This window comes from Triticum urartu, chromosome 6 (genome assembly GCF_003073215.2).
Source record: "Triticum urartu cultivar G1812 chromosome 6, Tu2.1, whole genome shotgun sequence".
Lineage (NCBI taxonomy): Eukaryota > Viridiplantae > Streptophyta > Magnoliopsida > Poales > Poaceae > Triticum > Triticum urartu.
In genome coordinates, this window is record NC_053027.1 from 289,581,279 (window position 1) to 289,725,457 (window position 144,179).

The following is a 144,179-nucleotide window of genomic DNA, read 5'->3' on the forward strand; positions in this document are numbered from 1 at the left end:
CGATTCCTGTGATCTTTATATTGATTTCAACTGAAATAACCTCACCTTTCCAGTGGCACTCTTGGATTTCCATGTTGAGGCCAGGTTAAATCATTCCTTGTCAAATCTTGCATATGCATCACATACCGCATCCCGCATAGCATACCATGTTTGCATCATGTTGTTTGAGCATTGCATGTGGTTGATTGTGTTCCTTTTGCTTGTTTGTCTTGTTAGGGTAGAGCCGGGAGACGAGTTCGTGAACGAGGAGCCGGTTGAGTTCGCTTACGAGGATCAAGTCAACTCTGACAACTTTGCAGGCAAGATGATCATACCCTCGAAATCACTTCTATCTTTGCTTGGTAGATGCTCGCTCTTTTGCTATGCCTATGCTATGATGCCTACCACCTGCTTATCATTCCTCCCAAAATGCCATGTCAAACCTCTAACCCACCATGTCCTAGCAAACCGTTGATTGGCTATGTTACCGCTTTGCTCAGCCCCTCTTATAGCGTTGCTAGTTGCAGGTGAAGATTGGAGATCGTTCCTTGTTGGAACATTGTTTATTGTTGGGATATCACCATATTATCTTGTTTATCTTAATGTACTTATATACTTGGTAAAGGGTGGAAGGCCCGACCTTTTTCCTAGTGTTTTGTTCCACTCTAGCCGCCCTAGTTTCCGCCATATCGGTGTTATGTTTCCGGATTTTGCGTTCCTTACGCGGTTGGGTTATAATGGGAACCCCTTGACAGTTCGCCTTGAATAAAACTCCTCCAGCAATGCCCAACCTTGGTTTTAACATTTGCCACGTAGCATCTTTTTCCCTTGGGTTTCCGGAGCCCGAGGGTCCGACCGAGTAGACTGCAGGGCCACCTCGGGGCAACTTGAGGGTTGGTTTTACTCGTAGGATGTCTCATCTGAGTGTGCCCTGAGAACGAGATATGTGCAGCTCCTGTCGGGATTTGTCGGCACATTCGGGCGGTGTTGCTGGACTTGTTTAACCATTGTTGAAGATGTCTTGTAACTGGGATGCCGAGCCTGATCGGAATGTCTCGGGAGAAGGAATACCCTTCGTTGACCGTGAGAGCTTGTGATGGGCTAAGTTGGGACTCCCCTGCGGGGATTTGAACTTTCGAAAGCCGTGCCCGCGGTTATGGGCAGATGGGAATTTGTTAATGTCCGGTTGTAGATAACATGAAACTTAACTTAATTAAAATGAATCAACCGCATGTGTAACCATGATGGTCTCTTCTCGGCGGAGTTCGGGAAGTGAACATGTTGTTGGAGTAATGCTTGACGTAGGTTGTTCTAGGATCAGTTCTTGATCATAGATGTTCGACCGTGCTTTGCTTTCTCTTCTCGCTCTCTTTTGCGTATGTTAGCCACCATATATGCTAGTCGCTTGCTGCAGCTCCACTTTAAACCATGCCTTACCTATAAGCTTAAATAGTCTTGATCGCGAGGGTGCGAGATTGCTGAGTCCTCGTGACTCACAGTTTACTTCCAAACCAGATGCAGGGACCGATGATACCGTTCCAGACGATGCGCTTGAGCTCAAGTGGGAGTTCGATGAAGACTCTTGCCGTTACTATGTGTCTTTCCCAGATGATCAGTAGTGGTGCCCAGTTGCGGCGATCGGGGACCGTGTCGCATGTGGGGGTTGATCCTTATTTTGGTACCGTAGTCGGACCATGAGTGTATTGGATGATTGTAATGTTATTCATGTATTTGTGTGACGTGGCGAGTGTAAGCCAACTATGTATCCTTTCCCTTTTTATATATTTACATGGGTTGTTGTGAAGATTACCTTACTTGCGACATTGCTTTCAATGCGGTTATGCCTCTAAGTCGTGCTTCGACACATAGGAGATATAGCCGCATCGAGGGCGTTACAAGTTGGTAATCAGAGCCTTACCCGACCTTAGGAGCCCCCTGCTTGATCGAATCGTTGGCGTTGTTGAGTCTAGAAAAATGTTTTGAGTCATCTAGGATTATATATATTAGAGAGTTTAGGAATTTTTTTACTCCCCAGTCCCTTCATCGCTCTGGTAAGGCATCCTCACGTAGTGTTTTGACTCTTCTCTTCTCAAATTTCACTAAAAAAAATTTAGTATCACGCGGGTATCTTGGAATCGTCCCGATCGATTTGTGACGAGAACATTGTTCTTGGTGCCTCCTGTCATTTAGGGGTTGTGGCAGTGTCCCGGGGAGTTGAGCTCCGAGGTGTTGTCGTCACAATTTTATTGTTGAGATTCTGGAATACCTGAGTTTCGCCGACATCGAAAATATCTTTTATGCAGTTGTTGGTGAGATAACCTCGACGCCACCAAGTACTGGGGCGGGAGTTCGGGAGTATTGCCATAACTTGTATAACGGATGCTTTTCAAAGGTTGAGGTAGATGATTTCTGAAGTTTTTCTCGGTTATGTGTTGAAGGATGGATACAGCTGGATGTAGGATTTGCTAGATTTGGGTGAGATATTATGCTTCCCCTATATCCCCAACACCTGATTGCATAACCGGAATGGTTCGGGAGTTTCATAGGTGGGAATTCTTGTAGCTCTAGTTCTTCTTCCGCGGATATTTGGTTTGGGATTGGGTTATCCTCACCAAGTATTCGTTCTTGTTCCGTACCTTGTTGTTTTTTTTCTACTTCAATTCTAAGTGGCTTCTCAATTTATGGATATGTGACCATTTCAATTGGAATGCATTCGTTCATTTTGTTCGGATGTGAAGACTATATGTTGCAATTTCAACCCATTTGATTCAGCTTCAATAATTGTCTGTCAATGTGCTAACGGATGTCAACCTCTTCAGGATGGCTCCTCCAATGCGCACGACTCCGAATCCTAATCCACCACCACCACCTCCACCTCCGGAGGCATGGCAAGCTGTGATGGCCGCTACCAATGCAAACACGTAGCTGATCATGCAACTTCTTCAAGAGCGCAACCAAGGGAACCAGGGCCATGGCAACAATCAGAATCAGTTTGCTACACTCAACCAGTTCCTTGCTAACCAGCCAAAGACCTTCAGCAATTGTGTTGAGGCAACAGACGCTGATGATTGGCTCGTGGACATATGCAAGCATTTCGAGTGCAGTAACGTCAGGCCTGAGGACATTTTCAAGTTCGCCTCATTCCAACTCAAAGACCAAGCTGCAGAATGGTTTCAGCAGTACAAAGATTCCAGAGGAGGCCGTGTGATTACCTGGGATTAATTCCTTCAAGACTTCAAAGCTCATCATATTCCTCAGAGTGTGGTTGAAAGCAAGCGTGAGGAATTCCGCAACCTGAAGCAAGGCACTATGTCTTTGTACGAGTACAACAAAATGTTTTAGAAGCTCGCCCGTTTTGCTAAGAAAGACGTCCCTGACGATAAGAGCATGATATACCAGTTCAGGGGCGGTCTCAGAGAAGAAATCCAGCTAGCTCTCATCCTCTTTGAGCCCAAGAGGTACGATGAGTTTTACAACATGGCAATGAAGCAAGAGACTGCTCAACTGAAGTGCGATGCTTCCAAGAAGCGAGTCAGAGATGCAACTCCTTCTTCCTCAACTCAAGTGGCTAAGCAGCAGATGTATTGGCTTCCTCCTCCTCCGTTCCGTCAGCCGTATCAGCAGAAGAGCAAAGGTGACAGTGGATCTTCCCCCCCCCCCCACCCCCCCCTTTCAGAACAAAACTTCGTCTCAAGCTCGAAGATCAAGTGCTCCGTATCACCGTCCGCTCTCGGAGGTCACGTGCCACAAGTGCCAACAGAAGGGTCACTATGCCAACAAATGCTTCAATCAGAGGCATCTCCCTCCTCCTCCTGTGAGATCGGCAAGTACAGCTGTGGTCAAGCATAACCCCAAGCACGCCAAGGTCAACTTGATGAATGCAACTCAGGCAGAGGACTCGTCAGATGTCATCATGGGTAACCTTCCTGTTAACGATGTTCCTGCAAAAGTACTTTTTGACACTGGTGCATTGCATTCTTTCTTGTCATTCCCATTTGCATCGAAGCACAATGTTGATACTGAGGTTATGCCCAAAGTCACGCAAGTTGTTTCTCCCGGCAAGCTTTTGACTTCTAGTTTGGTTGCTCCCGATGTCTCTATCACGTTGGGCGACTACAAGTTTCTGTCCTTTCCAGTGGTCCTTGGTAACTCGGATATTGATCTTATTCTCGGAATGGATTGGCTTTCTAAGCACAAGGCTCATCTTGATTGTGCTGCTAGGCAGATTCAATTGACTCATTCGTCTGAGGATGTAATTGTATTTGCTGCTCGTGATGATACCGTCTGTCTGTTTTCTCTCAATGAGAAGGGTGAACTGGATGCCATCTCTCAAATTCCAGTCGTTTGCGAATATCAAGACGTCTTTCCAGAGGAGCTTCCAGGAATGCATCCGCACCGGCTAGTTGAATTCGTTATAGATCTTTAGCCTGGTACGGAACCTGTTTGCAAACGTCCTTACAAGCTTGGACCTGAAGAGTTGAAGGAGCTGAAGAAGCAACTCGATATTCAAGAGCGAATGGGTCTCATCTGACCTAGTTCTTCTCCGTGGGGTTGTGGAGTTCTTTTTGTGAAGAAGAAGGATGGAACGGACCGACTTTGTGTTGACTGCCATCCATTGAACAAGAAGACTATAAAGAACAAGTACCCACTTCCCAACATCAACGAGCTGTTTGAACAACTCAAAGGTGCTCAAGTATTCTCCAAGCTTGATCTCCGTATGGGCTATCCCCAGATTCGAATTTGTGAGCAAGATATCCCCAAGACGGCGTTCAGAACAAGCTATGGTTCATATGAATACACTATAATGTCTTTTGGCCTCGTCAACGCTCCGCCGACTTTCTCTCGCATGATGAACTTCATCTTCAACCCCTACACAAATGACTTCATCTTGGTCTACCTCGATGACATTCTGGTCTTTTTGAAGAACAAGGAAGATCATGCCAAGCACTTGCGTTTGGTGCTCGATAAGCTCAGAGAACATCAGTTCTACGCCAAGTTTTCAAAGTGCGAGTTTTGGCTCGATGAGGTTCTCTATCTTAGGCATATCATCTCTGCCAAGGGCATAGCGGTGAATCCTGAGAAGGTGTCTGCAATTGTGAATTGGGAACCACCTCAGAACGTGAAGCAACTCCGCAGCTTCCTTGGTCTTGCAAGCTACTGTCGAAGGTTCGTTGAGAACTTTTCAAAGATCGCGAAGCCGCCTTCCAACCTTCTCCAGAAGCACATGAAGTACGTTTGGTCTCCTGAATGTGATGTCGCTTTCAACACCCTGAAAGAGAAATTAGTCACTACTCCAGTTCTGACTCCTCCTGATGAATCCAAACCATTCGAGGTCTTCTGCGATGCCTCTCTTCAAGGTCTTGGTGCAGTGTTGATGCAAGAGAAGAATGTTGTTGCTTATACCTCTCGCCAGTTGAAGCCCAATGAAAAAAACTAACCCACTCATGACCTCGAGTTGGCGGCAGTTGTGCATGCTCTTTTGACTTGGAGACATCTCTTATTGGGAAGAAAAGTGGACATATTCACTGACCACAAGAGTGTCAAGTACATCTTCACTCAGCCTAATCTCAACCTCAGGCAGACTCGTTGGGTCGAAATGATTCAAGAGTATAATCCGAGCATCAAATATACTCCAGGCAAGGCCAATGTAATTGCTGACGCATTGAGTTGGAAGGCTTACTGCAACAGTCTGATTCTCAAGCCCTACCAACCCGAGCTTTGTGAAGCTTTCTGCAAACTCAACCTGCAAGTTGTTCCTCAAGGTTTCCTCGCCAACCTTCAAGTCTCTCCTACTTTGGAAGATCAGATTCGGGAGGCTCAACTTCTTGATGCTATGGTGAAGAAGGTGAAGATTGGGATTGCCAAGAGTCAACCCAAGTACAAGTGATATCGCCTTGATGACAAGGATACTATCTTCTTCGAGGATCACATTGTTGTGCCTAAAGGTGACCTTCGTAAAGTCATTATGAACGAGGCTCACAATTCACTCCTCTCCATCCACCCTGGGAGTACAAAGATGTATCAGGACCTCAAGCAGGCGTATTGGTGGACTCGAATGAAGCGCGAGATTGCTCAGTTCGTGAATGAATGTGATGTCAGCAGAAGAGTGAAGGCAGAACACCAACGACCAGCTGGTCTCCTCCAACCTCTTGCCATTCCAGAATGGAAGTTTGACCACATTGAGATGGACTTCGTGATGGGATTTCCAAAGTCCAAGCGTGGCAATGATGCTATATTCGTTGTCATCGACAAACTCACTAAAGTGGCTCATTTCCTGCCTATCAAAGAGTCTATCACAGCAGCTCAATTGGCAGAGCTTTATACCTCTCGGATTGTCTCTCTGCACGGCATTCCACAGTTGATTTCTTCAGATCGTGGCAGCATCTTTACCTCCAAGTTTTGGGAGTCTTTTCAGAATGCCATGGGCACCAACATCTGTTTCAGCATAGTGTTTCATCCTCAAACTAGCGGTCAAGTCGAGCGTGTCAATCAGATTCTTGAAGATATGCTCAGGGATTGCGTTATCTCTTTCGATATGAAGTGGGAAGATTGTCTTCCTTACGCCGAGTTCTCCTACAACAACAGCTTCCAAGCGAGTTTGGGCAAGGCCCCATTTGAAATTCTCTATGGCAGGAAGTGCCGTACTCCTCTTAACTGGTCAGAGACCGGTGAACGTCAACTTCTTGGAAATGACTTGATCACAGAGGCAAAGGAAATGTGCAAAGTCATTCGTGATAACCTCAAAGCAGTGCAATCGCGCCAGAAGAGCTACTATGATAGTAAGCATCGTGATTTGGCTTTCGAGATCGGAGATCATGTTTACCTCCGTGTCTCTCCAATGAAAGGTACTCGTCGCTTCGGTATCAAAGGGAAGCTTTCCCCTAGATACGTGGCTCCTTTCAAGATCGTCAGCAAGAGAGGCGATCTCGCCTATCAATTCGAGCTTCCCTCCAACTTTGAAAATGTGCACGACGTGTTCCATGTCTCTCAGCTCCGCAAGTGCTTCAAGACTCCTGACCGCACTGTCAACTTCGAAGACATTGATCTCCAAGAAGACCTTTCTTATCGTGAGCACCCCGTTGCTATCCTTGAAGAAACTGAGCGCAAGACTCGCAATAAGTCAATCAAATTCCTCAAAGTCAAGTGGTCACACTATTCCGACCGTGAAGCCACCTTGGAACGCGAGGATCACCTCTGTTCCGAGTACCCGGCGCTTTTCCAGTCCTAGATCTCGGGACGAGATCCTTTCGTAGTGGTGGAGTGTTGTAACACCCCGGATGTAATTTACCTTATTTGTATTCCAACTCTTGCCGTTTCCGGCCTAAGCTATTTTATTTTCCTCGGTATCGGTTTTTTGTCTCCACGTGTTGTTACTTTGTCATGCGTCTCATATCATGTCATCATGTGCATTGCATTTGCATACGTGTTCGTCTCATGCATCCGAGCATTTTCCCCGTTGTCTGTTTTGCATTCTGGCGCTACTATCTCCTCCGGTGCCCCTTTCTACATCTTTTGGTGTGTGGGGGTTAAACATTTCCGGATTGGACCGAGACTTGTCATGCGGCCTTGGTTTACTACCGGTAGACCGCCTGTGATGTTTCGTGTCATTTGGACTTCGTTTGATACTCCAACGGTTAACCGAGGGACCGAGAAGGCCTCGTTTGTGTTGCATCCCAACACCCTTCCATTTCGGCCCAAAACCCACCTAAACCCTCTTCATCATCTAGATCGTTCGATCACAATCGCGTGGCCGAAAACCGTGCTCAATTTGTAGTCCCCTAGATCCTCCTACCTCTATTTATAGGTCTCCCCTCGAAATTCACGGGTCTTCTTCCCCGAAACCCTAATTTTTCCCTCCTCCGCGCAGCGGACGTGTCCGGCCCGCGCCGGACAACGTCCGCCGCCACCGCCGCCCAACCACACCTCGCCACCTGTCCCGGGGGGACCGCTTCGCCGCCTCCCACCGATGCAGGCCCGCAGGCCCAGAGCCGGCCCTTCCCCGCGCCCGACCGGGCCATAGCTCCCCGCCGCCTGGCTTCTCCCCGTGCCGCCATCGCCTCCTACGCCGGCCGCCGACCGCCTAGCTCCAGCGAGCTGCTCCGCCGCCCTCCGCCGCGGGTCACCACTCCGCCGCGCCGCCCCGAGTTGGCACCGACCCCGCCGCACCACGCCTTCGTCGCCTCCGGCCAGATCCGGTCAAGGGAGGACCGGATCCGGCGTTTCCGGCTACTCCGACGGCTCCCCGCGCTCTCCGGCGAGAGATCCGGCCACCGCGGACTCCATACCGGCGAACTCGGCCCCTCGCTGCTACAGTACCTCGGAGGAACCCTAGATCTGAGATCTATTCTACTCGGTTGACTTTTTCCCAGAGAACCCTAATTTTTTGCATACTTGCACATGCTATAACTCTGCATCTGTAGCTCTGATTTGTGCGTGTAGCATATCAAAATGTTCGTCTCGACGAGTACATAATTTCATCTCATTGCATCATTTTAATTTGAGCTCATCTTGATGCCCGAAATGCTGTTGGAAGAGGGCCATGTGATAAATTTGTCAGATCTGTTTCATCAAATGGCATTTTGTCATTTTTGCCATGATTAATGTGTGCATGCTATGATCCTGAGCTCTACATGAGTTTTGTTATATGCCATGCCATCTTTACAGAGGTGCTTACCATGTATTTTTGTGATATTTTTGGTGACTATCACAAGCTTGCAAAGTAGCGTAATCGGTATTGCTGATTTCAGGGACTTAGAATTTCACCAAGTCCTTGTCCTGATTTTGTCGTTATGTCATATGTTCATGTTGTTTCCTAGTGATCCGTGCCTCTTTTGAGGATGATCAGTAAGGATGATTTGTTAACATTGTGCTTCTCTATCCGAGTCAATCGAGCACTACTTTTGCTATATCGTGAATCCTGGCAGATTGTTGACATGTTTAGCGATTTTGCCAAGGATGTCGCTATTGATCCGTGCATGCTATGTTGTTGTTCTTGCCTTGTCTAGCTCCTATGCCATGTCTTCTTGATGGGTGTATGCTTAGTTTGTCATGCCATGCTTTGTAGTGAGTGCATCGAGCTTGTACACATGCCTACTCGTTAACTGATTTGCATGCTCCAGTTTTTTCACCAAGTCTGAGATCTGGTTATGTTTTTGCCATGTTCACATGCTTGAAATTGTATTTTCTGATCGCTTTTGGCTCAAAGTCACTAAGGGACTTTTGTTAAGTGCTTTGAGTAGCTTCATGCCATGCCCTGCTTTGCCATGTTAAGTTCCTGTAGCATGTAGTTTTTATGCTCTAAAGTGTGCTTCCTGATGTTAAATTCCATACTTGTGTTAATTTCACCAAGTCTGAAACCTGTTATCATTTGGACTTTTGTCGTGCTTGTTTGAACCTGTTAATGGAGGAATTAGCCGTAGCTCAGTGTTCATCTTTTGTGAAGCATCATGAGTGGATCCCTGCCATGTATTTTGTTGTCATGTTTGAGTCCTGTAACTCATTTATCTTGTTGCATTAAGTTGACTACTTGCTGATTATCGCAGACCGGTGCCATATTTGTTTTGCTTGCCATTTCCAAACCGTGCATCCAATTATGGTGATCTTTATATCGATTTCAACCAAAATCACCTCACATTTCTAGAGGCACTCTTGGATTTTAAAGTTTAGGCCAGGTTCAATCGTTCCTTGTCAAATCTTGCATATGCATCACATACCGCATCCCGCATAGCATACCATGTTTGCATCAAGTTGTTTGAGCATTGCACGTGGTTGATTGTGTTCCTTTTGCTTATTTGTATTTTTTGGGTAGAGCCGGGAGACAAGTTCGTGAACGAGGAGCCCGTTGAGTTCACTTACGAGGATCATGTCAACTCTGACAACTTTGAAGGCAATATGATCATACCCTCGAAATCACTTCTATCGTTGCTTGCTAGATGCTCGCTCTTTTGCTATGCCTATGCTACGATGCCTACCACTTTCTTATCATGCCTCCCAAATTTCCATGTCAAACCTCTAACCCACCATGTCCTAGCAAACCGTTGATTGGCTATATTACCGCTTTGCTCAGCCCCTCTTATAGCGTTGCTAGTTGCAGGTGAAGATTGGAGATAGTTCCTTGTTGGAACATTGTTTATTGTTGGGATATCACCATATTATCTTGTTTATCTTAATGCACCTATATACTTGGTAAAGGGTGGAAGGCTCGGCCTTTTTCCTAGTGTTTTGTTCCACTCTTGCCGCCCTAGTTTCCGTCATATCGGTATTATGTTCCCGGATTTTGCGTTCCTTACGTGGTTGGGTTATAATGGGAACCCCTTGATAGTTCGCCTTGAAGAAAACTCCTCCAGCAATGCCTAACCTTGGTTTTACCATCTGTCACCTAGCCTCTTTTTCCCTTGGGTTTCCGGAGCCCGAGGGTCATCTTTATTTAAACCCCCCTGGGCCAGTGCTCCTCTGTGTGTTGGTCCGACCGAGTAGACTGCGGGGCCACCTTGGGGAAACTTGAGGGTTGGTTTTACTCGTAGGATGTCTCATCTGAGTGTGCCCTGAGAACAAGATATGTGCAGCTCCTATCGGGATTTTTCGGCACATTCAGGCGGTGTTGCTGGACTTGTTTTACCATTATCGAGGATGTCTTGTAACCGGGATGCCGAGCCTGATCGGAATGTCTCGGGAGAAGGAATACCCTTCATTGATCGTGAGAGCTTGTGATGGGCTAAGTTGGGACTCCCCTGCAGGGATTTGAACTTTCGAAAGCCATGCCCGCGGTTATGGGCAGATGGGAATTTGTTAATGTTCGGTTGTATATAACATGAAACTTAACTTATTAAAATGAATCAACCGCGTGTGTAACCATGATGGTCTCTTCTCGGCGGAGTCCGGGAAGTGAACACGGTGTTGGAGTAATGCTTAACGTAGGTTGTTCTAGGATCACTTCTTGATCATAGATGTTCGACCGTGCTTTGCTTTCTCTTCGCGCTGTCTTTTGCGTATGTTAGCCACCATATATGCTAGTCGCTTGCTGCAGCTCCACTTCAAACCTTGCCTTACCTATAAGCTTAAATAGTCTTGATCACGAGGGTGCGAGATTGCTGAGTCCCCGTGACTCACAGTTTACTTCCAAACCAGATGCAGGGACCGATGATACCGTTCCAGACAATGCGCTTGAGCTCAAGTGGGAGTTTGATGAAGACTCTCGCCATTACTATGTGTCTTTCCCAGATGATCAGTAGTGGTGCCTAGTTGGGGCGATCGGGGACCGTGTCGCATGTGGGGGTTGATCTTTATTTTGGTACCATAGTCGGACCATGAGTGTATTGGATGATTGTAATGTTATTCATGTATTTGTGTGACGTGGCGAGTGTAAGCCAACTATGTATCCTTTCCCCTTTTATGTATTTACATGGGTTGTTGTGAAGATTACCTTACTTGCGACATTGCTTTCAATGCGGTTATGCCTCTAAGTCATGCTTCGACACGTAGGAGATATAGCCGCATCGAGGGCGTTACAAAAATGGACGGGCCCGGATTGTTTCTTTTGAACACCTTTTTCTGCTGACCGGATTTAGAGCGACTGAATCCGGCATTGACTGCCGTGTCTTCGGCGTTATCGCCGTTGTTGCGGCGCTTGTATATGTTGCGACGTGGCTTGATGTTGCTATCTTTGGCCTCCGATGTGCCATGGTTGCTTGCGGTGTTGTTGCGACTGTCTAACCAGCTATCCTCGCCCGCGCATAAGCGGGTCATGAGTGTTGTGAGGGCTGCCATGAACTTTGGCTACTCTTGGCCAAGATGTCGGGCGAGCCACTCGTCACAGATGTTATGTTTAAAGGCCGCTAGGACTTCGGCATTCGGACAATCCACAATTTGGTTCTTTTTGGTTAGAAACCGAGTCCAAAATTTCATGGCTGAATCTCCGGGCTGTTGTGTTATGTGACTTAAATCATCAGCGTCCGTTGGTCGCACATAAGTGCCCTGGAAGTTGTCCAGGAATGCGTTTGCCAGGTTCTCCCAACTTCCGATGGAGTTTGCTGGCAAGCTATTTAGCCAATGCCGAGCTGGTCCTTTGAGTTTTAACAGGAGGTACTTGATGGCGTGTAGATCATCCCCGCGGGCCATGTGAATGTGGAGGAAGAAATCCTCTATCCATACCGCGGGGTAAGTAGTACCATCGTATGATTCAATATTCACGGGTTTAAACCCTTCCGGGAATTCACGATCCATTACTTCATCAGTGAAGCATAGGGGGTGTGCGGCACCTCTTGCCAGGCTATGTCATGATGCAGTTCATACAAGTCTTGTCTGCTGTGTTCGGCCTGGCCGGATTTGCTTTTGGTATATCCGGCATGACGGTCGTCGTCATGTGTTGGGGCGCGCCCTCATGATCCGAAGATCGATCTTTTGTGTCCTTCTTTGTTTTCCAATACGTCTCGCAGGTCCTACGTGTTACCCCGGGCTTTGTTGTTCTTGTTTGACTGGTGACGGGGTGTGGGCTGGACTTCGGGCTTATATGCCACTTTGTCTCGGCCACGAGGTGGCTTAATGCTTCCTCTTCAAGTTGGGGTAGCAACCTGCGCTTTGGGAAACTTTTGATTGGGCACTCGAGTTCGTGTTCCTCGGCTGCCAGGACCTCAGTCCATCTATCTACTAGCAGATCTAGCTCAGCTTGAAGCTGTTGTAGCTTTTTCTTCAGGCTTTTTGCTGTGGCAATAAGCCGGCGCTTGAAGCGCTTCTGTTTGATGGGATCCTTAGACACGATAAATTCTTCGTCGCCGAGGCTCACCTCGTCTTCAGAGAGAGGCATGTAATTGTCATCCTCTGATTCTCCGTCTGCTGCCTGTTCCTTGGGGCTGGCTTGCCCATCCTCCTGCTCAAAGCCTGGCTAGAGGGGATTGTCTTCGTCTTCGGAACTATTTGCGGCGTTATTGTCTCCTGTGCCGATATCGCTGTTTTTGCTATGGCGGGGTTTAGAGCGGCGCCGATGAAGCCAGTTCTTGGATTGCTTCTCGGGTGGATTATCCTCCGTTGCCTTATTGCCATCGCTTTCTTTGGGGGTGTCCACCATGTATATATCATACGATGAGGTGGCAGTCCAGCGCCCTATGGGCGGTGGTTCCTCTTCGTCTCCCGCATCGTCGTCCATACCGTCAATGTCTTCGGAGTCGAAGTCGAGCATGTCGGTTAGGTCGTCGATAGTGGCTACTAAGTGGGTGGTGGGTGGGGAACGAATTTCTTCGCCGTCCGCTTCCCACTCGAGCCGGACATAGTTCAGCCAAGGGTCTCCTGACAAGGAGAGAGACCGTAATGAGTTTAGCACGTTTCCTAGGGGCGAGTGCTGAAAGATATCCGTGGAGGTGAACTCCATGATTGGTGCACAATCAGATTGGATGGGGAAGGACGCGAGTGGTTCGGAGTCTGTGGCCGGGGACGAATCCGAGTATCCGAGTACATGTGAGCCATGGAGTTGTGATCCTTTCTGGGTTTGGAATACACATCTATGTCGTCTTCAGCTTCTTCAAGGGCATTGATCAACTTGGCCCATTCTGCAATTGATGATTGGTACAGTGTGCCTTCAGTCATCCAGAGTATCTTGCCATCTGGATAGAAGTGGGCAGTTGAATAGAACTGCATGACCATTTCACCGTTACATTTTGTCAGCTTTTGACCAACAAAGGTGTCAACTCTGTTCATTCTAAAACTCTCATGAGCTCCTGGGAAGTAATCTTCATTGTCATAAATGAATTTCCAATCAACCCATCTCATGTCACTTCCAATGGGCTTCTTGTCCAATAAAATTGTCTCATAGAAATCTTGCTGCACCTTGGTGTGAAAATGGTAGTCCACAATAGTCCTTCTCCTCACAGCATATGGATCAGTTTGGATCTACAATCTGAGACCTGCATCCTTTCTAACCTTCATATTCTCAGCAACTGGATGATGGTCGTCATGATTTGGAATCTTGGGTTTTAGCTTTCTGAGTACTTGTTGCTGCTCATCCTCTTGTACTTCAGGCACTAGGGCCTTCTTCTTCTCTACAGCTGAAATATTTCTTGTTGATCTCTTGGGTGCTATTGGTTTCAGAGCTTGAGCTTGAGAAGATTGCTTGGGAGCTGTCTTGGGCTTAGATGGAGCAGCCCCAGACTTGATTGCACCCGCCATAATCTTATGAGATTTTGGCACCGGCTCTTCCTCCTCCTAATCATCTTCATCAGACCCTTTCATCATGGAAGGTTTTACAATTACCCTGGCCATAGTCTTCTTGACTCTTTCCTTCCTTTTCTTTCCTCTAGCAGCCTCTTCCTCTATAGGTTTCATGGTTTTATAGGCTCTGGCTTTATACATGGGTTTCCTCTGGGCAGGAGCCTTCTTGTGCATACCAGGCTTGATGGCTGCAGCAGCTTGCTCCTTCTTAAGCACCTTCTTCTTTGAGGTGACCTCCTCATCAACAACAAAATCCTCATGTTCAGATTCTGAGGTTCTCTTCTTACTTTTCCTTGTAGTAGCCTTAGGTAGATTGCTTGGGGTGCTTCTGCTACCCTCATCACAGCCGTTGTTGGAGGGACTAGTGCCCTTATTGAGATTTACCTTCTCCTCTAACCTATTTTTACTATCACTGTTGTCTGACATCTCTAACACTGACCCTGTGAATAGACAGGTATAGGTAGAGTAGATCAGCATCACAAAGCACAACTATTTTGGCAAAAACTTGACACAAAAACTTAATTTTTGTTTTCTTCAAAAAACATTTCGGAGCTACCGATATGACAAACTCGGTGACACCAAAGCAACTTTAGAGTCTAAACATACAATTTTGGTCAGACCAAAACACAGTTCGGTGACTCCGAGATGCTAGGGTTTCACAGAGAAAGTGAACTCGGTCACAACGATTCATACACTTCGGCCAGACCGAGTAGTACATGTGCAATGGCCTAGGCTAAATCGGTGAGACCGAATTCTTCAATCGGTCAGTCCGAGAAGAGTTCAGCGGAAACCTAACCCTAAGTTTTTTCATCAGATCTATTCTAGAAGAAGTTTTAGGTGGATAGATTGATCTCAATCGTGGCCTGAAACATGGCATTGATCTTTGTGCAAGAATCGAAGTTAAGAAAAGCACAAAGAGATTGAGTTCATACCCTAACTCGGCGACGAACTCGCTACGGCAACAACGGCGGTGGAGATTCCCGTTGACTGCGGCGGAGACCAGCGGCAGGAGGGCGCTGGCGATGACGGAAACAATCCGGAGACCAGGAGGGGTGGCAGAACTAGGTACACGTGGTTGAGAGTTTGAAGGAACTTCCAAAATTCAACTCTCGGTATATATATACCCAGTCACTGTCGGTGTGACCGAGTGGAACAACTCGGTGGCACCAAGATGTAGAGTCGCAAGTGGTTACTGCAATTCGGTGAGACCGAACTGTTCTAATTGGTTGCACCAAGGTGAAAACCTAGATCAAGTCAATGATTTCAGTGAGATGGAAAGGAATGAATCGGTTAGACCGAAAGCCATTAAGAGGTTTTGCAAGTTTAAGCCCTTGACGAATCGGTGGCTCCGAGTGCTCCTCACCTGAAGGGTCCGAATTCAACTTGATCAAACTTTGTGATGTAACATGAATAGATTTTGAGACGAGAAAAACATAGATAGCTACATGGAGTTTTAGGCATTCTTGTCCATCCATTTGGCATAAAGAAAAGCCAAACAATCAAAACAACAAATGGATGTCCTTGAATGGGTGCAACCAACATGCTCACACAATAAGATAGCAAACGAAATATGTGGCAAATCATGCACAAACACTCTAGCATCTATCAAGCAATTGGCGATGACTAGGTCATCTATATATGAGTATGTTGACTGAGGAGTCAAATGAGCACATTTGATCGTAGGTCATACTCATCGTCTAAGCACAAGTGGGATTACTACTTTTACATAAAGCATTGTTGTGTCCACACCTTTAGAGTTGATTTAGCTCAGTTCTTAGAGCAAATCTCCCCTAGATGTGATATCCTCCCTAAGAGGGATGAACTAACCTTGGGTTTTGTCGATGATGACTTCATGTAGTTGTTGAAGATGTAGATGCTCAATGTTTATGTAGATCATTTGGAGCAATCCTTTGGAGTGAGTCGCACTTTCAATACCTACACGTTTTAGTCCCACAAGGAACATACACGAATATCCATTGACATAGAGTGAAATACACATACGATGTTGTCCATGAAAGCATTAGGTTACCTTGTCTCATGTCTTACCAACAAGAGGGTTTGTGACTCCTTGAACTAGTGCAAGGTGTGAAAGTTGATTGCACTTGTCCTAGCCAAAATGAATATGAGTGAAGTATGTTGGCGGAGTCACCCTCAAGAACTCTCTAGTTCTTCTTCTTTCGGACCCACATCAACTTGATGTGTATCCTTGGAGTTGTAGTCGAACTTGATGTAGTCTTGGAAACGCACTTGACCAAGGCCTTTGGAGCTTCTTCAAATGAATCAATCTCCTGTTGAAACTTGTCTTGCCTTTTAGCTTGTCGTCTTGTGGTGGAAGATCATCTTGATCTTGTGTTCCCCTGAAAGAAGTGGGATCATACTTTTCTTATTGAGGAACAAACTTTGTCTTGGGGTGTTGATCTTCTTCCCAGTCAACTCCATTGGCATTGATCTTCGGTTGAAAACCAACACCTTGATTCTTCCGGTGCCTTCCTTCCTTGCGTACTATTTCCTCAAATTCCTTACTTTCAGCAAGGCTCTTGTAAACACCTTTCACTATAATTACCTTCAATAAGCTATTTTCTTGCTCAAGTGTAACTTGGCTAAGAGAATCATTAGTGGATTCAAGAGAACTACTGGAAGCAACAATATGGGATTTAACATGATTATTGTTACTACTAGAAGAAGAATATTTCTTGCTCTTATTGCTAGATTTTACTTGTGGCATGTAAGCAGACAAGAGTAAACACTTGGCAATGTAAGAGGAACTTTTCTTATGAAGATCATCATTAATTTCTTTTAAGAACCCATGCTCTTGCTCTAGATTGAGCTCTTCAAAGCGTAGCTTCCCATGAGTCTTTAAAAGCTCTCGATGATCCTTTAAGGTAGTTTCATGAGCCAACTTCAGAGTGTTTAGTTCTTTAGTTAGACGCTCAATCTCCTTATTATCATTGTCATTCGTTTAATCTTCATTAGCATGATTAATAGCAATTTCATCATAGTTTTCATCACTAGAGTTGTCAACAAGTCAATCACCATCACCTAGCAAATCAACTTCATCACTATTGAAATCAACATACTTGGGGTGTGATACCTTAGGGCCTTTATCCATGAAGCATATTCAAATTCCTTCATTTGGTGAGTCGAATATGTCATAGGAGTTGGATGACAAAAGTGCAAGACCGGAAACACCTTCATCATGAGTATATTCAGAGTCGGAGTGATAGCTTCTCTCGGAGTAGTTGTCGGAGTCGGGGCTGGGTACCCATTCACCGATATGAGTTTTATGTCTTCGTCTTGTGTAGCTCTTTGATGACTTGTCCTTCCTTTCCAAATCCTTGCTTCTGCGAGAGGGTCTTCATTCATTACGATCATCTCTACTCCTTCTCACTCTTGGTGGTGATTCCTCTGTTTTACTTGTCCTTTTAGGTGAGTCTTCTCTTCTTTTGTAGGGAGTCGTGCACTCACTAGAGTAGTGTCCGAGTCTTCCACAATTGTAGCAATTGCGATCACGACTAGAAGATCTTTTGTCATTTTAGGACCTTGACTTGCAACTTCTCTGTTTGCTTCTACTCTTGTAGAACTTGTTGAATTTCTTCACCATTAGGTTCAATTCTTCATTGAAGACTTGTTTCTCACTTGATCTTCTAGGGGCAGCACATGAAGCTTTGTAAGGACCACTAGACTTGTTGTGAAGTTCTTCCTTATCCTTAAGTGACATCTCATGAGCAATAATTCTACCAATGAATTTTGTTGGCTTGAGATCTTTGTAATTGGGAATCATTTGGATCAAGGTGCACACGGTATCATATTTCCCATCCAAGGCTCTTAGGATCTTCTTGATGAAGAATTTGTCGGTCATCTCTTCATTTCCTAAGCCAGCAATCTCATTTGTGATGAGAGCAAGCCTAGAATACATTTCAGGGACTCATTCACCATCCTTCATTTTGAACATGTCAAGTTGACTTTGAAGCACATCTAATTTGGATTCCTTGACGGACTCGGTACCTTCGTGCATATCAACCAAAGTATCCCAAATTTCCTTTGCATTCTCAAGGCGGCTGATTTTATTGAATTCTTTGGGGCACAAACCTTTGAAGAGGATATCGCAGGCTTGAGCATTGTATTGCAGCATCTTCAATTCTTCCCCTGTCGCTTCATGATTCTGTTCTATTCCATCTTCGAAGAATTCACCTTGCAAACCAATAAACAGAATAGCCTAAACGGCGGGGTTATGTCCAAGAATATGCATTTTCATCTTATGCTTCCAACTAGCCAAATTTGTACCATCAAAGTAAGAACCTCTACAACGGTAATTTCCCTCACTAGACGCCATACTCTCCTAGGTTGTGAAACCAAGGCTATGATCACCAAAGCTATGGAAATCAAGGCAAATGGAGACCAAAGGCATGATACCACTTGTAGGATTGAAACTAGGTCTGGAGGGGGAGTGATTAGGTTACTTGACCAAATTAAAATCTAGCCTTTTCCCAATTTGAAGTCTTGCCAGATTTAAGCAACTTAGCACAAGTCAAGCAATCAACCTACACATGCAATTCTAAGAGTGTAGCAGCGGAAAGTAAAACATTGCATATGAAGGTAAAGGGAATGGTTTGGAGAAGGAAAACCCAATGTAGACATGGAGATTTTTGGCGTCGTTCTGATATGTAGTGCTATCATACGTCCACGTTGATGGAGACTTCAAACCACGAAGGATAACGGTTGCACGAGTCCACGGAGGGCTCCACCCACGAAGTGTCCACAAAGAAGCAACCTTGTCTATCCCACTATGGGCATCACCCACGAAGGACTTGCCTCACTTGGGTAGATATTCACGAAGTAGGTGATCTCCTTGCCCTTATAAACTCCTTGGTTCAACTCCACCAGCTTGTTGGAGGCTCCCAAGTGACACCTAACCAAATCTAGGAGACACCACTCTCCAAAAGGTAATAGATGGTGTGATGATGATGAACTCCTTGCTCCTGTACTTCAAATGATAGTCTCCCCAACACTCAACTCTCTCTCACAGATTTGGATATGGTGGAAATATGATTTGAGTGGAAAGCACCTTGGGGAAGGCTAGAGATCAAAATTCTTGTTGTTGGATTGGAATGTCTTGGTCTCAACACCTGAGTAGGTGGTTCTCTCTTAGAGAATGAGTAGTCGAAGTGTAGGCACATTCTGATGGCTCTCTCTTGAATAAAGAACGGGTGGAGGGGTGTATAGTCTCCACACAACATTTAATCGTTACTCACATTTGACCCAACTCGGTCAGACCGAATAGGAGAACTCGGTGAGACGGATTTAGTTCAAAATGTGAAGGTTCAGATTCTTGGTGGGACCGGCATGATCATCTCGGTGGAACCGATGCGCTAGGGTGACAGCAAAACCTCATCTCCGTGTGACCGATTGCATGAACTCAGTGAGACCAATTTCAGCAATGAGCAAACCAGAGAGTTGGTCAGGCAAACTCGGTGGGACTCAATGTAATCTTGGATCACTAAAATAGAAATGAAGAGTCTTGAGCTTTTGCCTATATTTGTCCTTAGCATTTTGAGGGGTCCACATCTCTAGTCCATGCCATGCCAATCATTGAACTTTCTCAAATATTTAACTTGAATGGATATTAGTTCAATGAGCTATATGTTGTTATGTATTACCAAAACCACCTGAGGATTAGTTGCACTTTCACGAGCGCCTTGCTTAGCGGGCCTGAAATAGGGCCGAGGAGGAGTTGGCGGCCACCTCTGCCCGGGCTTGGGCCGGAGCCGCAGAGGTGAGGGGGCAAGCTGCCGTGGAGTCGGCTTGTCCGGAGATGCCGGAGGGCATGGAGCCGGCGGAGACGGTCATCCAGCCGCCGGCGCAGGAGGCGCGCAACTCGAGCCGGCCATCAACGACCCGGAGGTGGATGAGATGGTTATAGACACCCCACCCTGGAACGACACGGCCGAGCGGGTGGAGGAGGGGCGCACAGGGGACGCTGCCCCGGGCGGAGTGCCATAAGCGATGGCAAGAGCCCGGGAGTCAGGCCGGCTGGAGAGGAGCCGGCGGGGAGCGGACACGCCTTGGCGATCAGCCTGCCGCATGCGACGCCGCAAAGCGGATCCGCCGCTAGGTCCCACGAGCCCCGAGGCGGAGCCGGCGTTGCCATGGTCGGACCCCGCGTCCAAGAAGAGGCGGCAATGGATGCCATCCGCCAGCATCTCCCTGGGCGCGCGGAGCGGCCTCAAGCTTTTGCCCAGAGCGAGCTGTAGCAGATGCGGGAGCTGGAGCGCTCCGTGATCGTAAGTTTCCTTCTTGTTTGTCTTTCCAGCTGGTCACTGGGGGCGTGCTAGCACACCCACTGGGTGTAGCCCCTGAGATTCGGGCCAACTATGAAGTAGTTGGGTCAAATCTCAAATTGTCTTTATGGGTTTTGCTTGACTTATTTTTCCGCAGCACCTGGACAACCTTCGAGTCGGCATCCACAACTGGCTTCTTGAGAAGCACCTCGGCATGAAGGCATAGCTCGCCGCCAAGGAGAGGGAGCTCCGTCTTGCCGAAGGTATGTCTTGCATGCCCTTAGTGGGGGCGCGCTAGTTCACCCACTGGGTGTAGCCCCCAAGATTCGGGCCAACTATGAAGTAGTTGGGTCGAATCTTATAGCGTTTTTCTTTCTTTCTTCCGGCATCTGATTTGAAGTTTTGCTATGCAGTTGCCGCGGTCGAGGTGCCTAACCTGCGAACCCAGCTGGTCGAAGCCAGCTAGCAGCATGACCAGCTCCAGGCAGAGGTGGAGCGGCTGAAGGCGGAGGCCGCCAAGGCGGCGGAGACCCACCACGCGGAGCTCATCAAGATGAGGGATGATCACGAGAAGCGGGCCGCCGCTAAGGACGACAAGCTGAAGCCGGCTGTCGACAATATTGCCGAGATCGAGAAGGCGCTCGAAGCAAGCAGCCGCGCCGGGGACTTAGAGTGGCATGGTATGTTGTGCGAGGTGCAGCATCTGGACGAGCTTCTCGCAAGTAAGTGCTTCCTCGTTTATTTCGCCAGGTTGCGAGCCGACCGAATATTCTTATGGCTGACTATTTCCCTCCTTTGCTTGAAAGATTACTTCCCAAAGACGCAGGAGATGGCAGACGAGGCCGTGCTCGCCCACCGGTCGACCCAAGCAGACGCGGATGCCGGATTGGACCCAGACGCTACCCGGACCTTTTCGAAGATCACGCATGCTGCCGAGGAACAATTGGTGGCTTGGACAAGCAGACGCCCAGCTGTCCGAGGTCGGGTTGAGCATGGTGGCAGCCCTCTGGCCGGGTGCCGTTCTGCCCAACAGCTTCACGTGGCTTGCCCAGTGGCTGGAGGCCGGACCGGCACAGCTCCACGCGTGGTATGTCTCCGCAGGTCGTGTCGGCGCCGGCTTGGTATCCAGGCCTGAACATAGACCAGCTAGCGGCCCAGCGGGCTGGTGTGGAAGCCCAGCTGGAGGCGGAGGCGGGCCGGATTGCCGCGTGGGCCAGCTACCTCGCCTCTTTCCCATCTCATGACAAGTTCTAGGTGGAGCGGACCGAAGACGGCGGGGAGGTGCCGCCCGACAACTTTGGCCTAGCGCTCAACGACACGGCGGGCAACTCTGAGGAATCGGGTCCCTACACAGATGACGAGGCCGGGTTGGACGACAACGGCACCTCAGCAAACCCAGAGGCCACCATGGAGGAGTTGGTGGTCATGCAACCTGACACAGGAGCCGTCTAAAGCTGTCCTGCTTTTACTCTTATTGAATTTTGTAAGTGACAAGTCCACCCACCCACTAGGGGTGTAGGGTGAATGTAATGAACTCCAGTCGTGGGTCTTGGTTGTAATGTAAATATTTTCATGAGTGTTTGCACTTTTGCTCTTCGTTCTTAAGCTTTTTCCTTGTGTGTTCCATCTTTGGGCCTCCCCCTTGCGAGTCAGACAGCTGGGTTCCGGTCTGTGACATGCAGTTCGGCCCTAGGAAATACTGCAGTACTTAGGCTTTTCGAATGTTGATCTCGAGTGAAACACCCACTGGGCCGGCCAGCGCGCAGCCGATTGTGCGGCAACTTAGTGCGGTGGGGCCGGATTGACCGATCCAGAAAATTCCACTTAGCGTTTTTTCGCATGTCGGTGCTTTGGCCCCTGATTCTTGCTGGCCAACAGTCGAAGCCGGACTGTGGCTTAGAGTGAATTTTAGGCCTTAGAAATTCGGACACGCTGAAATGTACTAATGGCTATGGCGGGGCGCGGTCAACCGGCTAGACCACGAACCCCCGAGCCGGACGAGCCGACCTGGTGGTGGAGGTCAAAAAAGTTCGTAGGATGTGCGAGACATAATAATTGATAAGAAAGGGAAGCCCCTGAGTGTCGTTCGGGTGTCCTATTGTCTTTCATTGAACACCAAAAGGTAGCGATACATACAAGCATATAGCTAACTGTAAAACGGGTGGAGGAGCTCTGCATTCCAAGGTTGACTTGTTTCTTCGCCGATGGTGTCTCTCTTGCGTTTCTTCAGCTTGCGTGCGTCGATAAAGTAGTAAGCATTGCAGTCATACAAGGCTTTGTTGAGAATGAAGGGGCCCTCCCATGGGGAGGCCAACTTGTGGTGGCTGTCTTGCTGCTAGACAAGCCGGCGTATGAGGTCGCCCTCGCGGAGTGCAAGGGGCATATCTTCTTGTTGTGGTAGTGCATCAGGTTTTGCTAGTAAATGGTTGATTGGTTGAGGGCCAATAGGTGCACCTCCTCTAGCAAATCGACGCTGTCTTCGTGGGCTTCTCTGGCTTGTGCTTTTGTGTACATTGTGAATTACGGCGAGTCGAACTCGATCGGGATGATGGCTTCTGCTCCGTAGACGAGGAAGAACGGGGTGAACCTGGTCGGCCAATTTTGGCTCATCCGGAGACTCCAGAGGAAGGCTAGCAACTCATCGAGCCAGCTGCCGGGTGAGCGGACGAGGGGCTCAACGAGTCGTGGCTTGATGCCGAATAGGATTAGACCGTTGGCCCGCTTGACCTGGCCGTTGGATTGAGGATGAGCGACGAAGGCTAAGTCAAGCCGGATTCCGGAGACGGAGCAGTATTATGCTAGAGCGCGTTTAGCAAAGTTGGTGCAGTTGTCTATGATGATGTTGTGCAGGCGGCCGTAGGGCACCATGATCGTCCGCGCTTCGATCCACTTGGTGAACCTGTCGACTGCCACCAGTAGGTGCGTCATGTCATCTCAAGCGTTTTTCATGGGCCCCACCATATCGAGTCCCTAGACGGCAAAGGACCTGGTGATAGAGATGATTTGGAGGGCTAAAGCCGGCTAGTGACTTCACTTGCTGAAGCGCTGGCAACCCTCACACTTGAGGACCACCGACTCGACGTATTTGAGGGTCATTGGTCAATAGAAGCCATGGTGGAAGGCCTTGGCCACTAGGGGCCTGGAGGCGGCGTAGTTCTCGCACTTCCCCTGGTGGATGTCGAGGAGGATCTCTATGCCCTTGTCTTGCTCGACGCAGCGCTGGAACATGCTTGTCGCACTGCGCTTAATGAGCTCGTTGTTGATGATGTTGTAGGCGGACGTCCAACACTGCACTTGCAGGGCTTCGGTCTTGTCCATGGGGAGAGCATCACTTTATAGAAAGGCTTGAATTGGTTGGGCCCATGACGAAGCCGCCACCATGGTGAAGACAACCACTTACACAGGAGCCTGGGTGGAAGCCCCCGAGCCGAAGCCGGCAGCCCTCAGATCGGGTTCAGCAGCCCCCGGGACCGGGTTGGAGATAGCAGCCCTTGGGCCAGGATCAGCAACCCCCGGGACTGGGTTGGAGAGGGCAGCCCCCGGGCTGGGATCAGCAGCCCCCGGGCTCGGGATAGGGAGGGTGGTGCGGGGTCATCTAGGGTGAAGATGGAGTCGGAATCCGGAGATGGCTTGATGGAAGGCTTGCGCAAGTGCTCGAGGGAGATGCCGGATGGGATGGCTTGCCGAGAGGACCCAATCTTGGACAGCGTGTCGGTGGCTTTGTTCTCCGCGTGCGGGACATGGAATAACTCACAACCGTCGAAGTTGCTGGAAAGCTACTAGACTAGGAAGCGGTAGTTGGACATGTTGGCATCCCGGGCGTCCCACTCGCTGGAACACTGCTGCACCACCAGATTCGAGTTGCCACAGCAGAGGATGCGCTGGATGCAGAGTTCCTTGGCAAGCCGGAGGCCGTGCACAAGGCCCTCGTACTCGGCAACATTGTTGGAGGCGGAGAAGTGGATCTGGTGCATGTACCTAAGCCAGATCGCACTTTGGAGCCATCAAAGTGCATGCGCTAGTGCGTCGAATCAGGCGGCGGCGGCAGGTACTGGGTCTTCGTCCAGTCGACGAGGAAGTCGGCCAATGCTTGAGACTTGATCATGGCGCGGGGCTAGTAGAGGATGGTGTGGCTGGCCAGCTCGATGGCCCACTTGGCAACCCGGCCAAAGGCACCCCGGCAGCCCATGATCTCACCAATGGGGGCCGTGCAGACCACGGTGATAACATGTTCTTGAAAGTACTGCTTCAGCTTCTTGGCGGTAAGGTACACGCCGTAGCACATGTTCTAGTAATGCGGGTAATTCTGCTTGAAGGCTGAAAGCACCTCGCTGAGGTAGTAGAACGTGCGCTGGACGGACTGGATCTTGACTTCTTCTGGATGTTCGACCACCAACAACGTGTTGGCCGACCGCGAGGTGGCGGCAATGTATGGCAACAATGGCTCCTTGTGAGCCGGCGCAACCAGGTCAGGTATGGTGGAGAGAAAGCGCTTGAGATCTCAGAACGCTTCATCTGCCTAGTCGTTCACTCGAACGACGATCTCTTCTTCATTAGCTGATATAGGGGCAAGGTCCTCTCTCCCAGCCGGCTGAGCAATCGGCTGACTGAGGCCAAGCACCCTGTGAATTTTTGGACATCATGCAGCCGGGTTGGCTTGCACATGAGATCGATAGCCTTGATCTTCTCCAGGTTTGCCTCAATGCCGCGCTCCGATACGAGGAAGCCGAGCAGCTGCCCGATCGGCACGTTGAACACCCACTTCTTCGGGTTGAGCTTCGTCTAGTACTAGCGCAGATTGGCAATAGTTTCCTGTAGGTCAACAAGGAGTGTGAGGTGCTGCTTGGTCTTCACCATGATGTCGTTGCCGTAGACATGAATGTTGCGACCGAGTTGTTTCATCAAGCATTTTTGCATGTAGCGCTGGAAGGTGGCGCCCGTGTTATTCAAGCCAAATGACATGGTGATGTAGCTGTACGACCCAAAGGGCATGATCAAGGACGTCTTCAGGGCGTCATTCGGGTCCAGCTTGATATGATGATAGCCGGAGTAAGCATCCAGGAAGGAAAAGATCTCACAATCAGCCGTGGAGTCAATCACATGATCTATCCACGAGAGGGCGAAAGGATCCTTGGGGCAGGCCTTGTACGTGTCCCAACTCGCGTAGTCTGTGAACATGCGCCAAGTATTGTTCTTCTTCAGGACGAAGACTGGGTTGGCCAGCCACTTGGGGTGAAACACTTCCCCGAAGAAGCCGGCTGCGAGCAGACGGGCGACTTTTTCACCAAAGGTTCTTCTCTTTTCTTCCAAAAAGCAATGTAGGGGTTGACGGACAGGCTTGGCATCGTTGCAGATGTGTAATTTGTGCTTGGCGTACTTCCTCGGAACTACCGGCACGTCCTTTGGGGACCATGCGAAGATATCCCGATTCTCATGGAGGAAGTGGACGAGCTCGCCTTCCTATTTGTTGCTGAGGCGAATGCCCACAACAACGTACTTGGTGCAGCTGGGGTCTTTCGGGTTGAGCGAGAGTAAGCATCCAGGAAGGACAAGAGCTCACAACCGATCGTGGTCTTAATCACATGATCTATCTGCGCTCCGTGTAGTCTATGCACATGTGGCAGGTATTCTTCTTCTTCAGGATGAGGACCGGGTTGGCCAGCCACTCGGGTGAAACACTTCCACGAAGAAGCCGACTGCGAGCAGCCAGGCGACTTCTTCACCAATGGTTCTTCTCTTTCCTTTTGAAAAGCGACGTAGGGTTTGATGGACAGGCTTGGCATCGTTGCGGACATGCAATTTGTGCTTGGCGTACTTCCTCGGAACTCCCGACATGTCCTTTGGGGACCATGCAAAGATATCCCGACTCTCATGGAGGAAGTCTACTAGAGGCAAAGGTGTCCCATCTTTCGATGAGATGGTGGCTATCGTTTTGGAGGAAGTCGACTTTCATGATCCGACTACGAACGTGCGAGGACGTCGCACCTTAGCAATCGCTAAACCAACTCCGAGAGGTTATTGACCATGCCGGAGCACGATCTACCTGACCATGAAGGTTTGTTTCCTACAGGCAAACAAAGAACAAGCAATAAACTAAGATTGCAATCTAGATATTGTGAATATAAGAGGGAAGCTTTATTGATCAAGGTGGGGTTCTGTGACGCCTTTGTCTGGTCGTTGGACACAAACAAAGTACGCGAAGTTGCAGCTATGGCGAACTTTAATCTAAACAAAACTCAAAGTCTAAACGACGCCCTAAGGTCTGTATATATGGAGGAAGAGGGGGGAATTTCGTGGCCCTTGGAGGAGGGGTCCAAAACCGACCCTAACTCTTTTTCCCCACACATATGGACTCTAAAAATAGCCTATACTTAAGTATTTCGAAAATACATGGGCCTGGCCCAATAATAAGGTGACGCAGCACCTAGAATAGCCTCCGGACGAAATTTATGAAGTGGCATCTTGTATATTTCGTCCAAGGCTTCATGCACTCCTTATGGTGGCTTCAATGTCCTAAACTCATCACTTGTAACTCCGTTCTTGTTCCCCTTGCGCATGCCATCATCTCCATGCTTGGTCTTGCTCCAGTGTTCATCCCTCTTATCCATGCCAGGCCCTTCATTTGTTAGCAAAGCAAATGTATCCAATTTAGGCAGCATCATATTCTCATGAACATTAGAATCATTACAAAGAAACGAAAGTACCTGATAATTTAATTAGCGTGCGCGAGCTCTAGTAATTGGTCCAATATGTATAGTAGCAGGGGCTGTGGGTGTAACAATGGTATTAATGTCCTCATCATCCTCCCCTTCTTGAAATGAAGTCGTCCTCGACGGAAGCTCATCTTCCTCACCAAAATAAGACTTTAAATCTGCAATGTTAAAAGTGGGACTAACCCCGAAATATGCAGGCAGCTTAAGTTTATCTGCATTATCATTTATTTTCTCTAACTCCTTAAAAGGACCATCAACACGTGGCATTAGCTTTGATTTGCGCAAATTAGGAAATCTATCATTACGCAAATGTAACCAAACAAGATCTCCAGGTGCAAACACAACATGTTTTCTACCCTTATCTGTAGCAAGTTTATATTTAGCATTCATATGCGCAATGTTTTCCTTAATTAACTCATGCATTTTTAAAATCAATTCAACAAGTTCTTTAGCATCAAAATTAACCTTCTCCGAAGATGGAAGAGGCAACAAATCAATAGGTGCACGAGGTAGGAAACCATACACGATTTCAAAAGGGCACATCATAGTAGTAGAATGCAATGAACGATTATAAGCAAATTCAATATGAGGCAAGCATTCTTCCCACATTTTATTATTATTCTTCAAAACACCCCTAAGCATAGTAGACAATATTCTATTGACTACTTCAGTTTGTCCATCAGTTTGGCGGTGACAAGTAGTACTAAAAAGCAGTTTAGTCCACAACTTAGCCCATAAACATCTCCAAAAGTGGCTAATACATTTCATATCACGATCTGAAACAATAGTATTTGGCACACCATGCAAGCGAATAATTTCACGAAAGCACAAATCATCAACATTAACAGCATCATCGCTTTTATGACATGGTATAAAGTGTGTCATTTTCAAAAATCTATCCATGACAACAAATATGCTATCCCTCCCCTTCTTTGTTCGAGGTAAATCTAAAACAAAGTCCATATATATATCCTCCCAAGGAACACTAGGTACAGGCAAAGGCATATATAAACCATGAGGATTTAGTCGTGACTTAGCTTTTTGACATGTAGTGCAGCGAGCAACAAAATGCTCAACATCCCGTCTCATCTTTGGCCAAAAGAAATGTGTAGCAAGTATATCCACCGTCTTCTTCACACCAAAGTGTCCCATTAATCCTCCTCCATGCGACTCCTACAACAACAAAAGACGAACGGAGCTAGCTGGAATGCATAGCTTGTTAGCACGAAACACAAATCCATCGTTAATGACTAACTTTTTCGATGTTCTTCCTTCTTTACAATTCTGCATTAAATCTTTAAAATCAGCATCATGCACATATTGATCTTTGATGGTCTCCAAACAAAATATTTTGAAGTCAAGTTGTGAAAGCATAGTATAACGACGAGACAATGCATCAGCAATAACATTTTCTTTACCCTTCTTGTGTTTAATGACATAAGGGAAAGTCTCAATGAATTCAACCCATTTAGCATGTCTACGGATTAGTTTTGCTTGACTTTTAATGTGTTTCAAAGATTCATGATCAGAATGTATAACAAATTCCTTGGGCCATAAATAATGTTGCCTTGTTTCTAAGGTCCGAACAAGACCATATAATTCTTTATCATAAGTAGAGTAGTTCAGACTAGGCCAACTCAATTTTTCAGAAAAGTATGCAACAGGTTTGCCATCTTGTAATAACACACCTCCTAATCAAATTCCACTAGCATCACATTCAAGCTCAAAAGTCTAATTAAAATCGGGAAGTTGGAGTAAAGGAGCATGTGTCAACTTATGTTTCAATACCGTGAAGGCTTCTTCCTGTGTAGTACCCCAAACAAAAGGCACATCCTTCTTTATAAGCTCGTTGAGAGGTGCAGAAATGGTGCTGAAATCCCTCAAAAAACGCCTATAGAAACCAGCGAGGCCAAGGAAACTCCTCAGTTGAGTGACCATTTTGGGCTACGGCCAACTCTCAATAGCTTCAATCTTGGCTTTATCAAGTTCAATTCCCTGTGGAGTAACAACATACCGAAGAAAAGATACTCGGTCCGTACAAAAGGTGCACTTTCCAAGGTTACCAAACAAACATGCATCACGTAGAGCAATAAAAATAGCATGTAAATGTTCCAAATGTTCCTCCAAAGATTGACTATAAATCAGTATATCATCAAAATAGACTACCACAAATCGTCCAATGAAAGCACGTAAAACTTCGTTCATTAATGTCATGAAAGTACTAGGTGCATTAGTTAACCCAAAAGGCATGACTAACCACTCATATAAACCGAACTTAGTTTTACATATTGTTTTCCATTCATCTCCCAATTTCATACGAATTTGATGGTATCCACTACGCAAATCAACTTTGGAGAATATTGTAGAGCCACTCAATTCATCAAGCATACCATCTAGCCTAGGAATAGGATGACGATAACGAATAGTAATATTATTAATGCCTCTACAATCAACACACATACGCGATGTACCATCCTTTTTCGGCACTAGAATAATAGGAACAACACAAGGACTAAGGGATTTGTGAATATAACCTTTGTCGAGCAGCTCGTGGACTTGATGCATAATCTCCTTCTTCTCCTCTAGATTGGTACGGTATGATGCACGGTTGGGTGGAGAAGCACCAGGAGTTAAGTCAATCTACTGCTCAATCCCTCGAATAGGTGGTAATCCCGGTGGCACGTCATGTGGAATGACGTCAGCGAACTCCTACAAAATGTTAGTAATAGCAGGAGCCAAAGAGCAAGGCACGTTTTTGAATGAAAATAATGCCTCTTTGCACACAAAATCATAGCAAATAGATTTGCTGAAATCTAGATCATCAATATCAGATTTGGTGGAAAGTAAACATGCACTTTTCAATTTAGTTTCATAAGCAACACTAGATGGTTTATTATTAGGCGTCATTTGTTGCTCGAATTCTTTTGCCACGATCTGATTTTCACTCTTATTGTTCTCCTGTTTTGCTTTATTAGCTCTATTAATATCATCTTTCAAAATGGAATCGGTAGTCATAGGAAGTAAAGTAATATTTTTATCCTTATGAGCAAGAGTATACTGATTGTGTTATACCATGGTGTATAGAATTTTTATCAAATTGCCATGGTCTACCAAGTAATAAGGTACATGCTTGCATAGGTACCACATCACAATCAACATAATCAGCATATGTAGAGAAACTAAACTAGACACGAACAATACGTGTTACCTTAGCCTTGCCGCTGTTGTTGAACCATTGGATGTAGTAAGGATGTGGATGTGGTCTTGTGGTGAGAGATAGCTTCTCCACCATCTCCATGCTAGCAAAATTATTGCAGCTCCCTCCATCTATGATGACGCGAACTTTCCTTCACAACCCCCTTTATATGGAACAAATTATGCCTCTGATTTTGCTCAGCTTGTGTAACCTGCACACTCAAAACACGTTGAGCAACTAAACATTCATACCTATCAGTATCTTCAGCAGCCATGTATTGCGTCTCATGATCAGAATCATCTCCACCGTGTTCTTCACTTGTAATAAGAGCCAAAGTCTCCTCATCATAGTCACTAGCGGACTCATACCCACCATCCTCAGTAGCAATCATCACACGCTGACATTTGCATTCTCTCGCATAATTACCTCTTCCCTTACAATGACGACAAATAATATCACTTGTGTGACCTGTTGATGCCATGGAAGAAAAAGAGCTCTGTACAGGCGCGGCATGTGTGCTCTTGATAGATAGCGGTGGTTGTGCCTGATTTCTTGTATCACGGCTGGAGGTGTCGATGCAGTAGAATATGTGGAAGTAGAGGATGCACGCGGTGTCCATGAGGAAGGTCGACCTGCATAAAAGGTAGTTCGTGCCAATGCATGTCGATCCTGCACTTCACGTTCAGCTTTATAAGCAAGATGGAATAAAAGAGTGATATTATTATACTCCTTATACTCTAGAATGGTCTGAATCTCTCTATTTAATCAACCCATAAAATGTGCAAGCAAAGCTTCATTCTCCTCAACAATACCACATCTAACGATGCCAGTTTGTAATTCCTGATAATATTCTTCTACAAAAAAATTTCCTTGTCTTAAGCGTTGCAATTTTTGAAGTAATTCACGTTGATAATATGCTGGAACCCAACGAGTACGCATAGCAGTTTTCAAAGCCGCCCAAGTAACTGGAATAGGATATAATCTACAATGTTCAGACCACCAAACACATGCAAAACTAGTGAAAGCACAAACAGCAGCAGGAACACGTTTGTCCTCAGGATATTGTAAACATTTAAAATGTTGTTCAGTTTCTAACTCCCAAGTAAGATATATATCAGGAACATATCTACCCTCAAATGGTGGAATATTCAACTTCAGTTTAGGAAAAAAGGTCATGATCTCGTACCTCAGGTGGTGGTGCAGCCCTACCGTTGCGTTGATATACCTAAGGATGACCTAGTGGTGGGGGTGCTGCTGGTTGTATGTAGTTCTGATTTTGATCAACCTCATCCTTATAATGGTCCTCCACCTCTGCAGCAGTAGCAGGAGCTACAGAAGCATCAAGAGCGGCATCAGAATTTTTCCCAGGGTCAATGAGGACACACAGTGCTCGTCCCATTTGATTTGGAAGGCAACGTTGTTGTTGTTGTTATTGTTGTTGTTGTTGTTGTTGTAGAGGTGCGATAGGTGCAGCTGGCAGTGGTGGTGGAATACGCACTAGCAATTCATTAAACTTGTTATGGAGCTTTGTTTCGAACATCTTCTCAATGCCATCTATCTTGTCCATGGCCTCTTCAAATCTTTTTGTCACATCTTGTACCTGTCCACTCATCATTTGCTAAAACTTATCATGTAACTCTTTGTTCGTCATGTTCTCCCAGTCAGTCTCATCGGCTTGTGATCCTGTCATGGTTAGCAATAATAGAAACACACAAGAATATGGTCCTACAGACTACTAGGAAGTGGTGGTGGTGGTGTGGTGGACAGTCACAAATCCGTCAAGCGAATCTCAAATTCTTACCAGTTTTTACCAAGGAGCAGGTGGTGATCGGCGACCGTTGAAGTCAAAACTCTCAAAGATTGGATAGAGCGATTGCCAGTTGGTGTCAAACGCATGATGTAGATGTATGTGGAGCTGGGAAGGCTTATGATATGGTAGCAAAAATTTCAGCAATAATAAATTAATAGATGCAAAGTTGAATAAACGTTCAACGACGGTACTGTGCTGGTCCTAGGCTAGACCGTACTAGAGACGTGAGCCTAGAACACGAACAAAATCACGGCGCGACATGTAAACAAGGGAGGAGCACTCTGAATTTTTTTTCCTTTTTTTCTTTTTTTCCTCTCTTTTTTTGCTCCGCAACAATTTTTTCCCGAAAAAGTCTACAAATGGTCTAAACACTGCCTAGCCAGAATTTTCCAGACTTAGTTTTTTTAGTTTGGAACTATTTTTCTACTGCGGGTAGCACGGAAGTTGGGGAGTCTGACTTGGTCACAACTCGTAGTATCGCGTGATCTGGAAGTCAAAAATAAAGGAACAAATACTGGACTCGGACTAGGACAGGTGGCGGAGATGACTCTGGTGGAACTCGGACTGGTTGTTCTATATGGTGATGGTAGATGTGGACTCGGATTGGTGGTGGTATATGGCGATGGTATATGTGGACTCGGATTGGTGGTTGTATATGGCAATGGTATATCTGGACTCGGATTGGTGGTTGTATATGGCAGCGATGATGTATATGGTGGGGTGGTGGTATATAGCAATGATGATGACGATGGTGCGGCGGCCGCGTGACAACCTGTGAACAGAACTTGAAACTCTAAGGGACTAGACGCTAAGACCAACAACTCGACATGACGATGCACCCATAAATTCAACAAAGAAAAACTATAAAAATACTATGCAAAGGCTCGGATTGGTTCGGATATGATGAACTAACCCTAATTTTTTTTGCATTTTTCGTTGACTATAGGTATGAAGAACAGACTCGACCTAAACTAGGAAAAACTGTAAAATCTCACCAAGCAACCTGGATATCTGATACCACTTGATAGAGGCAAAGGTGTCCCGTATTTCAATGAGATGGTGGTTATCGTTTTGGAGGGAGTCAACTTTGACGATCCGAATACGAATGTGCGAGGACGCCGCGTCTTAGCAATTGCTAAAACAACTCCGAGAGGTTATTGACCACGCCGAAGCACGATCAACCTGATCACGATGGTCTGTTTCTTGCAGGCAAACGAAGAGGAAGCAAGAAACTAAGATTGCAATCTGGATATTGTGAATATAAGAGGAAAGCTTTTATTGATCAAGGTGGGGTTCTGTGATGCCTTTGTCTGGTCGTTGAACACAAACGAAGTACGCGAAGTTGCAGCTATGGCAAACTTTAATCTAAACAAAACCCAAAGTCTAAACAATGCCCTAAGGGTTGTGTATATGGAGGAAGAGGGGGGAATTTTGTGGCCCTTGGTGGAGGGGTCTGAAACCAACCCTCACTCTTGTTTCCCCACACATACACACTCTAAAAATAGCCTATACTTAAGTATTTCGAAAATACATGGGCCCAGCCCAATAATAAGGTGACACTGCACCTAGAATACCCTCTAGATGAAATTTATGAAGTGCCATATTGTATATTTCGTCCAAGGCTTCATGCACTCCTTATGGTGGCATCAAAGTCCTAAAATCATCACTCGTAACTCTGTTCTTGTTCCCCTTGCGCGTGCCATCATCTCCATGCTTGGTCTTGCTCAAGTGTTCATCCCTCTTATCCGTGCCAGGCCCTTCACTTGTATGCAAAACAAATGTATCCAATTTAGGCAGCATCATATTCTCATGAACATTAGAATCATTACCAAGAAACGGAAGTACTTGATAATTTAATTGGCGTGCACGAGCTCTAGTAATTGGTTAAGTATGTATAGCAGCAGGGGTTGTGGGTGTAACAATGGTATTGATGTCCTTATCAAAGTCAACGAGCTCGGCTTCCTATTTGCTGCTGAGGCGGATGCCCACAACAACGTACTTGCTGCAGCTGGGGTCTTCCGGTTTGAGCGGGATCTTCTTAGTGTCCTTGGACGGCTAGAATGAGGCCTCGCCAGCCGACTCCTTGGCCAAAGCCGGCACAGCCGGTTACTCCCGGCTAGTGCGACAATCCGGTCGAGTTGGCGCTACTCCTCGGCTATGACCAGTGACTCGGCCGGCTTGGAGGCGGCTTGGGCGCATTCCTGGGACTTTCTGTAGTCGTCGACAACAGAGATGAGGCCCTTTGGACCCAACATCTTCATCTTCAAGTAGGCGTAGTGGGGAACCGCCATGAACTTCGCCAGCGCAGGCCGGCCCAACAAGACGTGGTAAGCGCTGGACAAGTCCACCACCTTGAACTAGAGAGGCTCGCGTCAAAAATGATTGCTCGTGTTGAACAGGACGTCAAGCCAGATCCGGCCGATGGGGGAGGAGGAGAGACCCAGCACGATGCCGTGGAACACCGTCCAGGTTGGCTCCAGATCCTTGGACTCAAGGCCGAGCTTGGTCACGGAGTCGCGGTTGAGGATGTTGATGTTGGTGGCGCCGTCGATGAGGACTCACGAGAACTTGCAAGTGCGCTTGGGATAGACATGGTGGGGTCGCGTAGCCACCTGGGTTGGCCATGATGGCCGGGTGCTCTTCCTGGGTCCAGCTGATCGGGCGCTCCGACTGGTGAAGACAACGTAGCTTGCACTCTGGTCGGGGGAGACTTCATCGCGCATGGCGCCATTTGACGGGGAGGGGGACTAGGCGGAGGTGGCTGCCCCTTGCCCGGAGCGGGAGACGGAGGCGGCTGGATGTCGCCCCGCATGATGCGCTTGGTGATGGCGCACTACCGGAGTGTGTGCATAGACGGCTTTGCACCGTTGTGGTGCTTGCAAGGGGCATCGAGCTTCTCCTCGAAGCTCATGGCGGGTTGCCATGCTGTCTTGACGGTTCATGGGCACTTGCCGGATGCCTCGGCTGTGGGTGCCTGGTCGGCGGCTGCGATGAGGCGGTTGTCGTAGCGGGGAGCCCGCTGCTCGATCTTGCGCTTGTTGTTCTACAACTTGTTCTGCTAGCGGCTGTTCTCGCCAGCCGGCTTGGGGTGGTGTAGACATTGCCTTGCCGGCTTCATCGAACACCACTTGGATCTTCATGGCGGAGTCGGCGTTGGCGTACTTTTCCGCGATGACCATGAGTACGGCCATTGTGGTTGGCTCGGAGCGCTGGAGCTTGTGCTTGAGCAGGATGCCATCCCGGCAACCGCTCACAAAGTACTGGATGTCCTACACCTCATAGACCCCCTCATAGCTGTTTCGGAGCTAGGTCCACCATGCAAGGTACTGACGGACGGTCTCGTCCGGGCCCTGGACGCACATGGCGAGCTAGCAGCGTGCAGGTGCTGGTGAAGTTGCGCACGAAGGCTTGCTCGAAGTCAACCCACGAGTTGATGCTGCCAGCAGGCAGCCTGTTCAACCACGTCCGGGCTGAGCCCTGCAATATGAGTAGGGAGTAGCGCACGGCTAGGTAATGGTTGCTGCCTACGATACCGATGGCGGTAGTGTAGTCGATGAGCCAGTCCTCCGACTTGACGGTGCAATTGTACATGGGGTGTCATGGAGAAGCGTGAATCCCTTGTGGAAGGGCTCATCTCGGATACTGGGGCCGAACCTAGCCTGACCGACCGCGTTGTCCTCCTCCGACTCGAGGGAGAGGGCGAGCTACTCGATGCGGTGGCAGGCATCAGTGTCGTCGGTGGCGCGCGGTCCCAGCCAGCTTGCAACTAGGCTGCGGGGAACCAGGTCGGCAAAAGCCGAAAGGCCACACCGGCCAGATTTCGGGGGAGGGTCTTGCTGGCATCAGGCTTCAGGAGCCGACCCATTGCCTAAGTCATCGCCAGCCGTCTGGGCACAGTCGCGCTGGGTTCGGGTCCGGCCGGAATGAGCTTTGCTACGGGGAGGAGAAGAAGTCGTGTTTGGCTACTCGGGGTCTTTTGTGCGGCGCGAGACGGATCCAGCGGGACAGTCGAGGCTGTCCTAGTGCGAGTTCGCGATGCTGAAAAGCTCGGTCATGCACTGCAGGCGCTCCTGCAGCTCCTAACCCTGCAGCTGCTCCATGCCAACAGCGGCCACCTGTGTGGCGCGCATGTTCTCGATGGGGTGTCATAGATGGGCGGTATCGCGCCCACTGCGCGTCCGATGGTGGCGACACAGGTCCACACCTCGGCAACCCAGCTAGGCTCAGTCACGGCTGACGTGAAACAATACGCAGCGTCTCGCTCCAACTTGACGGACTTCATCCAGTAGGTGCGTGCGCTCCTCCTCAAGCTGGGCTCGGGCCTGGGCAGCTTTGGTGGCGTTGATGTCGGTGGCGATGGGGAAGCTGAGGTTCTTCATCGTGGTGCGCAGTTGCTCGGCCGTGCTAGCGCACTCCACTGCGACCTTCATGGCCGTGACCTTCCTTACAGCACTGGACGAAGTGGAGCCAGACTCGGTGACGAGCACCTCTACCTGGATGCAAAGATCCGCCAACTCGGCATAAATGTCGTCGCCGAGGGGGACAGGCGAATCGGTGATGTCGAGAACCCCGCTGGGGTACAAATCGCGGGCGAGCGTGGCGGAGACGTGCGATGCGCTGAGGGAGGCAGCAGATGGGTCAGTGAAGCCAGCCGGCACTGCGCGATGTGCAGGGGTCAGACCATGCATGAAGTCGCCAGAGCTAGCGAAGGGCCCCGTCTAGAACATATCTGCAGCCGGCACCTCAAGCTGCACCATGGAGGGCGACAACTGTCATGGTGGGCTCACGGCAGATGCCATGGGATGGCTTTAGAGAGGGATATACAAGAGGCAACCGGTGGGCTCCGCAAGCGAGGATGGTTCGAACAACCGTGAGACACAAGACGTACCCGGGTTGGGGGCTCTCCGGAGAGATAACACCCCTAATCTAGCATAGTGTGCTTTATATGAGGTGGATACAGGATTGCTCCTTGGGCTGTTCCGGGGAAGAAGGAAGACAGGCCTATGCATAGGCTGCTCCCCTTACGTGTGTTTGTGTGTTCTACCAGTGATTGCGTAATCCCTTTGCATGGAAACCTCCTGGGTGGTTTTATTGGCCAACCCCCCAGGGTTACAATGTTAAAGTTACATTGGCGCGGGGCCAGGATGTCAGTGTCTAGGAGCGGCACTGCGGGCCGCCAGGGCTGCCGAGTCTGCCGGATGCGGGTCTCGTCGGGTCCGTCGAGTGCGGGCCGTACCAGGCCCACCGGGCACGGGTGCGGCTGGCTGTTGGGTATTGTAGGAATGTTGTGTTAGATGTCATGAGGCGGCTGTGCCGGCTTGCTACAAGGTTACGCCCCTGACACGCTGCCCGCCCCAGGCGGTGGCTTAGTCGGCACGACAGCCAAGCCAGCCGGGACCGGCATAAAGGGCGGTGCACTATAGCCATGCTCATTTGTCGATGGAGGTTCGTCCTGTGGGGGCCGACTGTAATGCGTCTGCCGGCTTGGCTGGTTACCGCTGGGAAGCCGACCAGGGGCGGGTCGGATTGAGGGCGTTGCCAACCCCGATGTTTTTGAAAAGGGATCCGGGTTTCGTTGCCTATCCGGGGACCCCCCCCCCCATATTCCAAAACAAATAATGGTTGAGGAAAACGACATCACTTGTTTAATTGTTTGGGATGTAGCATTAAAACAGTGCTAAATAAGCATTTTTAAATGCTATTCCAAATTACGAAAATCCAAAATATTTCAAATGTCTCCTAAATTTTTTGTGAAGGTGCCTAAAATTGCAATGTAAATTATTGGCCAAGTTCCATATAAAAGGCATTTACTATTTAAAATAAATACAAGCATAAATGAAAAATGGAAACAGTAAAAGGAACAGAAAAAACCACTTGTCCTCTGGGCCTTAGTACACAGGAGCAGGCCCGTGACAGCCGAGCCCACCCCCTTGGTCGCCTCCTACCTCCTCGTATAGGAGGGCGATCGAAGGGAGCTCCTAGTTGGCGCTTCTGGCGCCAGCTAAGGGATCTGGCGCTCACAGCCGCCAAATCATGGGCTGGACCATGTGGCGACTACGCCCAGTCGCTCGCTAAACTCGTCCCCGCCTGGTCCGTCGCTCGACCGAGAGCCTCGAGGGTTGTTCGTATAGTCATGGTTGACCAGTTGACTGACTGGTCAACCGTTGACTTTAGAAAAAAGATCCAAACTTAAAACAAAAAATTCACAAAAAAATCGAGATTTAAAAAAAGTTCACATATTTGGAAACATTCATCCATTTTTTTAAATCATCAAACTTGGAAAAAAGTTCACAAAAATTGAAAAAAGTTTTTCAAATTGGGAAAAAGATCATCAATTTTGAAATCAGTTCAGCGAATTTTAAAAAAGTTCATCAATTTTGAAAAACAGTTCATCGGTTTTCAAAAAGAGTTCATCCATTTTTTTTAAAAAGTTCATCGATTTTGAAAAAAGTTCATCAATTTTGAAAAATAGTTCATCGATTTTGAAAAAGAATTCATCCTTTTTGAAAAAAAGTTCATGGATTGTGAAAACAGTTCATCGGTTTTGAAAAAGAGGTCATCAATTTTGAAAAAAGTGTCATTGATTTAGAAAAAGAGTTCATCGATCTTAAAAAGAGTTCATCGAATGTAAAAGAAAGTTCACTGATTTTTAAAAAAGAGTTCAACAATTTTGAAAAATAGTTCTTTGAAATTTGCAAAAGAAATATAAAGCCGTTTCGAAAAGAAGAAAAAAAGAAAAAGAACAAAAAACATAACAAAACCGTTTTGAATAAAAAGGAAAAAGGAATCGTTATAAGAAGAAAAGGTAAAGAAGCAGTAGTTTGGGAAACTAATCTAGTTAGTGCGGTGGTTAGTGCATGAGGCGAACGACCATGAGATCGCGGGATCGATTCCCATCCAAAGCACGCCTTTCCTGTCCTCGTGACAGGAAGGAAAGGAAGAAAAAGATGGGCCAGGCCGAGTTAACACCGCTGCAGGCACCGGTGTGCGGAAACAGCTATAACTGGCGCCTGCAACGCTAAATAGAAAATGCCGCAATTGAAGGTGCCCATGCCCATCCATCTCCGCCAAACCAGGTCGCCACCCCACGCTGCTGCAGCGCAGAGAGGATAAGGACGAGCCCCTCGGTATTGTCATCCCCCCAAGATCTTTTCCCACTTCCCCCTCACTCTACATCGCCGCTCCCCACCTTCCCAAATGTCGCTGTCGCCATGGCTGCCTCGTAGCCGCGCTCACCGTCGTCCCTGTGCCTCCTATTCATGTCCGGGATCTCCGCCGCACTCGGCCACATCTCATGCACCGAGCCATTCGAGTCGGGGACCTGCATCTGCGCTGCCTTCGTCGTCTTCGTCTACGTCGGCCACCATGAGCTCGTTGTCGATTCGCCATCGTCCTGCACTCCCAGCTATCAACGGGCCTCCCTGCGCATTCTAGGTGAGCCACGCCTCCCCTCTGCCTCCCCCTCGAGCTCGAACTCGAGCTCTTGCGCGCGCCCCACAATAGCCGTAACTCCATGATTCCCACATCTTGCTGCTGCCATGGCAGGGCTCGCGGCCGTTGACGCCGAGCATGGCAGCGCATTCCTGGTCCTCCTAGGAGGCCTGTGAGCCCCTCAGCCAGCCTGCTAACACACCTTAGCCTCGCGCATGTGCAAGGACGAACGTCGGCTGCCACTCCACTCCCTACCGCCGCCCTTGTGGACCACCTCAGCCCGCGCCTATGCCGTAGAACGTTGCGGTTCGCTCCATCCGTTTGAACGGGGCTGGCCGCGCCCATTTAAGCGGCCCACAGGCAAATTCCGATGCCGTCCAAGCTGCGCCGCCGATGTTCTAGTCACCAACGCCTCGACCACGGGGTGCCACCGCCGTTGGGTCACCAACAGGTGGGCCCCGCATGGGTTAACCATTAACCCCCCACCGAACCCTAATTGGCGGATGGGCCCCCACTATTTTTAATTAGGTTAGTTTGAAATTAAACATGTTAATTAATTTGACGCTGATAGAGAAGGCACACAACTTAACTAAACTAGATGATACCCCGCGCGTTGTCGCGGCATTCATAGTGCAAACAATTTGGACTGAATATTAATAAATATAATTCAAACATATTATCAATAATAGAAGTAAATGTAGATATACATTAGCAAACTCTATAAAGTGTAATTGTGCATAACATTAAAATGTCTTGCAATTAGAGGAAAAAGGTATACATGTAGAATGTTCTTCTTTAGAAAAAATAATATAAGGCATTAAACTCTTACTTGTGTTATAAATACATGCACATATATATGATATGCAAGCTACTTACACTGACCCACTGAATAATAGATAAACCAATGTGTGGAGAAAATCTAGTCATTACCACTACTTAAAGAGTAATGGAGGCAAAGCCTTTCGATTTGGTTTTGGTTTAGTAGCTTCACCAGACATCACGTTATATCTTAGCCAAGCAACATGAATCTAAAATAGAAGGCGAATAAATGATTGTCTATCATGACATCTATGTATAGCACAACGCCGATCACTCGGAAAAGCAAAAGAAAGAGTGAAAAACTGACACTTCTACCAAACTAAACCATATAAGAATATGGTTCGACAACAAAGAATACAATAGAAAACACCAAAATTGGGAAAATTTCTACTTTCAGCTAAATGTCTACTTTCAAAGTATATCTCATGACCACACCACGTGAATGTAAATTGATCCAGCAATACTGTTTGACTCCATGGATACCAAGAACATGTAGCTTCTTTAACCTACATCTTCAAATCAAATATCTTAGACCTCCCGTAAAGTAAGTGTATGTATAAAATAGCCTATATCTAAGAGAAAATATACATGCAGTTGTATCCATGTTCACGATGAATTATACTTACTTTACTGTGAAACAACTAAGAAAACATGGATGCAAATAGTCAGCAAGCAAGAGAGGTATCGAGGTATCGATTGTATAATTGGATCTTACTCAGGCGTAGAGAAAATATGTGTACTTTCCACCAAATCATACTGTTAACCAATGCATAGCAACAAAAAGTAGACTTAAACAATAGAGTTGAAGAAAAAAATATAAGATTAATATGTAATACTACATGTGGAAATCTAATCAGTGTGTCGAATTCTTTGAGATGACTATCTGCATAACTGGTAAGGGAAATTCATGGTAATATATATATAAGTTGGTGAACATAATTCCATGTGAGGATAAATCTGGCAATCAGTTGACTTCCCTCTGTACAGTTTGTCGAAATGTTGCAGAACTTGCCATTAACAAACAGCCATGTGCAGGAATAAAAAAGGCCACCTCAAGTCTAATAGATCTGTAGGAATAAAATTAGTCACCTCAAGTCTAAATTAGTTCCGCGGGAATCTTATAAAGTGCATGTTTTTGACTCAATCTAGACAGGATCAAGATTTAGGTGCATGTGTTAGCTTAGTCCAAATAATGTTCTGATTTGGGTGCGCATTCACTTGAGCCAACAGAAATTCAGAGTGGATGTGAAGGGAATGCAACAATTTTTTCTGCATGGTTGTTCCATAAAAGTGGATGTATTCAATTATTTGTGAACTAACTCATGAGACATCACATAAATATTAGCAACTCATCTGTAAGTTATTGCGGCAGTGAGGCAGCAAGGCAATAGCGAAGGATTGCAATTAGGGGGAATCTGGACTAACCTCATGAGTGAACTGGAAGAGCTACCGGCGCACAAAGCATATTGATTGCAACTTACGAATAAAAAATCCAGCTCACATCGGAGACAAATACCCATAGATTAAATGTAGAAAACCAAAAGGGATGGCTCACCGATGCATTCAAATTTCAATCAAGGCACAAGAGAGAGGGGGAACAAAGGAAAAGAAGCGACACTAACGTTACAGAGCACCAGATCGATTCGTGCCATTATGAAACCGCAGTCCAAGAGAGCCGAGAGAGCCACCGTATGCCGTACCGGACTGGCGATCGTGACGGAGGGCACAAACATAGATCTCTTCTTAGGCGGCGCACTACTGCAGTGGGAAATGGAAAAGACTGATCCTTAATTTAAGTAGAGAGAGAGGAGTACGAACAAACAACATAGCAGGGGTGGGGGGTCGGATGGCTGTTCTTCTTCTAAGCTTGACGTTTGGGCTTTTTTCCTGCTGCGAGTAGAGACCATTGGGCTTCAGTTGTAACTTAAGTCTGAAAATATAGGGACAAAATTAGTTAAATGGGAAAATAATTGGTGATGTGGCAGGAAGCTGAGGTGGATAGGTTGCATGTTGAGAGAATTGCTAGTAGTGGGGATCAACTTCTTATTCTGCAAAAAAATAATTTAAATCGCTTTTCCGAAATGAGTGAAAATTTTGTTTTGGAATTCTTTGAAATTAGTCAAATATGTTGTTTTAAATGAGTTCATGAAGAAATACGGTGAGTGAAGGGCAATCTGCTCCGACCAATGGCCACGCAGCCGGAGCTTGGCAACAAGGACTATCTTGTGGACCAGCATGGGGAGAAGGCCGAAACTAACGTGAGATGCAGCTACTACTGCATTGTCCAAGGCTAGAGCATGTATTTGCTCTGAAACCTCACTGCGATGGAACCGTTCTTACTAGTCTCATGGACGATGACTCCTAGTATTTATAAGTGATGTACCAATGGTACCTCACGCCCTCCTAGTATTTATAGGAGATCAGACTGAGATGTGCCTTTTCTAATATATTAAATTTGTTTTGTCAGGTTAGAATGTTAGTTTTTTGATGAAAAATACTTTCATAGTATGATAAATTTTCAGTCTTTCCTAGCATATCCTTATAAAACACGAGAATCAAAGTTACATGCCGAGTATTCTGAAACATAATATCATTTTGTTGAAAGTTTTTGAGGTCTTGGGCTGATCAAGTTAAATGTTTCTTGCACAGATAATGTGTCGGGGATATCTAGCGACATATGCCAGGGGGTGGCTTATCATGGATGTGGACAGGAGTACGTCATCGGGCCCTGGAAGCGGAAGTGAGCGAGATCTCGAACGCCTACGAGTCTTACCCAGGTTCGGAGCGCTCCATGGAGATAACACCCCTAGTCCTGCTCTGCGGGCTCTCTACGTGATGACTAACATCAATAAGGTAGCTCTAGGCCTACCCCCAGGGGTACAATGGTAATTTGTCCGGGTGTAGGACCCGGATGACAGTGTCTCTAGGCGTCGGCTTCTCCGCCGGTTGTTGGGGCTCACCAATTGGTGGGTCCCGAAGGCTGTCAGGAACTTGGCCGACAGGTGGGCCCACCGCCTGTGGGCCACGCTAACTGCCCTTTACTGTAGCCTTGCCTTTGGTGACGACAGTCTTGTCGAGGGACGTATAGCTACAGTCTCGCCGTCAGGTGGGCGCTTACTGTAGCCACTCCCCGTCTCATCAGATTAATGGCACGTAGACTCTGAGGGGAGGGAGGGTCGCCTGCTAGAGGTCGGCCCGTCCTCATGGCTGACTCCTTGGGGTGCACCTTCTTCTAGCTGCTCGCTGATAGGTAGGGCCCGCCGCCTGCGGGCCATACCGACCGCACATCGTGGGAGCTCTACCAGGGAAAAGCCTATACACAGAATCTTACTAGGAGCGTTCTTTAAAACAAGGCGCTGCTGCTACGTACCAGTAGCGCGTGCTGACGAAACGCGTTGCTGACATGGATGTAGGAGTAGCATGCCTATGATAGGCTGTGCTACTGCCATAATTGCCATGACCCCGCCGTGAAGCTAGTTATAGCAGCAGCGCCTCAATACAAAGAGCAATACTGCTACAGATCATAGAAGTAGTGCATTCACACTATAACCGCTACTACTAAGTTTACTACAAAATTTAGTCCCACCTCGCTCCGTGAACAGGGTTTTTACCACCTTAAGTATGTTACTTCTCAACTATTACAACCACTTGGTCTTTGTTGAACTCCGTGTGTAGAATTTGTGGCCGCAATATGAGTCTCCTCCGGTTTCTAATTGTACACAAAGAGATCATTGATGATCAATGTATGTTTTATGTATATTTTTACATGTTTACACATCGCAGTAGCGCGTTTTGGGTGTAAGGCGCTACTGCTAGGTTCTTTAGCATTAGCGCGTTTCTCTATAGTGCGCTACTGCTAAGCCATTCTATCTTCCCCAACCGGCCGCCCCTCATTCTCCTCTCTCCACTCACACTCGCTCGATCTCCCCCCTCAATCCCCCTGCGCCGGTCCTCCCCCGCCGGCCGCCGTCGCCTACCCCTTATCCCTTTGCACCGTCGTCACCTCCTTCTCCTCCTCCCTGGACTCGGTAATCCTTCGCCGACCGCCCTCCTCCCCGGCCGGCGCTTCCACGCTCCACCTTCCTCCTTTGTCCTCAAGCCTCCTCCCTCCTCCAGTCACCCCTCCTTCTCCCTTGTCCCTCCTCTATCCACAACCCCTCCTCCCTGCTACATCTTGATTTAGTAGGGTAGTTCATATGCAACATTTTGATTTAGTTGATATGATTTACTTGATCTAGTAGGCTTGTTGATTTAGTTGATTTAGAACATTTTGATTTAGTTGATTTAGTAGGCTAGTTGATTTAGTTGATTAAGTAGGCTAGTTGATTAGGTTGATTGAGAACATTTTGATTTAGTTGATTTAGTAGGCTAGTTGATATGCAACATTTATAGAGAGAGACAGAGATAGAGATATATGATAGTTGATAGTTTTTAGTTGATATGATTAACTGATTAGTAAAAATTTAGACATAGTTGATAGTTTTTAGTTGATATATGCCTCTGGTCATATATAACACTTTGATATAGGATAGTTTCTTGGGTTTAGAATAGTCAAAGCTAGTTTGCTATGTTTGTTTGCATGTTGAGCTTGATGATCATTGTCGGTGTCAAAACGGCGGATCTCGGGTAGGGGGTCCCGAACTGTGCGTCTAGGCCGGATGGTAACAGGAGGCAAGGGACACGAAGTTTTACCCAGGTTCGAGCCCTCTCGGTGGAGGTAAAACCCTACGTCCTGCTTGATTAATATTGATGATATGGGTAGTACAAGAGTAGATCTACCACGAGATCAGAGAGGCTAAACCCTAGAAGCTAGCCTATGGTATGATTGTTGTTCTGTATGTTGTCCTACAGACTAAAACCCTCCGGTTTATATAGACACCGGAGAGGGTTAGGGTTACACAAAGTCGGTTACAATGGTAGGAGATCTGTATATCCGTATCGCCAAGCTTGCCTTCCACGCCAAGGAAAGTCCCTTCCGGACACAGGACATAGTCCAGGAGTCCGGCTGAAGGTATAGTCAGGCCATCCGGACACCCCCTAATCCAGGACTCCCTCAGTAGCCCCTGAACCAGGCTTCAATGATGACGAGTCCGGCGCGCAGATTATCTTCGGCATTGCAAGGCGGGTTCCTCCTCCAAGTACTTCATAGAAGATTTTGAATACAAAGATAGTGTCCGGCTTTGCAAAATGAGTTTCCACATATTGCCATAGAGAGAATAACATTTACACAAATCTAATCTGCTGACGTATTCCGTAGTGTGACACACCACGGCCAAGCCTTTATCCGAGTCGTTTATTATCCCATCTCGGCGCGTCATGCGAGGCGGTTTCCTTGGCACGTCTTGTTAAAGCAGAGATCGTGTCCCCTTATTCCGGGATTCTCATCAATACGAGCGTGGGTAACCCAACCGCGCCATTGATTACAGCGCTTGGAGATAAGCGAGTTTTACCAGGCTGGTGGGGACACGTAGTTGCGTCCACCCATATAAGGGGATAAGGATCCACCTTTTCACCTATGCCTTCTTCCTGCCGTGCTTATCCATTCTCGCACACTCGAGCTCCAGCGCCCAAGTCCGCACTCCCCACCTCAACCTTCTCCAGCCATGTCCGGAGCGGGAGGCAAGTGGATGGTCTCCTCCGTCACGGAGGGACACATCAAAAATCTGAGGAAGGCCGGATACTTGTCTAACGACATAACGTACCGGCTTCCCGAAAAGGGGCAGCTCATCCCCACCCCTAGGCCCCATGAGAAGGTGGTGTTCCTCCCCCATTTCCTCCGCGGATTGGGCTTCCCACTTCACCCATTTGTCCGGGGGCTCATGTTCTACTATGGCCTGGATTTCCACGATTTGGCCCTGAACTTTGTCCTCAACATCTTGGTGTTTATCGTCGTGTGCGAGGCTTTCTTCTGCATCCGCCCCCACTTCGGCCTATGGCTCAAGACTTCCAATGTCAAGCCGAAGGTGGTGCGCGGCAACCAGGCGGAGTGCGGAGGCGCCATGGTGGGCAAGATGCCCAACGTCTTATGGCTCGAGGGCTCCTTTGTGGAGACCCTGAAGGGGTGGCAATCGGGGTGGTTTTACATCACCGAGCCGCGCGACCCCGAATGGGTCGCAGCCCCCGAGTTTTGATCCGGACCCCCTACGCGGCTCACCTCCTGGAAGGAGACGGGCCTGTCGTGGGGTAAAAAAGGAGAACTGACCGGACTCCAAACATGCGTCCAAACCCTGGTGGACCAGAAGCTCAAACTTGTCAACGTAGTCCAGGTTATCTCATCCGCCTAATCCTCCCGTGTCAACAACGGGCTTTCATCCTGTGGGAGTTCGACCCGGCGCGGCACCGAACTCTGAGCAGGCTCTTCGACACGACGTATGAAGATGCCTGGAAGGTGCTTTTCAAGGGCGCCGAGGCCCCCGCATCCACTACCGAGGGTCGCGGATTCAGTACGCAGCGTCACGCTCATGCAGTAAGCTGTTTTTTTCCTTTTACAGGGTATCAGTTTTTCATAGTTTGACTCCATGCGGGATCTAAGCTCCCTTACCTTTGACAGGATTGACAGGAGACGTCCGGACAGATGAACTGTCCGACTCCTTTGCCCGAAGGCCCAGCGAACTCTCGTTTGGCGAAGCTGCTGGTTCCGGCACCCCATGTGGTGCCGGAGAAGAAGGCCAAGAAGAACGCCACGGGGACTCGAAAGAGTGCCCAGCGCCTGGAGGTGTCGGATCCCTCATCCGACGACTCCAAGACGCACTCCTCCCATGAAGACGAGGAGGAGGAAGAAGAGACCCCTCCCCCTCCAGCGGGAAAACCCTTCCTCCGGACTGCTCCACCGACGCCGACGATGGCGGAGAGGAGTGGCCGCTCAGGGGCAAGCCCCTGGCAAAATCTTAAGTATCCGGATACCAGAGTAATTCATAGTATTCGGTTATTGCACAACTTTCCCTTATGTCGAATATGTTTATGCAGCCCACCTAAAGACCGGCTCGACGTGTCATTGAGCGGCTCACTGGACTCATCGGATGTGAACTCGCTTCCGACGGCTTCCTCCCCCCGCCCTACGGACGACACCGAAGTGTTGTCCCAACAGGTTCCAAGCCGGGAGGAGGTGGTCCTGAAGGCGCCGCAAGGCGACCTCCCAGACTCCAGGAGTAAAGGGGATGAAACCCCCCAGGGCTCCAAGTCCGGCTCTAGGTCGAACACCACACCGGAACCTTCAAAGGTTCCAGAGTCCAGCAGGGGACCTCCTTCCAAGAGGAGCAAGCCCACCGTGCCGCTGACCCCCGTCCAACCGGAGGCGCCGGACAATCTGTTGGAGGCGCTCCAAGGCGCCTCCATCAACGAGGAGCACCGCACCATTATGAGTGCGGTCGTCCAGAAGGTTCAGTCCGCCAAGAGCGGACTGAGTGAAGCTTGTACTAGCCTTTTAACAGGCTTGGAGGTAAGTAAAGAATGTGTAAATAATATTACCGCATAGACAGTAGCCCCTGATGCTCTGTTTGGCGTTCGGGAAGAAAAGCCGTATAGAGGATCAAATAAAATTCACAGGAGTCTAACAAAAAGGAGTCAATATGCGTATGCAGGCTTCTCTGCTTGCGTCCGCCGCACTGACTGCGGAAGTGGACACGCTAAAGCAGAACCTCGAGCGGTCCGAGCAAGAGCTCGGGCGTGCCAAGAAGCAGCTCGAGGACAATGAAGGTAAGAAATACCTTGTTTAAATATATATATATATATATATATAAAGGTGCAATTGCAAAAAATGACAGGATTATCGTGGCTATTGTAGGGACCACGTCTGAGGTGGTGAACCTTAAGCAAGCGCTGCTCGAGGCCGAGAAGAGGGCGGCCACGGAGCGCACCGAGCGGGAGAAGTATGAGGCCCAGGTTGGCAAGGTGCGGCAAGAGCTCCAGGTTCTCATGAAAAAACATGAGAGTTTGGAGCTTGACTCAAAGACGCGAGCATCCGAGCTCGTGGCAGCTATTGAAAATGCCAAGTCTGCCAAGGCCAAATCCCAGAAGACCCTCCAGGAGTTGGATGAGGTGAAGAAGATAGCGGCGGGTAAGGCATTCTTTATGCAAAGCAAACACATAAACGTGAGTTATTTGTTACTTACCCGAATCCGGAGCTCTCCAGGAGCGTTTGCAGATCTTCCCCGGAGTGTGTCCGATGCCACCGCATTCTATCGAGCCGAGGAGGGCAGCTCGACAGAGAAGGTGTTCTGGTCTCAGTACGGTGAGGCCGGACACCCCGTGCCCTGAGCGACCAGCTGAAGCAACTGGTCAAGCTCCACAAGGCCACCGAACAGGCCATGAAGGGCCATATAGTTTGGTTATGGCCTGGAGAGGCTCTGCCTGGGAGCTATTTCGGGCTGGTGCGGCGGCTGGTGGGGGCCTGTCCGAGGCTCGAAGTCATCAAGCGCTCCGTCTGCATTAAAGGTGCCCGTAGGGCCCTTTCCCGTGCTAAGGTGCACTGGGGCATGCTGGATGTTGAGAAGCTTGTGAAGGACGGGCCACCGCCGGGGAAAGAGCATCGCAAGCCCGAGAATTACTATAAGGATGTTCTGAAGGGTGCCTGCCTTGTGGCGGATGAATGTTCCAAGGATGTATTTTTTGAGTAAAACTCGCTCGTTTTGTCCTGTGCGCTGAAAACTTGTTCATATGCGCTAAGCAATGCTGTTGGAATTTAAAATATTACCTTCTGTGCGGCTGTTTATCAATTCTGAGAGATGGCGAGTCGTCGGCTTCTGCCCCCATGCCGCTAGTGCTGGGGTGTTCGGGGATAAACCTGAGCGCTCTTTTTCCCATGTTTGGGTCCTTCGAGGGAGGCGCTCAGCACAACGAACAAGGCAATCGGACTATAATGCCTGAACACTCTCACTTAGCCATAGAATTCTATAATTTTAAATTTCGGTGAAGCCCCTGGTATTCGGAAGACCGAGTTCGGGGCACTATCCACGCCTTGGCCGGACAGAGCCGACTCCTCGCTCTAAGCGGCATAAGTCTTTAGGGACTCGAAAAACCTCTCCAACAGCGACCGGCTCTCGCTTCATCATGACAGTCAGTTTTACCTTTCTCCACTGAGGTGCTCGACCCAGCTCAACTGGGGCACAATCGCAGTGGTTCTCCTAGTGCTACCTTAGCCGATATAGCGGAACGTAAGGCACCAAAACATAGGAGCCGGGCAAACCCAACTATTGACCCAAGACATGATTCGAAGCCGATGCATATAATGCTATAAGTTCGGGTGCCGCACTTGTTAAAGTGTTCGGACTTCTCACACCATATTGAGGGGTACTGAAGCCCCTGGCGTATTTTGGCCGTACCAAAGTGTACGGGTGCAACATGTCGTTAAGGAACATATATTAAAAAAGAGTAATGCAAAAATAGACAAAAGCTATGCATTGTTTATTAAAGAGGGCTGCGATCAAAGAAGAACGATACAAATAATGCGATAAGCAAAAGGTTGGACTATTTAACATGTCCGTTCCAAGGGAAAGCTGCGGAATAATATGCGAAACAGGTATACTGCTCGTGATAGAGACCACCTGGGAGTTCCGTAATGTGGCGTGGCTTGTCTGCTTCCTTGGTTCTTGCATCGTTTGTGCGGCAATTGAACTGCCGAACAGGCCTTCCGAAGGATGGAATCCTGAAAGTAAGAGAAATTTAAAAAATCGGCAGCCCCTGGTACGGTTTAAGCCGTGTTTCGGGCGTGCCGTGATGGTGCCCCTCCCCCTGTACCCATGGTATCTCTAGAGCGTAGTTATGTACGCGAAGTGCTAGCATCGCCTTTTTGTGAGGGCTGGGGTTGGGGCCGCATTGCTACGCCTTCTCGGATCGTGCCAGGCGGTCTTGTTGTAGTTTACTCCGAGCATGCTTGACTGTGTCCAGTCGTTTAGTGGCCGGACTGGAGAACTGCCTGGAGAGGCTGCTTTGTACTTCTGCTGCAAGGGCCATCGTGTGCTCCTACATTCGGAGGGAGCGTTCGGTGTTTCCATTGACCATAATTACTCCTCGAGGGCCTGGCATCTTGAGCTTAAGGTATGCGTACTGCGGTACCGCATTGAACTTGGAGAATGTGGTTCGCCCGAGCAGTGCGTGATAGCCACTGCGGAATGGGACTATGTCGAAGATTAACTCCTTGCTTCAAAAATTATCCGAAGATCCGAAGACCACTTCAAGTGTGACTGAGCCTGTACAGTTGGCCTCTACACCTGGTATTACACCTTTAAAGGTCGTTTTGGTGGGCTTAATCCTCGAAGGATCTATGCCCATTTTCCGCACTGTATCCTGGTAAAGCAGGTTCAGGCTACTGCCGCCGTCCATAAGGACTCTAGTGAGATGAAATCCGTCAATAATTGGGTCTAGAACCAATGCGGCAAATCCGCCATGACGGATGCTAGTGGGATGGTCCCTTCGATCAAAGGTGATCGAGCAGTAGGACCATGGGTTGAACTTTGGGGCGACTGGCTCTACCGCGTATACGTCCCTTAGCGCGCGCTTCCGTTCCCTTTTGGGGACGTGGATTGCGTATATCATGTTCACCGTCCGCACTTGTGGGGAAAACCCTTCTGTCCACTGTTGTTCGGTGGCCGGGGCTCCTCGTCGTCATCGCTATGCAGCCCCTTGTCTTCATTTTTGGTGTTTAACTTGCCTTCCTGCTTGAACACCCAACAATCCCTGTTGGTGTGATTGGCCGGCTTTGCGGGGGTGCCATGTATTTGGCACAAGCGGTCAAGTATTCGGTCCAAACTAGACGGGCCCCTAGGATTCGTTTTGAATGGCTTTTTCCGCTGACCGGATTTAGAGCCTCCGAATCTGGCATTAACTGCCGTATCCTTAGCATTGTCGTCGTTAATGCGGCGCTTCTACTTGTTGCGACGCGACCTGCCACTACTGTCCCTGGTATCCGATTTACCAGGGTTCTTGGTCATATTGTTGCTACGAGCAAGCCAGTTGTCTTCTCCCGCGCAAAAGCGGGTCATGAGTGTCGTGAGTGCTGCCATAGACTTCGGCTTTTCCTGTCCAAGGTGTCGGGCAAGCCACTCGTCACGGATATTGTGCTTGAAGGCTGCTAGGGCCTCGGCGTCCGGACAGTCGACTATTTGATTTTTCTTTGTTAGGAACTGATAGAGGCTAAGGTGTCCCGATGTTTCGATGAGATGGTGGCTATCATTTTTTGCGGGAGTCGACCTTGACGATCCGACAACGAACGTGCGAGACGTCGCGCCTTAGCAATCGCTAAACCAACTTCCGAGGGTTATTGACCACGCCGGAGCACGATCAACCTGACCACGAGGGTCTGTTTCCTGCGAGCAAACGAAGAACAAGCAAGAAACTGAGATTGCAATCGGGATATTGCGAATATAAGATGAAAGCTTTATTGATCAAGGTGTGGTTCTGTGACGTCTTGGTCTGGTCGTTGGACACAAACGAAGTACGCGAAGTTGCAGCTATGGCGAACTTTTAATCTAAACAAAACCCAAAGTCTAAACGACGCCCTAAGGGCTGTATATATGGAGGAAGAGGGGGGGGGGGATTTCATGGCCCTTGAGGGTGGGGTCCGAAACCAACCCTAACTCTTGTTTCCCCACACATACGGACTCTAAAAATAGCCTATACTTAAGTATTTCAAAATTACATGGGCCTGGCCCATTAATAAGGTGACGCAACACCTAGAATAGCCTATGGACGAATATTATGAAGTGGCATCTTGTATATATCGTCCAAGGCTTCATGCACTCCTTATGGCGGCTTCAAAGTCCTGAAATCATCACTTGTAACTCCGTTCTTGATCCCCTTGCGCATGCCATCAACTCCATGCGTGTTCTTGCTCCAATGTTCATCCTTCTCCAAGCTAGGCCCTTCATTTGTAAGCAAAACAAATGTATCCAATTTAGGCAGCATCATAATCTCATGAACATTAGAATCATTACCAAGAAACGAAAGTACCTGGTAATTTAATTGGCGTGCGCGAGCTCTAGTAATTGGTCCAGTATATGTAACAGTAGGGGCTGTGGGTGTAACAATGGTATTGATGTCCTCATCAGGAACCGTGTCCAGAATTGCCTGGCCGATTCATCTGGCTGCTGAATTACGTGACTTAGGTCATCGGCGTCTGGGGGTCGCACATAAGTGCCCTGGAAATTGTTGAGGAATGCGGCTTCCAGGTCCTCCCAACAACTAATTGATCCTGCTGGCAAGCTGTTAAGCCAATGCCGAGTTGGTCCTTTGAGCTTGAGTGGGAGGTATTTGATGGCGTGGAGATCATCACCGCGGGCCATGTGGATATGAAGGAGATAATCCTCGATCCATACCATAGGACCTGTTGTGCCATCATATGATTCGATATTTACGGGTTTGAAACCCTCGGGGATTTGATGATCCATTACTTCGTCTGTGAAGCATAGTGGGTGTGCGGCGCCTCTGTACTGGGCTATGTCACGATGTAGCTCCAATGAGCTTTGTCTACTGTGTTCGGCCCTACCGGATTTATGTCCGGCGTGACGGTTATTGTTTCGAGTCGTGGGGCGCCCACGCGATCCATAGATCGATCTTGTTTGCCTTGCCATGTCCTCCAACATATCTCGCAAGTTTGGCGCATTTTCCCGTGCCTTGGTACGGGGTGCGGCTTGAGTGGAGGGCCGAGAGGCCTCTCTGTCGCAGCCACGAGTTGGCCGGTCGGCCGTATCAAGTGCTTCCTCCTCTAATCGGGGTAGCAACCTGCGCTTTGGGTAGCTCTTGGAGGGGCGTTCGAGTTTATGCTCTTCGGCCGCAAGGACTTCAGTCCATCTGTCGACTAGCAAATCTTGATCAGCTCTAAGTTGTTGATGTTTTTTCTTGAGGCTTCTTTCCATGGCCATAAGCCTGCGTTGAAAATGCTCTTGCTCGACGGGTTCGTCGTCGTTGAGGCTTGCCTCGTCTTCGGAGGGAGGCATATGATTATCGTCCTCGACCTCTCTGTCTGCCGCTCTCTCAAGAGGGCTGGTTTCTCCATCCTCCTGTGCTGAATCTTGCTGGAGGGGGTTTTCTTTGGCACTCTCACGAGTATTATTATCTCCTGTGCTTGAATCACCGTATTTGTTTTGGCGGGATTTTGAGCGGCGCCGCTGACGCCGGCGCTTAGGCTGTTTCTTGGAGGGGTCATCCTCCGCTGTTCCATCGCCATCTCCTTCTTTTGGGGTGTCCACCATGTATATGTCATATGACGAGGTGGCTTTCTAGGGCCTAATAGGCGCTGGTTCTTCATCGTCTCCTTCATCGGCGTCCATACCGTTGATGTCTTCAGAGTCGAAGTTGAGCATGTCGGTTAAATCGTCGACAGTGGCTACAAAGTGTGGTGGGTGGGTTTTGAATTTCTTCATCATCCGTACCCCAACCTTGCTGACCGTAGTCCGGCCAGGGCTCTCCTAATAAAGAGAGAGACTTCAGTGTCTTTAGAATATCGCCGAAAGGCGAGTGCTGAAAGATGTCCACAGCAGTAAACTCCATGATCGGCGCCCACTCGGATTCGATCGGCAGGGGCGCGGAGGGTTCAGAGTCCGGAGAGGAGTCCGGCTCCTTGGAGTCATGAGTCTCGCAGAGTGCGGGGCTGGTGTTCGGCTCGATCGCCATTGGGATCGCAGCCCCCGAGGCGGCGTCCAACCACCCATCCTCGATCGACGCAGTTGGCTCCGAATTAAGGGTCGAAGCCGATGCGGGTGCGGCCTCCAGGGCACTGTTCGACGGCAGAGCTAGATCATGCTCATCGTGATAGTGCGGCGCGCTCGACAGTGGCTCGAATCCGTCGATGATCAAGTCCCCGCGGATGTCAGCCGTGTAGTTCAAGCTTCCAAATCTGACCTGACGGCCAGGGGCATAGCTTTCGATCTGCTCCAGATGGCCAAGTGAATTGGCCCGCAGTGCGAAGCCGCCGAAGACGAAGATCTGTCCGGGGAGGAATGTCTCACCCTGGACTGCATCGCCATTGATGATCGTAGGAGCCATCGAGCCTGACGGCGACGACACAGAGGAACTCTCAATGAAAGCACCAATGTCGGTGTCAAAAACGGCGGATCTCGGGTAGGGGGTCCCGAACTATGCGTCTAGGCCAGATGGTAACAGGAGGCAAGGGACACGAAGTTTTACCCAGGTTCGGGCCCTCTCGATGGAGGTAAAACCCTACATCCTGCTTGATTAATATTAATGATATGGGTAGTACAAGAGTAGATCTACCACGAGATCAGAGAGGCTAAACCCTAGAAGCTATCCTATGGTATGATTGTTGTTCTGTATGTTGTCCTACGGACTAAAACCCTCCGGTTTATATAGACACCGGAGAGGGTTAGGGTTACACAAAGTCGGTTACAATGGTAGGAGATCTGTATATCCGTATCGCCAAGCTTGCCTTCCACACCATGGAAAGTCCCTTCCGGACACGGGACGAAGTCTTCAATCTTGTATCTTCATAGTCCAGGAGTCCGGCTGAAGGTATAGTCAGGCCATCCGGACACCCCCTAATCCAGGACTCCCTCAATCATCCCATGCGAAGTTATTGTTTTCTTTGCTCATATTTCTTTAGGAAAATGGAGCGACCACCACCACCATGTCGACTGTGCAAGTCAAGGTGCGCCAGCAGCCTTGCAACTGGCAAGCTGTTCGGCATTTACTTCCAACCGAGTTTTCGTCATGCGGCGGTAAGAAATTATATGAAATGTAACAACTATTTTGTTTTTAGTTTTGGCATTAATGCATTGTGTCATTTTGCTTTTTGTACATAGACCTGGAGCATGAGGATCACCTCCGTTCTGAATATCCGGAGTTCTTTCAGTCCTAAATCTCAAGACGAGATCCTTTTGTAGTGGTGGAGTGCTGTAACACCCCAGATGTAAAACTTCCATATTTGGAGACGCACCCAGGCTTGTCATGGTCAACACCAAGTGTTTTTTCCTCTTTGTGGGTTTCATTTTGGGTTTGCCTTGTTTCCCTTTTGGCATTGTCTTGTCATTACTTGTCATCTTGCATTTGTTCTTTCATGTTGTTATCATGTGGTGCATCATGTTCCTTGCCATGTTATTGTGCATTGTCTTAGTCATGCATGTTGCCTTCTGGCATGCCCATGTGTGTCTCTTGCATCATCTCTTCCCCTTCCTTCCTTTCCCCCATTTTTTTGCAAGTGACATTTTTTCCTGCCTCCATAAATGTTCAATTTTCCCCAATAAATCTGGCATAATGTCCTAAATCCCTCTGCCAAGTTTTACCTGTTTTGGAATTGTTTTGGTTAGGTTCTAAAAAGGCTCAAGTTTGAATTCAATTCAAACTTGAATTATTTTACTTCCTGTAAAAATCTTCAAACCAATTTTATTCAATAGTGCATAATTTCAGGATCCCGAGGATATTGTTATATCTCTCAAACACCTTCCCAAAGTCCCTGTGCTTTTCCTTTTGGTTTTTCTGTCTGAGGAAAATGGGAAAATATTAGCAGCAGAGCAGCCCGGCAGCAGCAACCTACCTGGGCCTCGGCCTCCCAGGCCGGCCCAGCTAGCCCCCCCCCCCCCCCCCCCAGCAGGGACAGTGCGCTAGCCAGCCTACTCTCTCTCCCCTCCTTGCTTTTCTCAGCTATGCCTGAGCCTACCCCCGCTAGCGCTTCGCCAGGTGGCGCAGCCGGCCCCGCTCGTTAGCGCCTACCCTGTTCCTCACACCCACCTTTTCCCTCTCCTCTCCCGTCGCCATGGGGACCACGAGCACGAGAGCGCATGAGCTTGCGCTGCTCACCGTAGCCCCTTTTAAGCCCCCACTCCTTGTCCCGTGCCTCTCCTAGGTTTTCCCTCGTCCGCCACCGCAGTCGCCTGGTGGGTATAGCCACCAGATCCGTCGTTTTGGCCGAGTCCCAAGCGCATCTGGGAGCATGAGCTCGTCACCGGCGTGAACCGCGTCAACATTCGCCTCTCCAACCTTGTCCCTCTTCTTCCCCGTCGCCCGCGACGTCCCCGTCATCGACTACGTGCAGCTGGAGCCCTTGCAGTGACCTCTTCTTCCTCGTCTTCGACTCCGGCCGCTGAACCTTCTCGATTGTCGCCGTCGACGTCTCCGTCCACCTCCTAGCCAGCCAAGTGCACCCACGTGCTTGTGGTGAGCTTGCGCTCCTCCCCATCCTCCCCCCTCATTTATACAGTCCGTCGCCGTTTGCTGCTCGCGCCCGATCGTGCCGTAGTCGGACCTCGCGCAAACTAGTGCTTCGAGCAGCCTTTGCGGTTTTTGCCATGTCTAGGAGATTCCAAGTGCCGCGCGCGTCCGAGCCAAGAACTTTGCCGCCTGTTTAGCCCCACGCCTCGCCATGTTCATCCTCGCCGTTGCCGCCTCGGTAGATCGCCGCCGGCATCGCTTCACTCTACGCCCGGTGCACCTAGCAGCACCCGAAGGTGCGGGATCTTCCCGCGATCATTTTGCGCCCCTCCACCGCACCAAAGGGTCACCGGAGCAACTCCGGCGAGGCCCCACCGTCCTCGGTCCACCGCCGGCGCACGCCTCTGTTTTTCCCCTATTTCGCCGCGTCTGTGTCACCGCTATGTGGGCCCTCACGGGACCCACCCGTCAGCCTCCCAGTGGACCAGGTCCCACCTGTCATCCCCTCTCCTTTTTTTCTTTTTTTGTTTTATTTCCAGTGCTTTCCGTTTCTAGCAAGGGCCCAGATACCAATTAGGGAAAGTCCATTTCGAGATACTTCCCTTTAGGGAAGATGCCATTTCTGTTTCATGCCATATTAGGCAGGTTGCATCTTAGAGCATTTGTGGGGATTTTTCTACAGTAACCCCCACATATTATATATGTTTTTGGGGTAGAAAAATCCCACCAATCCAGTGGTGGAATTAGTTTCTGCATTTGATTAAGTTCATGAACATGGAATTTTACATCATGATGTTGTTTTGTCATTTTTGTGTGATTTATTTCAATCATGCTATGTAGGTGTTTGGCACATGGTTAGCTTCATTTTTATGCCTACTACTCCCTCCGTTCCAAAATATTTGTCTTTTTAGTGATTTCAACTGGCTACCACATACAGATGTATATAGACATATTTTAGAGTGTAGATTCACTCATTTTGCACTGTATGTAGTCACTTGTTAAAATCTCTAGAAAGACAAATATTTAGGAATGGAGGGAGTACATGATAGTATCTATTCCACGTCATTTAGTGCACTATGATGAGTGAAACAAGCATGCCAAGTTGCTATCATAATCTGTTTATGCCATGTTCTTTTTTCCACCAAGTCTGAAACTGTTAATAAAACTTGCAATGTTTACATGGGTGCCATCATATCATCTGTGCCTTTTTGGCTCATGTTCACTAAGGAACTTTTGTTCTATGCTTTTAGTAGTGTCATTGCATGCCTTTGTTTGCTATGATATGTTAATGTAGCATATTTTTTGCTTGCTCTAAACATTGCTTCCTGATGTTGTTTTTGACATGTTAGTATTTTCACTAAGTCTGTGAAGCTGATATCTTTTGTACTTTTGCCATGCTTGTTTGAACCTGTTCTTGTGTGATTTAGCCATAGCTCAGTGTTCATGTTTTGTCAAGCATCTCTTGTACATCACTGCCATATGCTTTGTTTCTATGTTGGAGTGCAGTAGCTTAGTTTCTTGTTGCATTCTCGATGGCATCGTGCTGTTAATTGCAGAATTGTGTCATTATTGTTTTGTTGCCATTTGCAAACTGTCCATCCGTTTCCGGTGATCTTTATATCGATTTCGACCGAAATCATCTCATCTTTCCAGCGGCACACTTGGTTTTCCAAGTTGATGCCTTGATCATTCTTTCCCTTCCGGAGCACGCATATGCATTGCATATCATATCTTGCATATCATGCCATGTATTGCATCATATTGCTTGTGCATTGCACCATGATTGATTGTTGGTCCTTTGCTTGTGTTCTTGCTTTGGGTAGAGCTGGGAGACGAGTACGTGACCGAGGAACCTGTTGAGTACGCTATCGAGGATCAAGCTTTCGACAACTCTGAGAACATTGCAGGCAAGATGACCATACCATTGAAATCACTTCTATCTTTGCTTTGCTAGTTGTTCGTTCTATCGCTATGTCGCACTACCTACCACTTGTTGTATCATGCCTCCCATATTTCCATGTCAAGCCTCTAACCCACCTTTCCTAGCAAACCATTGTTTGGCTATGTTACCGCTTTTGCTCAGCCCCTCTTATAGCGTTGCTAGTTGCAGGTGAAGATGAAGTTTGAAGGAACTTCCAAAAATTCAACTCGCGGTATATATATACCCAGTCACTGTTGGTTTGACCGAGTGGAACGACTCGGTGGCACCGAGATGTAGAGTCGCAAGTCATTACTGCAACTCGGTGAGACCGAACAGTTCTAATTCGTTGCACCTAGGTGAAAACCTAGATCAACTCAATGATTTCAGTGAGACCGAAAGGAATGAATCGGTCAAACTAAAAGCCATTAAGAGGTTTTGCAAGTTTAAGCCCTTAACGGATCAGTGGCTCCGAGTGCTCCTCACCTGGAGGGTCCGAATTCAACTTGATCAAACTTTGTGATGTAGCATGAATAGAGTTTGAGACGGGAAAAACATAGATAGCTACAGGGAGTTCTTAGGCATTCTTGTCCATCCATTTGGGAAAAATAAAAGCCAAACAATCAAAACAACAAATGGATGTCCTTGAATGGGTGCAACCAACATGCTCACACAATAAGATAGCAAATGAAATATGTGGCAAATCATGCACAAACACTCTAGCATCTATCAAGCAATTGGCGATGACTAGGCCATCTATGTATGAGTATGTTGACTGAGGAGTCAAATGCGAACATTTGATCGTAGTCCATACTCATCGTTTAAGCTCCTGTGGGATTACCACTTTTACATAAGGCATTGTTGTGTCCACACCTTTAGAGTTGCTTTAGCTTAGTTCTTAGAGAAAAACTCCCCTAGAGGAATGAACTAACCTTGGGTTTTGTCGATGATGACTTCATGTAGTTGTTGAAGATGTAGATGCTCAATGTTGATGTAGATCATTTGGAGCAATCCTTTGGAGTGAGTCGCACTCTCAATACCTGCATGTTTTAGTCCCACAAGGAACATACACGAATATCCATAGACATAGAGTGAAATACACATACGATGTTGTCCATGAAAGCATTAGGTTACCTTGTCTCATGTCTTACCAACAAGAGGGTTTGTGACTCCTTGAACTAGTGCAAGGTGTGAAAGTTGATTGCACTTGTCCTAGCCAAAATGAATATGAGTGAAGTATGTTGGCGGAGTCACCCTCAAGAACTCTCTAGTTCTTCTTCTTTCGGACCCATATCAACTTGAGGTGGATCCTTGGAGTTGTAGTCGAACTTGATGAAGTAGAACTTGATGTAGTCTTGGGAACCCACTTGACCAAGGCCTTTGGAGCTTCTTCAAATGAATCAATCTCTTGTTGAAACTTGTCTTGCCTTTTAGGTTGTCGTCTTGTGGTGGAAGATCATCTTGATCTTGTGTTCCCTTGAAAGAAGTGGGATCATACTTTTCTTATTGAGAAACAAATTTCATCTTCGAGTGTTGATCTTCTTCCCAGTCAACTCCATTGGCATTTATCTTGGGTTGAAAACCAACACCTTGATTCTTCCGGTGCCTTCCTTCCTTGCGCACTATTTCCTCAAATTCCTTACTTTCGGCAAGGCTCATGTAAACACGTTTCTCTATAATTCCCTTCAATAAGCTATTTTCTTGCTCAAGTGTAACTTGGCTAAGAGAATAATTAGTGGATTCAAGAGAACTACTAGAAGCAACAATATTGGATTTAACATGATTATTGCTACTACTAGAAGAAGAATCTTTCTTGTTCATATTTCTAGATTTTACTTGCGGCATGTAAGAAGACAAGAGTAAACGCTTGGCAATGTAAGAGGAACTTTTCTTATGAAGATCATCATTGATTGCTTTTAAGAACCCATGCTCTTGCTCTAGATTGAGCTTTTCAAAGTGTAGCTTCTCATGAGTCTTTGAAAGCTCTCGATGATCCTTTAAGGTAGTTTCATGAGCCAACTTCAGAGTGTTTAGTTCTTTATTTAGATGCTCAATCTCCTTCTTATCATTGTCATTCGTTTCATCTTGATTAGAATGATTAATAGCAATTTCATCATAGTTTTCATCACTAGAGTTGTCAACAAGTCAATCACCATCACCTAGCAAATCATCTTCATCACTATTGAAATCAACATACTTGGGGTGTGATACCTTAGCGCATTTAGCCATGAAGCATCTTCAAATTCCTTCATTTGGTGAGTCGAATATGTCGTAGGAGTTGGATGACAAAATTGCAAGACTGGCAACACCTTCATCATGAGTATATTCAGAGTGGGAGTGATAGCTTATCTCGGAGTAGTTGTCGGAGTCGGGGCTGGATATTCATTCACCGATATGAGTTTGATGACTTGTCCTTCCTTTCCAAATCCTTGCTTCTGCGAGAGGGTCTTCATTCATTACGATCATCTATACTCCTTCTCTCTCTTGGTGGTGATTCCTCTGTTTTACTTCTCCTTTTAGGTGAGTCTTCTCATCTTTTGTAGGGAGTCGTGCACTCAGTATAGTAGTGTCTGGGTCTTCCACAACTGTAGCAATTGTGATCACGACTAGAAGATCTTTTGTCATTGTAGGACCTTGATTGGAACTTCTCTCTTTGCTTCTACTCTTGTAGAACTTGTTGAATTTCTTCACCATTAGGTTCAATTCTTCATTGAAGACTTGTCTCTCACTTGATCTTGTAGGGGCAGCACATGAAGGTTTGTAAGCACCACTAGACTTGTTGTGAAGTTCTTCCTTATCCTTAAGTGACATCTCATGAGCAACAATTCTACCAATGAATTTTGTTGGCTTGAGATCTTTGTAATTGGGAATCATTTGGATCAAGGTGCACACGGTATCATATTTCCCATCCAAGGCTCTTAGGATCTTCTTGATGAAGAATCTGTCGGTCATCTCTTCATTTCCTAAGCCAGCAATCTCATTTGTGATGAGAGCAAGCCTAGAATACATTTCAGCGACTCATTCACCATCCTTCATTTTGAACATGTCAAGTTGACTTTGAAGCACATCCAATTTGGATTCCTTGATGGACTTGGTAACTTCATGCATATTAACCAAAGTATCCCAAATTTCCTTTGCATTCTCAAGGCGGCTGATTTTGTTGAATTCTTTGGGGCACAAACCTTTGAAGAGGATATCGCAGGCTTGAGCATTTTATTGCAGCATCTTCAATTCTTCTACGGTCGCTTCACGATTCTGTTTTATTCCATCTTTGAAGAATTCACCTTGCAAACCAATACACACAATAGCCTAAAAGGAGGGGTTATGTCCAAGAATATGCATTTTCATCTTATGCTTCCTACTAGCCAAATTTGTACCATCAAAGTAAGGACCTCTACAGCGGTAATTTCCCTCACTAGACGCCATACTCTCCTAGGTTGTGAAACCAAGGCTATGATCACCAAAGCTATGGAAATAAAGGCAAATGGAGACCAAAGCTCTGATACCACTTGTAGGATTGAAAGTAGGTCTAGAGGGGGGTGATTAGGCTACTTGACCAAATTAAAATCTAGCCTTTTCCCAATTTTAAGTCTTGGCAGATTTAAGCAACTTAGCACAAGTCAAGCAATCAACCTACACATGAAATTCTAAGAGTGTAGCAGTGGAATGTAAAACATTGTATATGAAGGTAAAGGGTAGGGTTTGGAGAAGGAAAACGCAATGTAGACACGGAGATTTTTGGCATGGTTCTGATATGTGGTGCTATCATACGTCCACGTTGATGGAGACTTCAACCCACGAAGGATAACGGTTGCGCGAGTCCATGAAGGGCTCCACCCACGAAGGACTTGCCTCACTTGGTAGATCTTCATGAAGTAGGTGATCTCCTTGCCCTTATAAACTCCTTGGTTCAACTCCACCAGCTTGTCGGAGGCTCCCAAGTGACACCTAACCAAATCTAGGAGACACCACTCTCCAAAAGGTAATAGAAGGTGTGATGATGATGAACTCCTTTCTCCTGTACTTCAAATGATAGTCTCCCCAACACTCAACTCTCTCTCACAGATTTGGATATGGTGGAAATATGATTTGAGTGGAAAGCAACTTGGGGAAGGCCAGAGATCAAAATTCGTGTTGTTGGATTGAAATGTCTTGGTCTCAACACGTGAGTAGGTGGTTCTGACTTAGAGAATGAGTAGTGGAAGTGTAGGCACATTCTGATGGCTCTCTCTTGAATAGAGAAGGGGTGGAGGGGTGTATATAGCCTCCACACAAAATTTAACCATTACTCACATTTGACCCAACTCGGTCAGAACGAATAGGAGAACTCGGTGAGACGGATTCAGTTCAAAATGTGAACGTTAGTATTCTTGGTGGGACCGGCATGATCAACTTGGTGGAACCGATGCGCTAGGGTTACGGCAAAACCTCATCTCTGTGTGACCGATTGCATGAACTCAGTGAGACCGATTTCAGCAATGAGCAAACCAGAGAGTTGGTCAGGCAAACTTGGTGGGATCGATCGCTCATTTCGGTAAGACCGAAACATTACGAATGGAAGCAGAGAGTTTGCATTGCGAACTCGGTGGGACCGATCGCTCATTTTGGTGAGACTGAAACGTTACGAAGGGAAACAGAGAGATTGCATTCCCATCTCGGTGAGACCGAGATCCCTATCGGTTAGACCGAATTGAATAGGATTTCTAGCAGTGGCTATGTCAAAGGAACTCGGTGGCGTTGGATAGATCAAATCTATGGGCCCGAGTTTGCCTTTAGGTTTTGGACATATTTGGAAATGAGAAAGTGGTTGAGGGCTTTGGAGCATATCACTAAGCATTTTGAGCAAGTAGATCATTAAGCAACACCTTATCCCCTTTTAATAGTATTGGCTTTTCCTGTGGACTCAATGTAATCTTGGATCACTAAAATAGAAATGAAGAGTCTTGAGCTTTTGCCTATATTTGTCCTTAGTATTTTGAGGGGTCCACATTTCTAGTCCATACCATGCCAATCATTGAACTTTCTCAAATATTTAACTTGAATGGATATTAGTTCAATGAGCTATATGTTGTTATGAATTACCAAAACCACCTGAGGATTAGTTGCACTTTCACGAGCGCCTGGCTTAGCGGGCCTGAAACAGGGCCGAGGAGGAGTTGGCGGCCACCTCTGCCCGGGCTTGGGCCAGAGCCACAGAGGCGAGGGGGCAAGCTGCCGTGGAGCCGGCTTGGCCGGAGATGACCGAGGGCATGGAGCCGGCGGACATGGTCGTCCAGCCGCCGGTGCAGGAGGCGCGCGACTCGGAGCCGGGCATCGACAACCCAGAGGTGGAGGAGATGGTTATAGACACCCCACTCCGGAATGACACGGACGAGCGGGTGGAGGAGGGGCGCACGGGGGACGCTGCCCCGGGCGGAACGCCTTAAGCGCCGCCGGCAAGAGCTCGGGAGTCGAGGCCGGCTGGAGAGGAGCCGGCGGGGAGCGGACACGCCTTGGCGATCAGGCTGCCGCATGCGACGCCGCAAAGCGGATCCACCGCTATGTTGCAGGAGCCCTGAGGCGGAGCCGGCGTGGCCATGGTCGGGCCCCACGTCCAAGAAGAGGCGGCAATGGATGCCGTCCACCAGCATCTCCCTGGGCGCGCGGAGCGGCCTCAAGCTTTTGCCCAGAGCGAGCTGTAGCAGACGCGGGAGCTGGAGCGCTCCGTGATCGTAAGTTTCCTCCTTGTTTGTCTTTCTAGCTGGTCACTGGGGGCGCACTAGCGCACCCACTAGGTGTAGCCCCTGAGACTCGGGCCAACTATGAAGTAGTTGGGTTAAATCTCAAATTTTCTTTATGGGTTTTCCTTTACTTATTTTTCCGCAGCACCTGGACAGCCTCCGAGTCAGCATCCACAACTGGCTTCTTGAGAAGCACCTCGGCGTGAAGGCACAGCTCGCCGCCAAGGAGAGGGAGCTCCGTCTTGCCGCAGGTATGTCTTGCATGCTCTTAGTGGGGGCGCGCTAGTTCACCCACTGGGTGTAGCCCCCGAGATTCGGGCCAACTATGAAGTAGTTGGGTCGAATCTTAAAGCGTTTTTCTTTCTTTCTTCCGGCATCTAAATTGAAGTTTTGCTACGTAGTTGCCACGGTCGAGGTGCCTAACCTGCGAACCCAGCTGGTCGAAGCCGGCTAGCACCATGACCAGCTCCAGGAAGAGGTGGAGCGGCTGAAGGCGGAGGCCGCCAAGGCGGCGGAGACCCACCAGGTGGAGCTCATCAGGATGAGGGATGATCACGAGAAGCGGGCCGCCGCTAAGGACGATGAGCTGAAGCCGGCCGTCGACAAGATTGCTGAGATCGAGAAGCTCGAAGCCAGTGGCCATGCTTGGGACTTGGAGCGGCATGGTATGTTGTGCGAGGCGCAGCATCTGGACGAACTTCTCGCAAGTAAGTGCTTCCTCGTTTATTTCGCCAGGTTGCGAGCCGACCGAATATTCTTATGGCTGATTGTTTCCCTCCTTTGCTTGAAAGAGTACTTCCCGAAGACGCAGGAGACGGCAGACGAGGCCGTGCTTGCACACCGGTCGACCCAGGCAGACGCGGATGCCGAATTGGACCCAAACGCTCCCTAGACCTTTTCGAAGATCATGCATGCTACCGAGGCACAACTGGTGGCTTGGACAAGCAGACGCCCAGCTGTCCGAGGTCGGGTTGAGCATGGTGGCACCCTCTGTCCAAGTGTCGTTGTGCCCAACAGCTTCACGTGGCTTGCCCAGTGGCTGGAGGCCGGACCGGCACAGCTCCACACGTGGTATGTCTCCGCAGCTCGTGTCGGCGCCGGCTTGGTATCCATGCCTGAGCATAGACCAGCTAGCGGCCCATCGGGCTGGTGTGGAAGCCCAGCTGGAGGTGGAGGCGTGCCAGATTGCCGCGTGGGCCAGCTACCTCGCCTCTTTCGCCTCTCACGACAAGTTCCTGATGTGGCAGACAGAAGACGGCAGGGAGGTGCCGCCCGACAACTTCGGCCTGGCGCTCAACGACACGGTGGCAGCTCCGAGGAATCGGGTCCCTACATGGATGACGAGGCCGGGTTGGATGACAACGGCACCTCAACAAACCCAAAGGCCACCATGGAGGAGTTGGCGGTCATGAAACTCGACACAGGAACCGTCTGAAGTTGTCCTTCTTTTACTCTTATTGAATTTTGTAAGTGACAAGTCCACCCACCCACTAGGGGTGTATGCTGAATGTATTCAACTCCAGTCGTGGGTCTTGGTTGTAATGTAAATATTTTCACGAGTGTTTTCACTTTTTCTCTTTGTTCTTAAGCTTTTTCCTTGTGTGTTCCTTCATTGGGCCTCCCCCCTGCGAGTTAGACAGCCGGGTTCCGGTCTGTGACATGCAGTTCGGCCCTGGGAAAGAGTGTGCAGTACTTAGGCATTTCAAATGTTGATCTCGAGTGAAACACCCACTGGGCCGGCTGGCGCGCGACCGATTGTGCGGTAACTTAGTGCAGTGGAGCCGGATTGACCGATCCAGAAAATCCCGCTTAGCGTTTTTTCGCATGCCGGTGCTTTGGACCCTGATTTTTGCTGGCCAACAATCGAAGCCGGACTGTGGCTTAGAGTGAAGTTGAGGCCTTAGAAACTCGGACACGCTGAAATGTACTAATGGGTATGGCGGGGCGCGGTCAACCAGCTAGCCCACGAACCCCCGAGCCGGACGAGCCGACCCGATGGTGGATGTCGAAAAAATTCGAAGGATGTGCGAGACATAATAATTGATAGGAAAGGGTAGCCCCTGAGTGTCGTTCGGGGGTCCTACTGTCTTTCATTGAACATCAAAAGGTAGCGATACATACATGCATATAGCTAACTGTAAAACGGGCGGAGGAACTCTGCATTCCAAGGCCGACTTGTTTCTTCGCCGATGGTGTCTCTCTTGCATTTCTTCAGCTTGCGTGCGTCGATCAAGTAGTAAGCATTGCGGTCATACAAGGCTTTGTTGATGATGAAGGGGCCCTCCCATTGTGGTGGCCGGCTTGTTGCTAGACAAGCCGGCGTATGAGGTCGCCCTCGCGGAATGCAAGGGGCTTGATCTTCTTGTTGTGGTAGTGCATCAGGTTTTGCTAGTAAATAGCTGATTGGCTGAGGGCCAATAGGTGCACCTCCTCTAGCAAATCGACGCTGTCTTCGCAGGCTTCTCTGGCTTGGGCTTTTGTGTACATTGTGAATCGCGGCGAGTCGAACTTGATGTCTGTCGGGATGATGGCTTCTGCTCCATAGACGAGGAAAACGGGATGAACCTGGTCGGCCGATTTGGGCTCATCCGGAGACTCCAGAGGAAGGCTAGCAACTCATCAAGCCAGCTGCTGGGTGAGCGGACGAGGGGCTCAACGAGTCGTGGCTTGATGCCAGATACGAGCAGACCGTTTGCCCGCTTGACCTGGCCGTTGGATTGAGGATGAGCGACAAAGGCCAAGTCAAGCCGGATGCTGGAGACGGAGCAGTATTTCCCCAAAGAGTGTTTAGCAAAGTTGGTGAAGTTGTCTATGACGATGCTGTGCGGGAGGCCGTAGGGCACCATGATGTCCTTGACGAACCGGATGGTTGTTGGCCCGTCCAGCTTCTTGATCGTCCACGCTTCGATCCACTTGGTGAACTTGTCGACTGCCACCAGTAGGTGCGTCATGCCGTCTCAAGCGGTTTTCAAGGCCCCCACCATATCGAGCCCCCAGACGGCAAAGGACCTGGTGATAGAGATGATTTGGAGGGCTGAAGCCGGCTGGTGACTTCGCTTGCCTAAGCGCTGGCAACCCTCACACCTGAGGACCACGGACTCGACGTCTTTGAGGGCCGTTGGTCAATAGAAGCCATGGCGGAAGGTCTTGGCCACCAGGGGCCTGGAGGCGGCGTGGTTCCCGCACTTGCCCTGGTGGATGTCGAGGAGGATCTCTATGCCCTTGTCTTGCCCGACGCAGCGCTGGAACACGCTTGTCGCACTGCGCTTGATGAGCTCGTTGTTCATGATGTTGTAGGCGGACGCCTGACACTGCACTTGCAGGGCTTCGGTCTTGTCCATGGGGAGAGCATCGCTTTCTAGAAAGGCTAGAATTGGTTGGGCCCATGACGAAGCCGCCACCATGGTGAAGACGGCCACTTAGATAGGAGCCTGGGTGGAAGCCCCTGAGCCGAAGCCGACAGCCCTCGGATCTGGTTCAGCAGCCCCCAGGACCGGGTTGGAGACAGCAGCCCTTGGGCCGGGATCAGCAACCTCCGGGACTGGGTTGGAGACAGCAGCCCCCGGGCTGGGATCAGCAGCCCCCGGGCTCGGGTTAGGAAGGGGTAGTGCGGGGTCATCTGGGATGAAGATGGAGTCAGAATCCGGAGATAGCTTGATGGAAGGCTTGCGCAAGTGCTCGAGGGAGATGCCGGATGGGATGGCTTGCCGAGAGGACCCAATCTTGGACAGCGTGTCGGTAGCTTTGTTCTTCGTGCACGGGACATGGAGGAACTCACAGTCGTTGAAGTTGCTGGAAATCTACTAGACTAGGAAGCGGTAGTTAGACATGTTGGCATCCCGGGCGTCCAACTCCCTGGAACACTGCTGCACCACCAGATTCGAGTTGCCACTGCAGAGGATTCATTGGATGCGGAGTTCCTTGGCAAGCCTGAGGCCGTGCACAAGGGCCTCGTAGTCGGCAACATTGTTGTTGGCGTCGAAGTGGATCTGGTGCAGTTTGGAGCCATCAAAGTGCATGCGCTAGTGTGTCAAATTGGGCGGCGGTGGCAGGTACTGGGTCTTCATCCAGTCCAGGAGGAAGTCAGCCAATGCCTGGGACTTGATCATGGTGCGGGGCTCATAGAGGATGGTGTGGCTGGCCAGCTTGATGGCCCACTTGGCAACCCGGCCAGAGGCATCCCGGCAGCCCATGATCTCACCAATGGGGGCCGTGCAGACAACGGTGATAACATGCTCTTGAAAGTACTGCTTCAGCTTCTTGGAGGTAAGGTACACGCCGTAGCACATCTTCTGGTAATGCGGGTAATTCTGCTTGGAGGCTGAAAGAACCTCGCTCAGGTAGTAGACCGTGCGCTGGACGGACTGGATCTTGACTTCTTCTGGATGTTCGACCACCAACACCGTGTTGGCCGACCGCGAGGTGGCGGCAATGTATGGCAAGAACGGCTCCTTGTCAGCCGGCGCAACCAAGATGGGTATGGTGAAGAGCATGCGCTTGAGATCTCGGAACGCTTCATCTGCCTTCATTTGCTGATATCTTCTTCATTTGCTTATATAGGGGCAAGGTCCTCTCTCCCAGCCGGCTGAGAAATTGGAGCCACTCGAACGACGATATCTTCTTCATTTGCTGATATAGGGGCAAGGTCCTCTCTCCTAGCCGGCTGAGAAATCGGCTGACCGAGGCCAAGCACCCTGTGAATTTTTGGACATCATACAGCCAGGTTGGCTTGCGCATGCGTTCAATGGCCTTGATCTTCTCCAGGTTCGCCTCAATGCCGCGCTCCGAGACGAGGAAGCCGAGCAGCTGCCCGATCGGCACGCTGAACACCCACTTCTTCGGGTTGAGCTTCATCTGGTACTGGCGCAGATTGGCGATAGTTTCCTTTAGGTCGACAAGGAGTGTGAGGTGCTGCTTGGTCTTCACCACGACGTCGTTGGCGTAGACATGAATGTTGCGGCAGAGTTGTTTCGTCAAGCATTTCTGCATGTAGCGCTGGAAGGTGGCGCTCGTGTTGTTCAAGCCAAATGACATGGTGATGTAGCTGTACGCCCCAAAGGGCGTGATGAAGGATGTCTTCAAGGCGTCATTCGGGTCCATCCTGGTATGATGATAGCCGGAGTAAGCATCCAGGAAGGACAAGATCTCATAGCCGGCCGTGGAGTCAATCACATGATCTATCCACGGGAGGGCGAAAGGATCCTTGGGGCAGGCCTTCTACGTGTGGCAACCCGCGTAGTCTATGCACATGCGCCAAGTATTGTTCTTCTTCAGGACGAAGACCGGGTTGGCCAGCCACTTAGGGTGAAACACTTCCACGAAGAAGCCGGCTGCGAGCAGACAGGCGACTTCTTCACCAAAGGTTCTTCTCTTTTCTTCCAAAAAGCGACGTAGGGGTTGACGGACAGGCTTGGCGTCATTGCAGACGTGTAATTTGTGTTTGGCGTACTTCCTCAGAACTCCTGGCATGTCCTTTGGGGACCATGCGAAGATATCCTGATTCTCATGGAGGAAGTGGACAAGCTCGCCTTCCTATTTGTTGTTGAGGCAAATGCCCACAACAACGTACTTGGTGCAGCTAGGGTCCTCCGGGTTGAGTGAGAGTAAGCATCCAGGAAAGACAAGAGCTCACAACCGACCATGGACTCAATCACATGATCTATCTACGCCCTGTGTAGTCTATGCACATGCGCCAGGTATTGTTCTTCTTCAGGACGAGGACCGGGTTGGCTAGCCACTCGAGGTGAAACACTTCCACAAAGAAGCCGACTGCAAGCAGCCAGGCAACTTCTTCACCAGTGGTTCTTCTCTTTTCCATGAACGGAGCTAGCTGGAATGCATAGCTTGTTAGCACGAAACACAAATCCATCGTTAATGACTAACTATTTCGACGTTCTTCCTTCTTTACAATTCCGCATTACATCTTTAAAATCAGCATCATGCACATATTGATCTTTGATGGTCTCCAAACAAAATATTTTGAAGTCAAGTTGTGAAAGCATAGTATGAAGACAAGACAATGCATCAGCAATAACATTTTCTTTACCCTTGTGTTTAATGACATAAGGGAAAGTCTCAATGAATTCAACCCATTTAGCATGTTTATGGTTTAGTTTTTCTTGACTTTTAATGTGTTTCAAAGATTCATGATCAGAATGTATAACAAATTCTTTGGGCCATAAATAATGTTGCCATGTTTCTAAGATCCAAGCAAGACCATATAATTCTTTATCATAAGTAGAATAGTTCAGACTAGGCCCACTCAATTTTTCAGAAAAGTATGCAACAGGTTTGCCATATTGTAATAACACACCTCCTAATCAAATTACACTAGCATCACATTCAAGCTCAAAAGTCTATTTAAAATCAGGAAGTTGGAGTAAATGAGCATGTGTCAACTTATCTTTCAATACCGTGAAGGCTTCTTCCTGTGCGGTACCCCAAACAAAAGGCACATCCTTCTTTGTAAGCTCGTTGAGAGGTGCAGCAATGGTGTTGAAATATCTCACAAAACTCCTATAGAAACCAGCGAGGCCAAGGAAACTGCTCACTTGAGTGACCGTTTTGGGCTGCGTCCAACTCTCAATAGCTTCGATCTTGCCTTTATCAACTTCAATTCCCTGTGGAGTAACAACATAGCGAAGAAAAGATACTCGGTCGGTGCAAAAGGTGCACTTTCCATGCAAAAGGTGCACTTTCCAAACAAACATGCATCACGTACAGCAATAAAAATAGCATGTAAATGTTCCAAATGTTCCTCCAAAGATTTAATGTAAATCAGTATATCATCAAAATGGACTACCACAAATCATCCAATGAAAGCACGTGAAACTTCGTTCAGTAATGTCATGAAAGTACTAGGTGCATTAGTTAACCCAAAAGGCATGACTAACCACTCATATAAACTGAACTTAGTTTTAAATCTTGTTTTCCATTCATCTCCCAATTTCATACGAATTTGATGGTATCCACTATGCAAATCAACTTTGTAGAATATTGTAGAGCCACTCAATTCATCAAGCATACCATCTAGCATAGGAATATGATGACGATAACGAATAGTAATATTATTAATGCCTCTACAACGAACACACATACGCGATGTACCATCCTTTTTCGGCACTAGAATAATAGGAACAACACAAGGACTAAGGGATTTGCGAATATAACCTTTGTCGAGCAGCTCCTGGACTTGACACATAATCTCCTTCTTCTCCTCTGGATTTGTACGGCATGATGCACGGTTGGGTGGTGAAGCACCAGGAATTAAGTTAATCTGATGCTCAATCCCTCGAATAGCTGGTAATCCCGGTGGCATGTCTTGTGGAAAGACATCAGCAAACTCCTGCAAATTGTTAGTAATAGCAGGAGAAAAAGAGCAAGGCACGTCCTCGAATGAAAATAATGCCTCTTTGCACACAAAAGCGTAGAAAATAGATTTGTTGAAATCTAGATCATCAATATCAGATTTGGTGGCAAGTAAACATGAACTTTTCAATTTAATTTCAGAAGCAACACTAGATGGTTTATTATTAGGTGTAATTTGTTGCTCGAATTCTTTTGCCACAATCTCATTTTCACTCTTATTTTTCTCCTGTTTTGCTTTATTAGCTCTATTAATATCATCTTTCAAAATGGAATCAGGAGTCATAGGAAGCAAAGTAATATTTTTATCCTTATGAACAAGAGTATACTGATTGTTTATACCATGGTGTATAGAATTTTTATCAAATTGCCATGATGTACCAAGTAATAAGGTACATACTTGCATAGGTACCACATCACAATCAACATAATCAGCATATGTAGAGATACTAAACTGGACACGAACAATATGTGTTACCTTAACCTTGCCGCAGTTGTTGAACCATTTGATGTAGTAAGGATGTGGATGTGGTCTTGTGGTGAGAGATAGCTTCTCCACCATCTCCATGCTAGCAAAATTATTGCAGCTCCCTCCATCTATGATGACGCGAACCGAACTTTCCTTCACAACTCCCTTTATATGGAACAAATTATGCCTCTGATTTTGCTCAGCTTGTGTAACCTGCATACTCAAAACTCATTGAGCAACTAAACTTTCATACCTGTCAGCATCTTCAGCAGCCATGTATTGCGTCTCATGATCAGAATCATCTCCACCGTGTTCTTCACTTCTAATAAGAGCCAAAGACTCCGCATCATAGTCACTAGCGGACTCATACCCACCATCCTCAGTAGCAATCATCACACGCTGACATTTGCATTCTCTCGCATAATGACCTCTTCCCTTACAATGATGACAAATAATATCACTTGTGTGCCCCGTTGATGCCATGGAAGAAAAAGACCTCTGTATAGGCCCAACATGTGTGCTCTTGGTAGATAGGGGTGGTTGTGCCTAATTTCTTGTATCACGGCTGGAGGGGTTGATGCAGTCGAATATGTGGAAGTAGAGGATGCACGCGGTGTCCATGAGGAAGGTCGACCTGCAGAAAAGGTAGTTCATGCCAATGCCTGTTGATCCTGCACTTCACGTTCAGCTTTACAAGCAAGATGGAATAAACGAGTGATATTATTATACTCCTTATACTCTAGAATGGTCTGAATCTCTCTATTTAATCAACCCATAAAACATGCAAGCATAGCTTCATTCTCCTCAACAATACCACATCTAATGATGCCAGTTTGTAATTCCTAATAATATTCTTCTATAAAAAAATTCCATGTCTTAAGTGCTGCAATTTTTGAAGTAATTCACGTTGATAATATGGTGGAACCCAACGAGTATGCATAGTAGTTTTCAAAGCAGCACAAGTAGCTGGAATAGGATATAATCTACAATGTTCAGACCACCAAACACATGCAAAACTAGTGAAAGCACAAATAGCAGCAGGAACACGTCTCTCCTAAGGATATTGTAAACATGTAAAACATTGTTCAGTTTCTAACTCCCAAGTAAGATATATATAAGGAACATATCTACCCTCAAATGGTCGAATATTCAACTTCAGTTTAGGAAAAAGGGCATGATCTCGTACCTCAGGTGGTGGTGCAACCCTACCGTTGCGTTGATATACCTAAGGACGACCTGGTAGTGGTGGTGCTTGTGGTTGCACATAGTTCTGATTTTGATCAACCTCATCCTCGTAATGGTCCTCCACCTCTGCAGTAGCAGCAGGAGCTATAGATGCATCAACAATGACACCAGAATTTTGCTCCTTATACTCTAGAATGGTCTGAATCTGTCTATTTAATCCACCCATAAAACGTGCAAGCATAGCTTCATTCTCCTCAATAGTACCACATCTAATGATGCCAGTTTGTAATTCCTGATAATATTCTTCTACAAATTTTTTTGCTTGTCTTAGGCGCTGCAATTTTTGAAGCAATTCACATTGATAATATGGTGGAACACAACGAGTATGCATAGCAGTTTTCAAAGTAGCCTAAGTAGGTAGAATAGGATATAATCTACAATGTTCAGACCACCAAACACATGCAAAACTAGTGAAAGCACAAACAGTAGTGTGAACACGTCTCTCCTCGGGATATTGTAAACATGTAAAACGTTGTTCAGTTTCTAACTCCCAAGTAAGATATATATCAGGAACATATCTACCCTCAAATGGTGGAATATTCAACTTCAGTTTAGGAAAAAGGTCATGATCTCTAACCTCAGGTGGTGGTGCAGCCCTGCTGTTGTGTTGATATACCTAAGGATGACCTGGTGGTGGTGGTGCTGGTGGTTGCATGTAGTTCTGATTTTGATCAACCTCATCCTCGTAATGGTCCTCCACCTCTGCAGTAGCAGGAGGAGCTACAGAAGCATCAACAACGGCACCAGAATTTTGTCCAGGGTCAATGGGAACACGCAATGCTTGTCGCACTTGATTTGGAAGGCGACATTGTTGCTGTTGCTGTTGTTGTAGAGGTGCGATAGGTGCAGTCGGCGGTGGTGGTGTAAGACGTGCTAGAAATTCATTAAACTTGTTATCGAGCTTTGTTTCGAACGTCTTCTCAATGCCATCTATATTTTCAATGGCCTCTTCAAATCTCTTTGTCACATCTTCTACCTGTCCACTCATCATTTGCTGAAACTTATGATGTAACTCTTTGTTCGTCATGTTCTCGAAGTCAGTCTCATCGACTTGTGATCCTGCCATATTTTGCAATAATAGAAACACACAAGAATATGGTCCTACAGACTACTAGGAAGTGGTGGTGGTGGTGTGGTTGACAGTCACAAATTCGTCAAGAAAATCTCAAATTCATCAATTTTGAAAAACAGTTCATCGGTTTTGAAAAATAGTTCATCCATTTTTAAAAAAAGTTCATCGATTTTGAAAAAAGTTCATCAATTTAGAAAAATAGTTCATCGATTTTGAAAATGAGTACATCCATTTTTAAAAAAAATTCATGGATTGTGAAAAGAGTTCACCGGTTTTGAAAAAGAGTTCATCAATTTAGAAAAAAGTGTCATCGATTTAGAAAAAAAGTTCATCGATCTTGAAAAAGAGTTCATCGATTATGAAAGAAAGTTCACTGATTTTTAGAAAAGAGTTCAACAATTTTGAAAAATAGTTCTTTCAAATTAGCAAAAGAAATATAAAGCTGTTCCAAAAAGAAGAAAAAAGAAAAGGAACAAAAAACATAACAAAATCATTTCGAATAAAAAGGAAAAAGGAATCGTTATAAGAAGAAAAGTTAAAGAAGCGGTAGTTTGGGCAACTAGTCGGAGTTAGTGCGGTGGTTAGTGCATGAGGCGAATGACCATGAGGTCGCGGGATCGATTCCCATCCAAAGCGCGCCTTTCCCGTCCTCGCGACAGGAAGGAAAGGAAGAAAAAGATGGGCTAGGCCGAGTTAACGCGGCTGTAGGCGCCTGTTTGCGGAAATAGCTATAACCGGTGCCTGCAAAGCTAAATAGGAAATGCCGCGATCGAAGGCGCCCGTGTCCATCCATCCCCGCCGAACCATGTCGCCACCCCGTGCCGCTGCAGCGCAGAGGGGATAAGGACGAGCCCCTCGGTCTTGTCATCCCCCCAAGATATTTTCCCACTTCCCCCTCACTATGCATCGCCGCTCCCCACCTTCCCAAATGTCGCCGCCGCCATGGCTACCTTGTAGCCGCGCTCACCGTCCTCCTTGTGCCTCCTCGTCATGTCCGGGACCTCCGCCGCACTCGGCCACATCTCATGCACCGAGCCATTCGAGTCGGGGACCTGCATCTATGCTGCCTTCGTCGTCTTCGTCTACGTCGGCCACCGCGAGCTCGCTGTCGATTTGCCGTCGTCCTGTACTCCCAGCTATCAACGGGCCTCCGTGCGCATGCTAGGTGAGCCGCGCCTCCCCTTTGCCTCCCCCTCGAGCTCGAACTCGAGCTCTTGCGCCAGCCCCGCAGTAGCCGTAGCTCCATCATTCCCACATCTTGCTGCTGCCATGGCAGGGCACGCGGCCGTTGACGCCGAGCACGACAGCACACTCCTGGCCCTCCTAGGAGGCCAGTGAGCCCCTCATCCAGCCTGCTAACACACCTTAGCCTCGCGCATGTGCAAGGCCGAACGTCGACTGTCACTCCACTCGCTACCACCGCGCTTGTGGACCACCTCAGCCCGCGCCTATGCCGTAGAACGTTGTTGTTCGCTCCGTCCGTTTGAATGGGGCTGGCCACTCCCATTTAAGCGGCCCACAGGCAAATTCCGACACCGTCCAAGCCACGCCGCCAATGTTCTGGTCACCAGCGCCTCGACAACGGGGTGCCACCGCCGTTGGGTCACCGACATGTGAGCCCCGCATGGGTTAACCATTAACCCCCACCGAACCCTAATTGGTGGATGGTCCCCCACTGTTTTAATTAGGTTAGTTTGAAATTAAACATGTTAATTAATCTGACGCTGATAGAGCAGGCACACAACTTAACTAAACTAGATGATACCCCTCGCGTTGTCGCGGCATTCATAGTGCAAACAATTTGTACTGAATATTAATAAGTGTAATTCAAACATAATATCCATAATAGAAGTACATGTATATTTAAATTAGCAAACTATATATGGTGTAATTGTACATAACATTAAAATGACATGCAATTAGAGGAAAAAGGTATACATGCAGAATGTTCTTCTTTAGAAAAAAGAACATAAGGCATTAAACTCTTACTTCTGTTATAAATACATGCAAATATATGATATGCAAGATACTTACACTGACCCACTGAATAATAGATAAACCAATGTGTGGAGAAAATCTAGTCATTACCGCTACTTAAAGAGTAATGGAGGCAAAGCCTTTCGATTTGGTTTTGGTTTAGTAGCTTCACTAGATAGCATGTTATATCTTAGCCAAGCAACATGAATCTAAAATAGAAGACGAAAAAATGATTGTCTATCATGACATCTATGTATAGCACAACATCGATCACTGGGAAAACAAAAAGAAAGAGTGAAAAATTGACACTTCTACCAAACTAAACCATGTAAGAATATGGTTCGGCAACAAAGAATACAATAGATAACAACAAAATAGGGAAAAATGTCTAATTTCAGCTAAATGCCTACTTTCAAAGTATATCTCATGACCACACCACGTGAATGTAAATTGATGCAGCAATAGTGTCTTACTCCATGGATACCAAGAAAATGTAGCTTCTATAACCTACATCTTCACAATCAAATATCTTAGACCTCTAGTAAAGTAAGTGTATGTATAAAATAGCCTATATCTAAGAGAAAATATACATGCAGTTGTATCCATGTTCATGATGAATCATACTTACTTTACTGTGAAACAACTAATAAAACATGGATGCAAATAGTAAGCAAGCAAGAGGGGTATCGAGGTATCAATTATATAATTGGATCTTACTCAGGCGTAGAGAAAATATGTGTACTTTCCACCAAATTAGACTGTTAACCAATGCATAGCAACAAACAGTAGATTGAAATAATAGAGTTGAAAAAAAATTATATAAGATTAATATGTAATACTACATGTGGAAATCTAATCAGTGTGTCGAATCCCTTGAGATGACTATCTGCATAACTAGTAAGCGAAATTCATGGTAATATATATATATATATATAAGTTGGTGAACATAATTCCATGTGAGGATAAATCTAGAAATCAGTTGACTTCCCTCTGTACAGTTTGTCGAAATGTTGCAGAACTTGCCATTAACAAACAGCCATGTGCAGGAATAAAAAAGGCCTCCTCAAGTCTAATAGATCTATAGGAATAAAAATAGTCACCTCAAGTCTAAAATTAGTTGTGCGGGAATCTTATAAAGTGCATGTTTTTGACTCAATCAAGACAGGATTGAGATTTAGGTGCATGTGTTAGCTTAGTCCAAATAATGTTCTGATTTGGGTGCGCATTCACTTGAGTCAACAGAAATTCAGAGTGGACGCGAAGGGAATGCAACAATTTTTTCTGCATGGTTGTTCCATAAAAGTGGATGTATGCAATTATTTGTGAACTAACTCATGAGACATAACATAAATATTAGTAACTCATCTGTAAGTTATTGCGGCAGTGAGGCAGCAAGGCAATAGCGGTGGATTGGAATTAGGGGGAATCTGGACTAACCTCATGAGTGAACTGGAAGAGGCACCGTCGCACAAAGCATATTGACTACAACTTACGAATAAAAAATTCAGCTCACATTGGCGACAGATACCCATAGATTAAATGTAGAAAACCAAAAGGGGTGGCTCACCGATGCGTTCAAATTTCAATCAAGGCACAAGAGAGAGGAGGAAGAAAGGAAAAGAAGCAACACTAACGTTACAGAGCAACAGATCGATTCGCACCATTATGAAACCGCAGTCCAAGAGAGCCGAGAGAGCCACCGTATGCCATAGGGGACTTGCGACCATGACGGAGGGCACGAACATAGATCTCTTCTTAGGTGGCGCACTATTGCAGGGGGAAACAGAAAAGACTGATCCTTAATTTAAGTAGAGAGAGAGCAGGACGAACAAAAAGCATAGCAGGGGTGGGGGGTCGGATGGCTGTTCTTCTTCTAAGCTTGACGTTTGGGCTTTTTTCTGCTGCGAGTAGAGACCATTGGGCTTCAGTTGTAACTTAAGTCTGAAAATATAGGGACAAAATTAGTCAAATGGGAAAATAATTGGTGGTGTGGCAGGAAGCTGAGGTGGATAAGTTGCATGTTGAGAGAATTGCTAGTAGTGGGGATCAACTTCTTATTCTTCAAAAAAATAATTTGAACCAGTTTTCGAAAATGAGATAAAGTTTGTTTTGGAATTCTTTGAAATTAGTCAAATATGTTGTTTTAAATGAGTTCATGAAGAAATACGGAGAGTGAAGGGCAATCTGCTCCGAGCAATGGCAACGCTGCCGAAGCTTGACAACAAGGACTATTTTGTGGACCAGCATGGGGAGAAGGCTAAAACTAACGTGAGATGCAGCTACTACCTGCATTGTCCAAGGCCAGATCTTGTATTTGGTCTGAAACCTCACTGCGATGGAATCGTTCTTACAATTCTCATGGACGATGACACCTAGTATTTATAGGTGATGTACCAATGGTACCTCACGCCCTCCTAGTATTTATAGGAGATCAGACTGAGATGCGCCTTTTCTAATATATTAAATTTGTTTTGTCGAGTTAGAACGTTAGTTTTTTGATGAAAAATACTTTCATAGTATGATAAATTTTCAGTCTTTCCTAGCATATCCTTATAAAACACAAGAATCGAAGTTAAATGCCGAGTATTCCGAAACATAATATCATTTTGTTGAAAGTTTCTGAGGTCCTGGGCTGATCAGGTTAAATGTTTCTTGCACAGATAATGTGTCGGGCATATCTAGCGACATATGCCAGGGGGTGGCTTATCGTGGATGGGGAGAGGAGTACGTCGTCGGGCCCTGGAAGCGGAAGTGAGTGAGATCTCGAACGCCTACGAGTCTTACCCAGGTTCGGAGCGCTCCATGGAGATAACACCCCTAGTCCTGCTCTGTGGGGTCTCCGCGTGATGACTATCATCAATAAGGTAGCTACTAGGTTGCTCCTCGAGCTGTTCGGCTAGGGGAGGAACAAGGGCAAGGCTAGCTCTCTCTGCTCTCTCTCTCTCTGTGTGTGTGTGTATGTTGGCTAGGGTCATGAATCCTTTGCATGGGTGAGCCTGGGTGTTTATATAGGCCTACCCCCAGGGGTACAATGGTAATTTGTCCGGGTGTAGGACCCATATGTCAGTGTCTCTAGGCGCCGGCTTCTCCGCCGTCTGCTGGGGCTCGCCACTTGGTGGGTCCCGCAGGCTGCCGGGGACTTGGCCGACCGATGGGCCCGCCGCCTGCGGGCCACGGTAACTGCCCTTTACTGTAGCGTTCCTTTGGTGATGACAGTCTCGTCGGGGGATGTATAGCTATAGTCCCACTGCCTGGTGGGCGCTTACTGTACCCACTCCCCGTCTCATCAGATTAATGGCGCGTAGACTCCGAGGGGAGGGAGGGTCGCCTGCTAGAGGTCGGCCCGTCCTCGTGGCTGACTCCTCGGGGTGCACCATCTTCTAGCTGCTCGCTGACAGGTAGGGCCCGCCGCTTGCGGGCCGTACCGACCGCACATCATGGGAGCGTAACCAGGGAAAATCCTATACAAAGAATCTTACTAGGAGCGTGCTTTAAAACAAGGCGCTGCTGCTACGTACCAGTAGCGCATGCTGACGAAATGCATTGCTGACATGGATGTAGGAGTAGCACGCCTATGATAAGCCCTGCTACTGCTATAATTGTCATGACCCTGCCGCGAAGCTAGTTATAGCAGCAACGCCTCAATACAAAGAGCGATACTGCTACAGATCATAGCAGTAGTGCATTCACACTATAACCGCTACTGCTAAGTTTACTACAAAATTTAGTCCCACCTCGCTCTGCGAACAGGGTTTTTACTTCTCAAACTATCACAACCACTTTGTCTTTATTGAACTCTATGTGTAGAATTTGTGGCTGCAATATGCGTTTTCTCCGGTTTCTAAAAACCGGTGAGGACTCATATTGACAATTCAGATTGTACACAAAAAGATCATTGATGATCAATGTATTTTTTATGTATATTTTTACATGTTTACACATAGCAGTAGCACGTTTTGGGTGTAAGGCGCTACTGCTAGGTCTTTTAGCATTAGCGCATTTCTCTATAGTGCGCTAGTGCTAAGCCATTCTATGTTCCCCAACCGGCCGCCCTCCTCCCCCCCCCCTCCTCCTCCGTCCTCCCTCCACTCCTCTATTCGCCACCGGCCGATGCTTCCTCACTCACCTTCCTCCTCCGTCCTCATGCCTCCTCACTCCTCTAGTCACCCCTCCTTCTCCCTCCTCCCTCCTCCATCCACAACCCCACCTCCCTACTACATCTTGATTTAGTAGGGTAGTTCAGATGCAACATTTTGATTTAGTTGATATGATTTACTTGGTCTTGTAGGCTAGTTGATTTAGTTGATTTAGAACATTTTGATTTAGTTGATTTAGTAGGCTAGTTGATCTAGTAGGGTAGTTGATTTAGTTGATTTAGAACATTTCGATTTAGTTGATTTAGAACATTTTGATTTAGTTGATTTAGTAGGCTAGTTGATATGCAACATTTATAGAGAGAGAGGCAGAGATAGAGTGATATGATAGTTGATAGTTTTTAGTTGATATATGCCTCTGGTCATATATAACACTTTGATATAGGATAGTTTCTAGGGTTTAGAATAGTCAAAGCTAGTTTCTATGTTGGTTTGCATGTTGAGCTTGATGATCATCCCATGCTAAGTTATTGTTTTCTTTGCTCATATTGCTTTAGGAAAATGGAGCGACCACCACCACCATGTCGACTGTGCAAGTCAAGGTGCGCCAATAGCCTTGCAACTGGCAAGTTGTTCGACATCTACTTCTAGCCGAGTTTCCGTCATGCGGCGGTAAGAAATTATATGAAATGTAACAACTATTTTGTTTTTAGTGTTGGCATTAATGCATTGTGTCATTTTGGTTTTTGTACACAGACCTGGGAGCGTGAGGATCACCTCCATTCTGAATATCCGGAGTTCTTTCAGTCCTAGATCTCGAGACGAGATCCTTTTGTAGTGGTGGAGTGTTGTAACACCCCAGATGTAAAACTTCCATATTTGGAGAGGTACCCAGCCTTGTCATGTTCAACACCAAGTGTTTTTCCTCTTTGTGGGTTTCATTTTGGGTTTGGCTTGTTTCCCTTTTGGCATTGTCTTGTCATTACTTGGCATCTTGCATTTGTTCTTTCATGTTGTGATCATGTCGTGCATCATGTTCCTTGCCATGTTGTTGTGCATTGTCTTAGTCATGCATGTTGCCTTGTGGCATGCCCATGTGTGTCTCTTGCTTCATCTCTTCGCCTTCCTTCCTTTCCCCCATTTTTTTGCATGTGACATTTTTCCTGCCTCCATAAATGTTCAATTTTCCCCAATAAATCTAGCATAATGTCCTAAATCCCCCTGCCAAGTTTTACCTCTTTTGGAATTGTTTTGGTTAGGTTCTAAAATGAATTCAAACTTGAATTATTTTACTTCCTGTAAAAATCTTCAAACCAATTTTATTAAATAGTGTATAATTTCAGGATCCTCAGGATATTGTTATATCTCTCAAACACCTTCCCAATCTCCCTGTGCTTTTCCTTTTGGTTTTTCCGTCTAAGGAAAATGGGAAAAGATTAGCAGCAGCAACAACAACAACCTACCTGGGCCTCGGCCTCCCAGGCCGGCCCAGCTAGCCCCCCCCCCCACGCGCCAGCAGGGCCAGCGCGCTAGCCAGCCCACTCGCTCTCCCCTCCTTGCTTTTCTCACCAGCGCCTGTGTAACGCCCTCGATGCGGCTATATCTCCCACGTGTCGAAGCACGACTTAGAGGCATAACCGCATTGAAAGCAATGTCGCAAGTGAGGTAATCTTCGCAAACAGCCCATGTAATACAATAGGGGAAAAGATACATAGTTGGCTTACAATTGCCACTTCACACAATACATGAATAAAGCATTACATCAAGGTCCGACTACGGAACCAAAATAAAAGAAGAACCCCAAATGCGACAAAGGTTCCCCGATCGACCCCAACTGGGCACCACTACTGATCAACTGGAAGCGGAACAACATAAAGGACAAGATCTTCATCGAGCTCCTCTTGAGCTTGGTTGCGTCATCTGCACGGACTCATCGGCACCTGCAAGCTAGTTTTGGAAGTATCTGTCAGTCACAGGGACTTAGCAATCTCACACCCTCGCGATCAAGACAATTTAAGCTTATGGGTAAGGTAAAGGTATGAGGTGGAGCTGCAGCAAGCGACTACCATATATGGTGGCTAGCATACACAAAAGAGAGCGAGAAGAGAAGGCAAAAGCACGGTCGATAAAAGTGTGATCAAGAAGTGATCCTAGAACAACCTACGTCAAGCATAACTCCAACACCGTGTTCACTTCCCGGACTCCGCCGGAAAGAGACCATCACGGTAACACACGCGGTTGATTCATTTTAATTAAGGTCAACTTCAGGTTTTCTACAACCGGACGTTAACAAATTCCCATCTGCCCATAACCGTGGGCACGGCTTTCGAAAGTTCAAAACCCTGCAGGGGTGTCCCAACTTAGCCCATGACAAGCTCTCACGGTCAACGAAGGAATAGACCTCCTCCCGAGACATTCCGATCAGACTCGGTATCCCGGTTCTTCAAGACATCCTCGACAATGGTAAAACAAGTCCAGCAAGACCGCCCGATGCGCCGACATCTTGATAGGAGCTGCACATATCTCGTTCTCAGGGCAACACCGGATGAGCGCTCCGTACAACTAAAACCAGCCCTCAAGTTTCCCCGAGGTGGCGCTACAAAGGACTCTAGTTCGGACCAACATTTCGACAAGCACTGGCCCGGGGGGGGTTTAAAATAAAGATGACCCTTGGGCTGGCCTAACCCAAGGGAAAAAAGGCTAGGTGGCAAATGGTAAAACCAATGTTGGGCCTTGCTGGAGGAGTTTTATTCAAAGCGAACTGTCAAGGGGTTCCCATTATAACCCAACCGCGTAAGGAACGCAAAATCCGGGAACATAACACCGATATGACGGAAACTAGGGCGGCAAGAGTGGAACAAAACAGTAGGCATAAGGCCGAGCCTTCCACCCTTTACCAAGTATATAGATGCATTAATTAAATAAGATATATTGTGATATCCCAACAAGTAACATGTTCCAACAAGGAACAAAATCTCCATGTTCCAACAAGGAACAAACTTCAATCTTCACCTGCAACTAACAACGCTATAAGAGGGGCTGAGAAAAGAGGTAACATAGCCAATCAACGGTTTGCTAGGACAAGGTGGGTTAGAGGCTTGGTTCAAACAATATGGGAGGCATGATAAGCAAGTGGTAGGTATCGCAACATAGGCATAGCAAAAGAGCGAGCAACTAGCAAGCAAAGATAGAAGTGATTTCGAGGGTATGATCATCTTTCCTGAAATCCCGCAAGGAAGAAGAACGAGTCCATGAAGAAGACAAACGGACGTAGACGAACGGTTCCTCACAAACACGACGTTATCGGAACCAACCCAAAGAAGCAACACCGGAAAGAAGCAAACAACAAAGTAAACAACCCTCACATAAGCATGGCACGATGTGCAGACAAGTATGATGCATGTCCTGTTTAATTATGCATGGCATGGCAAAAATTCACAAACAATACTACAAGTTAAGTGGAGCTCAATATGAAACGAGTTGCATATTGATGAAACACCACAACAAGTTATTTAGTTCGATCTTGTTTATGTACCCAACAATATTAAATGTTGTTAAACATGGCAAGAGGGTGAACAAAGTAAAACTACCTATCTAGGCAAGTTTAAATGAGGCCAGAAGCAACGAACAACAATTCCGGTAAATCCTCATATGCATATTTTAAGGTTTGGTACTGTTCTTCCCTAAACACAATTTTAGAGTTGTTTAACATGCAAATAAAGGTCACCATGTTAAACTAGGCATTTTTCCACCCCAATTACATATAAAGTTTATTAAATTTGGAGTTACGGTTATTTAGTTATGAAATAAACCATTTTAGTATGGCATAGGAGCAAATTTAACCAAACAACATTTTAAACATGGATGAAAGTGACATATTATGAAACTAGACACAATTTTAAGAATTTTTCATATATAAACTTTTTACATGTGATGCACCGGATGAGAGGAATGAAATGCATGAAGTTTAAGGGCTGATCTGCAAAAGTGCAAATCCCTGGAAATGGATAAAATCGCAGCTAAGGAAAAAAAATACTACAGGCCAGATTAGCTGGATCCAAGCTATTCACGTTGGGCCTTTGAGGCTGGCTGGGGGATGTAGAGGCGCTGGGCCTTGGCAAAGAAGCTGGCTGAGCCTGGCGCTGGCTTGGTCAACGCGAGCGGGCACGGGACGAGCGACCTGCTCGTTGTAGCAGAGGCCGCGGCAGGGGATGGCGAGGCCGGGGACTTGGGCGCGACTCCGGCGAGGGTCTTGGAGCGGGATCCGGCCGGGAACAGGCAAGGGCAGCGGAGGCCGGCCGGATCTGGTGTTGGAGGCGAGGTTCCGACGGCAGCGCGAAGCAGCAGGGGGTCGGGCGGCCACAAGGATCCTGGGTCTTTTGCTGGCGGCGGGCATGCGCGATGGAGCTGTTGGTCCGGTGATGCTCCGATGAAGAAGGAGGGCGATGAGCACGAGTGGAGGCACGCACGGGAGGACCTCGGGAGGGCGCCATGGGACTGGGCTGCATGCTCGAGCTCGAGCAGCGAGCTCCTCTCACTCGGACGCGGACGTAGAAGATGGAGCTCGGGCTCCTAGTGTTGCGGACGGAGAAATGGAGCGGCTCTGGGCCTCCAATGGCTGCTGCTGCTTGCGGCAGCGCTCGAGACAAACCCTCGGCACGAGCAGGAGGGAGGAGGCTGCATGGGTGGAGGCCGAGAAGAATTTGGGTCGGGGGCGTGAGCTCTGGATCGAGGAGGAGCAGTGGAGAGCGATGGTTGGCTGGTGGCTGAAATCGAGGAGGGGAGGATTTGGATCTGGGAAGATCCCGAGGTGGAAGGAGAGACCGGGTGGAGTGGCGGCGCGGTGATGGAATGGATGGGACATCTCCCTAGATTTTAGGGTTTGGTCCGTTATATAGCAAGTAGGTGGGTTAGACTTAGGGGTATATCGTCCCTCCGATCGCAATCGAACGATCGCGAATAAAATAGCTCGGAAGTCCAAATAAGAAAATGGTGATGTTTTGTAGACGTTTGGGGATGATCCGGACACAACGGTGGCGACAGCCCGGGTCGGGTCCGGGACAACTTTCGGACGCTCACGTGAGGGGTTTGATGCACTGTGCAGAGAGAGTTTCGGACCGTCCGGTCGCATCGGACAACTCCGGAAGTGAAGAGGGGAAGGAGGATGGACTAGGTGGGCTGTGGCGAGACTGCGATGGGGAGAAGGGAGAGAGAGGGCCCGGCATATGTTTCCGGAGATCGAAAACGTCCGACGTTAGACCGACTATACTGCCGCTATAGTTAAACGTTGGGGCGTCAAACGAGCTTCGAATGCGATGAAACTTGGCGGGCGACCTACTAACAACATAGCAACAGCGCATGCCAACTTTCAACCCATTCCGAGAACATTTTCTGGCCACTTATAAAATAATATTTCGGACATGCCACGGGCGCGTGCGAGTGTGGTTGGTCTTAGAACGGACAACAGACGGAACTGGGGAAACCCGGACGGATGCAAGTTTTGAAGACATGATGATGCAATGCACATGATGACATGATGAAATGCAACACGCAAGCAAATGACAAGGCAACAACAGCGAATAACTAGAGGACACGTGGCACATCGGTCTCAGGGCGTTACAGCCTGAGCCTACCCCCGCTAGCGCTTCGCCAGGTGGAGCAGCCGGCCCCGCTCGTCAGCGCCTACCCTGTTCCTCGCACCCTCCTTTTCCCTCTCCTCTCACCGTCGCCATGGGGACTGCAAGCACGAGAGCGCGTGGGCTTGCGTTGCTCACCCTAGTCCCTTTTAAGCCCCCACTCCTTGTCCCATGCCTCTCCTAGGTTTTCTCTCGTCCGCCGCCGTTGTCGCCTGGTGGGTATAGCCACCAGATCCGTCGTTTTAGCCGAGTCTCGAGCGCATCTGGGAGCATGAGCTCGTCGCCGGCATGAACCACGTCGACATTCGCCTCTCCAACCTTGTCCCTCTTCTTCCCCGTCGCCGGCTACGTCCCCGACTACATGTAGCCAGAGCCCCTATAGTGACCTATTCTTCCTCGTCTTCGACTCCGGCCGCCGAACCTACTCGATCGTTGTGGTCGACATCTCCATCCACCTCCTGGCCAGCCCAGTGCACCAACATGCTCGTGGTGAGCTTGCGCTCCTCCCCATCCTCCCCCCTCGTTTATATGATCCGTCCTTGTTAGCTGCTCGCGCCCGATCGCACCGCCGCCGGACCTCGCGCAAACAAGTGCTCCGAGCACCCTTCGCCATTTTTTCCATGTCTAGGAGATTCCTAGCGCCGAGAACGTTGCCGCCCGTTTAGCCCCTCGCCTCGCCACGTTCATCCTCGCCGTTGCTGTCTCGGTAGATCGCCGCCGGTGTCGGTTCCCTAGATGCCCGGTGCACCTAGCAGCACACGCAGGTGCGGGATCTCCCCGTGATCATTTTGCGCCCCTCCACCGCACCAAAGGGTCACCGGAGCAAATCCGGTGAGGCCCCGCCGTCCTCTATCCACCGCCGGTGCTCGCCTTTGTTTTCCCCCTGTTCCGCCGCCTCTGTGTCACCGCTATGTGGGCCCTCACCGGACCCACCCGTCAGCCTCCCAGGGGACCAGGTCCCACCTGTCATCCCCTCTCCTTTTTTTCTTTTTTTTGTTTGTTTTATTTCCAGCGCTTTCCGTTACTGGCAAGGGCCCAGATACCAAATAGGGAAAGTCCATTTCGGAATACTTCCCTTTAGGGAAGATGCCATTTCTGTTTCATGCCATTTTAGGCACGTTGCATCTTAGAGCATTTGTGGGGATTTTTATACAGTAAGCCCCACATATTATATATGTTTTTGGGGTAGAAAAGTCCCACCAATCCAGTGGTGGCATTAGTTTCTGCATTTTATTAAGTTCATGAACATGACATTTTACATCATGATGTTGTTTTGTCATTTTTGTGTGATTTATTTCAATCATGCTATGTAGGTGTTTGTCACAAGGTAGTATGATGAGTGAAACACGCATGCCAAGTTGCTATCATAATCTTTTTATGCCATGTTCTGTTTTCCACAAAGTCTGAAACTGTTAATAAAACTTGCTATGTTTACATGGGTGCCATCATATTTTCTGTGCCTTTTTGCTCATGTTCACTAAGGGAATTTTGTTCTATGCTTTTAGGAGAGTCATGACATGCCTTTGTTTGCTATGATATGTTAATTTAGCATGTTTCTTTTGCTCTAAACATTGCTTCCTGATGTTGTTTTTGACATGTTAGTATTTTCACTAAGTCTGTGAAGTTGATAGCTTTTGCACTTTTTCCATGCTTGTTTGAACCTATTGTTGTGTGATTTAGCAATAACTCAGTGTTCATGTTTTGTCAAGCATCTCTTGTACATCACTGCCATATGCTTTGATTCTATGTTGGAGTGCAGTAGCTTAGTTTCTTGTTGCATTCTCGATGGCATTGTGTTGTTAATCATAGAATTGTGTCATTATTGTTTTGATGCCATTTGCAAACCGTGCATCAGTTTCCGGTGATCTTTATATCAATTTTGACATAAATCATCTCATCTTTCCAGCGGCACACTTGGTTTGCCAAGTTGATGCCTTGATCATTCTTTCCCTTCCGGAGCATGCATATGCATTGCATATCATGCCATGTATTGCATCATGTTGCTTGTGCATTGGATTGTGATTGATTGTTGGTCATTTGCTTGTGTTCTTGCTTTAGGTAGAGCCAGGAGACGAGTATGTGACCGAGGAATCTATTGAGTATGCTATCGAGGATCAAGCTTTCAACAACTCTGAGAACTCTGCAGGCAAGATGATGATACCCTCGAAATCACTTCTATCTTTGCTTTTCTAGTTGTTCATTCTATCACTATGTCGCGCTACCAACCACTTGTTGTATCATGCCTCCCATATTTCCATGTCAAGCCTCTAACCCACCTTTCCTAGCAAAGCGTTGTTTGGCTATGTTACCGCTTTTGATCAGCCCCTCTTACAACGTTGCGAGTTGCAGGTGAAGATGTAGTTTGAAGGAACTTCCAAAATTCAACTCGCGGTATATATATACCCAGTCACTGTCGGTGTGACCGAGTGGAACGAATTGGTGTCACCGAGATGTAGAGTCGCAAGTGGTTACTACAACTTGGTGTGACCGAACTGTTCTAATTGGTTGCACCGAGGTGAAAACCTAGATCAACTCAATTATTTCAGTGAGACCGAAAGGAATGAATTAGTCAGATCGAAAGCCATTAAGAGGTTTTGCAAGTTTAAGCCCTTGATGGATCGGTGGCTCCGAGTGCTCCTCACCTGGAGGGTCCGAATTCAACTTGATCAAACTTTGTGATGTAGCATGAATAGAGTTTGAGACGAGAAAAACATAGATAGCTACAGGGAGTTCTTAGGCATTCTTGTCCATCCATTTGGCAAAAATAAAAGACAAACAATCAAAACAAATGGATGTCCTTGAATGGGTGCAACCAACATGCTCACACAATAAGATAGCAAATGAAATATGTGGCAAATCATGCACAAACACTCTAGCATCTATCAAGCAATTGGCGATGACTAGGTCATCTATACATGAGTATGTTAACTGTTGAGTCAAATGAGAACATTTGATCGTAGGTCATACTCATCGTTTATGCACAAGTGGGATTACCACTTTTACATAAAGCATTGTTGTGTCCACACCTTTAGAGTTGCTTTAGCTTAGTTCTTAGAGCAAAACTCCCCTAGATGTGATATCCCCCCTAAGAGGGATGAGCTAACCTTGGGTTTTGTCGATGATGACTTCATGTAGTTGTTGAAGATGTAGATGCTCAATGTTGATGTAGATCATTTGAAGCAATCCTTTGGAGTGAGTCGCACTTTCAATACCTACATGTTTTAGTCCCACAAGGAACATACACGAATATCCATAGACATAGAGTGAAATACACATACGATGTTGTCCATGAAAGCATTAGGTTACCTTGTCTCATGTCTTACCAACAAGAGGGTTTGTGACTCCTTGAACTAGTGCAAGGTGTGAATGTTGATTGCACTTGTCCTAGCCAAAATGAATATGAGTGAAGTATGTTGGCGGAGTCACCCTCAAGAACTCTCTAGTTCTTCTTCTTTCAGACCCATATCAACTTGATGTGGATCCTTGGAGTTGTAGTCGAACTTGATGAAGTAGAACTTGATGTAGCCATGGGAACCCACTTGACCAAGGCCTTTGGAGCTTCTTCAAATGAATCAATCTCCGGTTGAAACTTGTATTGCCTTTTAGCTTGTCGTCTTGTGGTGGAAGATCATCTTGATCTTGTGTTCCCTTGAAAGAAGTGGGATCATACTTTTCTTATTGAGGAACAAACTTCGTCTTGGGGTGTTGATCTTCTTCCTAGTCAACTCCATTGGCATTGATCTTGGGTTGAAAACCAACACCTTGATTCTTCCGGTGCCTTCCTTCCTTGCGTACTATTTCCTCCAATTCCTTTCTTTCGGCAAGGCTCTTGTAAACACCTTTCTCTATAATTCCCTTCAATAAGCTATTTTCTTGCTCAAGTGTAACTTGGCTAAGAGAATCATTAGTGGATTCAAGAGAACTACTAGAAGAAACAATATTGGATTTAACATGATTATTGTTACTACTAGAAGAAGAATCTTTCTTGCTCTTATTGCTAGATTTTACTTTAGGCATGTATGTAGACAAGAGTAAACATTTGGCAATGTAAGAGGAACTTTTCTTATGAAGATCATCATTGATTGCCTTTAAGAGCCCTTGCTCTTTCTCTAGATTGAGCTTTTCAAAGCATAGCTTCTCATGAGTCTTTAAAAGCTTTCGATGATCCTTTAAGGTAGTTTCATGAGCCAACTTCATAGTCTTTAGTTCTTTAGTTAGACACTCAATCTCCATCTTATCATTGTCATTAGTTTCATCTTGATTAGCATGATTAATAGCAATTTCACCATAGTTTTCATCACTAGAGTTGTCAACAAGTCAATCACCATCACCTAGCAAATCATCTTCATCACTATTGAAATCAACATACTTGGGGTGTGATACCTTAGGGCCTTTAGCCATGAAGCATCTTCAAATTCCTTCATTTGGTGAGTCGAATATGTCGTAGGAGTTGGATGACAAAAGTGCAAGACCGGCACACCTTCATCATGAGTATATTCAAAGTCGGAGTGATAGCTTCTCTCGAAGTAGTTGTCGGAGTCAGGGCTCGATACCCATTCACCGATATGAGTTTGATATCTTCGTCTTGTGTAGCTCTTTGATGACTTCTCCTTCCTTTCCAAATCCTTGCTTATGTGAGAGGGTCTTCAATCATTACGATCTCTCTTGTTGGTGATTCCTCTGTTTTACTTCTCCTTTTAGGTGAGTCTTCTCTTCTTTTGTAGGGAGTCGTGCACTAACTAGAGTAGTGTCCAGGTTTTCCACAACTGTAGCAATTGCGATGACGACTAGAAGATCTTTTGTCATTGTAGGACCTTGACTTGGAACTTCTCTCTATGCTTCTACTCTTGTAGAACTTGTTGAAGTTCTTCACCATTAGGTTCAATTCTTCATTAAAGACTTGTCTCTCACTTGATCTTGTAGGGGCAGCACATGAAGATTTGTAAGCACCAATAGACTTGTTGTGAAGTTCTTCCTTATCCTTAAGTGACATCTCATGAGCAACAATTCTACCAATGAATTCCGTTGGCTTGAGATCTTTGTAATTGGGCATCATTTGGATCAAGGTGCACACGGTATCATATTTCCATCCAAGGCTCTTAGGATCTTCTGGATGATGAATCTGTTGGTCATCTCTTCACTTCCTAAGCCGGCAATCTCATTTGTGATGAGAGAAAGCCTATAATACATTTCTGCGACTCCTTCACCATCCTTCATTTTGAACATGTCAAGTTGACTTTGAAGCACATCCAATTTGGATTCCTTGACGGACTCGGTACCTTCGTGCATATCAACCAAAGTATCCCAAATTTCCTTTGCATTCTCAAGGCGGCTAATTTCGTTGCATTCTTTGGGGCACAAACCTTTAAAGAGGATATCGTAGGCTTCAACATTGTATAGCAGCATCTTCAATTCTTCCGCCGTCGCTTCATGATTCTGTTATATTCCATCTTCGAAGAATTCACCTTGCAAACCAATACACACAATAGCCTAAACGGTGGGGTTATGTCCAAGAATATGCATTTTCATCTTATGCATCCAACTAGCCAAATTTGTACCATCAAAGTAAGGACCGCTACAGCGGTAATTTCCCTAACTAGACGCCATACTCTCCAACGTTGTGAAACCAAGGGTATGATCACCAAAGCTATGGAAATCAAGGCAAATGGATACCAAAGCTCTGATACCACTTGTAGGTTGAAAGTAGGTCTAAGGGGGGTGATTAGGCTACTTGACCAAATTAAAATCTAGCCTTTTCCCAATTTTACGTCTTGGCAGATTTAAGCAACTTAGCACAAGTCAAGCAATCAACCTACACATGCAATTCTAAGAGTGTAGCAGTGGAAAGTAAAACATTGCATATGAAGGTAAAGGGAAGGGTTTGGAGAAGGAAAACGCAATGTAGACACGGAGATTTTTGGCGTGGTTCTGATATGTGGTGCTATCATACATCCATGTTGATGGAGACTTCAACCCACGAAGGATAACGGTTGCGCGAGTCCACGGAGGGCTACACCCACGAAGGGTCCACAAAGAAGCAACCTTGTCTATCCCACCAAGGCCATCACCCACGAAGGACTTGCCTCACTTGGGTAGATCTTCACGAAGTAGGTGATCTCCTTGCCCTTATAAACTCCTTGGTTCAACTCCACTAGCTTGTCGGAGGCTCCCAAGTGACACCTAACCAAATCTAGGAGACACCACTCTCCAAAAGTTAATAGATGGCGTGATGATGATGAACTCCTTGCTCCTGTACTTCAAATGATAGTCTCCCCAACACTCAACTCTCTCTCATAGATTTGGATATGGTGGAAATATGATTTGAGTGGAAAGCAACTTGGGGAAGGACAGAGATCAAAATTCTTGTTGTTGGATTGGAATGTCTTGGTCTCAACACCTGAGTAGGTGGTTCTCTCTTAGAGAATGGGTAGTGGAAGTGTAGGCACATTCTGATGGCTCTCTCTTGAATAGAGAAGGGGTGGAGGGGTGTATATAGCCTCCACACAAAATTTAACTATTACTCACATTTGACCCAACTCGGTCAAACCGAATAGGAGAACTCGGTGAGATGGATTCAGTTCAAAATGTGAACGTTAGGATTCTTGGTGGGACCGTCATGATCAACTCGGTGGAACCGATGTGCTAGGGTTATGGCAAAACCTCATCTCTGTGTGACCGATTGCATGAAATCGGTGAGACGGATTTCAGCAATGACCAAACCACAGAGTTGGTCAGGAAAACTCGGTGGGACCGATCACTCATTTCGGTAGGACCAAAACGTTACGAATGGAAACAGAGAGTTTGCATTGCGAACTCGGTGGGACCGATCACTCATTTTGGTGAGACCGAAACATTACGAAGGGAAACAGAGAGTTTGCATTCCCATGTCGGTGAGACCGAGATCCCTATCGGTCAGACCGAATTGATTAGGGTTTCTGGCAGTGGCTATGTCAAAGGAACTCGGTGGCGTCAGAGAGATCAAATCCATGAGCCCGAGTTTGACTTTAGGTTTTGGACATATTTGGAAATGAGAAAGTGGTTGAGGGCTTTGGAGCATATCACTAAGCATTTTGAGCAAGTAGATCATTAAGAAACACCTTATCCCCTTTTAATAGTATTGGCTTTTCCTATGGACTCGATGTAATCTTGGATCACTAAAATAGAAATGAAGAGTCTTGAGCTTTTGCCTATATTTGTCCTTAGCATTTTGAGGGGTGCACATCTCTAGTCCATGCCATGCCAATCATTGAACTATCTCAAATATTTAACTTGAATGGATATTAGTTCAATGAGCTATATGTTGTTATGAATTACCAAAACCACCCGAGGATTAGTTGCACTTTCATGAGCGCCTGACTTAGCGGGCCTGAACCAGGGCCGAGGAGGAGTTGGAGGCGACCTCTGCCCAGGCTTGGGCCAGAGCCACAGAGGCGAGGGGGCAAGCTGCAGTGGAGCCTGCTTGGCCGGAGATGCCGGAGGGCATGGAGCCGGCACAGACGGTCGTCCAGCCACCGACATAGGACGAGCACGACTCGGAGCCGGCCATCGATGACCCGGAGGTGTAGGAGATGGTTATAGACACCCCACCCCGGAACGACATGGCCGAGCGGGTGGAGGAGGGGCGCACGGGGGACCCTACCCCGGGCAGAGCGCCGTAAGGGACGCCGGCAAGAGCCCGGGAGTCGAGGCCGGCTGGAGAGGAGCCGGCGGGGAGCGGACACGCCTTGGCGATCAGGCTGCTGCACGCGTCGCCGCGAAGCGGATCCGCCGCTAGGTCGCAGGAGCCCCGAGGCGGAGCCTGCGTGGCGATGGTCGGGGCCCGCGTCCAAGAAGAGGCGGTAATGGATGCCGTCTGCCAGCATCTCCCTGGGCTCGTAGAGCGGCCTCAAGCTTTTACCCAGAGCGAGCTGTAGCAGACGCGAGAGCTGGAGCGCTCCGTGATCGTAAGTTTCCTTCTTGTTTGTCTTTCTAGTTGGTCACTAGGGGCGCGCTAGCGCACCCACTGGGTGTAGCCCCTAAGATTCGGGCCAACTATGAAGTAGTTGGGTCAAATCTCAAATTGTCTTTATGGGTTTTGCTTGACTTTATTTTTTCACAGCACCTGGACAGCCTCTGAGTCGGCATCCACAACCGGCTTCTTGAGAAGCACCTCGGCGTGAAGGCACAGCTCGCCGCCAAGGAGAGGGAGCTCCGTCTTGCCGAAGGTATGTCTTGCATGCTCTTAGTGGGGGCGCGCTAGTTCACCCACTGGGTGTAGCACCCGAGATTCGGGCCAACTATGAAGTAGTTGGGTCGAATCTTAAAGCGTTCTTCTTTCTTTCTTCCCGCATCTGATTTGAAGTTTTGCTACGCATTTTCCGCGGTCGAGGTGCCTAACCTGCGAACCCAGCTAGTCAAAACCGGCTAGCAGCGTCACCAGCTCCAGGCAGAGGTGGAGAGGCTGAAGGCGGAGGCCGCCAAGGTGGTGGAGACCCACCACGTGGAGCTCATCAAGATGAGGGATGATCACGAGAAGCGGGCCGCCGCTAAGGACGATGAGCTGAAGCCGACCGTCAACAAGATTGCCGAGATCGAGAAGGCGCTCAAAGCGAGCAGCCGTGCCGGGGACATGGAGCAGCATGGTATGTTGTGCGAGGCGCAGCATCTGGACGAGCTTCTCGCAAGTAAGTACTTCCTCGTTTATTTCGCCGGGTTACGAGCCGACCGAATATTCTTATGGCTGATTGTTTCCCTCGTTTGCTTGAAAGAGTACTTCCCGAAGACACATGAGATGGAAGACGAGGCCGTGCTCGCCCACCGGTTGACCCAGGCAGACGCGGATGCCAGATTGGACCCAGACGCTGCCTGGACCTTTTCGAAGATCATGCATGCTGCCGAGGCACAACTGGTGGCTTGGACAAGCAGACGCCCAGCTGTCCGATGTCGGGTTGAGCATGGTGGCAGCCCTCTGGCTGGGTGCCGTTGTGCCCAACAGCTTCACGTGGCTTGCCCACTGGCTGGAGGCCGTACCGGCACAGCTCCACGCGTGGTATGTCTCCGCAGCTCGTGTCGGCACCAACTTGGTATCCAGGCCTGAACATAGAGCAACTAGCGGCCCAGCGGGCTAGTGTGGAAGCCCAGCTAGAGGCGTAGGTGGGCCGGATTACCGCGTGGGCCAGCTACCTCGCCTCTCTCACCTCTCACGACAAGTTCCAGGTGGAGCGGACCGAAGACAGCGGGGAGGTGCCGTCCAACAACTTCGGCATGGCACTCAATGACACGGCGGGCACCTCCGAGGAATCGGGACCCTACACGGATGACGAGGCCGGGTTAGACGACAGCGGCACCTCAGCAAACCCAGAGGCCACCATGGAGGAGTTGGCGGTCATGCAACCCGACATAGGAGCCGTCTAAAGCTATCCTGCTTTTACTCTTATTGAATTTTGTAAGTGACAAGTCCACCCACCCACTAGGGGTGTAGGGTGAATGTAATGAACTCCAGTCCTGGGTCTTGGTTGTACTGTAAATATTTTCACGAGTGTTTGCACTTTTGCTCTTTGTTCTTAAGCTTTTTCCTTGTGTGTTCCTTCTTTGGGCCTCCCACTGCGAGTCAGACAACCGGGTTCCTGTCTGTGACATGCAGTTCAGCCCTGGGAAAGAGTGTGCAGTACTTAGGCTTTTCGAATCTTGATCTCGAGCAAAACACCCACTGGGTCGGCTGGCGCGCAGCCGATCATGCGGCAACTTAGTGCAGTGGGGCCAGATTGACCGATCCAGAAAATCCCTCTTATCATTTTTTGCATGCCGGTGCATTGGCCCCTGATTCTTGCTTGCCAACAATCGAAGCTGGACTGTGGCCTAGAGTGAAGTTGAGGCCTTAGAAACACGGACATGCTGAATTGTACTAATAGGTATGGCAGGGGGCGGTCAACCGGCTAGCCAACGAACCCCCGAGCCGGACGAGCCGACCCGATGGTGGAGGTTGAAAAAATTCGAAGGATGTGCGAAACATAATAATTGATAGGAAAGGGTAGCCCCTGAGTGTCGTTCGGCGTTCCTGCTGTCTTTCATTGAACATCAAAAGGTAGTGATACATACATGCATATAGCTAACTGTAAAACGGGCGGAGGAGCTCTGCATTCCAAGGCCGACTTGTTTCTTCGCCGACGGTGTCTTTCTTGCATTTCTTCAGCTTGCGTGCATCGATGAAGTAGTAAGCATTGCGGTCATACAAGGCTTTGTTGATGATGAAGGGGCCCTCCCATGGGGAGGCCAACTTGTGGTGGCCGGCTTGCTGCTAGACAAGCTAGCGTATGAGGTCACACTCGTGGAGTGCAAGGGACTTGATCTTCTTGTTGTGGTAGTGCATCAGGTTTTTCTAGTAAATGGCCGATTGGCTGAGGGCCAATAGGTGCACCTCCTCTAGCAAATTGACGCTGTCTTCGCGGGCTTCTCTGGCTTGTGCTTTTGTGTACATTGTGAATCGCGGCGAGTCGAACTCGATGTCAGTCGGGATGATGGCTTCTGCTCCGTAGACGAGGAAGAATGGGGTGAACCTAGTCGGCCGATTTGGGCTCATCCGGAGACTCCAGAGGAAGGCTGGTGACTCATGGAGCTAGCTGCCGGGTGAGCGGACGAGGGGCTCGACGAGTCGTCGTTTGATGCCGGATAGGATCAGACTGTTGGCCCGCTTGACCTGGCCGTTGGATTGAGGATGAGCAACGGAGGCCAAGTCAAGCCGGATGCCAGAGACGGAGCAGTATTATGCCAGAGCACATTTAACAAAGTTGGTGAAGTTGTCTATGACGATGCTGTGCGGGAAGCCGTAGGGCACTACGATGTCCTTGACGAACCAGATGGTTGTTGGCCCGTCCATCTTCTTGATCGTTCGCGCTTCGATCCACTTTGTGAACTTGTCGACTGCCACCAGTAGGTGTGTCATGCCGTCTCAAGCAGTTTTCAAGGGCCCCACCATATCGAGCACCCAGACGGCAAAGGACCTGGTGATAGAGATGATTTGGAGGGCTGAAGCCGGCTGGTGACTTCGCTTGCCGAAGCGCTAGCAACCCTCACATTTGAGGACCACCGACTCGACATCTTAGAGGGCCGTTGGTCAATAGAAGCCATGGCGGAAGGCCTTGGCCACCAAGGGCCTAGAGGCGGCGTGTCTCCCGCACTTGCCCTGGTGGATGTCGAGGAGGATCTCTATGCCCTTGTCTTGCTCGACGTAGCGCTGGAACACGCTTGTCGCACTGCGCTTGACGAGCTCGTTGTTCATGATGTTATAGGCAGACGCCCGGCACTGCACTTGCAGGGCTTTGGTCTTGTCCATGGGGAGAGCATCACATTCTAGAAAGGCTAGAATTGGTTGGGCCCATAACGAAGCCGCCACCATGGTGAAGACGGCCACTTAGACAGGAGCCTGGGTGGAAGCCCCCTAACAGAAGTCGGCAGCCCTCGGATCGGGTTCAGCAGCCCCCGGGACCAGCTTGGAGACAGCAGCCCTTGGGCCGGGATTAGCAACCCCCGGGACTGGGTTGGAGATGACAGCCCCCGGCTGGGATCAGCAGCCCCCGGGCTCGGGTTAGGGAGGGGTGGTAAGGGGTCATCTGGGATGAAGATGGAGTCGGAATCCGAAGATGGCTTGATGGAAGGTGCACAAGTGCTCGAGGGAGATGCCGGATGGGATGGCTTGCCGAGAGGACCCAATCTTGGATAGCGTGTTGGTGGCTTTGTTCTCCGTGCGTGTGACATGGAGGAACTCACAGCCGTCGAAGTTGCTGGAAAGATACTAGACTAGGATGCGGTAGTTGGACATGTTGGCATCCCGGGCGTCCCACTCGCTGGAACACTGCTGCACCACCAGATTCGAGTTGCCACTGCAGAGGATGCACTGGATGCGGAGTTCCTTGCCAAGCCGGAGGCCGTGCACAAGGGCCTCGTACTCGGCAACATTGTTGGAGGCGGCGAAGTGGATCTGTTGCACGAACCGAAGAAAGATCTCACTTTGGAGCCATCAAAGTGCATGCGCTAGTGCGTCGAATCTGGCGGCGGTGACAGGTACTGGGTCTTCGTCCAGTTGACGAGGAAGTCGGCCAATGCCTGGGACATTGATCATGGTGCGGGCCTCGTAGAGGATGGTGTGGCTGGCCAGCTCGATGGCCCACTTGGCAACTCGGCTAGAGGCATCCCGGCAACCCATGATCTCACCAATGGGGGCCGTGCAGACCACGGTGATAAAATTCTCTTGAAAGTACTGTTGGAAATATGCCCTAGAGGCAATAATTAATTAGTTATTATTATATTTCCTTGTTCATGATAATCGTTTATTATCCATGCTATAATTGTATTGATAGGAAACTCAGATACATGTGTGTGGATACATAGACAACACCATGTCCCTAGTAAGCCTCTAGTTGACTAGCTCGTTGATCAATAGATGGTTACGGTTTCCTGACCATGGACATTGGATGTCGTTGATAACAGGATCACATCATTAGGAGAATGATGTGATGGACAAGACCCAATCCTAAGCATCGCACTAGATCGTGTAGTTCGTATGCTAAAGCTTTTCTAATGTCAAGTATCATTTCCTTAGACCATGAGATTGTGCAACTCCCGGATACCGTAGGAATGCTTTGGGTGTGCCAAACGTCACAACGTAACTGGGTGGCTATAAAGGTACACTACAGTTATCTCCGAAAGTGTCTGTTGGGTTGGCACGAATCAAGACTGGGATTTGTCACTCCGTGTGACGGAGAGGTATCTCTGGGCCCACTCGATAGGACATCATCATAATGTGCACAATGTGATCAAGGAGTTGATCACGGGATGATGTGTTATGGAACGAGTAAAGAGACTTGCCGGTAACGAGATTGAACAAGGTATCGGGATACCGACGATCGAATCTCGGGCAAGTATCATACCGATAGACAAGGGAATTGTATACGGGATTGATTAAGTCCTTGACATCGTGGTTCATCCTATGAGATCATCGTGGAACATGTGGGAGCCAACATGGGTATCCAGATCCCGCTGTTGGTTATTGACCGGAGAACGTCTCGGTCATGTCTGCATGTCTCCCGAACCCGTAGGGTCTACACACTTAAGGTTCGATGACACTAGGGTTATAAAGTAAGTTTGTATGTGGTTACCGAATGTTGTTCAGAGTCCCGGATGAGATCCCGGATGTCACGAGGAGTTCCGGAATGGTCCGGAGGTAAAGATTTATATATGGGAAGTCCTGTTTTGGTCACCGGACAAGTTTCGGGGTCACCGGTATTGTACCGGGACCACCGGAAGGGTCCCGGGGGTCCACCGGGTGGGGCCACCTGCCCCGAGGGGCCACATGGGCTGGAGGGGTGTGCGCCTTGGCCTATATGGGCCAAGGGCACCAGCCCCAAGAGGCCCATGCGCCAAGAGATAAGGAAAGGAAGAGTCCTAAAGGGGGAAGGCACCTCCTAGGTGCCTTGGGGAGGAGGGACTCCTCCCTGGCCGCACCCTTCCTTGGAGGAAGGGCCAAGGCTGCGCCCCCCCTCTATCCCTTGCCCCTATATATATGTGGGGGGTGGGAGGGCAGCTATACCAATGTTCTGGTGCAGCCCTCCCCTTCTCCCAAGTACTTCTCCTCTCTCGTGGTGCTTGGCGAAGCCCTGCAGGATGGCCACGCTCCTCCACCACCACCACGCCGTTGTGCTGCTGCTGGATGGAGTCTTCCTCAACCTCTCCCTCTCTCCTTGCTGGATCAAGGTGTGGGAGACATCGTCGGGCTGTACGTGTGTTGAACGCGGAGGTGCCGTCCGTTCGGCACTAGGATCTCCGGTGATTTGGATCACGACGAGTACGACTCCATCAACCCCATTCTCTTGAACGCTTCCGCTTAGCGATCTACAAGGGTATGTAGATGCACTCTCCTTCCCCTCGTTGCTGGTCTCTCCATAGATAGATCTTGGTGACACGTAGGAAAATTTTGAATTTCTGCTACGTTCCCCAACAGTGGTATCAGAGCTAGGTCTATTGCGTAGATTCTATGCACGAGTAGAACACAAAGTAGTTGTGGGCGTTGATATTGTTCAATATGCTTACCGTTACTAGTCCAATCTTGTTTTCGACGGCATCATGGGATGAAGCGGCCCGGACCAACCTTACACGTACGCTTATGAAGGGTAAATAGCAATACGTGAGACCGGTTCCACCGACTGACATGCACTAGTTGCATAAGGTGGCTGGCGGGTGTCTGTCTCTCCCACTTTAGTCGGAACGGATTCGATGAAAAGGGTCCTTATGAAGGGTAAATAGCAATTGGCATATCACGTTGTGGTTTTGCGTAGGTAAGAAACGTTCTTGCTAGAAACCCATAGCAGCCACGTAAAACATGCAAACAACAATTAGAGGACGTCTAACTTGTTTTTGCAGGGTATGCTATGTGATGTGATATGGCCAAAAGGATGTGATGAATGATATATGTGATGTATGAGATTGATCATGTTCTTGTAATAGAAATCACGACTTGCATGTCGATGAGTATGACAACCGGCAGGAGCCATAGGAGTTGTCTTTATTTATTTATGACCTGCGTGTCAATATAAACGTCATGTAATTACTTTACTTTATTGCTAAAGCGTTAGCCATAGTAGTAGAAGTAATAGATGACGTGACAACTTCATGAAGACACGATGATGGAGATCATGATGATGGAGATCATGGTGTCATGCCGGTGATGATGATGATCATGGAGCCCCGAAGATGGAGATCAAAAGGAGCAATATGATATTGGCCATATCATGTCACTATTTGATTGCATGTGATGTTTATCATGTTTATACATCTTGTTTACTTAGAACGACGGTAGTAAATAAGATGATCCCTCATAATAATTTCAAGAAAGTGTTCCCCCTAACTGTGCACCGTTGCGACAGTTCGTTGTTTCGAAGCACCACGTGATGATCGGGTGTTAGATTCTAACGTTCACATACAACGGGTGTAAGACAGATTTACACACGCGAAACACTTAGGTTGACTTGACGAGCCTAGCATGTGTACAGACATGGCCTCGGAACACAGAAGACCGAAAGGTCGAGCATGAGTCGTATGGTAGATACGATCAACATGAAGATGTTCATCGATGTTGACTAGTCCGTCTCACGTGATGATCGGACACGGCCTAGTTGACTCGGATCATGTAATCACTTAGATGACTAGAGGGATGTCTATCTGAGTGGGAGTTCATAAGATGAACTTAATTATCCTGAACATAGTCAAAAGATCTTTGCAAATTATGTCGTAGCTCGCGCTTCAGTTCTACTGTTTAGATATGTTCCTAGAGAAAATTTAGTTGAAAGTTGATAGTAGCAATTATGCGGACTAGGTCCGTAAACCGAGGATTGTCCTCATTGCTTCATAGAAGGCTTATGTCCTTAATGCACCGCTCAGTGTGCTGAACCTCGAACGTCGTCTGTGGATGTTGCGAACATCTGACATACACATTTTGATAACTACGTGATAGTTCAGTTAAACGGTTTAGAATTAAGGCACCGAAGACATTTTGAAACGTCGCAAAACATATGAGATGTTTTGAGGGCTGAAATTGGGATTTCAAGCTCGTGCCCACGTCAAAAGGTATAAGACCTCCGACGATTTTCTTAGCCTACAAACTAAGGGAGAAAAGCTCAATTGTTGAGCTTGTGCTCAGATTGTCTAAGTACAACAATCCCTTGAATCGAGTGGGAGTTGATCTTCCAGATGAAATAGTGATGGTTCTCCGAAGTCATTACCACCAAGCTGCTAGAGCTTCGTGATGAACTATGATATATCAGGGACATATATGATGATCCTTGAGATATTCGCGATGTTTGACACCGCGAAAGTAGAAATCAAGAAGGAGCATCAATTGTTGATGGTTGGTGAAACCACTAGTTTCAAGAAGGGCAAGGGAACAAAGGGATACTTCATGAAACGGCAATTCAGCTGCTGCTCTAGTGAAGAAACCCAAGGTTGAACCCAAACCCGAGACTGAGTTCTTCTGTAATAAGGGGAACAGCCACTGGAGCAGAATTACCCTAGATACTTGGTAGATGAGAAGGCAGGCAAGGTCGACAGAAGTATATTGGATATACATTATATTAATGTGTACTTTACTAGTACTCCTAGTAGCACCAGGGTATTAGATACCGGTTCGGTTGCTAAGTGCTAGTAACTCGAAACAAAAGCTACGGAATAAACGGAGACTAGCTAAAGGTGAGATGACGATATGTGTTGGAAGTATTTCCAAGGTTGATCAAATATCGTACGCTCCCTCTACCATCGAGATTGGTGTTTGCATTGAGCGTAGACATGATTGGATTATGTCTATCGCAATACGGTTATTCATTTAAGGAGAATAATGGTTACTCTGTTTATTTGAATAATACCTTCAAATGGTCTTACACCTGAAATGAATGGTTTATTGAATCTCGATCGTAGTGATACACATGTTCATGCCAAAAGATAGTAATGATAGTACCACCTACTTGTGGCACTGCCACTTAAGTCATATCGGTATAAAACGCATGAAGAAGCTCCATGTTGATGGATCTTTGGGCTCACTCGTTTTTGAAAGGTTTGAGACATGCGAACCATGTCTATTGGTGTATATGCATGAAGAAACTCCATGCAAATGGACCGTTTGGACTCACTTGATTTTGAATCACTTGAGACATGCAAATCATACCACATGGGCAAGATGACTGAAAGCCTCGTTTTCAGTAAAATGTAACTAGAAAGCAACTTGTTGGAAGTAATACATTTTGATGTGTGCAGTCCAATGAGTGCTGAGGCATGTAGTGGATATCGTTATGTTCTTACTTCACAGATGATTTGAGTAGATGTTGAGTACATTTACTTGATGAATCACGAGTCTGAATTATTGAAAGGTTCAAGTAATTTCAGGGTGAAGTTGAAAGATCGTCGTGACAAGAGGATAAAAGATCTATGATATGATCATAGAGATGAATATCTGAATTACGAGTTTGGCACAAAATTAAGACATTGTGGAAATTGTTTCACAACTGATACAGCCTGGAACACCATAGTGTGATGGTGTGTCCGAACATCATAACTGCACCCTATTGGATATGATGCATACCATGATGTCTCTTATCGAATTACCACGATAGTTTATGGGTTAGGCATTAAAGACAACCACATTCACTTTAAATTGGGCACCACGTAATTCCGATGAGATGACACCATATGAACTGTGGTTTAGGGAAACCTAAGCTATCATTTCTTAAAAGTTTGGGGCTGCAACGCTTATGTGAAAAAGTTTCAGTCTGATAAGCTCGAACCCAAAGCGGATAAATGCATCTTCATAGGACACCCAAAACAGTTGGGTATACCTCCTGTCTCAGATCCGAAAGCAATAAGGGATTGTTTCTAGAATCGGGTCCTTTCTCGAGGAAAAGTTTCTCTCGAAAGAATTGAGTGGGAGGATGGTGGAGACTTGATGAGGTTATTGAACCGTCTCTTCAACTAGTGTGTGGCAGGGCACAGGAAGTTGTTCCTGTGGCACCTACACCAATTGAAGTGGAAGATTATGATAGTGATCATGAAACTTCAGATCAAGTCACTACCAAACCTCATGGGATGACAAGGATGCGTACTACTTCAGAGTGGTACGTAATCCTATCTTGGAAGTCATGTTGCTAGACAACAATGAACCTACGAGCCATGGAGAAGCGATGGTGGGCCCGGATTCCGATAAATGGCTCGAGGCCATAAAATCCGAGAGAGGATCCATGTATGAAAACAAAGTGTAGACTTTGGAAGAACTACTTGATGGTCGTGAGGCTGTTGAGTACAGATGGATTTAAAAGGAAGAGGGACAATGATGGTAAATGTCACCATTAAGAAAGCTTGACTTGTCGTTAAGAAGTTTCCCGACAAGTTCAAGGAGTTGACTACGGTGAGACTTTCTCACTCGTAGCGATGCTAAGAGTCTGTTGGAATTATATTAGCGATTACTGCATTATTTATGAAATCTTGCGGATAGGATGTCAAAACATTGTTTCCTCGACGATTTTCTTGAGGAAAGGTTGTATGTGATACAACCGGAAGGTTTTGTCAATCCTGAAAGATGCTAATAAGTATGCAAAGCTCCAGCAATCCTTCTAAGGACTGGAGTAAGCATCTCGGAGTTGGAATGTATGCTTTGATGAGATGATCAAAGATTTTGGGTGTATACAAAGTTTATGAGAAACTTGTATTTCCAAAGAAGTGAGTGGGAGCACTATAGAATTTCTGATAAATATATGTTGACATATTGTTGATCAGAAATGACGTAGAATTTCTGGAAAGCATATAGGGTTATTTGGAAAGTGTTTTTCAATGGAAAGCCTGGATTAAGCTACTTGAGCATTGAGCATCAAGATCTATAAGGATAGATCAAAACGCTTAAATGGTACTTTCAAATGAGCACATTCCTTGACATGATCTTGAAGGTGTTCAAGATGAATCAGTCAAAGAAGGAGTTCTTGCCCGAGTTGTAAGGGATGAAGTTAAGACTTAAAGCTCGACCACGGCAGAATAGAGAGAAAGGACGAAGGTCGTCCCCTATGCTTAAGACATAGGCTCTACAGTATGCTATGCTGTGTACCGCACCTGAAGTGTGCCTTGCCATGAGTCAGTCAAGGGGTACAAGAGTGATCCAAGAATGGATCACAGGACAGCGGTCAAAGTTATCCTTAGTAACTAGTGGACTAAGGAATTTTCTCGATTATGGAGGTGGTAAAAGAGTTCGTCGTAAAGGGTTACGTCGATGCAAGCTTAACACCTATCCGGATAGCTCTGAGTAGAGATACAGCATACGTATAATGGAGCAACAATTTAGAATAGCTCCAAGTAGAACAGTTATTTGGAATAGCTCCAAATAGAACATGGTAGCTGCATCTAGGAGATGACATAGAGATTTGTAAAGCACACACGGATCTGAACACAGAACTCATCGAGTGTTAATCACATGGTAAATGTGAACTAGATTATTGACTCTAGTAAACTCTTTGGGTGTTAGTCACATGGGGATGTGACCTTGAGTGTTAATCACATATCGATGTGAACTAGATTATTGACTCTAGTGCAAGTGGGAGACTGTTGGAAATATGCCCTAGAGGCAATAATAAATTAGTTATTATTATATTTCCTTGTTCATGATAATCGTTTATTATCCATGCTATAATTGTATTGATAGGAAACTCAGATACATGTGTGTGGATACATAGACAACACCATGTCCCTAGTAAGCCTCTAGTTGACTAGCTCGTTGATCAATAGATGGTTACGGTTTCCTGACCATGGACATTGGATGTCGTTGATAACGGGATCACATCATTAGGAGAATGATGTGATGGACAAGACCCAATCCTAAGCATAGCACTAGATCGTGTAGTTCGTATGCTAAAGCTTTTCTAATGTCAAGTATCATTTCCTTAGACCATGAGATTGTGCAACTCCCAGATACCGCAGGAATGCTTTGGGTGTGCCAAACGTCACAACGTAACTGGGTGGCTATAAAGGTACACTACAGGTATCTCCGAAAGTGTCTGTTGGGTTGGCACGAATCGAGACTGGGATTTGTCACTCCGTGTGACGGAGAGGTATCTCTGGGCCCACTCGGTAGGACATCATCATAATGTGCACAATGTGATCAAGGAGTTGATCACGGGATGATGTGTTATGGAACGAGTAAAGAGACTTGTCGGTAACAAGATTGAACAAGGTATCAGGATACCGACGATCGAATCTCGGGCAAGTATCATATCGATAGACAAGGGAATTGTATACGGGATTGATTAAGTCCTTGACATCATGGTTCATCCGATGAGATCATCGTGGAACATGTGGGAGCCAACATGGGTATCCAGATCCTGCTGTTGGTTATTGACCGGAGAACGTCTCGGTCATGTCTGCATGTCTCCCGAACCCGTAGGGTCTACACACTTAATGTTCGATGACGCTAAGGTTATAAAGGAAGTTTGTATGTGGTTAATGAATGTTGTTTGGAGTCCCAGATGAGATCCCGGACGTCACGAGGAGTTCCGGAATGGTCCGGAGGTAAAGATTTATATATGGGAAGTCTTGTTTTGGTCACCGGACAAGTTTCGGGGTCACCGGTATTGTACCGGGACCACCGGAAGGGTCCCGGGGGTCCACCGGGTGGGGCCACCTGCCCCGGGGGGGCACATGGGCTGTAGGGGTGTGCGCCTTGGCCTATATGGGCCAAGGGCACCAGCCCCAAGAGGCCCATGCGCCAAGAGATAAGGAAAGGAAGAGTCCTAAAGGGGGAAGGCACCTCCTAGGTGCCTTGGGTAGGAGGGACTCCTCCCTGGCCGCACCCTTCCTTGGAGGAAGGGCCAAGGCTGCGCCCCCCCTCTCTCCCTTGCCCCTATATATATGTGGGGGGGTGGGACGGCAGCCATACCAATGTTCTGGTGCAGCCCTCCCCTTCTCCCAAGTACTTCTCCTCTCCCGTGGTGCTTGGCGAAGCCCTGCAGGATTGCCACGCTCCTCCACCACCACCACACCGTTGTGCTGCTGCTGGATGGAGTCTTCCTCAACCTCTCCCTCTCTCCTTGCTGGATCAAGGCGTGGGAGACATCGTCGGGCTGTACGTGTGTTGAACGCGGAGGTGCCGTCCGTTCGGCACTAGGATCTCCGGTAATTTGGATCACGACGAGTACGACTCCATCAACCCCGTTCTCTTGAACGCTTCCGCTTAGCGATCTACAACTGTATGTAGATGCACTCTCCTTCCCCTCGTTGCTGGTCTCTCCATAGATAGATCTTGGTGACACATAGGAAAATTTTGAATTTCTACTACGTTCCCCAACAAGTACTGCTTCAGCTTCTTGGCGGTAAGGTACACCCCGCAGCACATCTTCTGGTAATGCGGGTAATTCTGCTTGGAGGCCGAAAGCACCTCGCTCAGGTAGTAGACCATGCGCTGGACGGACTGGATCTTGACTTCTTCTGAACGTTCGACCACCAACACCGTGTTTGCCCACCGCGAGGTGGCGGCAATGTATGGCAACAATGGCTCCTTGTCAGCCGGCGCAACCAGGACAGATATGTTGAGAGCATGCGCTTGAGATCTTGGAACGCTTCATCTGCCTAGTCGTTCCACTCGAACGACGATATCTTCTTCATTAGCTGATATTGGGTCAAGGTCCTCCCTCCCAGCCGGCTGAGAAATCAGATGACCGAGGCCAAGCACCCTATGAATTTTTGGACATCATGCAGCCAGGTTGGCTTGCGCATGTGTTCGATGGCCTTGATCTTCTCCAGGTTCACCTCAATGCCGCGCTCCGAGATGAGGAAGCCGAGCAGCTGCCCGATCGGCACGCTGAACACCCACTTCTTCGGGTTGAGCTTCATCTGGTACTGGCGCAGATTGGCGATAGTTTCCTTTAGGTCGACAAGGAGTGTGAGGTACTGCTTGGTCTTCACCACGATGTCGTTGCCGTAGACATGAATGTTGCGGCCGAGTTGTTTCATCAAGCATTTCTCCATGTAGCGCTGGAAGGTGGCGCCCGTGTTATTCAAGCCAAATGACATGGTGATGTAGTTGTACGCCCCAAAGGGTGTGATGAAGGACGTCCTTAGGGCGTCATTCGGGTCCAACTTGATATGATGATAGCTGGAGTAAGCATCCAAGAAGGACAAGATCACACAACCGGCCGTGGAGTCAATCACATGATCTATCCACGGGAGGGCGAAAGGATCCTTGGGGCAGGCCTTGTACGTGTGCCAACCCGTGTAGTCTGTGCACATGCGCCAGGTATTGTTCTTCTTCAGGACGAAGACCCGGTTGGCCAGCCACTTGGTGTGAAACACTTCCACGAAGAGGCCGGCTGTGAGCAGACAGACGACTTCTTCACCAAAGGTTCTTCTCTTTTGTTCCAAAAAGCGACGTTGGGGTTGACGGACAGGCTTGGCATCGTTGCAGAGATGTAATTTGTGCTTGGCGTACTTCCTCAGAACTCCCGGCATGTCCTTTGGGGACCATGCGAAGATATCCCGATTCTTATGGAGGAAGTGGACAAGCTCTCCTTCCTATTTGTTGTTGAGGCGAATGCCCACAACAACGTACTTGGTGCACCTGGGTCTTTCGAGTTGAGCAAGAGTAAGCATCCAGGAAGGACAAGAGCTCACAACCAACTGTGGACTCAATCACATGATCTATCTGCGCTCCGTGTAGTCTATGCACATGCGCCAAGTATTGTTCTTCTTCAGGACGAGGACCTGGTTGGCCAGCCACTCGGGGTGAAACACTTCCACGAAGAAGCCGACTGTGAGCAGCCAGGCGACTTCTTCACCAATGGTTCTTCTCTTTTCTTTTGAAAAGCGACGTAGGGGTTGATGGACAGCCTTGGCATCATTGTGGACGTGTAATTTGTGCTTGGCGTACTTCCTCCGAACTCCCGGCATGTCCTTTGGGGACCATTTAAATATATCCCGATTCTCATGGAGGAAGTCTGATAGAGCAAAGGTGTCCCATCTTTCGATGATATGGTGGCAATCGTTTTGGAGTAAGTCGACTATGACGATCTGACTACGAACGTGCGAGGACGTCGCACCTTAGCAATCACTAAACCAACTCCGAGAGGTTATTGACCACGGCAGAGCACGATCTACCTGACCACGAAGGTCTGTTTCCTGCAGGCAAACGAAGAACAAGCAAGAAACTAAGATTGCAATCTAGATATTGCGAATATAAGAGGAAAGCTTTATTGATCAAGGTGGGGTTCTGTGACACCTTTGTCTGGTCGTTGAACACAAACGAAGTACGCGAAGTTGCAGCTATGGCGAACTTTAATCTAAACAAAACTCAAAATCTAAACGACGCCCTAAGGGCTGTATATATGGAGGAAGAGGGGGGAATTTCATGGCCCTTGGAGGAGGAGTCCGAAACCAACCCTGACTCTTTTTTCCCCACACATACGGACTCTAAAAATAGCCTATACTTAAGTATTTCGAAAATACATGGGCCAGGCCCAATAATAAGGTGACGCAGCACCTAGAATAGCCTCTGGACGAAATTTATGAAGTGGCATCTTGTATATTTTTCCCAAGGCTTCATGCACTCCTTATGGTGGCTTCAAAGTCCTAAAATCATCACTTGTAACTCCGTTCTTGTTCCCCTTGCGCATGCCATCATTTCCATGCTTGGTCTTGCTCCAGTGTTCATCCCTCTTATCCATGCCAGGCCCTTCATTTGTAAGCAAAACAAATGTATCCAATTTAGGCAGCATCATATTCTCATGAACATTAGAATCATTACAAAGAAACGAAAGTACCTGATAATTTAATTGGCGTGCGCGAGCTCTAGTAATTGGTCCAGTATGTATAGCAGCAGGGGCTGTGGGTGTAAAAATGGTGTTAATGTCCTCATAATCCTCACCTTCTTGAAATGAAGTCTTCCTCGACGGAAGCTCATCTACCTCACCCAAATAAGGCCTTAAATCTACAATGTTAAAAGTGGGACTAACCCCGAAATCTGCAGGCAGCTTAAGTTTATCTGCATTATCATTTATTTTCTCTAACTCCTTAAAAGGACCATCAGCACGTGGCATTAGCTTTGATTTGCGCAAATTAGGAAATATATCGTTACGCAAATGTAACTAAACAAGATCTCCAGGTGCAAACACAACATGTTTGCTACCCTTATCTCTAGAAAGTTTATATTTAGCATTCATATGCGCAATGTTTTCCTTAGTTAACTCATGCATTTTTAAAATCAATTCAACACGTTCTTTAGCATCAAAATTAACCTTCTCCGAAAATGGAAGAGGCAACAAATCAATAGTTGTACGAGGTAGGAAACCATACACAATTTCAAAAGGGCACATCATAGTAGTAGAATGCAATGAACAATTATAAGAAAATTCAATATGAGGCAAGCATTTTTCCCAAATTTTATTATTATTCTTCAAAACAGCCCTAAGCATAGTAGACAATATTCTATTGACTACTTCAGTTTGTCCATCAGTTTGGCGGTGACAAGTAGTACTAAAAAGCAGTTTAGTCCCCAACTTAGCCCATAAACATGTCCAAAAGTGGCTACGAAATTTCGTATCATGATCTGAAACAATAGTATTTGGCACACCATGCAAGCGAATAATTTCATGAAAGAACAAATCATCAACATTAACAACATCATCGCTTTAATGACATGGTATAAAGTTTGCCATTTTCAAAAATCTCTCCACGACAACAAATATGCTATCCCTCCCCTTCTTTGTTTGAGGTAAACCTAAAACAAAGTCCATAGATATATCCTCCCAAGGAACACTAGGTACAGGAAAAGGCATATATAGACCATGAGGATTTAGTTGTGACTAAGCTTTTTGACATGTAGTGCAGCAAGCAACAAAATGCTCAACATCCCGTCTCATCTTTGGCAAAAAGAAATGTGTAGCAAGTATATCCTCCGTCTTCTTCACGCCAAAGTGTCCCATTAATCCTCCTCCATGCGCCTCCTACAACAACAAAAGACGAACGGAGCTAGCTAGAATGCATAGCTTGTTAGCACGAAACACAAATCCATCGTTAATGACTAACTTTTTCGACGTTCTTCCTTCTTTACAATTCTGCATTACATCTTTAAAATCAGCATCATGCACATATTGATCTTTGATGGTCTCCAAACAAAATATTTTGAAGTCAAGTTGTGAAAGCATAGTATAACGACGAGACAATGCATCAGCAATAACATTTTCTTTACCCTTCTTGTGTTTAATGACATAAGGGAAAGTCTCAATGAATTCAACCCATTTACCATGTCTATGGTTTAGTTTTTCTTGACTATTGATGTGTTTCAAAGATTCATGATCAGAATGTATAACAAATTCCTTGGGCCAGAAATAATGTTGCCATGTTTCTAAGGTCCGAACAGGACCATATAATTCTTTATCATAAGTAGAATAGTTCAGACTAGGCCCACTCAATTTTTAAGAAAAGTATGCAACAGGTTTGCCATCTTGTAATAACACACCTCCTAATCAAATTCCACTAGCATCACATTCAAGCTCAAAAGTCTAATTAAAATCAGGAAGTTGGAGTAAAGGAGCATGTGTCAACTTATCTTTCAATACCGTGAAGGCTTCTTCCTGTGCAGTACCCCAAAAAAAAGGCACATCCTTCTTTGTAAGCTCATTGAGAGGTGCAGGAATGGTGCTTAAATCCCTCACAAAACTCCTATAGAAACCAGCGAGGCCAAGGAAACTGCTCACTTGAGTGACCATTTTGGGTTGCGGCCAACTCTCACTAGCTTCAATCTTGGCTTTATCAATTTCAATTCCCTGTGGAGTAACAACATAGCGAAGAAAAGATACACTGTCGGTGCAAAAGGTGCACTTTCCAAGGTTACCAAACAAACATGCATCACATAGAGCAATAAAAATAGCACGTAAATGTTCCAAATGTTCCTCCAAAGATTTACTACAAATCAGTATATATCATCAAAATAGACTACCACAAATCGTCCAATGAAAGCACGTAAAACTTTGTTCATTAATGTCATGAAAGTACTAGGTGCATTAGTTAACCCAAAAGGCATGACTAACCACTCATATAAACTGAACTTAGTTTTAAATCTTGTTTTCCATTCATCTCCCAATTTCATACGAATTTGATGGTATCCACTATGCAAATCAACTTTGGAGAATATTGTAGAGCCACTCAATTCATCAAGCATACCTTCTAGCCTAGGAATAGGATGACGATAAAGAATAGTAATATTGTTAATGCCTCTACAATCAACACACATACGCGATGTACCATCCTTTTTCGGCACTAGATTAATAGGAACAACACAAGGACAAAGGGAATTGCGAATATAACCTTTGTCGAGCAGCTCCTGGACTTGACGCATAATCTCCTTCTTCTCCTTTGGATTGGTATGGTATGATGCACGGTTGGGTGGCGAAGCACTGGGAATTAAGTCAATCTGATGGTCAATCCCTCGAATAGGTGGTAATCCTGGTGGCACGTCTTGTGGAAAGATGTCAGCGAACTCCTGCAAAATGTTAGTAATAGTAGGAGGGAAAGAGAAAGGCACGTCCTTGAATGAAAATAATGCCTCTTTGCACACAAAAGCATAGCAAATAGATTTGCTGAAATCTAGATCATCAATATGAGATTTGGTGGCAAGTAAACATGCACTTTTCAATTTAATTTCAGAAGCAACACTAGATGGTTTATTATTAGGCATCATTTGTTGCTCGAATTCTTTTGCCACAATCTGATTTTCACTCTTATTTTTCTCCTGTTTTGCTTTATTAGCTCTATTAATATCATCTTTCAAAATGGAATCAGGAGTCATAGGAAGCAAAGTAATATTTTTATCGTTATGAACAAGAGTATACTGATTGTTTATACCATGGTGTATAGAATTTTTATCAAATTGACATGGTCTACCAAGTAATAAGGTACATACTTGCATAGGTACCACATCACAATCAACATAATCAGCATATGTAGAGATACCAAACTGGACACGAACAGTACATGTTACCTCAACCTTGCCACAGTTGCTTAACCATTAGATGTAGTAAGGATGTGGATGTGGTCTTGTGGTGAGAGATAGCTTCTCCACCATCTCCATGCTAGCAAAATTATTGCAGCTCCCTCCATCTATGATGATGCAAACAAAACTTTCCTTCACAACTCCCTTTGTATGGAACAAATTATGCCTCTGATTTTGCTCCGCTTGTGTAACCTGCACACTCAAAACACATTGAGCAACTAAACATTCATACCTGTCAGCATCTTCAGCAGCCATGTATTGCATCTCATGATCAGAATCATCGCCACCGTGTTCTTCACTTGTAATAAGAGCCAAAGTCTCCTCATCATAGTCACTCAAGTGAGGAGGAAGAGGGGGGAATTTCGTGGCCCTTGGAGGAGGGGTCCAAAACCAACCCTGACTCTTGTTTCCCCACACATACGGACTCTAAAAATAGCCTATACTTAAGTATTTCGAAAATACATGGGCCTGGCCCAATAATAAGGTGACACAGCACCTAGAATACCCTCTAGACGAAATTTATGAAGTGGCATATTGTATATTTCATCCAAGGCTTCATGCACTCCTTATGGTGGCTTCAAAGTCCTAAAATCATCACTTGTAACTCCATTCATGTTCCCCTTGCGCATGCCATCATCTCCATGCTTGGTCTGCTCAAGTGTTCATCCCTCTTATCCGTGTCAGGCCCTTCATTTGTAAGCAAAACAAATGTATCCAATTTAGGCAGCATCATATTCTCACGAACATTAGAATCATTACCAAGAAACGAAAGTACCTGATAATTTAATTGGCGTGCGCGAGCTCTAGTAATTGGTCCAGTATGTGTAGCAGCAGGGGTTGTGGGTGTAACAATGGTATTGATCTCCTCATCAAAGTCAACGAGCTCACCTTCCTATTTGCTGCTGAGGCGGATGCCCAGAACAACGTACTTGCTATAGCTGGGGTCTTCCGGGTTGAGCCGGATCTTCTTAGTGTCCTTGGACGGCTGGAATGAGGCCTCGCCAGCCGACTCCTTGGCCGAAGCCGGCATAGCAGGTTACTCGCCGGCTAGTGCGACAATCTGGTCGAGTTGGCGCCACTCCTCGGCTATGACCAGCGACTCGGCCGGCTTGGCACTGGCTTGGGCGCATTCCTGGGACTTTCTATAGTGGTCGACAACAGAGATGAGGCCCTTGGGACCCAACATCTTCATCTTCAAGTAGGCGTAGTGGGGAACCGCCATGAACTTCGCCAGCGCAGGCCGACCCAGCAAGGCGTGGTAAGCGCCGGACAAGTCCACCACCTGGAACTAGATAGGCTCGCATCGGAAATGATTGCTCATGTTGAACAGGACATCAAGCAAGATCCGGCCGATGGGGGAGGAGGAGAGACCCAACACGATGTCGTGGAACACCGTCCGGGTTAGCTCCAGATGCTTGGCCTCAAGGCCGATCTTGGTCATGGCGTTGCGGTTGAGGATGTTGATGTTACTGCCGCCGTCGACGAGGCCTCACGAGAACTTGCAAGTGCACTTGGGAGCGACATGGTGGGGTCGCGTAGCCACCCGGGTTGGCCATGATGGCCGGGTGCTCTTCCTAGGTCGAGCTGATCGGGCGCTCTGACTAGTGCATGTATTCTGGCACGGCCGGGATAACGGTGTTCACCTCCTGCCCGAGCAGGCGCTCGCTACACTTGTCGTCACCCATGCTGGTGAAGACGATGTAGCTTGCGCTCTGGTCGGGGGTGACTTCATCGTGCATGGCACCGTTTGCCGGGGAGGGGGACCAGGCGGAGGTGGCTGCCCCATGGCCGGAGACGGAGACGAAGGCGGCTGGATGTCACCCCTCATGATGCGCTTGGTGATGGCGCACTACCAGAGCATGTGCGTAGACGGCTTTGCACCATTGTGGTGCTTGCAAGGGGCATCGAGCATCTCCTAGAAGCTCATGGCGGGTTGCCATGCGGTCTTGATGGTTGGTGATCGCTTGTCGGATGGCTCGGCAGTGGGTGCCTGGTCGGCGGCCGCGATGAGGCGGTTGTCGTAGCGGGGAGCCTGCTGCTCGGCCTTGCGCTTGTTGTTCTATAGCTTGTTCTGGTAGTGGCTGTTCTGGCCAGCCGGCTTGGGGGTGGTGCCGACAATGCCTTGCCGGCTTCATCCAACACCACATGGATCTTCATGGCGGAGTCGGCGTTGGCATACTTTTCCGCGATGACCATGAGTACGGCCATGGTGGTTGGCTCGGAGCGCAGGAGCTTGTGCTTGAGCAGGGTGCCATCCCGGCAACCGCTCACAAAGTACTAAATGTCCTGCACCTCATAGACCCCCTCGCAGCTGTTCCGGAGCTCGGTCCAGCATGCAAGGTACTGACGGACGGTCTTGTCCGGGCCCTGGACGCACATGGCGAGCTAGCAAGGATGGCCAAGATGCTTGTAGGTGCTGGTGAAGTTGCGCACGAAGCCTTGCTCGAAGTCAACCCACGAGTTGATGCTGCCAGCAGGCAGCCTGTTCAACCACGTCTGGGCTGAGCCCTGCAACATTAGCAGGGAGTAGCGCACGACCAGGCGACGGTTGCCGCCTGCGATACCGATGGCGGTGCTGTAGTCGATGAGCCAGTCCTCCGGCTTGATGGTGCAATTGTACTTGGGGGTGTCACAGAGAAGCGTGAATCCCTTGTGGAAGGGCTCATCCTGAATGCTGGGGCCGAAACTAGCCGGACTGACCGCATTGTCCTCCTCTGGCTCGAGGGAGAGGGCGAGCTGCTCGATGCGGTGGCAGGTGAGGGAGTCCTGGATTAGGGGGTCCTCGGACAGCCGGACTATATACTTTGGACGGACTGTTGGACTATGAAGATACAAGATTGAAGACTTCATCCCGTGTCCGGATGGGACTCTCCTTTGCATGGAAGGAAATCTTGGTGATTCGGATATGTAGATCTCCTCCCTTGTAACCGACTCTGTGTAACCCTAGCTCCCTCTGGTGTCTATATAAACCGGAGGGTTTAGTCCGTAGGACAACAATAATCATACCATAGGCTAGCTTCTAGGGTTTAGCCTCTCCGATCTCGTGGTAGATCAACTCTTGTAATACTCATATCATCAAGATCAATCAAGCCGGAAGTAGGGTATTACCTCCATCGAGAGGGCCCGAACCTGGGTAAACATTGTGGCCCCCGCCTCCTGTTACCATCCGCCTTAGACGCACAGTTCGGGACCCCCTACCCGAGATCCGCCGGTTTTGACACCAACATTGGTGCTTTCATTGAGAGTTCCACTGTGTCGTCATCATAAGGCTTGATGGCTCCTTCGATCATCGGCAACGATGCGATCCAGGGTGAGGTTTTCTTCCCCGGACAGATCTTTGTATTCGGCGTCTTCGTACTGCGGGCCAACTCGCTCGGCCATCTGGAGCAGATCGAGAGCTACGCCCTGGCCATCAGATCTGGTTTGGAATCTTGAAGTATACCGCTGACATCCGCGGAGACTTGATCTTCGACGGATTCGAACCTATGTCTGGTACGCCACACAGTCACGATGAGCATGATTTAGCTCTGCCATCGGACAGTGTTCGGGAGATCACACCTTTAGCTACTCCGGCCCTGAATCCGGAACAGATCGTGCCGTCCGAGGACGGGTGGATGGACCCCGCCACGGAGGCCGCACACTCAGTGGTGATAGAGCCGAATACTGACTTCACCTCCTATTAGACCTGTGTTCCCGGACACTCGGATTCGTCCCCGGCTACAGACTCCGAACCGCTCGCGTCCATGCCCATCCTATCTGATTGGGCACCGATCATGGAGTTCACCTCCGTGGATATCTTTCATCACTCGCCCCTAGGTGATGTGCTAAACTCATTATGGTCTGTCTCCTTGTCAGGAGACCCTTCGCCGAACTATGTCCGGCTCGAGTTGGAAGCAGACGATGAAGAAATTCGTTCCCCACCCACCACCCACTTAGTAGCCACTGTCGACGACCTAACCGACATGGTCGACTTCGACTCCGAAGACATCGACGGTATGGACGATGATGCGGGAGACGAACAGGAACCACCGCCCACAGGGCACTGGACTGCCACCTCATCATATGATATATACATGGTGGACACCCCTAAATAAAGCGATGGCAATAAGGCAATGGAGGATAATCCCACCGAGAAGCAATCCAAGAACCGGCGTCATCGGCGCCGCTCTAAACTCTGCCATAGCAAAAACAGCGATACCGGCACAGGAGACAATAACGCAACAAATAGTGCCAAAGACGAAGACAATCTCCTCCAGCCAGGCTTTGAGCAGGAGGATGGGCAAGCCAGCCCCAAGGAACAGGCAGCAGACGAAGAATCAGAGCATGACAATTACATGCCTCACTCCGAAGACGAGGTGAGCCTCGGCGACGAAGAATTTATCGTGCCTGAGGATCCCATCGAATAGGAGTGGTTCAAGCGCCGGCTTAATGCCACAGCAAAAAGCCTGAAGAAAAAGCAACAACGGCTTCAAGCTAAGCAAGATCTGCTAGCGGATAGATGGACTGAGGTCCTGGCAGCCGAGGAACACAAACTCGAGCGCCCAATCAAAAGTTTCCCAAAGCGCAGGTTGCTACCCCAACTTGAAGAGGAAGCATTAAAGCCCGCGCTTCCAGCGTATGATGCGGTAGACTGGCCACCTCATGGCCGAGACAAAGTGGCATATAAGCCCAAAGTCCAGCCTGCACCTCGTCGCCGGTCAAAAAAGAATAGCAAAGCCCGGGGTAACACGCAGGACCTACGAGACGTATTGGAAAACAAAGGAGGACACAAAAGATCGATCTTCGGATCACGAGGGCGCGCCCCAACACATGACGATGACCGTCATGCCGGCTATACCAAAAGCAAATACGGATGGGCCAAACACAACAGACAAGACTCGTATGAACTACATCGTGACATAGCCCGGCACAGAGGTGCCGCACACCCCCTATGCTTCACTGATGAAGTAACGGATCATGAATTCCTAGAAGGGTTTAAACCCGTGAATATTGAATCATACGATGGTACTACTGACCCCGCGGTATGGATAGAGGATTTCTTCCTCCACATCCACATGGCCCACTTGGATGATCTACACGCCAACAAGTACCTCCCGTTAAAACTCAAAGGACCAGCTCGGCATTGGCTAAATAGCTTGCCAGCAAACTCCATCAGAAGTTGGGAGAACCTGGCAAACGCATTCCTGGACAACTTCCAGGGCACTTATGTGCGACCACCGGACACTGATGAGTTAAGTCACATAACACAACAGCCTGGAGAGTCAGCCAGGAAATTTTGGACTCGGTTCCTAACCAAAAAGAACCAAATTGTGGACTGTCGAATGCCAAAGCCCTAGCGGCCTTTAAACATAACATCCGTAACGAGTGGCTTGCCCGACATCTCGGCCAAGAGAAGCCAAAGTCCATGGCAGCCCTCGCAACACTCATGACCCGCCTCTGCGCGGGCGAGGATAGCTGGTTGGCCCGTAGCAACAACATAGCAAGCAACCCTGGCACACTGCAGGTGAGAGACAGCAACGGCAAGCCACGTCGCAACAGATACAAGCGCCGCAACAGCGGCGATAACGCCAAAGACACGACAGTCAATGCCGGATCCAGTGGCTCTAAATTTGGTCAGCGGAATAGCCGTTCAAAAGAAACAATCCGGGCCCATCCAGTTTGGACCGCATACTCAACCGCTCGTGTCAAATTCACGGCACCCCCGATAAGCCAGCCAACCTCACCAAAAGAGAATGCTGGGTGTTCAAACAGGGCGACAAGTTGAATGCTGAAAGCAAGGAAAAGGGGCTGCATAGCAACGACGAGGAGGAGCCCCGGCCGCCGAACACAGGAAGACAGAAGAAATTTCCTCCCCAAGTGAAAACGGTGAACATGACATACGCAACCCATATCCCCAAGCGGGAACGGAAGCATGCACTCAGGGACGTCTACGCGATGGAGCCAGTCGCCCCAAATTTCAACCCATGGTCTTCTTGTCCGATCACTTTTGATCACAGGGACCAACCCACTAGTATCCGTCATGGTGGTTCTGCCGCATTGGTCCTTGATCCTATCATTGACGAATTCCACCTCACTCGAGTCCTGATGGACAGTGGCAGCAGCCTGAACCTGCTTTATCAGGATACGGTGCGCAAAATGGGTATAGGCCCCTTGAGGATCAATCCCACAAAAACCACCTTCAAAGGTGTCATACCAGGTGTAGAGGCCTATTACATGGGCTCAATCACACTGGAAGTGGTCTTCGGATCTCTGGCTAACTTCCGAAGCGAAGAGTTAATCTTCGATATCGTCCCCTTCCGCAATGGCTATCACGCACTACTCGGATGAACCGCGTTTTCTAGATTCAATGCGGTACCGTAATATGCATACCTCAAGCTCAAAATGCCAAGACCTCGCGGGGTTATAACAGTTAACGGAAATACAGAATGCTCGCTCCGCACGGAGGAGCACACTGCGACCCTTGTAGCAGAAATGCAAAGCAGCCTTTTGAGGCAAACCGCCAATTCGGCGACAAGGTCCACAGATACAATCAAGCGAGTCCGGAATAACCTGCAACAGAATCGTCAGGCGCGTTTAGAGCGCGCCTAGAAATTTGGCCTCCGTCCTAGTCCCAGTCAAGCGATGAAATTTACGCCGCGCATACATAACTACGCACTAAAGATACCATGGGTATAGGCGGAGGCACGGCTATGGCCCGTCCCATAATGCGGTTCAACCGCCTCAGGACCATTATATCTTTATCATTTTCTTCCTTTCAGGACCCTATTCTCTGGAGGCCCTCTCCAATAGCTAGATCATGGGACCCATCACGGGAGGGAAGCACCAAGGGAGCAAGAAGCTTTGATGTATAAGGGAATACCTAGGTGGTCTCTCATACCGATCGTTATACCTGTTTTACATACCCGCACGCAACTCGCCCTTGGATCGGACATGTCAGATAGTCCTATTTTCGCTTACTGTACTAGTTGTACACATACGCTTTGATGTATCCTATAAATAACAATGCACAGCGTCAGCTTATTATTACATTTCTTCATCTTCTTTTTTTCCTTGTTTGTCTATTCACGACAAGTTGCTCCCGTACATTCTGGTACGTTCAGTACGCTAGGGGCTTCAGTGTACCCCATAACACGGCAAGAATAGTCCGAACACTTTCGATAGTGTGGCACCCCGAACTTATAGCATTATATGCATCAGCTCTGAATCATGTCTTGGGTCAATAGTTGGGTTTCCCCGACTCCCATGTTTTGGTGCCTTACGTTCCGCTATATCGGCTAAGGTAGCACTGGGAGAACTACTGCAATTGTGTCCCGGTTCTTCCAAACGAGCACCTCAGTAGAGAAAGCCGAAAACTGACTGTCATGATGTGGCGAGAGCTGGTCGCTGTTCGAGAGGTCCCAAATCCCTAATGATTTTTTCCACTTCAGGCGAGGAGTCGGCCTTGTCCGATTTAGGCGTTCATAGCGCCCCAAGTTCTGCCTTCCTAATACTAGGGGCTTCGCCAAAATTTAACATTGTAGACTTCTATGGCTAATTGAGAGTGATAATGCCTTATAGTCCGATTGCCTGGTTTGTTGTGTTGAACACCTACTTCTAAGGACCCAAAACTGGGATAAATAGTGATCAGATTTATCCCTAACACCTAAGTACTAGCTACATGAGGGTAGAAGCCAACGACAGGCGAACTCTCAGATTTTATAAATGGCCGCACAGAAGGTAATATTTTAAATCAACAAGCGTTATATAGCGCAGACGAACTCATTTTCATATTACAGGATCACATGCGTACATTCATTCAAATATTAAATCCTTAGAACATTCCGCCGCCATAAGGAGGGCACCCTTCAGGACGCTGTCATAATACTTTTCGGGGCGGCGATGCTCCTTGCCCTCCGGCGGCCCCTCCTTCACCAGCTTCTCGACATCCATCTTCGCCCAGTGCACTTTCGCTCGGGAAAAAGCCATGTGCGCACCCTCAATGCAGACGGACCGCTTTATGACTTCAAGCCGTGGGCAGGCATTCACAAGCCGCCTCACCAGGCCTTAGTAGCTACCAGGCAGGGGCTCGCTAGGCCACATCCGGACTATAAGGCCCTTCATGGCCTGTTCGGCTGCCTTGTGGAGCTCGAGCAATTGCTTCAACTGGTCGCTCAAGGGCATCGGATGTTCAATCCGAGTATACTGAGACCAGAACAACTTCTCCGTCGAGCTCCCTTCCTCGGCCCGGTAAAATTCCGTGATATCGGACACACTGCCGGGAAGATCTGCGAACGCTCCTGGAGAGCTCCGAACTCGGGTAAGTAAAAGGAAAGTTTCCTTCACATGCTTGGTTTGCATAATGAATTCCATACCCGCCACTATCTTCTAGACCGCCTAAAGCTCCTGGAGGGCCTTGTGGGCTTCGGCCTTGGCATTTTTTGCGTTATCAAGGGCCTTCGCAAGCTCAGACCCTTGCGTCTTAGAGTCACGTTCCAAGGACTCGTATTTTTTGACGAAATCCATGAGCTCTTGCTGCACCTCGCCGACTTGAGCCTCTTGCTTCTCGTGCTCGGTGCGCTCCTTGGCCGCTTTGTCTTCTACCTCAGACAGCGCCTCCTTCAGGGTCGCCACTTCGGTCGTGGCCCCTAGCAAAATTCATGATTATCTTATGACTTAACAACAACATTCTTTTTTATTCCTTATCAATATATGGACGGGTATTACTCACCTTTGTTCTCTTCAAGCTGCCTCTTGGTAAGGCCGAGGTCTTTTCCAGACCGCTCAAGGTCCCACTTCAGTGCGGAGGCAGTGCGAGCGGCAGCGGCCAACAGCGAAGCCTGCTTATTCCCATAAGACGCATTTTGATTAGACTCCTGTGATTATTATTTGATCCTCTGTTCGGCCTTTCTTCGCGAACGCCAAACAGAGCATCAGGGGCTACTGCCTATGCTATAGCATTTTCTTATAAATTGATTACTTACCTCAAAGCCTGTTAAGAGGCTGCCACAGGCTTCAGTCAGTCCGCTTTTAGCAGACTTAACCTTCTCTACCACCGCACTCACAACAGTGTGGTGCTCTTCATTAATGGAAGCACCACGAAGCGCTTCCAACAAGTTGTTTGGTGCCTCTGGATGGACAGAGGCCATCGGCACAGATGGCTCGCCCCCCTTTGTGATGAGTCGCCCGACAGAGTCCAGAACCACGGGAGGTTCCGGTGCAGTATTCGGCCGGGGGTCGGACTTGCTGCCCCCGTCATTAGGGCCCATGGGAGCCTTGCCTCCCATGCGCCCGACGTTTGGGAGGTCTCCTTGGGGTGCCCCCAGAACTACCTTCCCTTGGATTGGTGCCCTTCGGGACAACTCATCGGCATCGTCCTTAGGGCGGGGGGAGGTGGCGGTCAGGAGCGAATCACTGTTCATCTCCGACAGGCCCAGAGACCCATCCGAAGAGGATACGTCGAGACGGTCCTTGGGTGGGTTGCATGATCATGTTCGGCATGATAAGAAACAATAAAACAAAATATACCGGAACTGTTATGGTATCCGGATACTTGCGACTTTGCCAGGGGCTTGTCCCTGGGCAACCACTCCTCGTCGTTGAACGCGGCCATGGTGGAATGGTCCGGAAGGAGGGCTCTTCCCTTCTGGGACCCTTCGGCCTCCCCGGATGGGGCGACCTTCCTTTTCTTACCCCCACCAGCTGGATGGGGAGAATTTTCCTCTTCCTCCTCCTCGTCTTCGTGGGAGGAGGGCATCTCAGTGTTATCAGACGACGATTCCGATACAACCTTGCGCCGGAGACCTTTCTTGGTCCCCGTGGCCTTCTTCTCCGGCGCCTCATAGGGCGCCGGAACCAACATCTCTGTTAGGAGAGTACTTGCCAGATCTTCGGGCAGTGGGGCCGGACAGTCCGCTCCGCTGTCGTGACCCATTCCTGTCAAATAATGTGCAGATCCCTCACATAATTATACTAGGGAAAGAAACACCTTATGAGATATACGGAGCTTACCGGATTAGCAGGGCGCTTTGCGCTGAGTCCGCGGTCCTCGGTAAGGGGAGGAGGTACCTCGGTAGACTTGAACAACGCCCTCCAGATGTCCTGGTGCGTTGTGTCAAAGAGCTCTCGCAGCGTCTGGTGCTTTGCCGAGTCGAACTCCCACATATTGAATGCCCGTCTTTGGCACGGGAGGATCCGGCGGAAGAGCATGACCTGGACCACGTTGACAAGCTTGATTTTCTTGCTTATCATGTTTTTAACATAGTTCTGAAGTCTGGTCAGCTCCACCGATGAACTCCAAGATAAGACCTTCTCTTTCCAGGAGGTTAGCCGCATGGGGATGCCGGATCGGAATTCGGGGGCCACCAACCAGTTGGTGTCGCGCGGCTCGGTGATGTAGAACCACGCCGATTGCCACCACTTCATGGTCTCCACATAGGAGCCTTCGAGCCAGGTGACGTTGGGCATTTTGCCCACCATGGCACCGCCGCACTCCGCTTGCTGGCCGACCACCACCTTCGGTTTGACATTGAAGGTCTTCAGCCACAGGCCGAAGTGGGGCTTGATGCGGAGGAAAGCCTCGCACACGATGATAAACGCCGAGATGTTGAGGATGAAATTGGGGGCCAGATCATGGAAGTCCAGCCCGTAGTAGAACATAAGCCCGTGAACAAATGGGTGGAGGGGAAATCCCAGCCCACGGACGAAATGGGTAAGGAATACAACCCTTTTGTAGGGCTCAGGGGTAGGAACGATCTGCCCTGCGCTTGGGAGCCGGTGCGCGATATCCGCGACCAGGTATCCTGCTTCCCGGAGCTTCGTGATGTTCTCCTCCGTAACGGAGGAGGCCATCCACTTGCCTCCCGCTCTGGACATGTTCGGAGTGTTTTTGCGGAGAAGATGCGAACTTGGGCACTGGAGCTCGAGTGCGCGAGAATGGATGGGCAAGGAAGAAGAAGGTGTGGGTAAAAAAGAAGAGTCCTTATCCCTTCATAAGGGCGGTAGAAACTGCGTGCCTCCCCACTTGCCTGGTAAAACTCACCTATTCCCCAAGCGTCGTGATTGATGGCACGGTTGGGTTACCCACACCCGTATTGATGAGAATCCCGTGATAAGGGGACACGATCTCTGCTTCGACAAGACGTGCCAAGAAAACCGCCTCGCAATATGTGCAATAGCTGGTTGAGAAAAACGGTTCAAATAATAACCGGGGCCATGGCGTGATGTCACCTTATGAAAAGTTGTCAGCAAATTAGATTTGTGGAAATATTATACTCTCTACGGTGGTGTGTGGAATTTTTTTGGAGAGCCGGACACTATCCTTGTGTTCAAAATCTTCTATGGATTATTCGGAGGAGGAACCCGCCTTGCAATGCCGAAGACAATCTGCGCGCCGGACTCATCGTCATTGCAGCCTGGTTAAGGGGCTACTGCAGGAGTCCTGGATTAGGGGGTCCTCGGACAGCCAGACTATATACTTTTGCCGGACTGTTGGACTATGAAGATTCAAGATTGAAGACTTCGTCCCGTGTCCGGATGGGACTCTCCTTTGCATGGAAGGCAAGCTTGGCGATTCGGATATGTAGATCTCCTCCCTTGTAACTGACTCTATGTAACCCTAGCTCCCTTCGGTGTCTATATAAACCGGAGGGTTTAGTCCGTAGGACAACAACAATCATACCATAGGCTAGATTCTAGGGTTTAGCCTATCCGATCTTGTGGTAGATCAACTCTTGTAATACTCATATCATCAAGATCAATCAAGCAGGAAGTAGGGTATTACCTCCATCGAGAGGGCCCGAACCTGGGTAAACATTGTGTCCCCCGCCTCCTGTTACCATCCGCCTTAGATGCACAGTTCAAGACCCCCTACCCAAGATCTGCCGGTTTTGACACCGACAGCGGGCATCGGTGTCGTCGGTGTCGCGCGGTCCTAGCCAGCTTGCGACTAGGCTGCGAGGAACAAGGTCGGCAGAAGTCGAACGGCCACGCCGCCCAGATTTTGGGGGAGGGTCTTGCTGGCATCGGGCTTCGAGAGCCGACACATTGCCTAAGTCGTCGCCAGCCGTCATTGCACAGTCGCACCGGGGTCAGGTCCGACCAGAATGGGCTTCGCTATGGGGCGGAGAAGAAGTCATGTTCAGCTGCTCGGGGTCTTTGGTGCGGCGCGAGACGGATCCAGCGGGACAGTCGAGGCAGTCCTAGTGCGAGTTCCCGATGCTGAAAAGCTTGGTCATGCGCTGCAGGCGCTCCTGCAGCTCCTGACCCTGCAGCTGCTCCATGCCAATAGCGGCCACCTGCGTGGCGCGCATGTTCTCGACGGGGGTGTCATAGATGGGTGGTATCGCTCCCACTGCGCATCCGGTGGTGGCGACGTAGGTCCGCACCTCGGTAACCCAGCTAGGCTCAGCCATGGCTGACGTGAAATAATACGCGGCGTCGCGCTCCGACTTGACGGACTCCAATCAGCGTTGTGTAGCAGCAAGCGTCGCGGCCTCATCCAGTAGGTGCTTGCGCTCCTCCTCAAGTTCGGCCCGGGCCTGGGCAGCTTTGGTGGCGTTGATGTCGGTGGCGATGGGGAAGCTGAGGTTGTTCATCATTGTGTGCAGTCGCTTGGCCGTGCTGGCGCGCTCCACTGCGACCTTCACGGCCGCGGCCTTCCTCGAGGCACTGGACAAAGTGGAGCCAGACTCGGTGACGAGCACCTCTACCGGAATGCAAAGATCTGCCAACTCGGCATAAATGTCGTCGCCGAGGGGGACAGGCGAGTCAGTGATGTCGAGAACCCCGCTGGGGTACTAATCGTGGGTGAGCATGGTGGAGACGCGTGATGCGCTGAGGGAGGCAGCAGACGGGTCAGTGAAGTCGGCCGGCGCCGCGCCAGGTGTAGGGGTCAGGTCGTGCATGATGTAGTCGCCAGAGCTAGTGAAGGGCCCTGTCTAGAACATATCTGCAGCCGGCACCTCAAGCTGCCCCATGGAGGGCGCCAACTGTCATGGTGGGCTCACGGCAGATATCATGGGATGGCTTTAGAGAGGGATATGCAAGAGGCAACCGGTGGGCTCCACAAGCGAGGTTGGTTCGAGCAACCGTGAGACACAAGGCGTACCCGGGTTTGGGGCTCTCTGGAGAGATAACACCCCTAATCTAGCTTAGTGTGCTTTATATTTGTTTGAGACAGGATTGCTCCTTGGGCAGTTCTGGGGAAGAAGGAAGACAGGCCAGTGCATAGGTTGCTCCCCTTACATGTGTTTGCGTGTTCTACTAGTGATTGCGTAACCCCTTTGCATGGACACCTCCTGGGGGGTTTTATTGGCCAACCCCCCAAGGTTACAATGTCAAAGTTACATTGGCGGGGGGCCGGGATGTCAGTGTCTAGGAGCCGGCACAGCGGGCCGCCAGGGCTGCCGAGTCCGCCGGATGTGGGTCTCGTCAGGTCCGTCAAGTGCGGGCCGTACCAGGCCCGCCGGGCGCGGGTGCAGCTGGCTGTTGGGTATTGTAGGAATGTTGTGTTGGATGTCATGAGGCGGCTGCGCCGGCTTGCTACAGGGTTACGCCCCTGACACGCTGCCCGCCCAAGGCGGTCGCTTAGTCGGCACAACAGCCGAGCCAGCTGGGACTGGCGTAAAGGGCGATGCATTGTAGCCATGCTCGTTTGTCGATGGAGGTTAGTCTTGTGGGGGCCAGCTGGAATGCGTTGGCCGGCTTGGCTGGGTTGCACTGGGAAGCCGGCCAGGGGCGGGCCGGATTGAGGGTGTTGCCAACCCCGATGTTTTTGAAATGGGATCCGGGTTTCGTTGCCTACCCGGGGACCAACCCCCCATATTCCAAAACAAATAATGGTTGAGGAAAACGACATCACTTGTTTAATTGTTTGGGATCTAGCATTAAAACAGTGCTAAATAAGCATTTTTAAATGCTATTCCAAATTATGAAAATCCAAAATATTTCAAATCTCTCCTAATTTTTTTGTGAAGGTTCTTAAAATTGCAATGTAAATTATTGGCCAAGTTCCATATTAAAATCATTTACTATTTAAAATAAATACAAACATAAATGAAAAATGGAAACAGAAAAAGGAAAAGAAAAAACCACTTGTCCCCTCGGCCTTAGTACATAGGGGCAGGCCCGTGCCGGCCGAGCCCACCCCCTTGGTCGCCTCCTACCTCCTCGTACAGGAGGGCGATCGAAGGGAGCTCCTAGTTGGCGCTTCAGGCACCAGCTAAGGGAGCTGGCGCTCACAGGCGCCGAATCGTGGGCTGGCCCATGTGGCGACCACGCCCAGTCACTCGCTAAACTAGTCCCCGCCTGGTCCCTCATTCGATCGAGAGCCTCGAGGGCTGTTCGTACAGTCGCGGTTGACTAGTTGACTGAGTGGTCAACCGTTGACTTTAGAAAAAAAGATCAAAACTTAAAACAAAAAAATCACAAAAAAGTCGAGATTTCAAAAAAGTTCACAGATTTGGAAACCTTCATCCATTTTTTTAAATCATCAAATTTGGAAAAAAGTTCACAAAAATTGAAAAAAGTTTATCAAATTGGGAAAAAGTTCATCAATTTTGAAATAAGTCCATCGAATTTAAAAAAATTTCATCAATTTTGAAAAACAGTTCATCGGTTTTGAAAAAGAGTTCATCCATGTTTTAAAAAAGATCATCGATTTTGAAAAAAGTTCACCCATTTTGAAAAATAGTTCATTGATTTTGAAAAAGAGTTCATCCATTTTGAAAAAAAGTTCATGGATTGTGAAAAGAGTTCATCGGTTTTGAAAAAGAGTTCATCAATTTAGAAAAAAGTGTCATCGATTTATAAAAAAAATTCATCGTCTTCAAAAAGAGTTCATCGATTGTGAAAGAAAGTTCACTCATTTTTAAAAAAGTGTTCAACAATTTTGAAAAATAGTTCTTTCAAACTAGCAAAAGAAATATAAAGTCGTTCCGAAAAGAAGAAAAAACAAAAAGAACAAAAAACATAACAAAACCGTTCCGAATAAAAAGGAAAAAGGAATCGTTATAAGAAGAAAAGGTAAAGAAACAATAGTTTGGGCAACTAATCGGAGTTAGTGCGGTGGTTAGTGCATGAGGCGAACGACCATGAGGTCGCGGGATCGATTCGCATCCAAAGCGCACCTTTCCTGTCCTCGCGACAGGAAGGAAAGGAAGAAAAAGATGGGCCAGGCCGAGTTAACGCGGCTACAGGCGCTGGTTTGCGGAAACAGCTATAACCGGCGCCTGCAATGCTAAATAGGAAATGTCACGATCGAAGGCGCCCGTGCCCGTCCATCCCCGCCGAACCAGGTGGCCACCCCGCGCCGCTGCAGCGCAGAGGGGATAAGGACGAGCCCCTCGGTCATGTCATCCCCCAAGATCTTTTCCCACTTCCCCGTCACTCTGCATTGCTGCTCCCCACCTTCCCAAATGTCGCCGTCGCCATGGCTGCCTCGTAGCCACGCTCACCGTCGTCACTGTGCCTCCTCGTCATGTCTGGGATCTTCGCCGCACTCGGCCACATCTCCTGCACCGAGCCATTCGAGTCGGGGACCTGCATCTGCGCTGCCTTCGTCGTCTTCGTCTACTGTGGGATCGAAAGTATGTCTAGAGGGAGGGTGATTAGACTACTTGACCAAATAAAAACTTAACCTTTTCCCAATTTTAGTTCTTGGCAGATTTTAGCTATTTTAGGACAAGTCAAGCAATCATCACACAATTCAAGCAAGCATGCAAAGAGTATATTGGCAGCGGAAAGTAAAGCATGCAACTTGCAAGAATGTAAAGGGAAGGGTTTGGAGATTTCAAACGCTATTGGAGACACGGATGTTTTTCCCGTGGTTCGGATAGGTGGTGCTATCCTACATCCACGTTGATGGAGACTTCAACCCACGAAGGGTAACGGTTGCGCGAGTCCACACAGGGCTCCACCCAAGGGCAACGGTTGCGCGAGTCCACGGAGGGCTCCACCCACGAAGGGTCCACGAAGAAGCAACCACCCACAAAGGGAACACAAAGTAGCAACCTTGTCTATCCCACCATGGCCATCGCCCACGAAGGACTTGCCTCACTAGCGGTAGATCTTCACGAAGTAGGCGATCTCCTTGCCCTTACAAACTCCTTGGTTCAACTCCACAATCTTGTCGGAGGCTCCCAAGTGACACCTAGCCAATCTAGGAGACACCACTCTTCAAGAAGTAACAAATGGTGTGTAGGTAATGAACTCCTTGCTCTTGTGCTTCAAATGATAGTCTCCCCAACACTCAACTCTCTCTCATAGGATTTGGATTTGGTGGAAAGAAGATTTGAGAGGAAAGCAACTTGGGAAGGCTAGAGATCAAGATTCATATGGTAGGAATGGAATATCTTGGTCTCAACACATGAGTAGGTGGTTCTCTCTCAGAACAAATGAGTATGAATGATGCGTGTGTTCTGATGGCTCTCACACAGAATGAGAAAGAGGTGGAGGGGTATATATAGCCTCCACACAAAATCCAACCGTTACACAGTTTTCCAATCTCGGTGGGACCGAATCATGAAACTCGGTTTGACCGAAATAGTAAACCTAGTGACCGTTAGGAATTTCGGTGGGACTGACATGCAACTCGGTAGAACCGATTCGGTTAGGGTTTGGGCACAACCTAATCTCGGTGAGACTGATTACACAAACTCGGTGAGACCGAGTTTGGTAATTAGCTAACCAGAGAGTTGGTGAGGCAAACTCGGTGGGACCGATTTGCTCTTTTGGTGGGACCGAGTGGAACTCGGTGAGACCGAAAAGTTACAAAGGGGAAACACTGAGTTTACATTGCAATCTCGGTGGGACCGATTCGCTCTTTCGGTGGGACCGAAAAGTTACGAAAGGGAAACAGAGAGTTTGCAACCCCATCTCGGTGAGACCGAGATCCTTATCGGTAGAACCTAATTGCTAGGGTTTGGCAGTGGCTAATGACAAGTGAAACTCGGTGGCGCCGGATAGGAAGAATCGGTAGGACCGAGTTTGGCTTAGAGTTTAGGTCATTTGTGGATATGGGAAAGTAGTTGAGGGTTTTGGAGCATATCACTAAGCACATGAAGCAAGAGGCTCATTAAGCAACACCTCATCCCTCCTTGATAGTATTGGCTTTTCCTATGGACTCAATGTGATCTTGGATCACTAAAATATAAAATGAAGAGTCTTGAGCTTTTGAGCTTGATCCAATCCATTGTCCTTAGCATTTTGAGGGTTCCACTTTCATATCCATGCCATGCCAATCATTGAGCTTTCCTGAAATAATCATCTTGGAATAGCACTAGCTCAATGAGCTATATGTTGTTATGAATTACCAAAACCACCTAGGGATAGTTGCACTTTCAATCTCCCCCTTTTTGGTAATTGATGACAACATATAGATCAAAGCTTCGACAAATGATAATAGGCATGAAATATATCGTCGCTTTGAGAAGTATGTGATAAATAAGAGCTCCCCCTAAATTTGTGCATATTTAAAAATTTGCTTTGGACTGCAAATGCACAAAGAGTTAGAATCATGGGTTACTCTTCCATGTCACATACATCTTGGTGGAGCGCTCAAAATGATAAGAATGAAATACATGCACTCATCACCAAAAATAGTGAATGATCACAAATGATAGATAACATGATAATATTTAAGCAAGCATAAAGCAAACATTAAGTGTAGCTTATGATCAAACACATGATCATCGATGTCTCACAAACATAAAGACGTAGTATCAAGCACTCAAAAGCAGAAAATGTTCGAAAAACCACCAAATAAAACAAGAGAGAAAAGCAACACTCTCTCTCTCTCGAAGCCTATGATCTATACATCTTCTCCCCCTTTGGCAACAAGTTACCAAAAAGTTCCTAGAAAATGCATAGCACTAGATCGACGCTCAGGCTTGATCTTCAGGTGGTGGTGGAGTCCGAATCACTCCAAGGACGAAGGCTTCTGTAGATGTTGAAGTAGTCGCAGGAGTTGGAGCTGAAGTAGACGCTAGAGCTGAGGCTGTAGCTGGTGCTGAAGTATTAGCTCTGGTGTCAGCAACTGGCAGTGCAGACGACCTCGGGCCTCGTGGCACTCTAGAAAAAGCATGAGTTGTGGTCCTGCCTCTCCTCTCATTCATGTCCTCCTGGAGCTGCTCCACTACAGACTGAACTTCTGTTACCTTGACATCCAAGTCATAGAACTTCTGTTCCATGATCCTCTCTAGGCTCTGCTGATTTTTAGTGAGGTTGGCTAGACTTTTCTCAATTCTCAGCGAGGATGCAATCAAGTAACTGAGCTGCTCTTGTTTGGTCTTCAAGAAGTACTCAGATGCCTCTTCTTGAGTAGGCATCCTGGCAGCTTTTTCTTTCTTCGCCTTCTCCTTCTTTGCAAATGCTTGTGCAGACGATGGCTCATTCTCTGTCATCACAACTTCATTGTTCTCAAAATCTGGACGGATGGACAGGTGTTCCTTATCCAACAAATATATGCCCGTGCCCATCTTGGAGTTGATGAGCTCCTGAATCTGAGGGGCATACCACAGCTCCTCTTCTGATCTACAGCTGTCCTCTTAATGGTTTCCACAATGAGACTCATGACCTTGAATTTTTGAGGCACATCAAAAACATGTAGCAAGTTGATAGCATGACCTCTGATCATCTTGTGATCTCCAGACTTAGGCAACAGAGTGTGCCTTAGCATCCAATTGATAGTGGGCAATCCTGAGAGCAGATAGTGCATTGAGCCAAACTTGAATGTGTCAGGAGCTTCATTGGGAATTTCCTTGTACATGTTGGACATGGAGTTATGGTCCATTTTCTTCTTGGCATAGATATCCAAGTCCTCATCTTGCTCTTCTGGGGCATTGATGATCTGTGCCCACTCAGCCACTATAGATTGGTACCTTGTACCCTCTGACATCCATGTGATCCTCCCATCTGGATAAAAGTGAGCTGTGTAGTAGAACTGCATGATGAGTTCCTCGTTCCACTTTGTGAGCTTCTGCCCAACAAAGTCCTCTACTCCACACGCTCTGAAGCTGTCCTGAACTCCTGGGAAGTACTCCTCATTCTCTTTGATGTAGGTCCAGTCGACCCATCTCATGTCACAAACGATTGGCTTCTTGTCAAGCAAAATAGTCTCATAAAAGTCTTGTTGCTCCTTTGTATGAAACCTGTAATCCACGGCAGTCCTTCTCCTAGAAGCATACGGGTCTGCTTCTCTCCATTTTCTCAGCCCTGAGTCTCTCCTGAGCTTCATGTCCTCAGCCACAGGATGAGCATCGTTGTGGTCTGGGATCTTGGGCTTGAGCTTTCTAAGGACACTCTCTTCCTCTTCTTCAATAGCTTCAGGCACTGGGGCCTTGTTCTTTTCTGCAGCAGGTATACTCCTTGTGTTTCTCTTGGGTGCACTTAGGCTTAGATGCAGCCTTAGGTGCTTCCTTGGGCTTGGATGCAGCTGTTCCTGACCTTATGGCATCTCCCATAAGTTTGGCTGCCTTGGGCGCTGGTGCAGCTGCCTCTTCTTCCTCCTCCTCTTCTACCATGATGGAGGCTCTCCCAAGCACTTTGGCTACAGTATTCTTTACTCTCTCTTTCCTCTTCTTGCCCTCAGCTGCAACAGGCTCAATGGGAGCAGGCTTCTCAGTTGAGGCTCTAGCCTTTGACATTGGCTGCCTGCCTGCTGGCCTCTTAATTTTCAGGCCTGGCTTTGAGCCTTGAGCTGGCTCAACCCTTTTGGAAGTGGCCTGTTCCTCTGCCACATAGTCTTCATCCTCAGAATCAGACGTTCTCTTCTTCCTTTGACGTGTGGGAGCCTTAGGCAGATTGCTGGGTGTGCTCCTGCTGCCATCATCAAAAGAACTTGAGGGGCTAGTGCCCTCACTCATGACAACTTGCTGCTTTGAGAGGTTTTGGCTGTCACTTTGATCAGACATGTTGCAAACTGACTGCTGACCCTGTGAATAGATTATGGATAAGATAGAGTGGATGAGCATCACAAAAAGCAGAGATTTTTGCAAAAGAATAATTCAAAAACTTAGTTTTAGTTTTCCACAGAAAGCATCTCGGATCTACCGATTTTCAAACTCGGTGACACCGAAGCAGTTTTGGCACCAGAACTGGTGAACTCGGTCAGACCGAGTCACAGTTCGGTGGCACCGAGACTGCTAGGGTTTCACAGAATTCCAAAATCGGTCGCACCGATAAGTTATTCTCGGTCAGACCGAGTTTCACTTGTGCAATGGCAAAAGCTAGATCGGTGGGACCGAGTTTTTCAACTCGGTGGGTCCGAGATGGTTTCAGCGGAAACCTAAACCTAGAATTTTCGAATTAAACCTATTCTATGAGCGTTTTGACTGGATAGGAGTTTATCAAACGTGGCCAGAAACATCATGATCACAATGTGCTAGGAATCAGATTGAGGAATAGCACAAAGATCAAGTCCATACCCTAGTTCAGCGTGGACTTGCTACGGCGGCAACGGCGGGGCAGAAATCCGTTGACGGCGGCGAAGACCAGCGACTGGAGGCTGCTGGCGGCGAGGAGACGATCCGGAGACCACGAAGGCAGAGCAGGCTATCGCGCGGGCGAGGAGGTTTCGGAGAAATTTCCAAAATTCTGCCCGTCACTATATATAGCCCGACCCTGTCGGTGTGACTGAGTGGAATAACTCGGTGGCACCGAGATGCAAAACTGTGTGCAGTTTTTGCAACTCGGTGTGACCGAAAAGTTCAAATCGGTTGCACCGAGATCGAAAACCTAGATCAACTTAATGATCTCGGTAGGACCGAAGGTGGAGTATCGGTCAGACCGAGATTCATAAAGAGGTTTTGGAAGTTTAAGTCTATGACGAATCGGGGACTCCGAGCGCTCCTCACACAGATTGGTTCGAATCTGACTTGATCAAATTTTGTGATGCAGCATGAATAGAGTTTGAGACGAGAAAAGCATAGATAGCTAGAGGAGGTTCTTAGGCATTCTTGTCCATCCACTTGGCAAAAGAAGATAAAGCCAAACAATCAAAGCAACAAGTGGATGTCCTCGAATGAGTAAAATATGCAATCAGCATGCTCACACAATAAGATAGCAAATGAAATATGTGGCAAAGCATGCACAACCAATTCTAGCATCTATCAAGCAGTTTGCGATGACTAGGTCATCTATATATGAGTATATTGACTTAGGAGTCAAGTCAGAACACTTGATCGTAGGTCATACTCATCGTTTAAGCTCAAGTGGGGTTACCACTTTTTCATAAAGCATTGTTTTGTTCACATCTTTAGAGTTGCTTTAGCTCAAGTCTTAGAGTAAAGCTCCCCCTAGATGTGATATCCCCCCTAAGAGGGATGAACTAACCTTGGGTTTTGTCGATGATGAATTCATGTAGATGTTGAATATGTGGATGCTCAATGTTGATGTAGATCACTTGGAGCTATCCATTTGAGTGAATTGCACTTTTAATACCTACATGGGTTAGTCCCACAAGGAACAAACAAGGATATCCATAGACATAGAGTGATGCACACAAAAGATGATGTCCATGAAAACTTTAGGTTACCTTGTCCCTTGTCTTACCAACAAGAGGGTTTGTGACTCCTTGAACTAGTGCAAGATGTGGAAGTTGAGTGCACTTGTTCTTGCCAAAATGATAAGAGTGAAGTATGTTGGCGGAGTCACCCTCAAGAACTCTCTAGTTCTTCTTCTTTTGGATCCACATCATCTTGATGGGAATCCTTGGAGTTGTAGTCATACTTGATGAAGTGGAACTTGAAGTAGTCTTGGGAATCCACTTGACTAAGGTCTTTGGAGCTTCTTCAAATGCATCAATTTCCTCTTGAAGCTTGTCCTTGCCTTTTTGCTCGTAGTCTTGTGGTGGAAGATCATCTTGACCTTGTGTCCCCTTGAAGGAAGTATACTTCTCTTGTTGAGGGACAAACTTTGTCTTGGGGTATTGATCTTCTTCCCACTCAACTCCATTGGCATTGAACTTTCGTTCAAAACCAACACCTTGATTCTTCCGGTGCATTCCTTGCTTGCGCACAATTTCCTCGAATGGCTTAGTCCCGGCAAGGCTTTTGTACACTCCTTTCTCTATAATTCCCTTCAATAAGCTATTCTCTTGCTCAAGTGTAACTTGGCTAAGAGAATCATTAGTGGAATCAAGAGAACTACTAGAAGCAACAATATTGGATTTAGCATGATCATTGTTACTACTAGAGGAAGAATCTTTCTTGTTACTAGACTTTACTTGAGGCATGTAAGTGGATAAGAGTAAACGCTTGGCAATGTAAGAAGAACTTTTCTTGCGGAGATCATCATTGATTGCTTTTAAGAACTCATGCTCTTGCTCAAGATTGAGCTTTTCAAAGCGTATCTTCTCATGAGCCCTTAAAAGTTCTCGATGATCTTCGAAGATAGTGTCATGAGCTAACTTAAGAGTTTTTAGTTCTTTAGTTAGAGCCTCAATCTTCTCCTTGTCATTGTCATTCGTTTTATCTTGATTAGCATGATTAATTGGTCTTTCATCATAGTATTCATCACTAGAGTTGTCACCAATTAAATCATCACCCAACAAGTCATCTTCATCACTATTGAAATCAACATACTCGAGTGTGTTACCTTAGGACCTTTGGCTATGAACCATCTTCCAATTCCTTCATTTGTTGAGTCAAATATGTCGTAGGAGTTGGTTGACACAAGTGCTAGACCGGCAACACCTTCATCTTGAGTATCTTCGGAGTCGGAGTGATAACTTCTCTCGGAGTGGCTGGGGGGGGCGGAGCCGGATACCCATTCACCAACATGAGCTTGATGTCTTCGTCTTGTGTAGCTCCTTGATGATTTTTCCTTCCTTTCCAAATCCTTGCTTCTCCGTGAGTATCTTCGTTCATAACGATCATCTCTACTCCTTCTCTCTCTTGGTGGTGATCCTTTGCTTCTTTTTTTTGGAGAATCTTCTCTTCTCTTATAGGGAGCCGTACACTCATTGGAATAGTGTCCGGGTCTTCCACAATTGTAAAAGTTTCGCTCTCGACTAGAAGATCTTTTGTCATTGTAGGACCTTGATTTGGAGCTTGTATCTTTGCTTCTATTCTTGTAGAACTTGTTGAAGTTCTTCACCATTAAGCTCAATTCTTCATTGAAGTCTTGTTTCTCACTTGATGATGTAGGGGCTTCACATGAGGCTTTGTAGGCACCACTTGATTTGTTGTGAAGTTCCTCTTTATCCTTAAGTGATATCTCATGAGCAACAATCCTTCCAATCACCTCCGTTGGCTTGAGATCTTTGTAATTGGGCATCATTTGGATCAATGTGCACACGGTATCATATTTTCCATCCAAGGCTCTTAGGATCTTCTTGATGATGAATTTATCGGTCATCTCTTCACTTCCTAAGCCGGCAATCTCATTTGTGAGCAAGCCTAGAGTACATTTCAGCGACACCTTCACCATCCTTCATCTTGAACTTGTCAAGTTGGCTTTGAAGCACATCCAACTTGGATTCCTTGACGGAGTCGGTACCTTCGTGCATATCAATCAAAGTGTCCCAAATTTCCTTTGCATTCTCAAGGCGGCTGATTTTGTTGAATTCTTCGGGGCACAATCCGTTGAAGAGAATATCACAAGCTTGAGCATTGTATTGCAACATCTTCAACTCATCCGTGGTAGCTTCACGGTTTGGTTCTCTCCCATCAAAGAAGTCACCTTGCAAACCAACACACACAATAGCCCAAACGGCGGGGTTATGTCCAAGAATATGCATTTTCATTTTATGCTTCCAACTAGCAAAATTAGTACCATCAAAGTAAGGACCTCTACGGTGATAATTTCCCTCGCTAGACGCCATACTCTCCTAGGTTGTGAAACCAAGGCTATGACCACCAAAAGCTATGGAGATCAAGCAAATGGAGACCGAAGCTCTGATACCACTTGTGGGATCGAAAGTATGTCTAGAGGGGGGGTGATTAGACTACTTGACCAAATAAAAACTTAACCTTTTCCCAATTTTAGTTCTTGGCAGATTTTAGCTATTTTACGACAAGTCAAGCAATCATCACACAATTCAAGCAAGCATGCAAAGAGTATATTGGCAGCGGAAAGTAAAGCATGCAACTTGCAAGAATGTAAAGGGAAGGGTTTGGAGATTTCAAACGCTATTGGAGACACGGATGTATTTCCCGTGGTTCGGATAGGTGGTGCTATCCTACATCCACGTTGATGGAGACTTCAACCCACGAAGGGTAACGGTTGCGCGAGTCCACACAGGGCTCCACCCAAGGGCAACGGTTGCGCGAGTCCACGGAGGGCTCCACCCACGAAGGGTCCACGAAGAAGCAACCACCCACAAAGGGAACACAAAGTAGCAACCTTGTCTATCCCACCATGGCCATCGCCCACGAAGGACTTGCCTCACTAGCGGTAGATCTTCACGAAGTAGGCGATCTCCTTGCCCTTACAAACTCCTTGGTTCAACTCCACAATCTTGTCGGAGGCTCCCAAGTGACACCTAGCCAATCTAGGAGACACCACTCTTCAAGAAGTAACAAATGGTGTGTAGGTAATGAACTCCTTGCTCTTGTGCTTCAAATGATAGTCTCCCCAACACTCAACTCTCTCTCATAGGATTTGGATTTGGTGGAAAGAAGATTTGAGTGGAAAGCAACTTGGGAAGGCTAGAGATGAAGATTCATATGGTAGGCACATGAGTAGGTGGTTCTCTCTCAGAACAAATGAGTTGGAATGATGTGTGTGTTCTGATGGCTCTCTCACAGAATGAGAAAGAGGCGGAGGGGTATATATAGCCTCCACACAAAATCCAACCGTTACACAGTTTTCCAATCTCGGTGGGACCGAATCATGAAACTCGGTCTGAGCGAAATAGTAAACCTAGTGACCGTTAGGAATTTCGGTGGGACTGACATGCAACTCGGTAGAACCGATTCGGTTAGGGTTTGGGCATAACGTAATCTCGGTGAGACCGATTACACAAACTCGGTGAGACCGAGTTTGGTAATTAGCTAACCAGAGAGTTGGTCAGGCAAACTCGGTGGGACCGATTTGCTCTTTCGGTGGGACCGAGTGGAACTCGGTGAGACCGAAAAGTTACAAAGGGGAAACACTGAGTTTACATTGCAATCTCGGTGGGACCGATTCGCTCTTTCGGTGGGACCGAAAAGTTACGAAAGGGAAACAGAGAGTTTGCAACCCCATCTCGGTGAGACCGAGATCCTTATCGGTAGAACCGAATTGCTAGGGTTTGGCAGTGGCTAATGACAAGTGAAACTCGGTGGCGCCGCATAGGAAGAATCGGTAGGACCGGGTTTGGCTTAGAGTTTAGGTCATTTGTGGATATGGGAAAGTAGTTGAGGGTTTTGGAGCATATCACTAAGCACATGAAGCAAGAGGCTCATTAAGCAACACCTCATCCCTCCTTGATAGTATTGGCTTTTCCTATGGACTCAATGTGATCTTGGATCACTAAAATATAAAATGAAGAGTCTTGAGCTTTTGAGCTTGAGCCAATCCATTGTCCTTATCATTTTGAGGGTTCCACTTTCATATACATGCCATGCCAATCATTGAGCTTTCCTGAAATAATCATCTTGGAATAGCATTAGCTCAATGAGCTATATGTTGTTATGAATTACCAAAACCACCTAGGGATAGTTGCACTTTCATCTATGTTGGCCACCGCGAGCTCGCTGTTGATTCGCCGTTGTCCTGCACTCCCAGCTATCAACGGGCCTCCCTGCGCATTCTAGGTGAGCCACGCCTCCCCTCTGCCTCCCCCTCGAGCTCGAACTCGAGCTCTTGCGCGCGCCCCACAATAGCCGTAACTCCATGATTCCCACATCTTGCTGCTGCCATGGCAGGGCTCGCGGCCGTTGACGTCGAGCACGGCAGCGCACTCCTGGCCCTCCTAGGAGGCCAGTGAGCCCCTCGGCCAGCCTGCTAACACACCTTAGCCTCACGCATGTGCAATGCCGAACGTTGGCTGCTACTCCAGTCGCTACTGCCGCCCTTGTGGACCAGCTCAGCCAGCGCCTATGCCGTAGAACGTTGCGGTTCGCTCCGCCGTTTGAACGGGGCTGGCCACGCCCATTTAAGCTGCCCAGAGGAAAATTCCTACACCGTCCAAGCCGCGCCGCCGATGTTCTGGTCACTGGCGCCTCGACAACAGGGTGCCACCGCCGTGGGGTCACCGATAGGTGGGCCCCGCATGGGTTAACCATTAACCTCCCCACCAAACCCTAATTGGCGGATGGGCCCCCACTATTTTTAATTAGGTTAGTTTGAAATTAAACATGTTAATTAATCTGACGCTGATAGAGCAGGCAAACAACTTAACTAAACTAGATGATACCCCACGCGTCGTCGCGGCATTCATAGCGCAAACAATTTGGACCGGATATTAATAAATATAATTCAAACATAATATCAATAATAGAAGTACATGTAGATATACATTAGCAAACTATATAAGGTGTAATTGTACATAACATTAAAATGACTTGCAAATAGAGGAAAAAGGTATACATGCAGAATGTTCTTCTTTAGCAAAAAGAACATAAGGCATTAAACTCTTACTTGTGTTATAAATACATGCAAATATATGATATGCAAGCTACTTACGCTGACCCACTGAATAATAGATAAACCAATGTGTGGAGAAAATCTAGTCATTACCACTACTTAAAGAGTAATGGAGGCAAAGCCATTCGATCTGGTTTTGGTTTAGTAGCTTCACCAGATAGCACGTTATATCTTAGCCAAGCAACATGAATCTAAAATAGAAGATGAATAAATGATTGTCTATCATGACATCTATGTATAGCACAACGCCGATCACTGGGAAAAGCAAAAAAAAGAGTGAAAAACTGACACTTCTACCAAACTAAACCATATAAGAATATGGTTCGGCAACAAAGAATACAGTAGAAAACACCAAAATTGGGAAAAATGTCTACTTTCAGCTAAATGTCTACTCTCAAAGTATATCTCATGACCACACCATGTGAATGTAAATTGATCCAGCAATACTGTCTGACTCCATGGATACCAAGAACATGTAGCTTCTTTAACCTACATCTTCACAATCAAATATCTTAGACCTCCAGTAAAGTAAGTGTATGCATAAAATAGCCTATATATAAGAGAAAATATACATGTAGTTGTATCCATGTTCACGATGAATCATACTTATTTTACTGTGAAATAACTAAGAAAACATGGATGCAAATAGTAAGCAATCAAGAGAGGTATCGAGGTATCGATTATATAATTGGATCTTACTCAAGCGTAGAGAAAATATGTGTACTTTCCACCAAATCAGACTTTTAACCAATGCATAGCAACAAATAGTAGACTGAAACAATAGAGTTGAAGAAAAAAATATAAGATTAATATGTAATACTACATGTGGAAATCTAATCAGTGTGTCGAATTCCTTGAGATGACTATCTGCATAACTAGTAAGTGAAATTCATGGTAATATATATATATATATATATATATATATATATATATAAGTTGGTGAACATAATTTCCATGTGAGGATAAATCTAGAAATCAGTTGACTTCCCTCTGTACAGTTTGTCGAAATGTTGCAGAACTTGCCATTAACAAACAACCATGTGCAGGAATATAAAAGGTCACCTCAAGCTAATAGATCCGTAAGAATAAAAATAGGCACCTCAAGTCTAAATTAGTTCTGCGGGAATCTTATAAATTGCATGTTTTTGACTCAATCTAGACAAGATTGAGATTTAGGTGCATGTGTTATCTTAGTCCAAATAATGTTCTGATTTGGCTGCGCATTCACTTGAGCCAACAGAAATTCAGAGTAGATGCGAAGGGAATGCAACAATTTTTTCTGCATGGTTGTTCCATAAAAGTGGATGTGTTCAATTATTTGTGAACTAACTCATGAGACATCACATAAATATTAGCAACTCATCTGTATGTTATTGCGGCAGTGAGGTAGCAAGGCAATAGCGGTGGATTGGAATTAGGGGGAATCTGGACTAACCTCATCAGTGAACTGGAAGAGGCACCAGCGCACAAAGCATATTGACTGCAACTTACGAATAAAAAATTCAGCTCACATTGGAGACAAATACCCATAGATTAAATGTAGAAAACCAAAAGGGATAGCTCACCGACGCGTTCAAATTTCAATCAAGGCACAAGAGAGAGGAGGAACAAAGGAAAAGAAGCAACACTAACGTTACAGAGCACCAGATAGATCCGCACCATTATGAAACTGCAGTCCAAGAGAGCCGAGAGAGCCACCGTATGCTGTAGCAGACTGGCGACCGTGACGGAGGGCACAAACGTAGATCTCTTCATAGGCGGAGCACTATTGCAGGGGGAAATGGAAAATACTGATCCTTAATTTAAGTAGAGAGAGAGGAGGATGAACAAAAAGCATAGCAGGCGTGGGGGTCGGATGGCTGTTCTTATTCTAAGCTTGACGTTTGGGCTTTTTTCCTGCTACGAGTAGAGACCATTGGGCTTCAGTTGTAACTTAAGTCTGAAATTATAGGGACAAAATTAGTTCAATGGGAAAATAATTGGTGATGTGGCAGGAAGCTGAGGTGGATAGGCTGCATGTTGAGAGAATTGCTAGTAGTGGGGATCAACTTCTTATTCTTCAAAAAAATAATTTAAATCAGTTTTCCAAAATGAGTGAAAAGTTTGTTTTGGAATTCTTTGAAATTAGTCAAATATGTTGTTTTAAATGAGTTCATGAAGAAATACGGAGAGTGAAGGGCAATCTGCTCCGAGCAATGACAAAGCTGCCGGAGCTTGACAACAATGACTATTTTGTGGACCAGCATGGGGAGAAGGCTGAAACTAACGTGAGATGCAGCTACTACCCGCATTGTCCAAGGCCGGAGCTTGTATTTGGTTTGCAACCTCACTGCGATGGAATCATTCTTACAATTCTTGTAGCGACCGGATTTTCGGGATATTAATTTCCCAGAAAATGGCCCTTGTGCTCACCAGCCCCAGGATTACTATTAGCTGATGAGACACCAACTTGATACAGAAACTCCAAGCAAAATACAAAATGTGTAGTACAAGACCATTCTGGCCTATGAGTACAACAAATGGTTTCTAGTGGTTGACGGCGGAAGAGGTTTGCGGTTCATCAGTGTCTATGGGACTCCATTTCCCACAGGAACAGCTGACCTAGATATGTCCTATCTTCGCGAGGCTGCTATCACCATTGCGTAGGTTCCGGGGCTGTCATGCAAGAAATCTGGCCAAGACAATAGCCAGGGACATGCCAGTGAGTACTTTGAATGTACTCGCAAACATTATGAACATGGGTATAATATAACAAATGATAATCATGCTCTGAAATATTCTATGATCACAACGTCAGTCACAAGATAACAATTCATGATGCATGCAAGCAGGTTATTCATATACCACATGAATATGCAATAAGGGAGTAGAAATAGAATGCACCGATTGGGTGTCTGAAGCGACGCCTCGTAAGGATAATAATATAAAGGATGCCTCAGTCGGGCGTCTGAGCGACACCACATAAAGGGCTTATAAATAAAATAAATAACAAGCATGCCACAGTCGGGCGTCTGTGCGACACCATATAAAGGGCTTATAAATAATTTAAATAACAAGCATGCCACAGTCGATGTCTAAGCGACACCACATAAAGGGCTTATAAATAATTTAAATAACAAGCATGCCACAGTCGGGCGTCTGAGCGACACCACATAAAGGGCTTATAAGTAATTCAAATAACAAGCATGCCCCAGTCGGGCGTCTGAGCGACACCACATAAAGGGCTTATAAGAGAATAATCACAGTGAATATCCAGGAGGTAGGACTGTCCCAGGGATATTCAATATTTCAAGTAAGGTAAATGGTTAGTTCATAATAATAGTAATCATAATCATCATGAGTCACAAGTCATGATCCATGTTCTGGTTTAGAAATTTTTTCTCCGAAGGCCGACACTAAGACCGACACTTGACCCATCCCGGACTGTAGTCGTTAACCATGGAGACGGCTATTCGAATAAATATAATCTCTGTAGAGGGTGTACTCTTTACCCACGAGTAACGGATTCCTTTAGTCCATCGGGACTAATTCTGTCTACGGTCTTTTAATTGAAAACACACCTGACCGCACACACCAGCCTAACTTACCGGTGTCTGGAACCACCCACGACACCCGTTAAGCAAAACTCTAAGTGGGGAAGCTACAACCTCGATTAGCTTGGGATCACAAAATTTATAACACGCGCAAACTAGGGGAGCTACCCACTCGGCTCCAACCGGAAACACCCATGCCCCTGGACCAGGTGGCATGCCTACCAGATACAGCCGGCATCTTCCACCATGGCCTCTTTGTACGGTGTGTGCTAGGAAGGGGTTGACAACTTAACCGTACCCTACCTATGGCAGGGACAAGTGGTGGTACGAAACAAGTATGGGGGTTACTGGAACAAGACTCGATCTATGGTCGACTCAGGAGGTTAAAGCATTTCCTGCATGATAAGCATAAGAAATATATTTCACACCAATCAGACAAAATCACCACTCATCATACCTAACCATGCCATACCGGACATAACCGTCTCGACGAAGAATTAGAGACCAGCTCGTGTCTACCCAAGACAGAGACTTTCCCGGATTCCTTCCGGTAGGCATGAAAGGCATACGAGGGTGATAACTATCAGAAGCATATCAAAATCCCAATAGCAAGGAATCATCATTATGCACTCATGAATATGATCATCGCACCACATAAAATACCGAGTACTTCGCATCCAGGTGGTGTCGTATTTGTATCAAATAACACACAACAATATTATGCCAGGGTTCAGAATGCCTTCCTTCAAGAGTATGCAAGTGGGGGTGCACTTTTCGAAAGTTGCTTCCCTCTCCAAAAATCCTATTTAAGAAAATTTCAAATTAACACATAGTTTCAAAACAGTAGAAAAAAGTTGTTTGTAAAATTTTCAAATAAATATGAAAATAAACTAGACAAAATTTGAGAAACAACAGAAAAAGAATCAAATCAATTGGACTTATATTTAAAAAGTTACAGCCAGTCAAAGTTTAGTCAAAAATCTGTTTTTAATAAAAAAACAGAAAAAGAAAACAGTTCGGGGAGTATTACGTTTTCGAATAGGAGGAAACGTACTCTGGGTTTTACGCTTCCACTAAAGCCGGCGTGGGTCGTCACTGGGTCACTGACAGTGGGTCCATCAGGCCCACTGGTCAGGTTTGACCAGTCGTCCGCACCTTCTTTCTCCTCTGGCCGAGTAGAGGCGGAGCTCCGGTGATTGCCGCCGACGAACGGTGGTCCCCACGGGATTCCAAGGGCAGGGATGGATCCGCCAGTCCAGGGCGGTCCTCCCAGTGGTCGAGAGGGTCATGGGGACAAAGGGGGTCGCCGGCGGCGAGCTCCACGGTGGACGGTGGCCTTTGGTGGATTGGGGTCTCGGGCTACGGTGGCTCTCGATCGTGTTTGAGAGGTGGGGTGGCTCCGCACGGACGAGGGTAGGAGGATGGGAGCATGGGAGGAGTTAGGGGCCTCGGTCTTGGCCGGATTTTACCGTAACATGGCGGCGGCCGGGCCTGCCGGAGATGGGACAGATGATGGCCTCTGGCCAACTAGGAGGAGGGGCGCTTCC

The 144,179-nt window shown here is 47.5% G+C and overlaps 1 long non-coding RNA gene across 2 annotated transcripts; it reads left to right on the forward strand.

Moving 5' to 3' along the window:
* The first annotated feature begins 39,033 nt into the window (after window positions 1-39,033).
* Window positions 39,034-81,619, forward strand: LOC125513273. 2 transcript variants are annotated; one of them, XR_007285844.1, is made up of 5 exons: window positions 39,193-39,609; window positions 43,075-43,202; window positions 78,950-79,153; window positions 80,941-81,055; window positions 81,140-81,619. It is a non-coding gene; the product is annotated as an uncharacterized LOC125513273 (long non-coding RNA). The 2 variants fall into 2 exon arrangements; XR_007285843.1 differs by lacking the exons at window positions 78,950-79,153; window positions 80,941-81,055; window positions 81,140-81,619 and having other exon boundaries at window positions 39,034-39,609; window positions 43,075-44,182.
* Window positions 81,620-144,179: the final 62,560 nt, after the last annotated feature.